This window comes from Sinohyriopsis cumingii, chromosome 8 (genome assembly GCF_028554795.1).
Source record: "Sinohyriopsis cumingii isolate HCF-2022 chromosome 8, ASM2855479v2, whole genome shotgun sequence".
NCBI classification, from domain to species: Eukaryota; Metazoa; Mollusca; class Bivalvia; order Unionida; family Unionidae; genus Sinohyriopsis; species Sinohyriopsis cumingii.
In genome coordinates, this window is record NC_142968.1 from 82,521,022 (window position 1) to 82,665,200 (window position 144,179).

The 144,179-nt window shown below is 36.2% G+C and overlaps 3 protein-coding genes and 1 long non-coding RNA gene across 4 annotated transcripts; 2 read left to right on the forward strand and 2 right to left on the reverse strand.

Annotated features, from left to right (window-relative positions):
* Positions 1 to 24,760: 24,760 nt before the first annotated feature.
* On the reverse strand, positions 24,761 to 25,839 carry LOC149794002 (uncharacterized). The gene is made up of 2 exons (XR_016422605.1): positions 25,712 to 25,839; positions 24,761 to 25,481 (listed from the first exon to the last, which is right to left on the reverse strand). It is a non-coding gene; the product is annotated as an uncharacterized LOC149794002 (long non-coding RNA).
* Positions 25,840 to 25,935: 96 nt separating this feature from the next.
* Positions 25,936 to 54,699, reverse strand: LOC149794003 (uncharacterized). Its single transcript, XM_089969078.1, has 4 exons — positions 54,481 to 54,699; positions 26,737 to 26,908; positions 26,424 to 26,509; positions 25,936 to 26,142 (listed from the first exon to the last, which is right to left on the reverse strand). Exons 1-4 carry the CDS (start codon positions 54,697 to 54,699, stop codon positions 25,990 to 25,992), a joined length of 630 nt encoding a protein of 209 aa, XP_089825204.1. The 3' UTR covers positions 25,936 to 25,989.
* LOC149794004 (uncharacterized) lies at positions 34,852 to 60,800 on the forward strand. Its single transcript, XM_089967940.1, has 4 exons — positions 34,852 to 35,095; positions 54,540 to 55,248; positions 56,840 to 57,160; positions 59,628 to 60,800. Exons 2-4 carry the CDS (start codon positions 54,816 to 54,818, stop codon positions 59,990 to 59,992), a joined length of 1,119 nt encoding a protein of 372 aa, XP_089824066.1. The 5' UTR covers positions 34,852 to 35,095; positions 54,540 to 54,815; the 3' UTR covers positions 59,993 to 60,800.
* A 41,212-nt stretch (positions 60,801 to 102,012) lies between these two features.
* LOC149794005 (chondroitin proteoglycan 2-like) lies at positions 102,013 to 132,361 on the forward strand. The gene is made up of 9 exons (XM_089969079.1): positions 102,013 to 102,085; positions 103,792 to 104,013; positions 106,846 to 107,067; positions 108,317 to 108,538; positions 110,896 to 111,117; positions 112,361 to 112,582; positions 114,938 to 115,159; positions 117,438 to 117,659; positions 132,126 to 132,361. Exons 1-9 carry the CDS (start codon positions 102,013 to 102,015, stop codon positions 132,359 to 132,361), a joined length of 1,863 nt encoding a protein of 620 aa, XP_089825205.1.
* Positions 132,362 to 144,179: the final 11,818 nt, after the last annotated feature.

The following is a 144,179-nucleotide window of genomic DNA, read 5'->3' on the forward strand; positions in this document are numbered from 1 at the left end:
TATGACGTATTCTGAGGAATAGTCAGTAAATTGAAAACAAAAACAGTTATAAAATCTGAAAAAAACTCTAAAAGACCTTCCGAAATTTTGTAGTTGGCGGACCGTCATGGGTTCAAGTCATGTGTTTTGGAGCTCCCAGTTTTTCATCAAATTGGATGGTAAAATGTGATTGTATTCATTGATACATGTTGTGGATATATTCTTGAAGTGATCAGTTGTATTGTGGTGTAATTACTATTTTTGGAAGTTTTCTTTCAAGTATTAATTTTATGTTTTTAATATTTCTTAGTCATATATTCATTGAACCCATTTGTACCAGGAGTACCAGGAGTACGGACAATTATAACTCACTTATAGCTCACTTATAGTTCAGTTCTATATTTGGTTTGTTTAAGCCTTAATGGATTTAGTGAGTGCAAGTAAGAGCTAATCTGGGCTAAACACATGACTTGGTATAGGCTCTCTTGATAACTGCTAACTCATGTTCATCTAAAGAGTGTGAGCTCTTTCAGAATCTATATTGCATGAGAAAGTTAGATAAAAGTTGACAATATGGCTGAAATGAAAATATACTACCAACAATAAATAAAAACAAAATAAATAAATAAATAAATACTTGAATGTTTTGGGAGATTTTCATTAGAAAAGAACAAAAATGCTCTCTCAGCAGGATATTATAGATGATGTGGACATTGAGAGAAAGTCTCAAAATAGTTTTGATGTTGCTCAAGACATGTTAGATAATGAAAATGAGGACAACACCAATTCAAGGCCGGATTTAAACTTATCAGAGATGGATGATATGGGGAAACCGAAGGGAAATCTGAGAAACATTGAAAATGTCACTGATGCTGATACCAAAGATGATACCAATGATGATGCTCTATTTGTCTCACAGACATCGCAAGCAGAACAAGATTCAGATGTAGACGAAATTAATGAAGGCATATACATGCAAATCAAAACCAAATTTGGAACTCTTAATAGAAGTGCCTTCAAAAAAAGATTGAAATCAACACTTGATGTCAAGGGTCTCAGGGATTCTAGGCAAGCTCTCTTTGATCTAGCAAAAAGGAAGAGATATGATTGTCCTGATGGTCGATTAGTAGAACGTTTACCTCGAACAAATAGTGCTCCTGTGGAGGATAAGTTATCGGAAGATATTTATATTATATTCCATTTCATTGAAGGAGAAAATAATTACAGTGACATGAAAGCATGTATATCTAAATGGGCATTGAAACATAATTCTGAAACAAGATCATCCCAGCGTATAAACTCAATTCGCAGTGATTGTATATCACAAAGTCCGAAAGCTCCGGTCAATGATAGCGCCTTACAAAGAACTGATGAAGATGCTGATAGAATGAGCACAATATTTGCGCAGATAGCGATAATGAATGATAAGTTTGAAGAAAAATTCTCCAGATTGGAAAACCAGTTGGGTGATATTATCACACGGACAGAAAATGAGATCCTAAACTTAAAGTCAGACTTAGTGGAAACTACGAAGAAACTCAAAGAGGCGAACTCTCATATAGAACAACTGAAATTAAAGGAAGAAAAACTAATCAATGATAATAGAGGAATGTATTTCCAGATGTCATCAATGGCAACCCGGGAAAATGAGATTAAAGAATTATCTTCTCATGTACATCAACATCTAGATGTGATCATGAAAAAGATTAACTGTATTGAGGGAAAGTTAGACACAATTTGTACAAGACACAAACTTTTATTCAATCAGTCTAACAAAGGAAGTGATAGAAACGTAGACTTGCAAATGAAAGAAAATCATGGAAATCATGAACTATCAGCATACAAGGAGAGTAGACATGTTATCTCTCCATCTATTGATCAAGAAAATGTAGTACATGGACAAAAAGAAATACATAAAGAGCCTGCTAGAGCTCTTCCAGTAAATTTGCCTAGCAATGGTCCCGCTATGTTTACATTGAAAGATTTCCCGCCACTTTCACGGAATGATCGGACTAACATAACGGAAAATGTGAATCATAATCAGCGCACAGAAATAACATCTCACAATGCAAGTACATCAACCTACAATCAGCAAAAGAAATTAAGATATGAAGATAGAGCTAACATAAATATAAATGAAAACATAAATAAAGATCAAATAGGGCACAACAAATCACCAAATGATCAAAGAATGATTCCGAATGACGAGGAGAGACAAAAAAAGGAAGATACATCGTATAGACATATTGAGACAATTATTACCAGACCCAATCAAAGGAATATAGAACCGGATGTGTTTGAACCAGTTGTAAGAAACAAAATAAGACGCATTCTGCTATCAAATGTCAAATCGAGAAAAAATATAGATGTAGTAAGGACAGCTATTGCAACTCAGTGCAAGGAGGAAGGTGTGACAGTAACATTCGTCCGCCTCATAAAGGAACGACCCCATTGGGATGGATCAAATATATATACATTTCGACTAAATGTACTGGATAAAGATTTTGAACTGATGATGAATAATGAATCATTTTGGAGTTCTGGAATAAAATGTAGGGAATGGATAACAAACAGAAAATGGAGAGAAGGCTACTTACTTGATGAAACGCATGAGAATTACAAAATATATTCCTAATGAGCATAACCATATGACTAGTAATTGCTTCTTAATTATAATTATGATCATTATTTCAACATGGAATGTACGTGGTATAATGTCTAGCACGCAGAAATTAATTGAATTGTTACCAGACACAGATATATTTGTTATCACTGAACATTGGCTTTGTACAAAGAATCTAACGTATTTAGATAAATTACATGATGATTTCAAAGTAATTGCGCTACCTACTGAAGAGATACAACAATGCTATAGAGGTAGTGGCGGGGTTGCCGTATTTTATAGATCATCACTATGCAAAGCAAGCACCTTACAAAATGAGTTCCCAAATATTATGGCGGTGAAAATCTTAGTGAGAGACTTGGAACCTATAATTTTGATTGCAACCTACTTTCCCTCGACAACTAGAACTGATGATGCATATGACAAATTTTGTGAAAATGTTTTTGATGTGTATGATAGGTATTCTGCTGAAAATATATGCATAATTACGGGCGACATGAATGCAGATCTTGTGTGTAAAAATCCATCAAGAAGAGATCTTGCTCTCAAAAAAAGAATAGAACAGAGAAACATAGTTGCTACGCTGGTGATAAAACCACATGAACATTACATCATGTATAGATCAAAAGACATGTCACGAACGTCCACACTTGATTATATATTAATACCTGAAATAATTAGAGGTGCTGTAAAAAGACACATAGTAAATGACAAAATCGATTTCTCAATATCGGATCACCTACCTATTACAGCGGCACTTGCAAAAGATATACTGAAGGAAAATAAAAAGACATGTGTATCTCCAAGAATGAAATGGAACTTGGCAAATCCATTAGAAATGAGCATGTATAAATCTGATGTTAGTGCATTCTTGAATTTCACCTATGAGTGTAAAAAGGTAGAAGATATAGAGAAGTATAATGAATTGATAACTAAGAGTGTAATAACTGCATCAGACCGATATATTCCAAAGTCCGAATTCAAATCGCACTTGAAACCATATTGGAAGAAAAGTGGGCTTGAAAATTTACATCAGAATATGAGAAAAGCGCGCGGAGAATGGATCAAAGCAGGAATAAATAGAAGCACAGAGTGTAGCATCAAAAGAAGATACAAGGACGCGAAAAGAAAGTTTAGAAAGAAACATAGGCAAGAGAAAAAGGTATATAAAGAGTGTATATTTGAAGAGATAGAAAAGAGTGCAGAAATGGGAATAGACGAATTCTATGCAGTCATACGGGAAAATAGAAAAGATAAATCGGACATTGGTAATATTGCATTTCGAGGAGTAGAATCTAATACTTTGGATGAATGTGTCAATCTATGGAAACTATATTTTTCTGAATTAAGTGGTACAACAGATGAGGAACATAATGATTGTGTCAAAATGAAGAATATGTACGAAGAAAGCAAACTAGAGAATGATAACATAAAATGTAATAATATTACAGAGGAAGAAGTGTTGCAGCATATCAAGTCTCTAAAAACAAAAAAATCACCAGGCATTGATTGCATATCGAATGAACACTTAAAGTATGGTGGAAAATATTTAATCAGACATTTAACTGCCCTTTTTAATTACATGATCCAGTATGAGTATTTGCCTAATGTATATAGATGTGGGATGATTATACCGATATACAAACAAAATGGTAAAGATAAAAAGGATCCAGTGAATTATCGTGGTATAACATTGACATCTTGTCTGGGAAAATTGTTTGAAAAAATATTGATGACTAGAATTCAAAAGTATTTAGACAAAATAAGCTTTCCACATCCTTATCAATTTGGATTTCGTAAGGAGGCTGGATCTATCTCCGCTGCTTTTACTCTTCAAGAATGTTTGATGTACTTTAATAATCATAACTCTAATGTATATGCTGTTTTTCTGGATAACGAAAAGGCATTCGATAGACTGTGGCATTGTGGACTATTAAAAAAACTAAAAATATTAGGAATTAATGCAAAAATATGGAGAATAATCGCCCATTCCTACACACAGTCAAGTGCCTGTGTAGCGTGTAGAGGATGTATATCTAACACATTTCCATTACGGAGAGGCGTTGGTCAAGGGCGTGTAATGTCGGCTTTTTTATTTCTCGTGTACATAAATGACCTATTGAATGAGCTAGTAATGACTAATTGCGGGATAACAGTGAATCAGATGAACATACCTGGCATGCTTTTGGCAGACGACACTACTCTACTAAGCTCTACGCTGAATGGATTGCAAATACTCGTGAATACAGCTTATCAGTATGCACAGAAGTGGAAATTGAAATATAACTCTAACAAGAGTAATTGGATGATATTTAGTAAAAGAAAGGAAGTGTACTCATCAAATGGAATTACTCTGGGATCACAGAATATTCCTAGAGCAAAAAAAGTGAAATATGCAGGAGTTACCTTTTCGCAATCAATGAAAACTAATGATCGTATAATCTATTCCTACGATAAAGCTAAACGTGTAACAAACTCACTATACTCAACTGGATTAAATGCAAATGGAATGAATCCTATAGTCTCTGTGAAAGTCTGGGAAAGAGTTATATTGCCATCTGCTTTGTATGGCTCAGAACTCTGGTTTAATATGTCATATCAGGGCATTGAATCAATGGAGAAAATACAACGATATTTCGCCCGGAGAGTACAAGGTTTCCCTCAAAGATCGCCTACTGGATCTACGACATCGTGCTTGGGGATGATATCAATGGAAGCTCGCATAGATAAGCAAAAACTCGTATTCCTTGGTCGCATGTGTAGAACATCAGCAAATTTAACGGCTAAAAAGGTTTTCCTCTGGGCTGTTGGAAATTTTATTTTTGACCCCCAACATAGCTACAACTCTTTTATATATGATGTAAATACTGTACTAAAAAAGTATGATTTAGAAGACTATCTCAACGACTTTATTTTCACTGGAAAATTTCCAGACAAAATAACATGGAAAAACTTAATTGGGACAAGAATACAGATATTAGAGGAGAGAAAACATGAAATGAGTATCAGAAATCCATCAGAGGGATTTGGTAGATTTTTAAAAATTAATCCAGGATTAAAAATGCATCATCTATGGAAAATAGCTTATACTGACTCAAGCAGAAAAATGGAATATGGGACATTAATTCGTATTGGAGGAATGCAAGCAAGACCTGGACTGTGTCCCCTATGTGGCAAAATGAGTCATGACCGTATTTTGCACATTTCGATGAATTGTGCCTTAACCTCAGACGACAGAAACCACTTGATGGAAAGTCTATTTTCGTATATGCCTCCAGTGATTTACCGTGATTTCTGTGATCAGATCGATGATGTTATACTGATTATACTACTTGGTGGTTTAAATGATATATCAGAACGTTTAGAATTTGAGGCATGGTTAAATATGATCAGACTATCTACCAAGTATTTCATTAAGATAAAGGATATTATATATTCGATTCAATAGAGAACTCACTCAAGATATAAGGAAAGAAATACTTGTACTGGATTGCAAAGAGAGTAGGAAACTATTTTTGTTGTGAGGATACATTTTCAAATGTTTTATCGTATATATATCTCTATCTAGATTAGTAATGATTTTAATTTATTTATTCGTTTGCTATTGGAAATAATTCAATAAGTAACGAATCTACTATTTTTGTGATTCTATGTATTTAAATGCATTTCTTTTTTGTCTTAAAATCTTCAGAAAATGGAGGAATAAAAGAATATCATCATCTCTCTCTCTCTCTCTCTCTCTATATATATATATATATATATATATATATATATATATATATATATAGTTTATTTGTCAACTAGAGGAATATCACCAGCTAATTGCATTATCTGCTAAATGTTCATAGTAAAGTGGAGGGTGTAGACTAATGAACGTTTGTGTGCAGTATATAATATATACAAGGATTAACAACGTAGTTTGGATGTGGGGATTTATTTGGCTGTCTTAGGCGCATGTTTGGTTGCACGAGTTGCGTGTTCAAGGGTAGCAAAATCTATGCATATAAAGGAAAATATTTTTACTAGATATTCTTGATACAAGATTACAAAACGTGAAAGCAGTAGAAAGTTCGCTTAAAAATTCTTATGCTATGTTGGGATGAAAAAATGCTCATCTGTTATTTGTAAATGGCTTGCTAGCATGGCAGTCAGTGTATTAAACTGTCGCCTGTGTTAATCCGGATATTCTCACTGCTATATCCAATAATCACCAATAATCGTATGAATAAGGCAAGCAAGTGAGATATTTATCTCAAATAAAGAAACAAGCCTTTTTTCTTTGTTGCTGCAAATTAAATGTTGTTACCATTAATTACTTATAATTACATGGAGTTGAACTAGTACGTACACAAATCCAAAGACAGACTTATTGTAAATTGTAATGTTCAATGTTTGACAATGATGTCAGTGTACAAATGCATTATTCGTAATTTTTTTTAAAGAAACATATAGTTTATATATTTATCTATTTACTTGAATCGGTATATTTATTTTTAACACTCATATTTATGTACCCAAAATAAAATTGCATCAGTCATATAGTCCCTTTGTTTTTACTGCACTGGTCCACCATTGCCAATGGATGCCATTAGTTTTATAGTAATAATCCACCAGCAAACTTGTTTCCTTTTTCAAGCAATACGAAAGATACAAATCGCTCTTCTAATATTTCATTTGTGAATCACCACGTACGTCACCAGGAGAAATTCGTAATCCCCAGCCCCCACTCCACACACCCGATCTTTTATAACAATTCTGTCTAGATGTACATTGGTTTTGTTTCGTTTTTATGGTAACAAATTTTTGTGCAGGTCTGGTTATTGGGGTTTTGGACCATCCAACGTGGTAGAAGCGGGTTCTGGACCATTCCCGACCTATATAAAAATGGGGGGTTCTGGACCACTTTTTATGGGCTCACTCAAGATCAGTAAAATGGGGGCTCTGGACACTGTTTTACTCAAGCGCAATCAAATGGGGTTTTGGACCACCTAGCTCTTTGCATGATCTAGGTGGTTAAATTCCCGATGGAGCTATACTACTAGGGAGTGGGGTTTCTGGAACATAGAGATGGGGGTTCTGGACCACTTTGTTGCGTCGTTAAGTTATAGAGATGTGATATTGATATAGCGTGTTATCCTTGGAGTGTTGATTGACTGAGTTCTAGTGAGGAGGTTCACGGCATTATTCCAATACTGGAATTAGGTGTTGAGTCGTCTAAGGATTGGTTGATGCGTGCGAAGGAGTTGATAACGTATGCGAATAAGGATTTGAGTTATATTCCGGAGGTGATGTACTTTGATGAGAGCTAGGACAAGCACGAGAACGAGGAGTAGATGAGACGTAGATGAAGTCATCAGAGTCCGGTGCAGCGGTGCAATAAGTAGTATGACATAAAAACGTAAGGTGTGATGGGTTTTTTAATTTGTCAGTTCCATAGCAAGATGAGTTATATTATTGGCTGATTAGGGTGACTCGAGCTTAATTGGTGGGTCGTGTGAAATTTATAAAATCTGAGTATGTGTTCAAGCGCATTTTTGAGGTGATGGGTCTTAGTGAGCATGAGGAGAAATGTAAGACGGTATTTGGAAAGAGCATACGTGAGGAGTACGATAAGATTATTTCGGAGGCGTTATCGTCGGAGTCTCTCGAGACAATGAAGTCAAAAATACCATAGGAAATCACGAGATGAATCGTTCAGGATAACCAAACCACTTGACAAGAGATTTTTTTTTTACCTCGGGTAGAGATCACTTTTTTATCCGGAAAACGTCCTGTCTGTTTTTTGTTGTTGTTGTAATTCTTGCTCGTAAAAGGATCCTTGGATGGGCTCTTCTGAAGAATCTTTCAGCGAGTACGTGACTGAATTTTTTTTTGTAATGGTATCAACAACGAAGACTTCTTCGGTCCAATTGGGGGTGTATCCCTTTTCGAAAGTGTTGTTTTGTCTGCTGATTCTGACGTGGTCATCTACTCTAAATTTAGTGACTTTTTGTTGCTGTTAATACCAAAGAGTCTTCATGGGTGTCCTTGTAATGATTCGATGCCAATTGTGATTGTATTGGTCAACGATTTCTGGCATTACATCTAAATATCGGCTGGTGATATTGCTGGTGAATTTTTTCCATATGCGATTTGTGAGAGTTCTGTTAATCCATTCGAAGACAGCTCCATTGATGGGACTGTGTGTGCTGAAGAGGTCAATGCTGTTTTGCTGTATCCAATCTGAAACGGTTTTATTATAAAATTCACTACTGTGATCTACCCATAATTGATGGGATCTTCTGTAACCCAGTTGTTTATCTAACACGTCCACGATAAACTTTCCTGTTTTGCTTTTGAGAGGATCTACCCATTTTGTACTTGCTAAACACGTCGATGACCGTCATGAGATATTTGAAATGTTCTTTGTACGTGCTGTAATCTCTCATATGAATGATATATTCCGACCATATATTGTCTGCTGAGACCGCGATGACTCTGTGCAGTGGAAAATGTTTACGTGCAGGCTTATGCAGTTCTTCTGTGAGAACTCTCAGTGCCTGTGATTCCATTGCCGGTTCCGAAAGATCTTGTGCTGACCTTTCCCCTCTTTTTACGCCTGGAATTCCAATTCCTAGCTTATGATTGGTGCCTATGATGCCACGCACAAGAATTCGGTCTAAACGTTCTCCGACTCTTTGGGCTTGAGTGTTTATTAGGTCCTCACCATGACTCGATCGATCCCGCTTTATCGTCGAGATGATCTCCGTAACAGATATCGTGTTGCATCGCGATAGCATTGACAACTTTGCAGGGCTCTTGACCGGGTAGCGGCTTATCGTGCTTGTCTAGGTGATTGTCAAAGGGAATCTACGGTCCTATGTATTTATGTCTAGGCAATGTCCATCCGCCATGGGCTCTTGGAAGTTTTGAGTTGTACAGAATATTGTTTCGCGAATTATGTTTACACACCTTTGTGATAATGACAATGGAGTGGTCTCCTGTTGCCAATAGGTCTGCTTCCCTGACTTTATACGACTTAATCTACTTTTGAGACAGTTTGCAATTATTTACAACGTTTGTGTCCATGCCCTTTTTATGCTTATCTGTGTCGTACACGTGACACTTTTATACGTTTTCTCATAGAACCTGAAACCTAGCACGTTGCCCATCAGAGGTAATATTTTCTATTTTTCAAACCGAGGTTTATTAGAGTCTTAGATATTATTTTGACATGGTATGATTAGATTGCCCTTATAGGTAAAGGGTTTTCCCGTTAAAGTTACCTGTTCTAGCACAGTCCTTCCCCTAATGTAGCAAATCTAGCGGAGTCATAGAAAATTAAAAAACTTTTCTTCAAATATTCATCATCATTAAAAAGGTAACATAACAAATCTCAGCCTGAGGTTACAAGTCGTGTGCAGGGAGTGTAAGGGGAGCTGTTTATGACGTATTCTGAGGAATAGTCAGTAAATTGAAAACAAAAACAGTTATAAAATCTGAAAAAAACTCTAAAAGACCTTCCGAAATTTTGTAGTAGAAATCTTGATCCGGAATTTGGTAGTATAACACTTCCAAGGAAGATCCAGAATGCGGTGGTTTAAAACTCCCAATGAGGATCCTGGATTTGTTAGTACAAAACTCACAAAAAGAATCCGGGATTTTGGTGGTATAAAACTCCCAAAGAGGATCCTGGGTTTGCTGGTAGAAGACTCAAATTTTGAAAAAAGAAAGAAGAAATATGAAAATGTGATGTGTCTTAACTGATAGAAAGATGAAGATTATAATTGTTATGGTTTGTTACCGCGCTGATATAGTATCAGTGAATTCTTCAAGAGGAAATAACGACAAGAATGAAAAATTTTTGTAGGTAATAGGGACTTGTATGCGTAACCTGAATTCCCATTTAACCGATTTAGGTAAGGTTATTGTGTTTGCTATGACCATGGAGAAGACGCACATAACGATATTAGTTTTTAGTCCTGGAAGCAGCCATTGTAAGATGATGGTGGATGACAGTGGGATATGGTAAGGGATGTAAGAGCGGGGAATGTGTTACTGCGGCAACAAACGAGTGCTTTATTCACATTGTTATTTCTTCTTGGTCACGAATGCCTGAATTTCTTGTGGATTTTGAAGTATTCCTTTTGATAATTGGCCTTTGTGTACTCAGTAGTATGTGAGTGTGTGCTTTTCTCTACTGTCTCGCTTTTTTTGCGGCCCTTCCACCCCTCGTGTATTCTACTCGCATGACATATTTCGCTAGTATGTGACTGTTGCATGTTTATCACTTTTAATTTTGTCCGCACACGTCACATCGCCCAGACATGTGTGTAGAGTCTCGTTCCGATGGAAGTGTCCCATGTGCTCCAGAGGGGACAAAACACCAGGCTTGCTTACTACTTTGCGGTATGGATTTCGTTGTTTTAAAGGTCACCTACCACCTATTTTGTACAAAAGTGCAATATTATTATAGTCATAATAGAAACGCATTTGTTATATATGTACACCATACAAATGTTTAATTAGACTAAAATATCAGTTTTTCTAATGAAAAAATGTACTCGGCAATCTCCGTGAACAATCGGTAACTTCCGCGTGCCAAAGACGGATATGACGTACATTTATCCCTTCGGTTCAACCTATCCATTCATGCGTTGAATTTCCCCGCGTAAATGTCTATGTGATACATCTTAACGATCGTGGTTTTCTACAACAAACATGGTGCATTGTGTTGCTTATGGATGTAACCAAAAGAGCGATGATCGGACAAAAGGGTTCTTTCTTTTTCCGAAAGACCATGTTTACCGGAAAAAGTGGATTGAAGCTGTTGGGTCCAATAGAGTGAGGGATGGGAAAGTTGTACCATTTATACCAACTGCAACATCCCGCCTGTGCATACGGCATTTTGAGGACAGTTGTTTTTTACACCCTCCTTCCGTGATGAAATCCATTAGTGTTCCATTGAAATTGAACTTGTTAAAGACGGCAGTGCCTACAATATTCCCGGAGACTGTCGAATATAAGAAGAAACCCCTTCCGTCACCAGAGAGGTTTGGACCACCTAAATCACGCAGAAAGCTCTATGGTGCATATGAGAAGAGGAATAGAAAGAGCGTAAGTAAAATATATCAAATAAAGATTAGAGTACAGCATTGTTACTGCAGACGTAAAATATTACTGTTTAAAGTAATCATAATAATTTTTGGATGTGCAACGTGTAGATCGCGAACAAACTATTTAGCATTATCATAACGAATATGAACTAGAAATATGAGGTATTAGTGTAGGACGTTTATCATTACAGCAGATGTACAAATATGTTGAATCAATAATATATATATATATATATATATATATATATATATATATATATATATATATATATATATATATATATATATATATATATTAAGCACAGTGGCGAGTTACATCACATCAGCTTATTTTAAAAATCTCATTGTCTGGTGCAGTTTCTCTACAGAAATCAAGGCTTTCATTGCTTGTACATCCAGTCCTGTCAGAAATTTTCAGACTCAAATTTAATAAATAATTTTTTTAACTGAAATTTAATAATTTTTACTACCAAAAAACAGCAGTAGTAAAGTTATCCCATTAGATTTAAATAATCAGTTGTCAGTTTTAATTTTGATTGGTAGACTGTTGATGAACTGCTGGAAAAGCATGATTCCCAACATGCTGAGGCTGCAGCTGAAGAAAGACAGCTCACAGAGGAGCAGCTACTACAACAGGGAGAGAAACACGAGAGTCAGACTCCTCTTGATTTCCAACATGCATCATCAGACCATATGTCATGAGGCACATTACAATTCAATTTTGATTACTATATTTTTCTTTGTATAACTGTTTGCAAACACAAAAGACAATTCTCATACACAAATTCTCTAGTGATCATATGTTTTAAGTTTGGACACGACAATAAATCCAGGCTGGAAATTTCATATCTCCTTGGTACTAGATGGATGAAATATAAATAACTATTATATTTTGTTCACATGAAGTTTTAAAATGACGGGACCTCACTTTAATTGTTGAGTTCAATGCATTTTTGATAATTTACTTCGTTTGTGGCATGTTAATAATAGAATGTATATTCACAAATATGTATCAAGATCTGTATAAAAAGTGAATAATCCATAGGAATTCTACTTAGTGGTCTTCAGGAAGAAAAGACATACACATTTGTATATAAACTGTTGTGCATATGACATTGTGCTCACTTGTCCCTCATGCATTAATGTTGCCACAAGAAAAATCCAAATGAATGTGGAACTAATGTTGATGTAGTTTGAATTTAATGATAGTAGATATTCGTCACTATTCATGGGTTTGTACTTTTTCTTTCAAGACTTTTCTGCATAGGCCCACAGTGAACAAGGCATCCCAGGTCAAGCCTCAACATAAGGAAGTTGGTATGACTGCATTGCCATCAATGAAATCAGTTGCATGTGGCCCAGGTAAACCAACGTGCTTTATTGACAAAAGTTCACAGTTTCCAGACCCTGAGACCATCCAGTGGTAGAAGATGAGGAACATTTCTTTGATGCGGAGGAGTGGGGAGAATTTGTTGACAGTAATGAAACTGATCCAGACTGGGAACCAGGTGATGTAGACTATGCCGATATGGATTATGAGGAAGAAGAACAAGTATGGTATGTGATAAAGTAACATGTACTTTACTTTTTGCACCAAAAGGTAACTACAAAAGTCTTCTAAATCTGATCAAGCCACATTCAAAATCAGAGAACAATTTGTATGTAAATAACTATTATGTTAATAAAGAACATTTACCATATTATGTTGTAAAGGATTATGAAGTTCGGTAATTTATGTTATTGCTTAACAGCAGAAGGTAGTTGACTACTTATTTTTCAGTGATGAAACACTTGAAGAGGAGGCAAATATCATGAAGGAACCCAAATATATTGTGTATGAGAGCTGCCTGAGGCAACTTTTACTTTTGTGCTTTGTGTGTGGCAGTACTTGTCATGTGATAAAGAAGAAATTGATGGGAACAATGGTTGTGTTGGAGGCAGTGTGTGCACATGGACACGGTAAATTTTGGAGCAGTCAGCCGCTAATTAGAAACACTCCCATTATGAACATTCTTATGTCTGGGGCAGTTATGTTCAGTGGAGCATCACCATCAAAAGTGTTGAACATTGTTAAATTTCTCAATGTGCAAATGGTAGCAAGTAGAACATACTTAAGGTTTAAAAAATCATTTGTTTTACCTGCCATTTCAAATGTATGGGAAAGAACTCAGACAGAAATATTGAGAGAATGTAGAGGCAGACATGTCACACAATGGCCGTTTCGATATTGTGCACAGACATGTTTGTAGTACTGATTGTAACTATACTGTAGCAAGCACACCATTGTGTTGGCTTTTTGTCCGCATCAGTGCTTGCTCTGTCTCTATCTAATGGTTTTGGGGTGGCTAAAAGAAAGAAAGAATATATATATATATATATATATATATATATATATATATATATATATATATATATATATATATATATATATATATATATATATATATATATATATATTAGTTGTCAATACTTTTGCATTCAAGACATGCTTGTGGTGGTTTATATATAAATGTTGAGCAGTATCCAATCCATTGATTCCCAAAGTATACTGAAGGAATTTTTGGAGTTCTATAAACCTGTCAAATGATTGGAATATCAAAAATATAACGGATAAACTGATATCGCTGCTTCGATTGAATGCATCATACTTGTTTATTAAAGAGGCACAAAAATGTTGTACGTATTCTCATAAACATAGCCAAAATACATCACATCATCAGATCTGATAAATTCTTTGAAAGGATCCATTTGAAACAATCGTGACGATTTGAGCTGTTCGCATTCATAAATACACTCGGTTGCATCTGCGACATTTGTGAAATCATTTGACGTAAACGGTTACTCTTCTTTGTATATGCTGGCCATATCAACAATGGTTAGTGCGTAAATGCGGAATAGACCTTGTCTATCACAGACACGATCGTTTGGAAGAAACAACAAATCAGCTTGATGAATCTCATTTGGTGTTTCATCATCAAATCAACCACATGACATTTTTCTTGATGCCGGTAATTCAATTTTCCGCAGCGATTGTTTGACCAACCATACTCTGGCAACCTCATAAATGATAGCGGCCTCAGTGGCTAACTCTTCCACGGCGGCTTCACCTCTCCAATTCCCATGCAGACCTTAGTATATTATGGACAATATCTGGCTTCCATATTCATTGCTTGTTTGTTTCTTTATTTAGGTGTAATTTGCTTTTAATGAAGAGACTTTTGTTTGCCTCCAAATGGACTTTTGTCCAAGAGAGGATATATGATCATTCAGATGCATTCTGGTTTTCATATTTCCATTCACGACCCATCTTGCGGTTTGTTCTTTCAATCTTGGATGAATCCCATTCAGGTCATGGACAAAGTCGGCGAGTTTACGTGAACGGATATCATTGTATACTTTATAAGTGCTTCTCTGGGCCTTGGTTGTTTGTTAGAATCGAGTCATATATCTAGCCATGTACCAGGCTCACATTAATTATATACAAGAAGATGTTTTTTCACCAGGATATTTACCTCGTGGTTCCTGGTAAATTTGTTAATGCTGCCGCGATATCACCACTGCCAACTTTATTTTCAATAGCCGTTTGCGAATTTCCTGTTGAACGCGAACTTCTTAGCTCCACATCGAGGACCTGTTGCAGTAATAACTGCTCGTATATTACGCGCTTGAAGTCGAGTTAGATTTGTGGTATGGATTTTGGCTCGTCATGGCACATGTGTTTCCAAACTCAGTTCGTGCACTAATCATTGGCCCTGCTGGAACATGAAAAACACAATGCTTGTTGAATATGGTTTTCAATGGTTAACCTGTAAACTGTTTCACGAGATTGCGCGAAAAAGCACTGGTGAACTTGATGAAGACGTTAGAGAGGCAATCGCTAAAATGCCAGACGTATCACCTCAAGAAAAGTCGCTGTTGAATCACAAATCAATTCGTTAACGACGAAACTCGCCAGCGGATCGTTATATAACCTGTAATTGTTTCTCTTTACAGACCTAACAACTTCAGAAACAACATGATAAAAATGTCATCAAAGACAAATCCTAGATACATAAATGATGAATGTCCAAAATTATTCGTTAGGGAGTTTACAGAAAAGACACAAGATGCAGGCAATCAGTGGAAACGTTCTATGGCAACGTTTAATGCATTGAAATACAGATGAACCGAATAATGTAATGAGTCGTTGAGAGATTGTATAAACTTCCTAGAGATCCCGACCATGACTATGATACAGGGGAGCAAGGTTTAAGGAACGATAAAAACAAATTAGGAACTGACAAGCACAGCTTAGTAAGCCTGAATAAATCTAAAAGGTAGATGAGTCGCAGTGACTAAACGAACAAATAAAAAAGTTCTACCAGGGACAATAACAATAATTACCTGTGCCTCCATCAGTAAAACCCCCAAAGAGAAACGCTCTAACTAAACCATCAAAATGGATCACAGCAGCCCTTTATCTATTATTTACCATATTAGGAAGCTGGTCGATTAAAACAAATATGAAACTACAGTTGATCGAGACAAGGCACGAACCACTATCACCAAGACATATATTAACCCCGTTTGAACGATCTTCTATAACACCGACTGATGAATGAAGGCATAATATATTAAGGCAACAACAAAGTTGACAACGAAATGTAGCACATGTACCTCCATCCACCCCTGCACCCATAGAGGAAGAAGAAGATAAATAGATAAGAAACACACGCACTCACACCAGACGAAGAAGTGCAGAGGAATTGCGTGTAAGTAACAAGAGGTACAAGAGTTGATAAAGACGTATAAAGAACACCAGCCACAACCAGTAGATGTTCTTGGTGGACTGTGTGACACGGATGATTATGCTGATCAATTGGAAATACTCGTGGTATCAATTCGTGCTGGTAACAACGTACCCGCAGTTATTATTTGACGGTACATCGATTTATCATCTATTGCTCACAGAGACATCATGAACAGAGGCATATATCATGCCTTGCTGCACGAACGTGTTGACCATACAACACCGATGATGAGTTATGTAGCGGTTGAGACGGTACGTAGGGAAACAATTTGTGTTTTGCTGCTTCACTGCAACAGGTGAGTGTAAATGATCGACGTCTCATCAAGAAACCAAAATTCAGTGTGACTTTTATGCACATACGATCGCTGGTGACAGGCGCATACTTGAGATTACACTTGTATCACTGCGAGTGTATTACAGTTAGCCTAATATTGGGTCACATCTATTTGGTGTTTTGGACGCGAACATTTCATGTATATTTTCAGCAGACACTGGCGCCAACTGGCATACTGTTGGATTTCCCTCTGACACTTATGACATAGAATTGACAACTGAAGAAGGTCGACGCAGAATCACATTAATATCCACCAGAGACCTTACAATTTATATACGTGCCCATTCAGTTCTTTCATGACAATCAAATATCAAACGTATGCGCTTGATATAGCAAGGTTGCCAGTAAGATCAGTTGCAGGTGGGCCTAACAACATTTCATATGATGAACGATTCTTACGTGTGGGATATCAAAATGCAAACCATGTTAATGTGTTGGCACGTACGCGATCTGATGATTGCCAGGTCCTGTTGATGAATCCAGATGCAGATTCACGTGTGCGTGGCACCATCGATTTTTGCAGGCGGAAATGGAAAAGCACAGACAGTTACGAGCACAAATAAGAAACAGAACGAATTTAGAAGAGGCCAACGCCGAAAAAAAAATATCTTCAGGCAGAGAACTGACTTACAGATCGAGTTAGAAGCTTCAACTGTGCGTTGCCAGGGAAGAATCGATCGGTACCATATACAACCAAATCGATACCACAAAGTGGTATGAAAGGCTAATGCTTTGTCAGCAACGGAGCTCTAGGGGAACTTCCATCTGTAAGAGAGACTCTACCCTCATGAATGTGTCACGTGACGTGTGCGGACAAAAAAAGTGATAAATATGTAACGTTGACATACGAGCTAAATACGTCCTGGGAGTAGACTCCAGGACGGTTGGAAGGGTCCCGAAGAGGGTCAGTGAGGCAAAACACCCACTCAAAACTACTCGATGCAATACCTTTAAATAAAACGTATTAAGTCTTTCCTATGTTGAATATATGTTTAATATATCCCTAATCAAAGATATCGCCTTTCCTTTAGCATTCAAGCTGCATGACACGTGTGATCCTGTCCCATTTATTTAATTTTGGAGTCCTTTCCTAATCTATGTCTAGAGCTGAACATGAATAGATTTTCTCTTATTGGTACTTGCAATCGTGTACCTTCTTTTCTCGCTTGTAACCTCTGCTGTCAAGATTTTGCACTTTCGGTCACAATAGCACCCACAAACCCTTTCACCTTTTGGATGTATGCATTAATTTCAAACGTTTTTGTTCAGTCTTGCACCAAAACAGACCTTCAAATTGTTTATTTACTATGGCATACTATTTCATGCTCCGATATGCAAATCGGGTCTTCTTCTTTGTCCAGGCTTTAAACATACCTCATATTCAGATAAAAATTTCGGTTTCGATTGGTAATTGTTTTAAAATAAACATTGATTTAGAAAATATTATGTCAGTCACAAGTCGTATGCTAGTGACTCAGTTTGACTAGTTATTCTAATACGTCAAATAGTGTACTCTGTGAGAGAGAGAGAGAGAGAGAGAGAGAGAGAGAGAGAGAGAACAAAACACCCTTACAAAAACACTGTTGACACCAATTCGTGCGCGATTTATTCATATCCAAAACCATATATGATAAGAATATTTTTTATTATATTTGTGAAAAGTTTCTATCAGTATCATGTAATATTTGTATTATACTGAGGTAATATGACGAATATGAGTATAGGTAGGGACGCTGATTATACATGATTAATAGGCATACGCCATATAATACATGCTGTAGAAACATATATTCCATCGCACCAACCTTACTTCTGTACGTTAACATATTAAAATACACTTCACAAAAGAACACTGCACTGTTTCGTGCTTTTTATAAATTAGATTCATCATTGCATCGACAAATTGAAACATATCTTAAGAATGAAATGATTGCATTGCAAACTCAGTTTGATAATAAAGAAGCGTCCCAGCAAAGTTTTATAACATATTTGAGAGATAAACAAATGTACATCTAAATTGTATATGATAATCGATTGTATGGCATTAGTGTTTAGAACATGTTCCCTGCTGAAAATTACAATGCTTAATTTTGTTTACACATTGGCTGATAACATGATGGTACCATCCACTCACAACAAGTTTATCATGCGCCTGAAGGCATCATCCACTCTGTGTATCGTAGGCCTGAAATTGATGATGTAGAAAGTGGCCCGCAGGTTTTGCAGCTTAATTGGCAATTTCATTATTTCACAATAGACCCTCAGCTTGAGGATACATGCTATGTATTTGGTCGCGACCTAATACCATGCAACAGACATAGCATTCTGCTGACTCATGGAAAGCCTTTCGATCGTCTTCAAATATTAACCGATATCTACGTACCTCCAGGATATCCTCATTTGAACGTTTGAGGCTCTGAATAAATGTGGCAACGACCTCCATGCTGGGTCCTTGGAGTCACCGTCAGAACAGACGACTATATCGTAGAATTAAGGAGAATCTGGTCAGTAATTGTCTCCGTTTTGTCCACATTCTGGGCAGGAGCAGACGACTATGTCGTAGAAGACAAGTAGAATCTAGTCAGTAATTGTCTCCGTGTTGTCCGAATTCTGGGCTAGAATTCCGGTGTCTAATAGTTAATGCCTGATAACCCCCATATATGATACATGGGACACGCATCTGGCCGCGGTGGTTATGAAAGGTTAAGATGCCAAATTATTTGTGGCAAAACAGTTTATGGCATGCTCTTGATCAATACTGAATGAAAACAATTGCAGACAAAAATAAAATTGTTGGTTTGGATGTTGATACTTCTTTATAAATAAAAGGTAAACGGGTAGAAACAGTGTGTGTATTTGATATGCTTCTTGTTTTAAGGTAATACTAAGCAAACAATAGCCCACCACGCACAGAAAGTATTTTTTACTCTTGTAAAAGCCATTAACTCTTACACATTTCCTATTAAACAAGAATTACACAGATGACATGCTTGTCCACATCATTTGCTATGGTTCGTAGATATTTGGGTACTAACATAGTTACAAACTTGATAAGGTACGATTATAGTTTTGTAAAAAGCTTTTAAGATTAAGTTTATCTGCTCCAATTATGACTAACAATTAAGAGCTTAAACTAATTAAGTCCATAGCATCTATATGGGTCTAACCGGGCTTACTTGCTTCTAACAGTCCACTGGATGAAACTAAGCTTCATTAATTCGATAACTTGTTTCTTTTCATTGCTCTGATATCGATAAAATAGTTTTCCTTACCTTAATTGCAACACTCATAGCCTAATTTCATCACATTTTCTAATATAAACTAACTAGTGGTAATGAATAAATCCAACCCTAGGTACTTGGAGTAATGGGCCACCCTCTAAGTGTACCAGATAAATTAATGCCTTGAACCTATGATTCAAGGAAAAAAACATATTGCATGTGGTCATAAATGCATGCATGCATATTAATCGTTGTTTATATACGTTTTATATACGAACGTTTTGGCTTCATCTTTGCATTTGCAGATATCTTCATGATATGTCCTGCAAAGTTTTAAAATTCTCACTTGAATAGGATTTAGTTTTTCTTTCGACTGTACAACAAGTTAAGATAACCTTTTGATATTTGGCATGATTTTCATGCTTGTATCTGTAAATCTCCTTGTGAAAAAATGAATGAATGTATGATTCTACAATTTGCGAAAAGTGCAATATCATTTCTTGTTTCAAAGCATATACCCTGCAGAACTGGCGTGTAAATAACAAAAGGTTTTAAAATACAACATATAGCTAACTTCGTCGTCATGGTTACAGCGCATGCATTAGTAATTATAATATACATGAACTTGTTGCATCTCTAAAAATAGTCTACCTATCTTTAACACATTAATTTGATACAATGTCATTCTGTGAACTAGTCTTTGTATGTGCTTTGCATACCAAATACTTTCAATAACTACATCATATTTTTTTAAAATTTAAATTCCAGCAAAATAATCTTTATATTTAGCTTTCGAGTTACAGCGTTCTCATACATTTTGCCCTTCACAAAAGGAGTACGATAAATCCTTCATAGTTTCATCAAGCATCATTCACATAACTCCTTTTCAGTCATTCCACTTTTTCAGTAATGAGTCTGCACCTAATATCATTTGTAAAATCTTACAGTGAAATTTCCTTTATCTTTTTTTTATCACGAATTTAATTTAAAAGCGAATAAAAAATATTAATTTCTTTTATTTCAATTAAAATATGAATTTTTTTAAATAACTTTAGAACAAGTTGTACGTTTCTTTAAAGTTTTAATTGTTCTCGCTTCCTATTTAACATACTTAAGTAAGATTCTGGGCTTTAGTGTTTCATAGTCAATAAACGTTGAAGATGTTTCACAATGTGCTCTAAGAACTTCTAGTGTTTATTTTCTTTGATCATTACTGTAAAACTGTGTCAACTATATTGCAGGTTCCAACATTGTTTAAACTATTATTCCAAACATTGCCGATTGTTCCATATTAGTATCGTACCTCCGGGGTGAAAATTGCGTGTGTTCTAAAATTTCAATCTGACGTTTGATAATATACTCTGATCAAGCTTCTAGTTCATTTCCAAAATCTGTTATCTGCATCATCAGTTAATATTTGTACAAAATAAGCTGAAATGTATAATGAAATTATTTGAATCAATATTCGATATTCAGTCATTTACTCGAATGAGACCGAGCGGTGTTTAATTGGTTGAATACCAGGGATGACGTCATCTAGAAAACATAAATACTTAATTTGAAAATCATCCGGTCCATATAACTATATATATTTTTTTTTTTTTTATAGAAAATTATTGGCAAGATATTCGTATAATTTCATGTGAGAAATATATCACTGCAATTTTGCATGTGTGTCAGCATAAGTCATTTTTGCAGCAAGAAAGGCGAGAACCTTTTGACCTAAAACAAATACATGGAAAATGCAGCAACTTTCAGTCTCTGAAATTTGTTTGTGCCTAAATCTCGAAGTTATTTCCTATGCAGTAGAACAATTTAAAAAATGACCAACAATTTTAAAAACCCGGTGAGATGTATTTTCTGAATAGAATTTGCTTTGTGGTCAGATAGGGTAAAATAGCTTGCAAAGTATCAAATATGTGACTTACTGCAACACAGTAGGTTATCCCAATCCCAACGATCTCATTTAAAGCTGATACCTATGTGATCATTCTATAAATACGGTTGAAAGTGAGGTGAAGTTACGAAAGGTGTGAGTAGTGATGGTGTGCTGAAAAGTGAATTTAATATTCTGAATTTCTTTTGTGAATAATAAAATTACAATTTTCTTTTCCTACTCTTTTAGTGTATGATTAAACAAAAAAACAACAAAACGTAAACATAAAAACAAATGAAAAATAAAGCGATTAGTTTTTCGTCTACCACAAGATGAAATATATAGGGTATTAAAATAAGAAATAAATATCCTCTATTCATTTTCTAATTTACCGTGAAGATATTCTTTGCCGTCATCTTGGTTCCGGGTGACCAAGTGGCATAAAGGCATGGGTGGCCAAGTGGTCTTAGGCGATTGTTTTTGCTCATCACCGAAATCTTACCTGTGTCCGCGTGAGTTCGAGCCTCGGCTTAACAAATGATGGTATGAGAAAGCTTGCTAGATGGTTTCTGTGGGTCGTTGGTTCTTCCTGAAGTTTTCCCCACATTCTTCCTCTACCTAATGTGCTGGTCCCTATGAATAGCCTATCAAATATTGATGAATGGAGTTAAATCCACAAAAATACAAACCACAGCCTTCGTCGTCATCAAAAATCTTACCTGCGACTCAACGTATAGAGTTGTCACTGACACCAATTCTTATCAAACAGCGGTGTGCATTCGTTATCATTGACATTAATACTTTTTATAGCGTTTATATTTCTAAACATCTGTCCGAACACGTCTACGCAAAGAATAAGAATGTATATCCAGATAGCGTCTCCTTACCGGCAGCGATTTTTAAGTGAATACATTAAACATGAAATACTTTATATATTACATGATGTAACTGCATTGTAAAGTAATTGTAACGATTGTATCTTCACGAAAACTAAAATCACAAAGTGATTTGAACGTAAAGACAAACATAAACATTTGTAATCGAAAACCATTTCAATATATATATAGATATGATATGAAAACCTTTTGATCTGCATTAATTAAACTGTCTAGTACTCTGTTTTATGATAATTAAAATGCCTAGTACTCTGTGTCATGTTTAACCCGACCCAGAGTAGCCCAGTTTGAAACATGTATAATCAAGGTAATTCTGACGGGTCATTGTTTGATGTCGAACATTGCCGAAGGCTAGCACTAATCCGTTACGTAAGATTGTTGTGGCTAGAATCGAAGGACCGGACATTGGAGTTGCACACAGCCAATTATCACCTAGGTGTCGAAATGTTGCCAAGATCAAAAGAAATTGCCTGAAGAAGTGGGAGTGTCCTAACTTCTTTCCCCTGCAAACAGACAGACAGGTTGAACTGGCCGCTAAGACGATTGGACAGGGGCACAGCGCCACCCAATCAGAATCGAGATAGGGGGGAGACCTTGATTTGGGTAGAATGATATCCCTGCGTTTTCCGGCAAAAGTTAGTTCGCTGAGAGAAATTACCCAGAGAAGAGGTTAGCGTAACTCCGAATAGCCATTCGTTATTGGCGGGAAAATCTTAGAGCAGAAGGTCTAAGTACAGAAAGCTTCAAAAGGTCAGTAGATATTTGTTCGGTCTTTGTGGAATGCGACTGCATTTTAATTGTAGGTCGTATGTATACTTTATTATGGATTATGGATGTTTCGCCCCATGGACGTTTCGGCCCAGGACATTTCGCCCCACTTCAATGGACATTTCGCCCCATTTCAATGGACATTTCGCCCCACATGGTATATGGACGTTTCGCCCCATGGACGTTTCGGCCCAGGACATTTCGCCCCGCATCAATGGAAATATCGTATATTATAGAAATTCACAAGCATTACACCATTGTCTTCATTTTACTTTAGGGGCCTACCGTTGAGATTTAATTTCATGCCCCATAATCCCATCACTCTCATCCATTTCAATTACATTCAGCGTGCCGTTATATCAGACAATATTTTCCTTTTTCTTTTTCATTTATGTAATAAGACTGATCAGAAAATTGATATATCGTTTACAGTGATCATTTTCTATACGGCAGTATTTTTATTTTCGCTGTTACACAAACTAATGAAAACCACTTTTACCGTTTGTAGGAAACTGGCATATCGCCACTTATCAATCATGCTGTTCGTTTACCCAATCAGCGAGCGTAAATTAGACACAACTTAAAAGGGGGCTTTGTAATTCTAACAGTCAGTATCAATCTCGTATATATGGAGTTAGGTTTATTCCTTTCGCGAAGCATAAAAACTACGATGATTAAAAGGCATGTGGTCGCCCGCAAAATAGCTTTTTTTTTAAAATATTGAACTTTACTCATTTTTTTCAAGCTCGGGTTAATTGGCTTTTTATCTCCTGCCATTTATTGGCATTGTTACTTTGAATTTTGTAAAACTAGCTATAAATCGGGTCCTAATTACTCGACTGAACTGCTGACAGAAACAATCCAAATTAATGTATTTCATTTCTATAGCCCGATCGTTATACATTACATCTTTTCAAAGCTGTGCACAGAATAGCCCGACATATCGCGAGCAAGGAAAACACGGGGGGCGAGGAATGTTAATTGTAATTAACAATAAAGAGATATAAAAATGGTTTCAGAGAATTATATTTTTGAAATATGAAGCATGTATTTGCATTTTTAAATCAACACACATCACTAATCAAAATTACATCTCATAACAAGGTATAGGTGTCAAATTGTGATGTGCAAAAGTATACTTCTAAACAGTAACTATCTATGATTTTATTTTTTTTTAAAAATGCATGCAAGTAAAACATCAGCTACTACTATACGAAATTGAAATACAAATATACATATTATCTCTACTGAAGTATAATGTTTGCAACATATGGACAACGCAAAAGGCACGTGTATATAAAATATGTCCAGTTTTGGAAAGCAATACTCCGTCCAGCTTTACTGTTGCTTGTCTAACACGGGCCATACAATTTGGCACAGCATTTAAGCAAGGTGTTCGTGCTGATTTGGTGGTTTCCATACTTCTCCCATAACTTGATAAGGCGACCCTGAACTTTTGTTGTCTGTTTCTTTTGATGCCGTCTTATCTTCCCCTCTTGCAATAGACGAACTACAGATCCAATTTCTCTGGCTTCCTTTTAAAGTAAAGTTATGAGGAGATAGAAAGGCAAATTTCCCTTTCTTGCTCTCCTGTTCATACGATTATGCCACCCTTCCACATCATTATTGGTTCGGATGCTTCTGTCATAAACTGACCAGGAGTCAACAGTCCATATGTCATTGTGAATCCAGGTGTCTTCCACATATCGTAGGAATGACTGCACATTCACTGCCTCTGGATCAATTCTTCGTTGTAATTCTGCAAATGACAAAACTATATCCAGCACTAGATATTAATTTCCTTTTTCCTCGAGTGGATCCTGTGGCTACTACTTCAAAGGTTATACGATCCTCAGAATCCACTGGCACTTCTCCATAAACAGTTTCATTCCTAACTGACCTAAAGAAAGGAGAAAAATCGTGATTATCAAAAAACGAATATTTTACATGAACAAAAAATATGCATCAGTAAAATAACACATGTTTACAAAATACCTAACAAGATTGAGTAAAAGAGGATCATTCTTTGATTAGAAGATAGGCTCTATAATGATTTACGTACATCAATATTACTGAAATAAATTGTTGCGATTTTCTGTGCTTTCTTGTCCGCTTCGATTTTGAACTTACGCTTCTTCTTCTTCTGGTGTCAAAGATCTGTGTGGGCGCTCAACGTCAAATGAAGAGATATCGGCTGCAAGTGTTGATACAGGTTCATTGTTGACCATAAACTCGTTCACTTGTTGACTTATATCCAGCCTGTAATTAGAAAAAGTCTGAACTTGTAAGAAAATGTTGAAAACATACAAGCAAATATATAGAAAACCAAGTGTAAATATACCGAATATGGTATTTACACATAAATACGTATGCAAGCACCCGTACGATTCTAATAAATAAAATAACATTCACCTTGTCGAAATATCATCTTTATTGATAGAAATCGACGTCGAATTTCTCGTGCTCTCCATCTGCCCCCGTGCTGTACTGGTATACATTTCAAATCTGTCTGATGTATTTGGTATGCCGCTTAAGTCCATTTCGACATCGTAGCCATCTGCCTGTAAACAGTATTAATATTAAAACATTATAAAAGTGCACATAAGAATGCTTACTAGAATGGAACGTCGTGTAACCCAAGAAAAACAACGAAATATTTGATACAAGAAAAATTATTTTTACTAATCTTCCAGCATTTGTGATATGGAGAACGTAGGCAGCGATCCGCGTTTTGTTCGCAATTTGTATTTAACCGTAGCTTAAGTACATCGAATGCGAATGGGAACCAGCTACTGTAGCATGTCTTTATTCTTAAAATATTTTGTTTGTAATTAAATCTTACCTCAGGTTTAGAACTGCACAGGTCGCACACAAACTGAAAAGATATCTTTTTACGTCTAAGGAGACCATACTTGTAGCTTGATAAACCTGTAAATAGAAACCATTTCTTAGTATCATTTAGTTAATTCTATCGACGTCTTATGATAACATTTATTTTGAAAGACATTGGATATACTGAAACAAGAACAATAACATGCAAGAAAAGGTCACTAGATACATAAAATTATTATAAAAAATGTATTTATGTTGTTAAGCCAGTTCAATTACGGAATGATCGTAATATGATGTAGAAATAAATAAATAAATAAACTTACCAGTATTTCCACATGCTCTGTGTTGCCATAGGCCGCAAATATCGCAATCTATGGCTTGCTGACGACGGGTAACTGGTTTTCTGCAGTAAATGCACGAAGATATTGTTCTTTTTTTTTTCTTTTTTTTTTGGCACCAGACAGATGCCCCCCCCCCCCCTCCTCCTAGCCAAAGCTTTAAATGGTTTTTATGTGTGTTGTAATCCCCCAGGATATGTTGCTTGTTGTTTTAAGTTAATTTGAAAGAAGTTTTATGTTATTTAGAAATTTGGAATGGGGTATTTTTAGAGGTCCCTAGTGTGTCTATAGGGTTGTTCATCCGAGAGCGATTTTAATTATTCTCTCCGAATTCCTTCCCTAGTAATTTAGTTGACCTTGCTAGGGTCGCCTATGTCCCGTGTGTGCTATATGTGTGTGCTATATGTTATGATGATATTTTGTTTTCATGTTGGGATAGCATACTGTGCCAAATTTATAGTAAACCCAGTTGTCTTATCTGCTCCCGTGTTTATATATACATCGGGAGTATTCATACAATTTTGAATTTCGGCGGCGAGCGTTATTTAATGTGTTAATTTTAAACCATATGGGTTTATATGAGTGCATTAAGGATGATCACTCCCGCATATAAAGATTTGATGAGACTGTGTCCGAGGTGGGGTTCACACTTTCTATAATTATTGTATGTCTCCCATCTCGGGCAGGTCTATCTTTAATTAATTTGAGTCCAAAGACATTGTTCGATCTATTGATTTACGTGATATTAAAACAACTAGTACCAAGAAAAGGAAAGACTGTAATTTATAGAGCCACTGATAAAATTCATGCAAACACGTGCACGAGCTTCTATACCAAACGATCTGTCGGACAATGCACTTGAAGAATCATAATTTTTATCCTAAAACTCAGATTTTGATATACTAAGATCAAACGTTATTTATTTATATGTCATTATTTTTGTTATTAGTGAACGCCATAACATCTGTGCTAAATTGTAATTTCATTTTTATAAAAGCTTACACGACTTACTCAAAACCCTGGCTACAGCTTAAATACCTTGATACCACATTTAGTAGATTATTTAAATATGAAGATCAAAGAAGTTACCTGGCTGTAAATAAGTCCTATTAACACTTGCTGGGAGCAATAGTGAACGCCAGAACATTTTTTTCTTTATGGCACCAGACAGATGCACCTCTACTTATAAAAAAATAAAGTTGTTTTATATGTGTATGTTTTCCCCAAAGGTATGTCGTTTGTTTACTTTATAAAAGATTTTTGAACAAAAAATTTCAAAATTTTGTCGGGGTATTTATGTATTTCCCTAGTGTAATCTATAGGGTTGTTCATCCTAGTCCGGTTTTTGTCACCTTACTCGAAATCCCTCCCCATAATTTCAAGTTGACCTTGGCTGGAGGAAGGGACAGCCACTAAATCAAATTATCCATGTTTTATTATTATATTTTCTTATTGGATACAATCCAGCCAATGATAATTTGTCATTGTTTTATTATTTTAAATTTAATTTGGGGGTTTTGTTTTAAATTTAATTTGGAATTTGGGCGAATAAACGGTGTATTATATTTAAACGACAAATAAACCATATTGTTTTGTATGATTGATGATGTGTGTCGTTTCTCGCATTACCATTATACTGAGACAGGCTGTACTCGAGTGAGGGTTCACACTTTATTTAATTGTACTTCTCCCGACTGGAGCAGGCCGTCTCTTTAACTATTTAGAATAATGCTAAAGAAATCAGATCACAAGGGACACTTAATTATATTTTTGATCATTTTAAAGTAAAATGAAGAACGTGGTGTAATGCTGATGAATTTCTATAAGTATCCGATATTTCCATTAATGTGGGACGAAATGTCCTGGGCCGAAACGTCCATGGGGCGAAACGTCCATGTACCATGTGGGGCGAAATGTCCATTGAAGTGGGGCGAAATGTCCACTGAAGTGGGGCGAAATGTCTTGGGTCGAAACGTCCATGGGGCGAAACGTCCAGGTACCCTTTATTATTACTAGAATCGTAGTACGAAGAATTACTTTGTTTTGTTAATATGTTTGCATATTTTGAAGAAATGAGTTGATATTTGTAAAGAATTATATAGCTTGCCAGCCGTCGTAAGAGTTAATATTGTAATTTACTATGTGGGTATTTTATAGTAGACTAACACATATGTTCATATGATTATAGATTTTGCCATTGTTGAATATTTGTAATGTACAGACATGCGTCTGATTTTGTCAGATTGTAGTACGATGAGATTAAATATATATGTGTATATACTGACGTGACGCAATGTATTGATGTCTGTATGACAATTCGCTGATACTGTGTTATTACGCCATTGTTTACCCTGCAAGAAGTGTGTGGGAATTTCGATGTGTATGTATGCGTGGCCGAAACAGTGACAGCTGTCTGATGGTTAATTGTCGTTATAGTGTGAGGTGAGGTTCGATTAAACATTTGTTAACGCCTTGTGGTTTTTCCCAGGAAGCTTTGAGGGACAGACCAGTTAAAGTTTGGTCCCGTTGTCTCGGATAGAGAGACGGAGGAAAGGAGGGAAGAAGAGGGTGGAGTTGAAGTCTGGGAGCGGAATTGGAGGAGGAGATAATAAAAGGAGGAGAAAGGAGAAGTTGAAGTCTGGAGCGAAGCTGGAGGAGATAGTAGAGAGGAAACAGAGACAAAGAAGGAGTTAGAGGGACGGAAAGAAGGAAGAATCAGCGGGAATAGATGAGTAGATGCAAGGACAGGGGGAAAATCGAACTCACACTGTAATCACGGGATGAATTAGGCTGTCACTTGGTCGAGGGAAAGACGAGTGATTGGAAGTTATCGTTCTAAATTATCACATTTATTAAATTGTTATTGATTGAATTTCATCTTCGTGTTCTCTATAATTTAACCGTCGGCATTGCTGACTGGGGGCTCAGAGCTGTAAATCTACATCATCACTAATTTAACTTTCTAACCTAACGAGCCAGGGTGGAACTTTCAATTTAATTTAATTAAATTATATTGGGAGAACCCCACCCCAATACGCGAGAACGTCACACTCTGTATTCATTAATTAAACTGCCTAGAACTCTGTCTATAATAATTAATCTACCAAGTACTCTTTCTTCATTAATTAAACTGCATAGTACTATGTCTTTATTAACTAAACTGCCTATTACTCTGTCTTCATTACTTAAACTGCCTAGTACTCTGTATGCATTACTTAAACTACCTAGCAATCTGTCTTTAATAATTAATCTGCCTAGTGCTCTTTCTTCATTTATTAAACTGCCTAGTACTGTCTTCCTTAATTAAACTGCCTAGTACTCTGTATTCGTTAATTAACTGCTTAGTACTCTGTATTCGTTAATTCAGCTGCCTAGTTCTCTTTTATTTAGTTTAACTATGTAGGAAGTTGTCATCTTATACATAACGTTCAGCAGAGATATAGACTTCCATTTTGTTTTGAGTGGGTTTGAGTAGAGAAGAATTAGTGCCGTGTATCTGAGTAAGTGAGAGCGATCCTCTCTGGCATCCTTAATTGATTGACCTTAATATAAGCTATCCTATATTCTTGCAAAATTTTTAAACAAATAATCAACCTTTAAACTATCTCGTTCAGAAGGTTTTTTCATATTCTAACTGTTTTGCATAACTCTTAATAATTATTATACATTTTGTATAATGTGCTTTAAATCATTCCATTTCAAGTTATTTCATTCCATTTCAACCTCGATATAAATATCTTCTTCATTTGTATTTTTACAATAAAATTTCGGATAAAACTCTTGTTGTTTTCAAACAATGATGTTTTTGTTTCCAAATAGTCACTTCCATTATCATGAATTAATTTCAAACTTGCATTATTTACAAAGTTTCTAATTCAAATTGAAGAAAAAGAATGGAAAAAAAAATTTGAGTGAATTTTGCCAAGAACACCATCTTTTTGACTGTTGCATCACCCTTCGATATTGTTCGTAATTATATATAATTACTCACTGCTTTGCGTATTTCAGCTATTTCTTTATTCCCTATTCTCATTGCATTTTCAGATAATTTTTGTCTAATTTGTTGGTGCCATTTTCTTGTTACTTCTTTCTTCTCCTTATAGAAGAATACTTGATTTCATTTCCACGTATCATTAAATAATTTTTTTATATATAAAATAGAGCCAAACATTTATATTAAATTGTATATCTCGTTTATATTTCTAAAATCTCTGCTGCTCATACCAGCTGCATGCATAACTTTCATTTCTTGAAAAGTACATGGAATTCATTTAACCCACGTTGTTAATGTCTTAACAATGTGTTTATGAGTTTTTGGCATCCCCCTCCCCTCTCACTATTGCTGAAAGTTAGTTGTAATAATGGCGGAATGATCAGTTCTATAATCTGGTATTCTGCTGTTTGAGTTGTCCCGTTTGAAATATCGTTCTACGTTAATACGAATTCCAGAATCGCATGTTGTTTCATGCATTTCATATGCAAAACTTCGTTTCTTGGTTAAGACTATTAACGTGAATGTATTTTTGTAAATCCTTCTCAAGGTCCAAGTCAAAAATTAAAAATCACCACATATTTATTTTTATGAAACTGTGAAGGATTATTATTTGGCGAATGCACATTTACTAGAGATTAGTTACTTCTTTTTCCCCCTGAATTATGCAACTAATGACACAAAATTACCCTTAATATTCTTCTTGATGCGACTTATCTTAAAATTCACAATTTCTATTAAAGAGAATAGCTATCCCTCTACTCTTACTTCTATTAGATATCAAAATGTCTTCTTGTCCCCATTCTACTAGTACATTTGATTATGTTGGAATTAAAATGGTCTTCTTGCCCCCATTCTGCTAGTACATTTGGTTATGTAGGAATTAAAAAGGTCTTCTTGTCCCCATTCTGTTAGTACATTTGATTATGTTTGGAATTAAAAAGGTCTTCTTGTCCCCATTCTGCTAGTACATACGATTATGTTGGAATTAAAAAGGAGTTCTTATTCTAATTCTGCTAGTACATTTGATTATGTTGGAATTACAAATGAGTTCTTGTACCAATTCGGCTTGTTCTTAGGGTTTTATAGGAACTGAAAATAACTTCATGGCTCCATTCTTCCCGTACATAATATTCTTTAAAATAACTTATTGGCCCCATTCGTTCCGTAAATAAGATTCTATATGAACTAAAATGACTTCTTGGCTCCATTCTTCGTGTACATACGATTCTATAAAATGATTGGGGGATAAGAAACTGCCTTTTTTAAAAAAATAAAAAGTTACAAGCCATCTAATTATTAGATTGTTTTTCCAGCTGTTTAAAGCGGTGTTGTTTGCTACTGCTTTTCTCACAAAACTATCCAGAAATATACTGACCCCGCAAAAGCCCCCAAAACAGTAACATCCTACATATTTTTAATGTACATATCAAGGTGAAATGAACCTGGTGTAAAAGGAACATTCATGTATTGCATAGTTTGATAGATGCAAAATGTCCATACTAGTAGAATTCACCGCTCAGGTGGCCTAAGTGGTAAAGAACCTGCCCGGGATACGGGAGGTGGCGGTTCGAACCTCGGCTGAGTCATAACAAAGACTTATATAAATGGTTCTAGCAGCTGCTACACGCGAATACCGAATATCCACAACTATGTCCATCCTTTCTGGGAATGTGCGATTAGTCGAGAGGGTATGGGATTTGGTGCTCGCATACAAAACTATCGGTGCTGTAACCCGCGGACTCGGGTTGGAACCTCACTAGAGGACGAATCAAGATGATTTGACCTGTATGATACTACTTTTGTTTATTATACATTTGCTTTATGTTTTCCTCTTGGAATATATCAGTGACATAGTTTTCTAGTGTGTCGAATGTGTGTTTGTAACTTTCAAGATTAACCATCTTAATGTCTTTATTTGTATCAGAGGATTCCAAGCGACTCTGTACATAAGTGTAAGAGAATTATAGGGTTGGCCACCTTGCTATTGTGTCTGCTACGCATGAGTGCCTATATCTACAACTATGTTCGAGTCTTTTTTGGTGATGTTTTCTTGCTGGTGCGTACATGCAATGTGATGGGTGCCTTAACCCGCTGACACTTGTTCGAATCTCAGTAGGGAATGAATTGAAAATTCTCTAACCTGTACGATAATATGCCTTCTCCATATATAATTATTATCATGCAACCAACTTTAGGATTCAGGCGAAGCTCTTTCCACAATATCTAATGTACAATGCAACGTCACGGAGTATTCATATTCTATATCAACTTGCGATGACGGTGAGTGCCCAACCAGTTTCATATAATGTACTTGGCAAAGCCAGGTTCCCAAGTATATTATTTTTTCGCAGTATTCACTAAATTGTTTCATTTTTTCCATCCTATTATTTTAAACAGGGTCATTTATAGAACATGCAACATTTTGTGACGCATAGGGACCCCGATGACAGAGTTGTCTAAGGCGCTCTTCTTTACATATCGCTCACCTCTGTTCCCGTGGGTTCAAGTCTCGTACTCAGCCAACGTGAGTATGTAGAAAAACGCTTGCTTCCTGTGGGTTGGTGATGTACCACAAAATATCGTGGCCGTAAAGGACTGCATAAACGTCACATTTTCATTCTAATGTCTAATGTTGGTGTTGTTGTGGTAGGGTTTAACGCCATTTATTCAGCACAAGATAGGCTACACGTGTGGTGGAGGAAGAACCTGGGAAAACCCCGGAAGGAACCACCGACCCACGAGAAGCTACTAGCAAGCTTTTTCACATATACACATTTTGCTGAATCCGAGACTCGAACCCACGTAGACAGAAGTGAGATGGCAGTCATCCATAACGGTGAGCGCTTTAGCCCACTCGGCCACTTTGGACCTCAACCTAAGGACTTCCAGAACGTCAAAGTGTTGTTTGAACGATGAGGTTGAGAAATATTGAGAAACACTGCCATCTCCTTCGCGTCTCAGTTAAAACGGCAGATTCATCACTAACCGGCCGCCATGTTTATGGGCGAGTCTTTATTTTTCAGACAACATAAGTGATGTACTTCATGCTCTTCTATATGCTCCGAATAATTTTGTAATTATGCGAGTTACACCTCTTTTAACGCGCATCCTTTATATGTTTTGAAATTCTTTGGAAAGATATTTAAACTAAACAAAGCAAATGTTGGATGTAGACGACAGATTTTGTTTACCTGCTATGAATGTGTAGTCCAACGAACCCCACATCTTCACTGAAAATAGAGTTTAACAGGATCCATAAAAGGAAATTTTGCAAGAATTTTTTAAACTTTTAACAGTAAAAACTCAGTTTGCATCGAAACGCAAACAAGCTGGAAAAGAAGATGTCAGTGTTAGACTAAGTTATGTTTTATTCTAATGTCATAGAAACCATCCGATTTAAAAAATCCGTTATATCGGTACAAGTTACCTGGAGGGTAGGCGAATTCTTTCAGATACATTTTCCAATTATTTAAAATCAAAAGGTCATTTAAAGGCTCTCGTGTTAATGATTTATTTTGATTTTTTGTTGGGGGGGGGGGGTAACTCTGACAGTGCCTAGAAGCGACAAAACCATAAATACACACACACGCACACACACACACACACTATTCTTTTACCAGAAATAATACCTATATTTCATTCAATATAGTCAATATGTCAAGGCATTTTTACACGATATTACTTGAATCATTGTCTTGTTATTGTTGTTATTATTATCATCTTCGTCGCCGTTATTGTAGGTATCTTGCAGACGTCCTAGTACATTTTTTTTTGAGTGAATATAAACGTATGACACATGATTATTAGTCATTTAAAAGATACTTTCTTGTATCTTTTGGCTTCTATATTAAACTGTTTATAATTATCATCTCTGCGATTTGTTTAACTGTATACTGCGTTTTTGAAGATGTTTATACATACCTGCCAATGTTGTTCACGCTGTGGACAAGTGCACGTAACTCTGATTAGTTTACATCATTGCAAATCCATTCATTGCATTCTGGGTGTTTACAAAGTAAAGTCTCACAAAGACGGATATAGGAAAATCTATTTTTATGTATGCATTACACGTTTGTGAATTATATTTTGAATTAACACATTTTAAAATCCCCTGTTTTGTATAGAATGAGAGTTATAACATAGGAGAAAACTGAAAGAGATTTGATCTCGTAACACCGGTTGGGCAATTAGTCATATGTATGAATTCGCCCCCTTCGAAAACAAGCACCCTGAAGTTAAGTCGTAACTGTTACATGCTGCTTTACTAGTACATACAAATGGACAGACTGCAGATCATCACATTGTTCATTTTCATGACAAGATGCAACCTTGGTTATTCTAAGTCAACAGGTAATTTACGATCTCTCTCTCCAACTTCACGTATATTAAGGCTCTGTAATGTATTCTCTCTGTCTGTATGTCTGTCTCTCTGTTATGTCCATTTACTACCCTGTGATGGACCTGGAAACGATAACAAATTACAAGCACAATAAATAAGAATATGCTTAAAGGTGCGTAAAAAATAATTCCGATAATATTTTCCTTGCGGCTATGAAAATATTCTTTGAAACCTTGAAGATATCAGCATTTGTTTATTTGCAAAACTGAGACTGGAAACGTTCATATTCTGTCATATAAAAGCAGTTAAGGAAGTAAATTCAATTCTAGCCTAGTCTAATCTTCAAAACCGTTAAAAATATATAATTGTCACAAAGTCAATGGCATTTCTTGTTTCATGGATAAGTGACTTTTATATTTGAAAATGTGAAGGTCATACGCATATGGTTATGCTGAAATTACAATATTGTTACGAATATAACCTTCTTTAAGTTTAATTTGCACGAATGCCGAGATCTTGAAATTCTGAAAGAATATTTAAATAGCAAGACATATCATACTCAAAATTCCATGTCATGGACATTTATATGTTATATCGAATTTAATATAGAAAGTAGGTAAAGCGAATAAAGATATCCCTGGATGCTACAGGAAACTAAATGACGGTGAAATTATCCGTACAGCGAAAGAATTGTATCATATAAGTTAGATTGTTTAAATACTGATAATCGTGTGTCACGCATAATAATGTAGGACACAAGGTATATTTATTTCGCCAAACTTTATCATTTAGGTCAATCTAAGAAAAAACATTGGCATCATGATACCTGAAAATGGTAACTAACATATAGGGGATGGGGTAACAAGCATACTGGGGCGTGAGGTGGGGGTGTCTTATCACTGATTTCGATAAATAGTCAAGTATGCAGCATCAGACCCCTGTGTGACTAATCCATGCAGTTTTGGATCCCACAAGAAGTTACTTGTATGTATGTCTGTATGTATGTATGTATGTATGTACGTACGTACGTACGCATACATGCATGCATGTATGTATGTATGTGCGGTTGTATGTGTGGTTGTATGGTTGTATATATTGTTGTACGTATGGTTGTATGGTTGTATGCATGTTTGTACGGTTGTATGTATGGTTGTATGTTTTGTTTGGTTTAAGTATTTTTGATAACACAATTAGTTACTGACATGCATAAACTGCAGGTTTGCTTACACCACACCTCAATTTTTCTGATCCCTTCTTTCCATGTATCAATAAATGTGTCTGTATGTATGTACGTTTTGTTCAGTTTATTCGGAGTTATGTTTCTATTATAAGCAAAATTAAAATTATAAATAAATTAAAATAGCTTAACGTCTAAAAAGGAAATAATAGAGCAGATTTGAGCATTTATGTGCTACGTGTACTTGAACTGACTAAAACGAATCAGGGTGATTTTTAAAATATAAATCTAAACAAGTTTCATGTACATTGTGTTTCACATATAAAATTATCAAAACTTTGAAATTATTTGTTTAGACCTTCTTTTGCAACACATTAGTTAGATAGAATTGGAACCAGTTTTTACAGTAAACACAGTCAATCGTTAAAGTGTAAACTGTACATCAATCATAGCGAAAATTTTAAAAAAAAACGAGATACAAGGATTAATTACATCAAACGTATCTATCAGCTACAATGAGATATTAACATTATACTATATTTCCCCGATAGCGGTGTTGATATTAACAGCTCAAGATACAACTTGGACTAATTCTATTGATAAAGTTACAGCTTTTCGAGTGTATGGATGGCAGCGCAGAGGCCTGTATACTACTAGTACTAATATACATACGACATATTCTCCTGTTATTCTATTCTTGACGTGCACCTTCATTTGTTGTTTTGGGATTTAACGCCATTTCTCAGCATAATATATGAGTAATTATATGGGCCAATTGGGGGTAAGGAGGACCACTTTGGGGTCAGACAGGAAATTATCATGGGAGGGACACTTGGGTGTCAAACTCAAATTTAACATGGGAAGGTCATTATAGGTTTAAAACGAGAAATCCACTGTCATAGGAGCCAGTAGGCTTAACATGGAGGTCAAATGGGAATTTAACATGCGGGGGACACATGGGGGGGGGGTGTGGTCAAAAGGGAATTTAACATGGTCATGACACTTGGAGGCATAACGGGAATTTAACATGAGAAAGACACTTGGGGGACAAGAGAATTGAGCATAGGAATGACACTTGGGGACAATGGGAAGTCCTATTTTAAATGTGTCCATAGTTTTCTCATGGGAGCGACTCTTGGTGGGTGGAGGGTTAGGAGGCGGTAACAATGTTGCTAGTCGCTGATCTCAATTTGAGCTACATGGTAACGTCGTTAAAAACGGTTGATCTCGTATGGCACACGTGATATCTATTATGCCGTATGTACTAGGCACCTGCTGAATAGTAAATTCATTCTTGTATCAGAGGTTTATATAAAAAACATTATCTAGACCTCAAAATTAAAGGTGTACGGAAATTTGCATCATGGTAATGATATATTAAATTGCCATAATACAGGGGGAAAAAACAACAACACTGAAATGGATGTGTTGTCGCAGAATGTAAAGGGATTAAATATATCCTGGAACATTAGATTACATTGGTTTAGACTTAAAGTATTTCTAAAATTACGAAAATGTTCCAGACTTAAGCGGACTGAGAAAATTTAGAACACTGCTATTCAAATCGCCGAGACTAGAAGAAACACTAAAATTCCAATATTGTAAGTAGCGAATGGGGCCACATTAGGGACAATGGGACTTAGCATTAAAAACACCCCTGGGCCACTTTAGGGACAATGGAAATTTAACATGGAGAAAAACGCTGGGCCACTTTAGGGACAATGGGAATTTAACATAGAGTTTGGGTCTGTCTAGGGACAAGGGAAATTAACATGGGAATAGAGTTTGGGTTTGTCTAGGGACAAGGGGAATTGAATATGGGATTTTTTTTTTTTAAAAAAAGTTTTTTTTAAATTTAAATTTAAATTTATAAAAGGGTAGGCAATGGAAAGGCTATCTCTTTTCGAGATATATGGCTGGCCCTGAAAAGGGCCTTTGGGTTTTTTCTTCTTCTTCTTCTAACTTCTTAACTTTTTCCACCATCCTCTTATTTTGTCCATCATTCCTTTCTTCTTCTTTTCTGTTTCCGGCAGCCAGTCCGGGTGGCCCATGGCCCGGAACTTCTCTTGGATTTTCATCCAGTTTGTGTTCAGTTTTTCTAGTTCATCCTTTTTTTTCTATTTTCTTCTTCTTTTCTTTCCTTTGACCACTTTTCTTTGATCTTCTTGACCTCTTCTGTCAGCACATTCCTCATTACTTCTTCCGTTTTTGTCAGCTGGTCCAACCCCCATTTTACATATCGCCACTCCGTCCAATTCGATATCTTTTCTAAGAAGCACCTGACTTCGATGACATTTTCAAGTGCTTCCTTTAAACTTCCAACTCTTACATAAGGCGGGTCAATCAATCCTCTCAGTCTCTTTTCCTCTTCTTCCATCATTCCTGTTATTATCTCCTTTGCTTCCTTCAAATTATTAAAATAGTCGAGACACTTTTCTAATTTGAATTCTTTCTCTATCTTCTCCATGACAAACGTAACATCTACTATCCAATAATAAATGCCTATCAAATGATTCAGTAACGCTGTTGCTACCACCATTTTCTTTGTCTTTATTCCGTGGAATGGGTTCTAATGGCTAAACTGTTAGCTTTATAGTTAAAGCGCGGACGTGATGGAAAACATCCCCTAAAAACGTAAAATTGATCTTACCTAGATCATGACCGAACAACGCGCGGACGTGAAGGAAAACATCCCTTACTTTTTTCATTTCTTATAATATAACCCAAACTATACTCTCCACATACGCTAAGAAACAATAAACAAAATCCATAATCTACTATCTGCACAATCGTACGTGAGAGCTTACATAACCCTAACTATACTCTCCACATACGCTAAGAAACAATAAACAAAATCCATAATCTGCTATCCACACAATCGTACGTGAGCGCTTACAAAACCCTAACTATACTCTTCACATACGCTAAGAAACAATAAAGAAACCCATAATCTACTATTCACACAAACATACCTTAGCTCTTACAAGCACCAACACACAAACACATACCCTCACACTATCTTAAAAAAGAGTTAGTGTTTATATTCACACTACTCTACCTATACATTGGCAAATTGATGGTTATTTCTTTTCTAGAGTATTGGGTAGCCCTGAAAAGGGCTGGGTTTTTTTTTGAACTTCATGGACACCTGGTTAATGGTGGCACCTTCCAGGCCTGGCGCCGCATACACATCTTATCCCCCAGTTACTTTTTACCTTTTGGGGGGAGAGAGCAGAGGCAGGATATGTGGCTTCAGAATCCCAATTTTCGGTTTCTGGGATTCTGAAATTTCTTCTTCTTCTCTCCTTTTCCTCCTCCTCCTCTTCTTTGTATCTTCTCTCCTCCTCTTTGTATCTTCTTTCCTCTTCTTCTTTATATCTTCTCTCCTCCTCTTCTCTGTTTCTTCTTTCCTCCTCCTCTCTCATCCTTCCCTCCTCCACAATGGCTTCTGCGGCCAGTTCATTCAACAGGCGCCTGGCATATTCCAGATGCACATGAAGTTCCAACAGTTTAGACAGTCTCGTGTTCATTTTTGGTGTTGATCAATCAACAAGGGTAGCTAGACTGCCCAGAGAGTTTCAATTTATAGTGAAAGCGCGGACGTGAAGGAAAACATCCCCCTAAGAAACATAAAATTGATCTTACCTAGATCATGACCTAAAGAAACAACGCGCGGACCTAAAAGAAACACTCACTCACTTTTTTATGCTACCCATCACTATTTTAAAATTTTTTATAAATCACTTCAATAGACTATCCACATACGCAAAGCAATCCAATCTAACCCCAAATTTACACCTCAAACACCATAAAAAGACATCATTTTAATCTACTATCCATACCAACTTACTTAACCACTTACAAACACAAACACATACCTCACATTTTTTTAAAAAAGAGTTAGTGTTTATTTTCACACTACTCTACCTACACACATTGACAAATGGATTGTTATTTCTTTTCTAGAGTATTGGGTAGCCCTGAAAAGGGCTGTTTTTTTGTCTGCTATGGCATTCTTTTTTAGTTTCTAAGAATGCGATGTCCTCTGAGGATAGACTTTCTGGCGATAGGTCTGCTTCTTCGGAAAGAGAAGAAGAACTCTTTGGTGTCGATACGACAATCGATAAAGCCTCTGTCAGCTTCAGGTTGCTGCTGCTGTTGTTGTTGTTGCTGCTGTTGCTGCTGTCTCTGAAGTCTGTACTTCTGTGTCCATTCTTCTTTTTCCCTGTTCATTTCTTCTCTGAAGAGCTCTTCTATCAGGTCTTCAGTGATTTTTAACATTCTCACATTCTCTATTTCTTCTGGCTTCGGTATCAGACTGTGTCTGACCCTATGCAAATTCACGTAGGCTTCGTTGAGCTTAGCTAGTTTGGAGCACATCTTCGTAGGAGGATGAGTCGACAATGGATGGTTAGACTGGAAACAACCCCGGTTCTTAAAGTCAAAGCGCGGACGTTAAGGAAAACATCCCCCACACGGTTTTTGAGTCGCAACGTTTAGTGAGTGTCATGAGAGGGATAGTAAGAAATGAAAGAGCATCAATCCAACATTCTTATAGCTAAACAAACCACAAAGGCATTTTTTTCAAAACACAACATTTTTTATTCAAAAATCACTTAACACTAAACAACAACTCTAACATTTTTAACAATAATCCAACAATATAACATCAAACAATTTTTTCAAAACACAACATTTTTTATTCAAAAATCACTTAACACTAAACAACAACAACTCTAACATTTTTTTAACAATAATCCAACACTAAAAGTTTCTCCACTAGGTAAAGAGGGATAACAGTCTTCCATGGTTTCTAGTAATCTAGGATGACTTCTCTCAAACTGTTGATTTCTATGGTATTATCGAATTCTGCATACAGGATGACGTTCACCGTTTCATCAGGGTCTCGGTCTTTAAACTGAATTTCCACACGAATCTGGCCGGATTTTATAGGGTGGAAATGTCCCTCGTCGCTGCCTTGGTCTGGAGTGAAATCGAAAGCCCACAAAGCGTAGCCTCCTGCATAATCCTCGTACGTAATACCGTGACTGGTATTGGTTCCTAACTGTCCGGTGGCTTCGTACAGGGACAAGTACGATCTCAAGTAATTCTTCTTGGTAAAGTCAGGTTCGAAAGGTCGGGTACACAAGGTCTTGCCATCGCGACTGACTTCGATTTTGGACACGCCAAAGTGTTGAAAGTAGAAAGGATTTTTTTCGGCAGCTCCGTTGAAGGCTGTATTCTCGACGATACCAACGATCAAACGTTTGGGTAACTGTCCTTGGAACAGATGATCTTCGATCATGGATCGCTGTCCCTTGGGAATGGTGAAGGTTTTCACTTCCACGCGTCGTATGGGATACTTGGCGGTCGTTCTGCTCAACGTCTGACTGATGTCGTTTCCCACTTTAGGTAACACTTCCACACGGCGTACGTAGAGTCTGGCTTCTAGGATTTTGGTTTTGTAACCGTCACTATCAGCCATCAAATGGAAAGCGGCACTGCTACGATTCAGTCTCAGGCGGACATCCACCCCGTTCAGCAAATACTTTTCTTGCAACCACATGTCCAAATGCAAACGATCCATCAGTTCTAAACTTGTGTCGGCTCCCGTGATTCTCTTTCTTCGTTCTACAAATCCATCATTGTTGCCTTTCTTTTCATCAGTTTCCAATATTTCAAACTTGGTAGGTTCGTCAGCTTCCCATACCACACAGGCATTGAGATGAGTGTTCTTGGCATCTATTCCGTACGTCAAGAGATTTTCCAGGTAGGCACGATAAGGGTAAGTATCCATGCTGCTACTGACCAGTTTGTTATTCAAGTACAAGTCCACTCCACTGAACAAGGAATGCATGAAATTGTTGACGGGAGCTACTGCTTCATCGTCTATAGCACCTCCAGTCTTATCTAGAATTTTGACTTTCAGGTACAAGTAACTGCTATTCAGATCGATGTAATCTTCGGGCTGTCCTTTGAATTCAAACTCGATGGGAGCGGAATCAGCCAATGAGGAGACGGGGTGAAATTCCACCCACTGGGATTCTTGCATGGTCATCATCGTGGGGGGCATGGCAAACAGATCCAGTTCCGTCTTGGAACAAGCGCAAGATTCTCGGTGCATCATTTTTTTGTCTCTTTTCTCAATAATCGAAAACGTCTAAGTCTCGAACGGTTCTTCTTTTCTTGGCCTTTCTCGCTTGAAGTCTGGTGAAAGGGTGTTTTCTTCGTCGTCTCTTTCTGCCTTGTCCTTGCTGAATGCCTGACTCGGTAGCGTGCAGGGCATTTATAGGTGTTTCTCGGTGACCCAAAATGTCTTTGCCCGTTTGCAGCAAGACATTTTTGCCTGCCCTCATGAAGGCTTCTTTAGGGTTTTGTTTGTCGATGATGACATTTTGGAGAAATTCTTTGCCTTGCGTCAGTGCCGCATCTTTCAATGCGTGCAATCCGCGTGTCACCATCGGTTTCAACACCGGGGCCACCGAACGAAAGGCCGATTTTAACATATCTCCTAAACCGTGTCCTCGCTGTCGAGCAACGCCTCGGTACACTGGATACATGACTTACGAATCGTGAGAAAACCGTTTTCGAAAATGGAGTTTCACCGTGACTTTTCCTTTGGTGAATGGAATATTTTGTCCCAAATCTCATTTTATAGCAATGTTGACCGTGTCCAAATACGACTTACTGACAGGCAAATAGTGAGGATGTACAAATTCGCGGTGGACGTGGTAAGTGTTTCCACCTTCCTCGTCAGCGACCGTGGCAGAATCCACTTTGAAAGGAATGACACGCAGTAACGGTACGGAGGTGTGTCCCACCACGTTGTACTCCACCACATCGGAATATACGAACATCAAATTCAGTCCTTGGTTCAGTTCTGCCGGGGCACGAAATAACTTGCTAAAAGACTCGTTGTCGTAAACGATGGGTAATTCGTTTTTCTTCATCATGGTCTTTCTCATGTCCATGTCTCCGCCCAACATGTCATACAATTCAGGACAAAATAAAATGGACAGGATTTTACTCCGTTCAAATTTCATCAAGAAGCGACGAGCTGTTTTGTGGTACTCCATGGTGACATTTTTGTTAACATGCTCCAAAGCTTTCAGAAACACGACATTAAACCTGGAGGTTATGGTGCTGACCAAATGTTGACCACTAAAATAATAGCCTGGGGGAATGAACAAGTGATAGGTGGTGTACTTTTGTGTACGGGTTTTCTTGTCATATTTGACATTGCTATCCATCCACTGTTGCAATTGTTCGTCATGAACTTCCACATCAAAACAATTTTGATTGGGAAGGACATTGAGGACTTGGGTCGGGTGAATCATTTCTACTAAAGCCACTTCCCAATGGGCTTCGTGATCGAACTGGATGGCCTGAGGTAATTTGGCCGTGTAACAGCACAACGTGTTCTTGGGAAACACCTCCATGGAACTGTCACTGGGTAAAGTTAAGTAAAATTGGTTTTGGTGACTCATAATTCCAGAGTTCTGTGGTTGTCAGAGGGGTTACTGGACGTCAGAGGCGTGTCTCCGTCTAAAATGGGGTTCTGGTTGTGATTGAAGTGGTGACTGGCACTGGCACTGGACACAAGGTTCCCGGGGTTCCCGTTCGAGGTGAATTTCAGGGAGGGATTAGGAAGCAGGTAACCGATGCAACTGCTCAATAAAATGGTCCACAATTGTTTGTCCCCTTGTTGCAAACTCAAATTGGCGATGGCTGCCCCGATGACACAATACACCACGAAGATTTGGCAGAAAAAGACGATTTGCGTTTTAGGCACACGTTCTCCACACCACACCCACAAGGGTTGTTTTTGTAAATCTTGCACAGAAGAACTACATGAAGGAGGAGTGGTCGACGTAGCTGCGTCTGCTGTGTGAAAGGGCATGATGGTCACTTCTTTTTATAGTCGATGACTTGCGAAGCGTCGATCCAAGAATCAAAACTGGGTGGATATCCTTTCCAACGTACTTTGACTTCTTTGACACGTCGTTTGCCCACTTTACGGGTTCTGCGTTCGAGAATGCTTTCGATGTCGTACACGTCGTCTTCTTTTTTGGTGACACGTTGTAACTCGGGCAAATAAAACGTTCCTTTGAGCACTTCTCCGTTCATGTCTTCCAATTTATAGACGGCAGGATGACGGCCATGCACTCGTCCAGTGACGCGAAACAATTCGGTCGTCCAGTTAGGTAAGTAACCTTTGTCGAAAGTGCGTTTGGTTTTGCCAATGCGCACCCAATCTCCTACGGCCAACTCTCCACTTTTCTTGGGGACAGCCCTCGTCGGGGACGTACCAAACAGGCGGTCAAACACCAACACTTCGTTGTCGGGAGTCACGTCTTGCGGGGCACGTCCAATGCTTCGATGGTAAGATTGGTTGTACGCTTGCACCAGGTGCGGTAAGATGTCCATGTACTTCAGAGTGTGCTGATGCGTAAAATATTTCCACATGCGTTCTTTCAAAGTGCGTTGAAAACGTTCCACGATGCTGGCTTTGGTTTCGGGATTCTCGGTGGTAAAAAAATGAATGTCACGTTTCTTTAATTCTTTTTGGAAAGCTTGGTTCAGAAATTCGGTACCTTTGTCCGTTTGCCATCGAAGAGGGTGACGACCGCTTTGTTTCAACACCCGTTGCAGGGCTCGCACTAACTCGCTGCTCGATTTGGAAGTCAAGGGTACGACCCAAGCAAATTTGGAAAAGACGTCGATGACACAAAACAAATATTTGTAGCCACGATTGTAGCTGGCCAAATGAGAGACATCGGCTAAATCGGCTTGCCATTGATGATCGATACCTTCCACTTGGGTGCGACTTCTGGCAAACTTGCGTCGAATGGGTTTGTGTAAAGTGTAGGTAGCTTGTTCTTGTAACCATCGTTGCACTTGAGGTAAACGGAGACTTTTCAGTCGCGTTTTGGCAGCACGATACAATTTTTGAACTCCTGCGTAACCTGCAGGATAGGAGGGATCGTAGTAAATGCTGGCTAAGACTTTTTCCATTTTTATTTTTTTTGTTAATAAGACACCCACTCTTGGAGGATGCTACTCTTTTTCTCTTGGGGTATTTTCTTGGATTGCAATGCTTTGCGTGTGCGGCCTGCAATAGGTGTTGAAGAGGAGGAGGATGTCTGAGTGGGTGATATCGGTTCTTGTTTCACTTCTGTCTTCACTTCTGTCTTCACTTTCTTTTTCTCTTGTGATGAAGAAGTGGTGGCCATCATCTTTTTAATCCATCCAATTCTGGAGGTAGGTGGTGTTGTTAACTTGCGTACTTTTTCTGGTGGAGTTTGAAACCCTTCCTCTTCTTCTTCTCCTTTTTCTGTCTTGGTCACTGGTACTGGTGGTACTGGTACTGGTACTGGTACTGGTGATGGTGCTGGACTTTTCATCAAGGCCTTAAAATCTTTCAGAGTGGGTAGAGCTGTTTCGTCTAAAGCTTTCTAGTGAAAGAGTTGCAGTCGTTGCAAGAGTTGACCGTACTTTTGCGATTTTTCTGTTTCGGACAAATCTTGGCGATCCATCAAGGACTGCAATTCGTGTTGTAACTGGGCATCTCGCTCAAATGGGGATTGGGAGGTAAATGCGGGGTGCGTTGTTCTTGCCACCGATGATATTCCATCCATCGTTTGTAAGGCACTAAAGCTAGTTTTCGTCCTTGCATGGGGTTGTCAGGGGTCGATTCTGAGATCTTGGGACTTCCGAGGGCCTTTTTATCTTGCTCCCACCAGTCCTCCCAACATGGTTCCCAAGACTCCTTTCAGTATGGGACCTAACAAGAGAGGCAAATTGCCTCCACGTTGGACCAACATCTTCTTTTTTTGACGAATGGGAATTTTCTTTCGAACCATTTGGCGAAGAACGTGACGATGCTTGCTTAAGCATTGTTTCTGGTGTTTGGACAAAGGGATCGTGCCATTCAAAACGTTCAAACAACATTCGCACACGGTATCGATGACCTCTTTGGAGGCCGATTGAATGAATTTTTTTCGTAGGGGTGGAGAAGCTTTGGACAAAACAGATAACATGTCCCCATGTTTGGCTAAACGTGGTGGCAGTCCTTTCCTTTTCTTTCCTTGGGGTTTTCTGGAGGGTGACATCTTTGAGTCTTCATTAGCACCAAAAAACCACTGATACCCTACTTGGTCACAGGCCTTTTTTATACTGGAACGCGTCGCCACTGATTGTCTTTACGTCGTATCAGTTTGAGGACAGGCATGACACGTCGTGCAGGGGTACGCAACGGACTAAATCGAGCCAGTTCTTGCTTGGACAAATCCAGTAAACTTTGTAACATGCCCGATCTTTCTTGGACTTTGATTTTGGGAGAAGGTACTTTGTGAGCACCAGCCACTGCCACTAAATTGGAGGGTCCTGCCACTGGGGAAGTTCTTTTGGGGGTCATTAACGGAGAAGTTCTTGGTGTGATCAACGTCTCCAAGTGCTCTTCAGTTCCTGGTGTCATCAACGGAGAAGTGGATAAACGTGAGGATGCCGGAGACGCAGTCACCGCTGTGGCAGGTCGTGGTTTGCGAGTGTAAGGTTGCGTCCTGGCCGAAGTGCCTCTCTTGCGACTAGTTTTCTTCTGTGGACTTTTCTTTTTCTGGGGACTTTTTCTCTGTTTCTTTTTCTGGGGGCTTCTTTTCTTTTTCCGGGGTGGTGGTGTCTGGTCAGAGGAGGGTCCTGCCACTGGAGAAGTTCTCCTTGGGGACCTGGTCTTTTTCTTTTTCTTCTTGGGGCTTCGTTGGACTTTTGTCTTGGGTATAACTTTGGGGGCATTAGGATCCCATCTTAAGAGTGAGCGAATGATGACCCCTCCTAGAGTACCGCTCCCTCCAGGTTTCAAAATGATTTGTTTTTTGGTTTGAGTGTCGATGCGGGGATCGGCCAGTTGGACCAAAGCAACTTTGTTTCGATCGAAAAAGCGTTTGGTTTGATGAGGAATCTGAATGATTCCTTGGAGTAATTGACGTGCCGTCACCATGAACCATCGTAAGACTTCTTTGAGACTAGCTTCTAAGACACGAGCTCGTGTTTGTGGATCTTTTTCTCGACTGATGCCATACAAGGCACGAATCAATTTGACGGGAAGATGCGACTGAAGGGACGTCATGTTCACACTGTGTGAGACAGACGAAAAAGGGTCTGAGGTTTTTATAGATTTTTTTATGGGGAGTGAAATGAAGTCGAGGACGGAGACGTGTACAGGACAGGCCCTCCGTCTTGGCACCAGTGGTGAAACAAGTGGGTACGAAATCGCAAATCCTCGGGAGTCGTAGGTTTCAAATCGACGAGTAAATAGGCGTGTGGCGTTTGAGTGGCATCGTCGTACGCCTGAGTTAGCCAAGGCGTTCCTAACTGTTTGGCTAAGACTTGCACTTGCGATTTATCTCGAGGGCTTTTAAACAAGACCACGTAATGCGCATTGAGACTGATGGTGCGATGGGCTTTACTTTGTTGAAACAAATTTTGGGTGATGTAAACGACACTGGCATTACGGTGATGCCCTTTGCGCGTGAACCACAGTTTAATTTCTTCTTCGTCTTCTCCTAACATGTCGTCGAAAATGACCAAATGGGTTTGACGGGAGTCAGAGACGATGCCGTCGTCTTCTTTAAGAATGTCTTTCACAAACATGATGGAATCGCCTTGACTTTCTCGCAAGAGGTTGTACGCCGATTGCCACTCTTTGTAACACCACACGATCCGTTGAGGTGGCCGATCGATCAAATGATGTTTATGTTCGATCAAATGTTTGACGAATTCGGTTTTGCCTGAACCGCTAGGTCCAGCAATGAGCATGTTAAAGGGATGGCGAAGATACAAAGCCTCCCAACTGGCTTCTTGTTTCAGTTTCAAAAAGGCATCCACATAGTCGGCGAAAATGCCTTTCTGAGTAGGGTCACCCTTGTGGTACTGTTGTGTCTTGAGAAAGTGGCAAATTTCGTACACTTCTAACAGTTGGTATCCCATGTCCAGAGCTTTGAACAATTCTACGCTGACCCAGGCCCGTTCTTCCTGGGTGTGATGGCAAGGCTGATCTTGGTTGCACGTTTCGGCACAAGTACGGCACAAGGGAAACATCAGTTTGCCTTGACAATGGTGAGGTAAGACGGGATGGTATAGGTTCGTGGGAGGCAAAACTTTACACTTGATCAAGCCTTCGTATTGTAGAATGTTTTTCAGGTCGATGTGTTCCGTTAACAATTGCGGGTGCCCTACAGCAAAGCGACAATATTTGCACACGTAGGGATACAGCGAACACACGTCCAAGTATTTGATTTCTTCTCCTTTCTCTTCGTCGGCTTGGTACATCAAACAGGTGGCATTGGTCCTTCCTCCGTACAAACTATCCCTCGGGTTCAGCGGGTCCATGAACTGGTAACCTTCCACGAGGCGTTTAAACTCGGGATCGGTTTTCATAAGGTGATCGTACTCGTGTTCCCACATTTCCACCACTTGGTATCCTTCCTGTTCTAACTTTAGGCGCCGCTGACAAGTGTCCTGGTACAAGTCTTCCATGGTTCGTTGCAAAAACTGATTTTTAGTGCCACGGTCAGGGTACCAGACGGGACATCCGTGAAATAAGCATCCGTTAAACTCGTACACGATCTTGGGGTTTTCTAAGTCCCAGCCATCGACCGAATACGTTCCGATGGTCTTTTCACCCCCTCCGTTGCGGGCATGCTGAATCCACTTGTCTTCCTTGTCGCACAAGTAATGTAACCAACGTAGGGCTTTGACCGAGTATTGACGTTTGACATAGTTGGTCGTTTGAGGACTGATGACAGCCACAGTGTTTTCAGGCATGAATCGTTGTCGATACACTAAGGAACACGCTTTGGCAATGGTGCAAGCTTCTTTCAAAGGATTGACCCCTCCGTGTTCCATGAACAGTTCTCGAAATTTTCCACAGCAACGCCGTAAAATGTCCACGTCGGAACGACAGTACTTTAGCATTTCTTCCTGAAAGTCGAAAGGGTCCGAGGCGTGAGCTTGGTACCAAGCGTAGAAAGCTTCTCGTTTTTCGGTACGCATGTTGTCGGGGTCGTAATAGTGAGCCTCAGGTAAATAGGGTAGAACGGCATGTTGATTGGCTTCCGTATTGAAAAAGTGTGGAAAGTACCCTTTAGCCATTTCTGTCATTCCAAACGTTTTAGGCATTCGACTCAAAGGCATGGCCAAGTAGCTCATCGAATCTTTAAACTGCACTTGTCCCACTTGCATGAAAATGATTTTGGCTCCGTTCAAAGTCACTTTAGGACGCTCGGTGTCTTGTTCCGTATAGTATCTGAGAAGAAACTGTCCATCGTATCCGGAGAAATTGTGAGCCATCACCGTGGCATGACGATGACAATCTCCGTAACGTTCGATGTCCTCTTGGCTCCACGTCTTGTCGATGGGGTCTAAGACCCATCGAGCGAAATCGGCTAACGTGTTCGGTCCCCGAAAGATTTTTTCACGTCCTCCAGGAATCTTGCTGCAGTGAGGGCAATGACTGAAGATAGGTTCTTGAATGCACTTCTCGCACGCTCGATGAGCCACGCAGAAATTAGGAATGTGAATGCCGGTCTCTTGCATGCATTCGAAATCGAAAAAGATTGCTTTTCTTCTTGTGACCGTCCTCTTTCTCTGGTGGGGGTTGGTATTTTTGCACGTAGCATTGGTGTTCCAAGTCGACGATGTGGTGACAAATGTGACATTTTTTCTTTCCTCGACATACGTGTGCCTTGGTACTGTTGGTACGTATGCCTTGTCTACACGTAGGGCACAATCTCAGGAGTTGACAAGCACATTTCTTCTGTGAACCTTGTGTTTTCAAATGTTGTTGGTGACAGGTAGGGCTGACAAACGTGCGCAGACAAGTCGAACAAGGCACTGGTTCTTCGCTCAGACAGGGTGGAGAGGCCAAACATCCTGGGCATTTCCATCCACAATGCTTGTGTTGCTCTCGATTGTTATAACCATAATCACATTTCTCACAGTAATATCTGTATCCCAGGAATCCGGTGATAGTGGTAATGGTATCGAAATGGTCATCGTGATAATAAACATGAATGTATTTTCCGTCCTTAAAGTCTTGGCCTCGAAACAACAGAGGTCCGCGCATTTCTTGAGGATGCACTTTCAAGGTGTAGCGTGGAGCTAGGGCATCTTGCAATTTTTGCATCTCAGGAATGCCACAGGGTGTGTCTTTGGACAGGCCAGCTTGTTGCAACAGGAGTTCTGCTTCGTTTCGTTGTTTCGTTCGGTTCGATTTTCGAATGTTCTCCCAGGTTCTTTTCCATTCTACCGTGTCGTTCTTGTTGGCATAGGTTCGTCCCACCATGATGGCACGGGCTAAGCACATCTGGTCTTGAGGGTTGTTAATTCGGACGAGACTCTTTTTGGTGTTGCGAAGGTCGTTCACCAGTAGGACCTTTTTGCGTCCTGTCCCTTGAGGAAGAGAGACGTGAGCCATTTTCAGTGTGGCTTTACCATCGGTGATGTCAAACTGGTCATTAGATTGTTGTACGTGTTGAATCTTGTCCATGACTTTGGAAGGGGTTAGTTCTGCGGGTCTGCTAAACTCGATCCAAACAGGGGATTTCAAACCGTCGTGATCTATGGATAGTGTCACACGATCGTCTTCTTTGGGTTGACATTGTCGCTTGAGTGAGGTGAGGAAAGAATCCCACATCTCGGTGATAAACCCTTCTGCTTTCTCCAAGGGTACGTCGGCCTTGAAATCTTTAAACTTCACCGTGTAGGTGTAAGCCGTGGTTCTAAAGTTTCTAGAGGAGCGCTTTTCCGTCTCTCGAATGGAATAGTACTTTTCAGGGTTGACTAAGGGTGGTTTACTTGGTTTAGAGGGTTCGGATTCTGGTTCACTCATGTCCTCTTCAAAATCACTGGCATGAATTTGTGCCAAGATTTCAGCCCTGGGACGAGGCGATAGATCACGTTTCTGCCTCTTACTTTCTTCTTCTTCTTCTTTCTTCTCGAATGAATAGGATCGTTTCATCTTGAGTGCAAAACGTCAAATGACTCAAGTTTAAACACCATAGACTAATTTATAGTCATGACAAACCAGCGTATATAAAAGGGTGTGTGTCTTGTCCTTTCACTATTCATTTCACTCTCAAACCGAGCACAACGATGGAAGAGACTACCCAGATGGAACGTTTCGTCAGAGCTTTGCGAGGGGTCATTAGAAAATTCTCTTCAGACCAGCCCACGGACTACTCTCCTTCCTTTCGAGATAAAAGTCAGGATACTTGCTATATCTGTCAGAAGAAAGGGCATTGGTCTTCAGAGTGTCCAGACCGTCAAAAAAGAAAAAAAACAGGGGCTAAAAAACACAAAAGTCAAGATACCTGTTATTATTGTCAAGAAAAAGGACATTGGTCTCCAGATTGCCCAAAAAAGAAACAAGAGGAGTCAGAAGAAAAGAAGGATTCTTCAGAAGAAGAGAGGGATTCTTCGGAAGAAGAGAGGGATTCTTCAGAGGAAGAAGAGGAAGAAAGAAGACAATTCTATTTAAAAGAAGCAAAGAAACAGGAGAAGAAAAGAAGAAGGGAAGAAAATGAGGAAAAGACGGTGAAGAAATTCAAAAAACAGAGAGACTAAACAAGGAGAAAGAAGAAGTCAATGAACTTTTAATTAAAGTGTTCTGTGGTGAATTGTGAATTGGATTGTAAAAAATGGATAAAAGAATACATGAATGATACAAGGTAAGTGTCTTTGAGTTTTGATTTTAAAATAAGAAGCTACACTCACGCACTCATACACAGACATGTACTATAAGGGTAAAATGGTTTGTTTTTTGTTGATTTTTGAGTTATTGGCAAATTGAAAGGCTATCTCTTTTCGAGAGAAGTGGGTGGCCCTGAAAAGGGCCTTTTTATTTTGGTGTAGGGGTGAGTTTAACCAATCAATTTTAACTGCCTTAAGCCTTTGCCACGGCCGAGGCCTACTTCTGATGATTGGGTTGAAATCACTAAGGGTGGTACGATAGGCTTAGTCACAGGGTTGGCGTGTTTAGCTCGGGAAGGTCGTATTCTCTTCGGTCGTGATAAAGAAGTCTGATACATTTGTTTCAGACTTCTTAACTCCGCTAAAATGTCCAACAGTACCGTAGCCGTTTGATTTTCACCCTCTTGTTTCTTTGCTGCTACTTCTTTTTGCTGTTGTTGCTGTTGTTTTTTTCTTACCTCTTCTTGTTGCTGTTGCTGTAGGAGAAAAGCTTGTTCCGCTTCCTTTTTGTCGTTGCATAAATTTCTCCAATTCTTCTTTCTGTCTCTGTCTAAAATTCTCCACTTGCGGTAATGAAGAATGAGACGAAGGTTCCGGAACAAATTCTTGCGAGGTAAGAAAATCCACAAAATCCCAATGTACCTCTTCTGAAAGTAAGTCCGGGTTCCCTTGGGCAGTCTCCCCTGCTGGTGCACCCCAATGGATCGTTTTCTGAGTTTCCGTCATGTTGAATCACTGTCGCATAGATTGACTGCACACAAGCGCTAACGAATCTATATAGACCACGTGACGTCACAGACTGCTCTCTTCGGATTGGATGCGAGCTGACTGAATTTTGTAACGCGTGTTCGGATTGGTGAATGAATTCAATCTGTTTCAATCCTTCCTGTACCTATAAATAAACGCAGTTCACTGCATTGATTCACCTATTATCGTCGCTTCAAGATGTGGACCACAGTTGAGTCATCCACCCTTGTGTCTTCCATGATGTTTAGGACGGACATGCTCATGTATGTCAGGTCCAAGTGGACTGTTGTTGATAGGACAGATACTAGTCAATGGATGAGGAGAGTTTACATAGAAAGACAAGGATGTCTCAAGAGGGTACTTGTGTATGGACCGGCAGTTAGAAGGAGTTTAAGAAGAAGAAGAAGAAGATGTGACAGATGCCATCTATGTTAATATTAATATTAACATAAACCCAAAGGCCCTTTTCAGGGCCAGCCATATTTCTCGAAAAGAGATAGCCTTTCCATTGCCTACCCTTTTTTAAATTTAAATTTAAAAAAAACCTATTTTTAAAAAAAAAATCCCATATTCAATTCCCCTTGTCCCTAGACAAACCCAAACTCTATTCCCATGTTAATTTCCCTTGTCCCTAGACAGACCCAAACTCTATGTTAAATTCCCATTGTCCCTAAAGTGGCCCAGCGTTTTTCTCCATGTTAAATTTCCATTGTCCCTAAAGTGGCCCAGGGGTGTTTTTAATGCTAAGTCCCATTGTCCCTAATGTGGCCCCATTCACTACTATTGTACCGGACTTTAATGGAGAGTGAAAATTTTCTGGATTTTTTTATATTACTTTTAAAATTGACTAAGACTTAAAGTATACCTAATATTCCGAATCTATATAAAACTTTTAAAAAATGTCAATAATGAAAAAAAAATTGGTGGACACAAAAAGAATTATTAAAATTGCCAAAATGTCCCAGACCCTAGTGGAGACTTGGGAAACTCCGGAACATTATATTCAAATCGCGGTCACTTAAAAATTGCAATAAAATTTCTAAACTACATTCTAATCCTGCACACCACATACACAATCCAGCACCAGTTTTAAATGACTAAGAACATTCCCACAAACATACTATTCAAACATAAATGTACAATTCAACGTATATGTATACCATGCACAATATCCAAAACGCCATGTTTTATCGTAGAGTTCAAAAGAAGGAGATGAAGTATTGCGAACATACTATCCATCACACCTCTTAGAACCTAAGGTGAACGTGACTTTCACACACATGTTGAAACAGGGGTAGAAAAACCCCACAGATGTTCAAATCAAGTTCAGGACAGTGCCGTCTTTCACATCAAGACGAATGAAAGGTCATTCTTGGAGGGAACAAATAAACGAAAGACCGTGAAGGTGTTGAGATTAAAAGAACCACGGGAAGCTACTTGCAGCTTTCACACATGGCGACAATGGCCGAACCTGAGACACGAAAACCAAAGCAGACAGTGATGAGATGACAGTGATTGGTAAATGACAGAGTTTAATACAACTCGGCAACTCGTGCCTCCGTCCATCGTATCAGAAGCAGCGTTATTTCCAGACGATCACATACGAGAATATTTGTAGTTTGCTTGAAAATTTCCTTATTGTATACTGTCAAGGTTATTATGTTATCGATGAATATCTGACCAGCCAATTTACGTCGTAAACCTTACTCAAAGATAACGGTTTACTGCTGAAAATAGTATTAATTTAAAAAGTGATTTCCACTCTGCATCCTTTCCTTTTTCAGAATTCCCATTAGGAACAACACCTATCACGACTACACCTGCGAGCACACCTTCGACAACTATACCCACGACAACCACATGTGGCGCAACCACATGTACAGCCACACTCATAACGACCACAGCTATGACAACCACATGTGTGACTTTATGTACAACAACCATGCTTATGACTACCACACAGACAGTAGCCAAAACAAACAACATTCGCACCTACGACAGTCACACATACGACCGCGCCTACAACCACGCCTACGACGACCACACCTACGGGCACAACTATGACGACTGCGTATACGAAAACCACATGTGGAACAACCATATGTACGACGACTAATCCAGTAAGAACCACATCTACGATGACTACACCAATAATGACAACACCTAATACGCCAACAGCTACGACAACCACAACAATTACAACAACATGTGAAAAAATATGCACGACAACCACACCAACCACGACGACAACCACTAAAACTACAACAACCAGCACCCCTACGACAACGTCTACAAAAACGACAACGCCTATGACGACAACGCCTAAGACGACCACACCTGCAACGACAACGCCTACAACGACGATCACAACTAGTACCACACCTGAAACGACCATACCTACGACCACTCCTACAACGACGATCACAACTAGTACCACGCCTGAAACGACAACAACACCTACGACGACCACACCTTCTACGACCACACCAGTAGGTAAGCACCTCATTCAATATATCTGAGATAGCTGTCAGTTCATACAAAGGTTCAGTTCGACATGTTGCAATGTGTGTTTATACTTAAAATTAGGTTAAATATCGACTTGTCAAATATTTCCCTGCCCCGTAAATATGCGTTCATCTACGACAGCCACACGTACGACGACCACATCATAACTTTATTCCGCATCTTTTATCTTGTACTTCACGTTATCATGTACATTGTTATTCACTACTTAAATCCCTATTCATATGTACTTTATGTCTTTTTGATGTATTGAAAACTCTAGTTAAAAATCAGTTTTTCGCCAGATCATCAAGTATAGATTGTACTGTAACACTTTTCGGTTAGCAATTTGCGTTTTGATTGAAGTATAGGCTCAATAATTGTTATTCTAATCATGACGTCGAAGTGAAGGACTGTTTTTATCTGTGTTACTGTGCATGTAGCAGATGCAGATCTTTATTATTGCTTGATTTTTTTTTTCACTTTTCGCTCTTCATGCCTTCCGATTCATTAATATTTGCAAATGATGCTTATTGTACGTACCTGACTATTGACGCTGCTCTTGGACAAGGGTTATATTGCGCTCAGATATAACAACTCAGTCTCAGTGTCTTTCGATTTTACGATTTATGCTGGAAATCGTTCATCAAGATCGTTTTATCTAAGTATACGGATTTTAGTTTTATATCGGCATTCTATAGTCCCTTAGCATTCATGCTAGGAGAAATAGTGTTACAGCATCCATCATATATGAAATTGAAACGATGTTGTTTGTGGGGTCAATATATATATATATATATATATATATATATATATATATATATATATATATATATTTCTGATAGTTCTATTCAATGCAGTGCTTATATATTCCATCCGTTTCGGAAAATAGCAGGAGTTGATGAATCTTATGGATGATTTGCCCAACGAATATGGGTAGTCCTAATTTTAGTCATTTTGCTTACATTGCGTTCATTTGTTGAATATATTTTCAATTGTTTCCTTTAGTCCATATCAGCGTAGATCTTGCTTTCTGATTCAACGTATGCTGTTGTATTGTTCAACAATTTACTATGGGGTTCTTGCCTACATGTGTCTCATTGCATCTCTTCCTCCGCCGATGTTATTATTATTATTATTATTATTAATCCTTATAAACGTATACTGTCAGTTTTCGTGAAGAGTACTGTTGTTGTTTAAATGTTTCACACGCTTCTGACAACTTCCCTTAAAAGGAAGTTCTTCCGAAATTCTCAAATGCATGTTCTGGCGCTTCCTATAAGCATACAGAAAAATCAACACAGATGTAAAAGTATGTCAATGTTTCATTCATTTAATTATTGCAATTAATGATTTTACACTCCATAGAAAATAGTCGATAACAAAAAGATCAAAATTATCGTTTTGCAACAAATTGTGTAACGACAAATTTGATGATGTATTGTAATGAATGTCTATTTCCCTTCCTATCCTCTCTGAAATCAAATTTTGTATGTTTCTCAAACTTAATTATCTTCTTCACACGAGAAGAGATAGGTAATATATTCCTTTAAGCTGTAGGAGCTATTGTATTTTTTATCAGAATGTCACATCCCTCCGTCAACGGACTGTTGTATTCGAAAGCAGATTAGGATTTCCCTTGAAGATCATGTTCCGGTAGTGTTTGGCAAGGTTCCATTTGTAAGCGTTATGGAGCAAACCAACGGGAAGGACAGGTGTGGCTGCGATGCAAAGATACTATTAAATGCCACTTTCCAAAAGAACAGCGCCTTTGACATTTGCCAGGGCTGTACGAACGTGCCTAAGTGTGGCAGGAAAATGCTTAGAATTGACCTCGAGATGGCCCCGATTAAGAAAGGATTTTCCTTCCATGTTGGTGACAGCAGAACCAACAACGGATACAGTGGGTATTCTTTCATTGATAAATATGGTGCAGGAGCTTTTAAAAGTTACTATAGCGGGTTCAAGCAAGTACAATAAATATTTGATCTGAGCCTTCACATGGATTACGAAAATAATAGTAATTGCTATCGACTGATTTACCAGTCAGGACACGTATCTGATAGAGGTACATTTTAAAAGTATAAATATGGAAATATATAATATTAAGTGCAGTATGATTTCGCTGAAATATTTAGAAAGTTAGTGCTTGACCAGTGAAAAAGTAAAACAATTTGTTCGTATATGTAAAACAAAGTATACCACGAAAATAAAAATGAAACAATTAAAACCTGCATATATTTTGTTTTATAAATCTTCTGTTTATATAAAATTGTTAAGTTTTTATAATATACTGTGATGCAGTCAAATGTTGATGACATTTAGGATTTATCACAGATGACTAGAATTTACAATCACATAAATGTATTTATGTTTGTTTCAAGTATCTTTTTTGCAATCGTCCGGTTCAGAGTTCGTACCATTTTTTGCATAACCCCTGCGTTACTTCGTTTGCGCGCCATTTCCTATCATTGCTTGGCATTTATCATACCTTTACTACAATGGAAATGCCATATTTCCTACTGTTTGTTTCTATCTGCATACCGTTGCGTCGTTGATCTCGAAATCGTTTATGTACCGCACAGTATCAGTTTCATTTCAGTAAAAATTGACTAAATTGTTACAATTATTGTATCTAATATTATGTAACATATGATGCTAAATTTCATATCACATTACAATACCTAAAAATGCAGGGCCGTATATACATAAACAAGCATTGGCAGACACCCGATTACTTTTATGTAAACTCCTTGTTTACTACATACGTCGGAAAATTTACCTACCACTTTTTAAACGGCTTTATGAATGATTACTATTTAGCTTGTAAAATATGATAATACATTGATATTGGGCACTCCGTCAACGGTTTCTGCTTCGATATTCGTACTCCGTTAATCATATCTGCTTTGCTCTTCGTACTCCATCAACCATTGCTATTGGGCAATGTGTTAACCATCTCTGCTTAAATTTTCAAATTTTCCGCCTGACAATTTCTAAAAATAACTATTTTATCTGGCACACTTCAATTTGTAACTAGGTAACACTCTGTAGCAACAGTAACTTACACGTCGTTTCCATGGTAAATATGTGCGTAACACAATGTTAGAAAGTTCCGAAGTTCTAAATTTGCCGCTCATGTGATATGTCATATACAATGTTTTAGCATTCGACATTTAATGCTCTAGTAATTTTAAAAGAAATATTGGAATTGGAGGATAAAATGGAAAGTTTTCAAGCGTTGTTATACATTGTGAGATATAGAAAGAGCATGCAATGAGTGTTGCCGGCTGTGTTCAGTTTTGTGACCACTTTCCTTCCCATAACATTAAAATTATATACAACGCTAATGTTAACACTATATCGCTTGCATAAGACATTTATCGAATTATTCGTTTGCTTTTTGTGTTTCGTCTGCTATCACTTCCTTTATCTTCCATCTCTTCCAAATCTTTCCCGTCCACGTCCATTATATAGAACTGCGAATGAAATCTTGACTCTCCTCTTAAATTATCCAATTTGTTGTTTACTTCATCTAATTTCTTTCTCTGTATGTTCAGTTCATTAGCTAATAGCTCGTATGCTTCTTCTGTTCCATCCTTTGCATTTTGCTTTGCCAAGCTCTCCTGGACTACACCTTTTAGCGCTAGTATCCGTAATTCTTTACACGCAATAGCAACAAAAAAAAAACTAGGTCTAATGTGCTGTAATTTTGTTAAAAAGAGATACAGGTCTCTTTAGATATTTGAGTTATATGCACTTGCGCAAGGTCAAATTATCTCTAGCCCTACTTCGACCACGTTTAAGCTTGAAAACATCGCTATTTAAGTAGGCTGATTTATACAATAGGCATCTAAGTTGTCTTTAATGGGCATTTCGATTCCCTTAATTGGGCATTATATACATCTAGGTTACATTAAATAGCGCACCGGTCGCCTTAATTAGGCAGAATATGCATCTGATTACCGTAGTTAAGGGTAATAGGCCCTAGATACGGAAAATCGGCGACTAGGTTGCCATTAAGAAGCATCGATTCTGCCTTGAATAGGCACAACGGACACTCTAGGTGTCTGTTTATGCTACCCTAGATGCTTGATAAAAGCAAGCAAGATGTCCATTCTGCCTAATTAAGGCAAACTAGATGTTTCAGTTTAAGTGGTTATTACTTGAGTAAAAAATTAACTGCTAATATAACGTTTCTTTTGATGATCTAAATGCGTGTAACAGATCATGACAGCATTGCATTGTTTAATTGATCAGTTATGTTAGACGAAATTTCCAATAGGAATAGCACGAAAGTTCTCCCTAAACAACACAACAATCGATTATTTTAATGATTTTTTGGGGTTCAATTTGTATTTCTTCTGCAGATGGCGATGCCAGCACACAAGAGAACGATGCGGAATTCCATTCTTTAGGATATCAACACCTGCTGTATGACAGTGACAAATGCCCAAATATGTCCGTTATCATGACCGGCCTTTTGAGTAACAGCGTTACGTCGCTCACAATCTTCATCGGCAACGAGTTTATTCGGGTCTCTAATAACCTGGGTTACGTTTACGAGCTCTGCTCAGAATGTTTGTTTTCAATGAATGGACAATCTGATTCACAAGGACCAATTAACGAAGACATCTTCATTAGTCTCAATCGAATCATCGATAGCTCCTCATATCGTGAAGGAACCGGTGTTTGCAGTGCCGTCATTGGCTGGGCATGTCCGTGGGCCTGTTAGGGTCGAAACAGTTTCGTAACTTGGGAAAAGTTGTTATTTTGCTGTTTTCAGTTAAGTTATTAAAACTTGTTAAATAAGGGCTTGTCCGTGGAGCTGTTGAATCTAAAGACTGTCATGACTTGGGCAAGTGTGTCATTTTGCTCTGTTTTCACTTAAGGCACTAAAACGTGTTAAAGCAATGCATTTTATCACTTATTTCAGGTGGCTTTCATTTTAGATCCACTGTTTAGTTTGAGATCATATTCAACAGAAAGCATACATCCTTTTCGAAAGGCAATAATTTCCTAATGAACAGAAGGTGACCATTTATTTTGAAAAAGAAAGTAGCTTTTCTCTTTGCGCTGATAACTTTATCATTTACTGTTGTAATATATTCCTCATTGTATCCTTTTAATGTTTTTATAGCCTTTTGTTGTAAGGAAGATTCATTCAAAATATTCTAGAACTTAAAAAACATAAATATGCATTCAGGAAAATGACACTTTTTAATCGGACGTGAAACTAGTTCAGGTAAATCCTGAGTTTGCATGACCAAATATTTTACTAACAATGTTTACGGACAGTGTTACGTTGTTGCGTTCTGTTACAGAGAACAACTGTCTTAACTCCTGTTTCTGATCCTAAACTGGTATACTGCTGCCCTCGAGGCAAAAGTATATTAATACATCTTTAGAATTAATTACTAAGGCACGAATCTCACAATAATATGTACAGCGCCATAAATGCACGGTATCTTTTTCGTTTCAATTTCATATTGCTTTTAAATGTACAGGTCATGAAAGAATAGCTTTAAAATCTAATAATTTTATCATGACGTTCCTGCAGTTTTTTTATACAAGGTGCGTCTCTTCTTCCCCCACACGCGTAAATTCCATCATCATCTGCCATAGCACTCGCGTACAGGCGTTGTTAGTAATACAAGCATTGGTTTGGCGGGTGGAAATGAAACAATAGTTAATTTCTCGAAAAGCATATGAAATTAAATTTGAATTTCAAAGATAAAAATTATTATTGCAGGCGGCATTATTTAGCTGTATCTCACTAGAATACTGAAACCAGGACATTGTGTGCATGAAGTGCAGTTTATGTTTCGGTATATATTGATCTATCAGAATCTGGGCGTATTCAATTGGTATACGTTAGCATAACGAACTTGTCTCGAGTTCATTTTCATTTTAAGTTTATTTAAAATCAATTTTAAAATTTAATAGTTATAGTGCATGCGAGATCATGATCTTCATTACATAAGGTAAGATCAGTTCAAGGAAATCAATCAGTCTATATTTGAATAAATGTTCTGAACTTAGAGTAAACACTCACCTGGGTGTTTGCAAGTGGATTAAGTTTCAACAACGTTTGCATAGCTGCATTATACTTATCTTTTTGAAACATAATTGCTATTTTGGGTTCAGCATTGAAATACTCATTTTAAATTTTCTCTTTTAAAAAAGTCATAACGTGGAGTACTTATCAAAAGTATAAATATTTTAAGAAATCTTGGCTGGCATTTAAGCGACAGATATTTCCGCGTTCTACATTTCCGCTAATTGTTATTTTTGCGATCATGGGCGTCAAATACTAAATCTAATGACAATCGAACAGTAAAATTCATTCTTCAGAAAACAATAAGAAGAGCAGTGAGAAAGATTTAGATTTAGGACTGAGACAAGAAGGGTGAACCTAAACTTAATTAAAGGAAACTCACTCAGGAGTCGTTGTAGAGTTAACATCATCTACGTAAGCATCACAATTGTCTAGACCAGAGGTAATCCTATTCATGAGATATTGAACTGTACTTAGCCACCATTTCATCCCAAACGGCATTACTTTATATTTGTAAAGTCTGTCTGGAGTCACGAATGCCGAAATTTCCTTAGCTCTTTCCGTTAGTGGAATCTGCAAAAATCATTTCAGAAGGTCAAATTTGGTGACATAATTGGCATTCCCAATCTTATCAATACAGTCATAGATTCCTGGTAATGGGAATGAATCTGTTTTTGTCACACTATTCACCATCCTATAATCAGTACACATACCGAAATTTTTATCTGGTTTTGGAACAAGTATGCATCGTGAACTCCAGGCATTTTTACTGGGCTCTATAAAATTATTCTCCAGCAAACACTGAATTTCTTTTTTCAAGTATTCCTGTTTGAGAGGGTTCATCCTGTATGGGTGTTGTTTCACAAGTTTTAAAATTTACAATTTTGACGTCATGGAAAAATTTGTTTGTCTTTGTAGGAACATCTGAAAATAAGTGCTTATATTAAAAAAATAACTGTTTGGTTCATTTCTTTCTTGCTCTTGCAATTGTAAATGTGTCTGGTCCAGATCTTTCATAATTTCTGATTTCTGAAGATTTGCCACTCTAATATCAGTAGAATCCAATGATTGATGCATTAACTGCATTAACCTGTCTATATATTTCAATATACTGATACTTCTTTAATTTATTTAGATCCCAGATTATTATAATCAATTCATTCATTTTCTTCTTAACTTTATAAGGGCCGTAATATTTAATCTGAGGAAGAATGAGCAAGAGAGACAGAACTCTGCTATTACCAATTCAAATATTCTCTCCCTTAAATTTCTGTCAAACCATAACTTCACTTTTGACTTTAATTGCTGAATGTTTAATTCAAGCATAATAGGCTGGAAAGTTCCATACCTAAAATTCTACCCATGACCGGATTGGATAAATTTGGGTAGGCCAAACTGAGGAAAAGCTTTATCAGATCTTTTACAATTGTTTTAGATTTTACATTCCTCAAGGGAATTGCCTCTGGAAACCTTGTTGACGCACACATAATGGTCAACAGGTATTTGTTACCTGACTTGGTCTTAGGTAAGGGACCAACACAATCTACCATAATTCTACTAAATGGTTCGTCAAAGGCAGGAATAAGTTATAGATGAGCCTTGGGAATTTTCTGATTTGGTTTTCCTGCCATTTGACTGGTATGACAAGATCTACAGTATTTACCAACATCACTTTTGATTTTTGGCGAATAGAAGTGAGTTAAGAACTTGTGATAAGTTTTATTGATCCCTAAATGACCAGCCAATAGAGTTTCATGTGCCAGACTAAGTATTTCCTATCCATAAGGTTTTGGGACTACAATTTGATAGTTCACTGACCATTCGTCATCAGCAGGTACCTTGGGAGGTCTCCATTTTCTCATAAGAATTCCATTTTTTTAATGAAATAACAGACAATGACTTCAGTAATTTCAGTTTCACTAATTGCCTTTTGAAACAAACAGGAGATCTCAGGATCTTTTTTATGTTCGACGACAAGTGATTGTCGTTTATCACCCTGATTAGAATAAAGAGAACGAGTAGTTGTAAAAGGATCACTGTGATCAATACCGTTTGATTGATCCAAACAAGGGGTGAAAGTGACCTCATCAAAAGCCTTACAAATAAATGTGTCAGCTAAAGTAATACTGTCCTTATTAACATCATTCTCAAGAGCTTTCTTTGCCATAGCTCTGGCAAGTGCACAAGTTGAAAATATATCAGGGAATTCTTGTTCAATTGAATCTACTTTCTGATAATTTATTTCCCTGGACAAAATCTGTAAAAATGACAAATTATAAACTTACAATTTTAAGAATCAAATCCAAAAATAATTCAGGAATAATCCACAATTTATTTTAGTAGTCCTAATAACAAAATGTTCTAATGATTTCAAGTTCGAGTCCCGACAAAGAATCCAAGATGGAAGACGATGATGTATCCTGTAATCTGCAGTGTTGAAGTCTACAATTCCTTGTAGAAACTAGACGTATCACTCCGGTTTTGGAAATCTGAATAAATGTTTATAAAACCTGTCCTGGTTCAACAATTTCACACGAGCACACGTATTTTCCAGGAAAAAGAATCAATCCTTTTCATTCCAAGTAATTTGAAATAACTCCAAAGAGCACAACATACAACTTCCAGTGTCAGAGCCCAGCTAATATTGAAAATATCTATCCAAAACAAGGTTATATCGAAATCAAGGAGTAAAACTGCTGATACCATTTTACAGTGTCACATTACTCCACATCCATAATGGACTAAATGTCTACAGTTTCCACTCTGCTAAGTTTGATGCGTTTTTAATTATTGATCTTTTTACAGAATTATGTAAAGATTATACCCCCACTCCCGAAAAAATGGTGTAACCTCCTACATAACAAAGTGAAATGAACTTTGTGAAAAAGAACGTACATCATACTTCTAAAGATGCTACTTGTCGAGGCTTACAAAACTCACATAATGTCAGATAGGAATGCACAGTAAATTGATTTCTGTGAGAAGAATTCCGAATAACGGCATATTTATATATTTAGCTAATTACATGATCGGCATGCAAGGGTGTATGCCACTTTGCTGTGAGTGCTCGTACACGCTCCCATGTCCGTCATTTTGGGGGAATGATCGCTTCATCAAGAGGCAGTCAAAGCGAACGGTTATGTAAGCCTCGTAATCGAGTTGGAACATCTACAGAGGACGAAGATAGATTATCAAACCTCTATCATAATATTATTTGACTGTATATTAGCGAGTATGTCTGCTAAGCACAAGTTGATTTGTCCGCATGTTTGTTCTACTCCTTTTGGGTGATGTGGTTTGGTCGAGAGGGTATTATGTCTCGTGCATCAAACAATGTATTGGGTGTATTATTATTATTATTATTTTCCTCTCCTATTCATACTCATCGTCTTCTACAAGAAACGCATAAGCCACCCCACCCACAATACTATGATAATTAAATGGATGTATATATGACAATAGCCAGAGGCTCGTAAATAAGTTTAACATGTATCTGTTGGAGTTCTTTCATGAAAAACAAATCTAGTTAGATTATAATTGTAAGAAATAAAGAAACGCGTTCTGCCTCCTTTCCAGTTAAAACATATTTGTAATGTAGCTCCAACAGAAAGAAGTAGGACGCTGATGTTTTGGGTGAGAGGTGTGGATTAAGAAGTGTACGAATTCACAGAATGGAGAAGGAGAACACTTAGATTGTCAGCCAGAAGGAGTGCGATACACTTATTTCAAACATATTTAATTCTATCGAGAAAAATGTAAATTGTTTATTGCTCATTTAGGAAATGAGTTCAAAAGCATGTCTAGTCAATGCACAATTAATTTTTAAAACTCCAATAAACGCAATAAAACACTTTTGCTGAATTTGTATGAAGGCATGCATTAACAGGAAAAGTATCTACACCTGCAACACTAATATTTCCCTCAAACTGCACGATTATTATCGTTGATGTACAAATCGGCATCTAAGACAATGTTCACCTCTATAGTATATAAGATAATATTCACCTCCATGCTATATAAGAAAATATTCATTTCCTTCATATATTAGACAACGTTCACCTCCATCATATATTAGACAACGTTCACCTCCATCATATTTTAGACAACGTTCACCTCCATCATATTTGAAACAATGTTCATATCCATCATATTTGAGACAACGTTCACCTCCATCATATTTGAGACAATGTTCATATCCATCATATTTGAGACAATGTTCATATCCATCATATCTGAGACAATGTTTACATCCATCATATTTGAGACAACGTTCACCTCCATCATATTTGAGACAATGTTCATATCCATCATATCTGAGACAATGTTTACATCCATCATATTTGAGACAACGTTCACCTCCATCATATTTGAGACAACGTTCACCTTCATCATATTTGAGACAACGTTCACCTTCATCATATTTGAGACAACGTTCACCTCCATCATATTTGAAACAATGTTCACATCCATCATATTTGAGACAACGTTCACCTTCATCATATTTGAGACAACGTTCACTTCCATCATATTTGAGACAACGTTCGCCTCCATCATATTTGAGACAACGTTCACTTCCATCATATTTGAGACAATGTTTACCTCCATCTTATATTAGAAATTGCTCGCCTCCAGCTTTTAGTATACTTACCAGTCAAAATGTATCTTGCCAAACACATGTGAACCTTGAAAAAAATGAACAATCGGTTTGAGACAGCAGTATCCACCAGTTCTCTACATATGTACATAACCTCACGATTTTCTGAAAATATTGTCTAAATGAGATTATATGTTAAAAGTCATGATTACTTACACTGTACATTTGTGTTACGAACATTTCAGTATTGCGAATCTAACTGGAATTCATATTACATTTGATTTATTTGTGCAAGCAACATATTACTGCGGGGAAAACTCTTATTGACATTTTTTGAAACAATATAACGGATGTAAATACATGCATTTTTTAAATAGTTATTCTGTGTTGACGTACCCACTAAAGGTGAAAGTGCTATTATGTTTGACACATTATTTAAAGCAGATCTACCTCCAAAACTTTACGGCGCTGTTATTTTTGAGGAATGAATCCAGGTTGTTCTACCCCATAAACCTAAGGAAGGCGTTATTTTCGACGAATTAAGTCAGGTTAAAGTACTCCAAAATCCCCTGTTAGTTTTGACAAAATAATTCAGCTAGACCAACCCCAAAACCTGAAAACACTGTTATGTTTGACGTATTATTTCAGGTAAACCTATCCCCAAAACCTGAAAGCGCTGTTATTTTTCATAAATGAATTCAGGTAGACCTACTTCATTAACCCGAATGAGCGGTTGTTTTTGACGATGTAATTCGGGTAGAACAACCCTATAAATACAGAAAGTACTTTTATTTTTTAACAAGTTATTTAAGGTAGACCTACCGCCAAACCCAGAAGGCGCTGTTATGTATGACGAAAGATTTCAGGTAGACTTACTTCATTAAGCTGAAAGAGCCGTTATATATGAAGAATCAATTCAAGCAGACCCACCCCCAAAAACCTGAATGTGCTGTTAGTTTTGGAGAAATAATTCAGATAGACCTACCCCAAAATAAATGAAAGTGTTGATGTTTTCATTAATTAATACAGGTAGACCTACCAGAAACATGTTATATTTGACCAGCAAAATCCGGTAGACCTCTTCACAAAAGTAAACGAGCTGGTTTTGTTTGATGAGTTAATTCAGGAAGGTCTACTGCTAAAACCTTGAGGAATATTTTTTATGAAGAATGAAGTCAGCTTGACCTACTTGAAAAACTTGAAATAACTATTACCTTAGACAAATGAATTCAGGCAGACTGACCCTAAAACCTGAAAGAGCTATTATTTTTGACCAATTGATTAAGTTAAACAGAAAGATTTGAAAGCGTTTTTATTTTTGACGAATTCATTCAGGTAGACCTACTCCCAAAACCTGAAAGCGCTGTTATTCGTGACGCATTAGTTCAATTGTATATGCCAGGAAGATTTGAAAGCAGTGCTATTTATGGCGAATTAATTCAGGTAGACTCACCCCGCCAATCTTAGAGCGCTTTTATATTTGACGAAATCATTCGGGTAGACCTACATTAAACACATAAGAGCTCTTTTATTGACGAACAACTTCCAGTATACTTACTCGAAAACCTGAAAGCGTTGACATTTTTGACAAATAAATGTAGACCTACCCCAAAAACCTGAAAATTTTGTTCACTTTGACTAATTAATTCATGTAGACCCAACAGAAGTTCGAAGCGGTAGCACACAAGTTTGGTCATTCCTAACAAGCAATGAGTGATCTTTGCCCGGGTATGCATGAATAATTAGTTTTGATCTGTACTGGAAGTTAATCTGGCTGAAACAAGATCCACGCATAGCAAGGCTTGAAATTTATATTGAAAAAGTGGCTCAAGTATAGGAAAATGAGTAGCTTTTTCCAAACTTATTTTAACTATTAGTAACCATCTTCTTTTTGGTTTTCAATTCTGTTTTGAGTTTTAAATGTAATCGCATATTACTAACAACCATATTTAATAGGTTTCACTCTGTGGACAAAATGCAGTATCTGTTTTAAAGCAATGTTGATAAGTGTTTTGTTTAATACAATTTAAGCACCTTCACACAAGCTTACTTCGTGAGTCTGTCTATTTCTATTCAAGCGAGTGCACATATATGTAAAGTTATTCAAATTGTATGTTTTTATTCACGATACAATTATGAACATAAAAAATGCATTAAAATGGCAATATCAAAAGATTTACATTCATAAAATATTGTTTGACTTGTCTTGCATACATAACTATTCGTAGCATTACTGTTGACATACATTATTTAAAGTGCTGTATTTCACTGTTTTCGATGCTATCTCACATATTTACCAGACACGTTTATTTTCTTTCATCTGCTTCACACACGCATGAATTTTTACTATAATGACAAAATTACAGAGTGTACAGGATCTGCATGTTACTCTTAACTTAAGGAGAAAAGCGAGAATGATAATACAAAGTTCTTTTGCAGCATATATTAAAAAAGAAATATATTTGTTTGACTTGTTTGTCAAAGGTCATGAAGAAAATCAGCCAGTCGTTTGTTAGGTTTTTATGTTTTATGGAATTTTCCTTGTCCTCGTCGTTTCTTTGCAATGACGAATACAGAAAAAGGTACTCCCTTGATATACACTCATGTCAATTTTTAAATTCAAAGTTTGAATATTAACTCATGTTCAAAGTAAACGTTCTCAGTCTAATGAAAAGCTTATCGTTCACAGATCATTCGTGTTTACATATTTCGATTTTAATTGGTCCTTTCTTAATAAATAAGTATTGAGAATCTAACTGGAATTTATAAAAGAACGAAATACAGATCGCAAACATTACTGTGTAAACTAAGAGCCAACATAAATGAAATCGTGTGAAATCAACATTAAATTGCATATATAATTCTGCTTTTCATTTACGATAGTTTATTCCTTTACCGTTTCACCCTCTCTGACTGAACATAATATGAATCCGATGTTGTGCGTCTCATTACGCTTATTTATTTAATTATTGGGCTATACTGCTGTCTAATGATATGAGATCTGAAATTAATTTAATCTCCATGCATATTACAGTGGTGCATAATTTACACAGAAAAATTGATAATTTCTAGACTCGGGGCACCAACCGAATAAATAAAGAATTAATTATAAACGTGTTGAAACCAAATAAATATCATTGATTCTCAAGCAAATTAGTACAAGACTCAAATTATGTTGGATTATATCCAGATAAACCAACATAAACTTCCTGCGTCGTGAAATATACCAATGCAATGCATGTTTCACCTGATCTTCACTACTGAGAAAATTATTCGAGAAAAACTGAAATGGAATGTCTACACGGGCGAATATTGTAAAACTTTGTATGATATTGTCTCAGCAAAAGCATCTCTCACTCACGTTATCTATTCAAAACAAGGTTATCATAGTTGGCTTGGACAATTATTGAGACGAAAGATAACAGTCTTCAACAACAGGAAGCTGGTGTTGAGGAATTGGTTAGGTAGCAAATTCAGTGCTGAAAAGGACTTGGATAAACCTTAAAACTACCTTCCGTGTGAAGGATACCAGTAGATATATCTCCTGGTGGTCATGTGGTCTGAAGCGCCTGCCTTTACAGATCAATGATATTGCAATTATGTCCGCGTGAGTTAGCGAATCGGCTCGGCCAATGTGGGTATGCGAGAAAGGCAGTAGCTTCCCGTGGGTCTATGGATTTTATCGTGGTCTTCTCCGGTTCTTCCTTCACCAAATGTACCGACCGCCATGTCTAGTCTATCATGTGCTAAAATGCAGCGTTAAATCTACACAACCAATGAATGATAATATACATATTACAGGTACCTCCCATAGAAAAATCGTTCCCCTACAAAAACAGAAAGCAAACTACAAGCTTTGTTCGAAGTATTTTTAGTTGAACTATTGAAGACTAAAATAAGTAAAGGCGGTAGGAGTTTAACCTGATGCAAGGAAATCTCCTCGGATGGATTGTATTAGCCATTATTAGAAGGACATAGTGGTTCAATTGCGATTATTTATAAAGTTTCACATTCGCTACTGGCATATATGCATGTCATTATTTTGCTTTTATTATCACTAACCATTAGCGTTAAGAAAATGAAAGTGGGAGGAAATATATTTACAGCATTCATAGCAATCCCTGTAAACTAGTGAAATTAGTATGCATCATTGGGTGCAAATGCACTTCGATGAGAACATATACGTGACATATATAAAAGAAAGCAAATTATTTTCATTTTCAGTTTGCAAGCAATATTTAAGACTTAGGCAGCGAATGAAGAAAAGTTTTCTCTCCATCTAGAAGAGGTGTCTAGAAGTAATGTATTCGCCATTCTTATTCAGGAGACTGAAAGCTACTATTTATCTAAAGTTGAATATATCACTTTATAGTTCGTGTGAAGACTTAGCATTAAGAAAGACTGGATAGGATCTTATTTTGATAATCTCCTTTGACTAGCTAGGTTACTGATGTATACAAATAATTTTGCCTATATCGAAGTGAACATAGTTTGTAAAATGATATCTGTCTACAAACAACTCTTTGAGAACAAGGTTAATTTATATTTCGCGTCATATTCGTGCTGTTAGAAGAAACCATCAGTGCGCTTTTCAATCATACGTTGAACACGTAATCATATCCCATACCAAGCAAACAAAATTCCTTCAATATAAAATCAAAGCCTGAAACGTTGATGAATGCTGTCTTGATTAAGTGCAAACCATTCAGTGTATTAGTACTCTGGACCATGATTTCTATACATAAAGGCCTTCATCTTTAGCACACAGACTATTGTGAAGGTGAAATGGAGCTGAAAGACCGAATGTTACTTGAACTGCCTAGAAAATATATTGCGGTAGGGCTATGCATTCTCTATTGACGTAGAAATACAAAAATCGGATATTTTAAAACAGCCGTTCTTCACCTTTATTAATGATTTCCTGTTTTTGCAATGGTATATTATATTATAGTTGTGTTTTGAAGTCTTATTCATTTATGTTGATCATGTAATAATGAGGTTTGCAAAATGGAGATTCGTGGGTCGGTGGTTCTTCCTGGGGTTTTCCCGGGTTCTTCCTCCACCATTAATACTGGCCGCCATGCATAGCCTATCGTGTGCTGAAAAATGGCGTTAAACCCAACAACAACAACATATACATATATAAATATATATGTTTGATAATACTCTTTTATGTCCATTGGTGTATCTTGTTTAAGTCCTTGAGAATTATGCATATTTTGTGTGTCTCTTGTATATATGGTATCATACATATATACATCCTATGCACACTGCAACACGTACTTGATAAGACATACATACATACATACATACATACATACATGCATGCATACATAGTTATAATGCATAACAGATGATGGGGCCTCGAGTGGCCGAGTGGTCTAAAGCGCTCTCCGTTACGGATCACTGCCATCTCACCTCTGTCTGCGTGGGTTCGAGTCTCGGATTCAGCTAATGTGGGTATGTGAGACAGCTTGCCAGTAGCTTCTCGTGGGTCGGTGGTTCTTTCGGGGGTTTTCCCGGGTTCGTCCTCCACGATTAATACTGGCCGCCATGTATAGCCTATCGTGTGCTGAGAAATGGCGTTAAACCCTACAACAACAACAACAACATAACAGATGATAAGGTTTTGTACGATGACAGTGAAGAGAAGAACGGATAATGAAGTGTTTTCCTTGTCATCGAGATGCGTTACACACGAATTCAGGAATTCAATATTTCTCTGTTTGTTCTCATAATTTCATACGTTGGATGATATAAATTCAGTGGACCGTAAAGATGGTATTGGCAAGAGCTATGTAAAACTTTTCTTCTGTTTCTCAATATATGCAACTTAAAGGTAAAACTTGATTTATGCTGGATGATAATTCAGATGTGTTTTTTCCTTCAAAATAATGTTCTGAATGGTAATGTCCATTTTATGTTCTTTATTGTAAAAATTAGTAGCAACGCATGCAATACAACCATATTTCTTAACGCGGCACAGGAAAATAAAAGTTTTCCAGAATCACTCAGTTCCGTACCACGTGTCATACTATGAAAATAAAATATTGTAAAGCATCCTTAAAATGTCAACCATTAACGCTGACTTTTCCATTCACATGTACTAGTAGAATATGCAATATTGTCAAGTTTATTGCGACGATTTAGAAAGTCCACTTTCATCAAGCGTAGGAAGTTTTAAGTAGGGAATTTGTGGCACTGGCCTTAAGATAGTAGTTAGTCTTAGTTAAACATTCGAAATTTACTTTTGTCTATGAGTTTTTTTTAAACCTTTAAACACATTGTTGTGTACTATTACTTGGATTCTCCACACAGATAAAACAGACTAATCAGCTGCGCTTACTATAATGACTCTAAATGGATGCACCAGACTAGCATACAAGAATGAAAGTGAGAAAAGTAATAATTGGTACTAAAATTAACACTGTTTGGTAGCCATTTAATCAATATTTGTAGAAGGCATAGACTTTGCTACAAGATACACGATACTGATTGTATGAAAAAATAGTAACCAGCCTGGAATTAGGTTAAGACGAAATAGAGCAAATACGGGTTTCGATAGCATGGATTGGTTAATTATGAAAGTTATATTTTAGAGAAAAACATCTTTTGATAGCTTATCCTAGTTGTAACTGAAAAGAAGTAGAGACGTTGTTTTATTGATAGAAGTTCAGTCCTTTAACAGTCTTAAGTTTGGAACACTCATTACTGAAATTGGCACCTGACCATTTGGTGCGGAATTGAATGCACATATTTCAAACACATGTAGGTCCAGAAAATGCCGCGTATCGTATGTTTGTTTTTCCATAAAGAAGCTGTCATCGAAGATGCATCTTAACTGATAAATATAGGTTTGGTCATGAGCACTTAGAAAATTGAAGTTATGGAATTTTTAATGTAGTGGTGTTTGCAAATGTTTACTAGGGGAACTGAATTAGTACTATGAGTTATACAGAGATTTATAGCAATACTGTGACTTCACATATGCATATACAATTAACTTTACAATAAATGAACTCAAATGGTTCCAAACAAGCACACTTAATACCTTTGATAACCGCTGAGTGGATATTTCACTATTTAACACATATTCATATGTATCAACTGTTGCAGGGGGTGGGGGATGGAATGTAGTGCAGTGTGTGCCGATTTGACTATGCTAGGTGGAGTGTTTTGCAGATTATTATTTATACAATCGCATATGTTTCCTATTTGTGATTTGAAATTTTATGCTTCAGATGATGAATTAGGTCTCTACCATCATGCTTAATGGCGATAACCTTTCGTGATTTTGCATCCCACTAATTTCATTCAGTGAATGTTTGGAAAATTCATATTCTGTATTTAAATGGACTTCTGACTATCTTTAGTTTAAATCGTATGTTCTGGTGGAATGTTTGGTAATTTCTGTAATTTAAATCTCCTTTTCTGTAATAATACATGCACACCAAGATGGTCATGTTACATGAACTTTGATAACGTGTTACGTTACATGACTTTTGATAATGATACATGAATATACGACGTTTCATCTCAGTAACACTGTCGTTGAATGTCTGACCGAGAGCTCTGATACAATATAAGTGTTTGACCTACTACCTTTATGTAGATGAGAATAACATTCAGAAGTTATGCTGTCAACAAAAGTGATATTTAGTGGCTTTAGATTTATTTACAATCCGAATAAAGACCGTGAGTAAGCATCACATGTGACTTTGATTTTACTGATAGCATAATGCTATTGATGCACGTGATATGTACGTGACACAGAGTAAAACGTTTAATTCCATTCACTGTACAAATCTGACAGTTTCTGGGTGACGGCCTGCAGGTAGATTGATGAAAGCGCTACGTTATAATTTAGATGCACATCGGCACCAAGTTTTATGTTTATTTACTTTGCTTAAACGTTTGTGACTTGGAGTTTTAAAGAAAAAGTAATGTTCACCTTCGTCCTTGAAGTGAGATGCATACAAGTGTTAACTTTGATACCCTTGAAATACATGTATGTAAACGTTTACCAGTTTTTGACACTGATTATGTTACGATCAGGGTTACAACTAACGCAGCGAAAGTAAATCAAACAGTATGCGACCTTGCCTTTAAGAAAGGAAGGCAACACCCACTGCAGTTCTGATGTATCAATTTACTAAGTATCATCTAACCAATTGTCGGGTATCGGTAAAGCGTTTAAGCATGATAATAATAATAATAATAATAATAATATTTGAGGAGTTTGTGTAAAATTAAAAAATTATGGATACTAATTGTACGTCTTTGGTCTAATGCTTGGATAAAGTTTTAAATACTCTAAATATGTGTTTCTTATTTCATATCCGGTTAGGGTACACGTGCGTTAATGTCGGCAAGCGTGCCATTTATCAAATTATGAGTAAAGGGCAAGTCCCATCTTCCAATTGCAGAACCCATTACACCTATTGAACGTACACGTTTATTTATCCACTTATGCTCATTACATTTATAAATGATTTTGAAGTTTCCAAACACAGGGACACAACGTATGGCCTGTGGCGAATGCAAGTCTAAGAACGTTACACGCCCTTCAGACCTATACATACAGCCTTTGAATCTCAACAGTTGTGACCCAGTGTCGAGTCCCCTTCCCCAGGGTTTGTACTTTAAATATATATGATTTAATCTCATGTCCTACAAATTTATACATAGTTATAGAGCAGACATTTCAGCCGATTCCATGGTGTGATACCAGGGGTAGTATTCCTATAAAACCAAATAGCGCAAACTAAAATCTTTTAATGAAAGTAGTGATCCTGGGACCTAGTTCTTGGGATTAGATAAAGCCCATGGGTTATGAAAAAAAAAAATTTAATTCTTGGAGAACTATCCTACAATATTATGCAATTTCTAAAGTGTTGCACGATCAAATCTGATAGAACTGTAATAGACCAGAGTTTGATGTGTTCACTATTAATTGCGTTGGAAAAGTTCATGAACTTTACACACATACGTATGAATGGACGGATTGTATATCTCTGCGCTTTTTGCTGTCTTTCTCTCACAGTATAATGTGCGCTACATTTTATATTGTAACAGACAACATTCAGGAATATACGAGATAGTTAATTTGTATGCATTGTATGCACATTGTGACATGCCGTTTACAGATAGTTCAGTGACAGTGCTGTGTAAATTGAAATGACTGCTTTGTAAAATAATGGTGCAACAAAACTGGATTTTTCAAATAAAAGTATAGAGTATACGAGCATTGTCAATCATTAATAAACCACATGTATGATAATTAATACCAGTACGAGGAATTTTTAGTTTCGCCTGCTTTCCTGTCAACCAGATAATACATCTTTTCACTTTGAAATAATAATTTTCTTAAGACGAAACAAGTGTATGAAATATCAATATTTGTCATATATGACCATACTAAAATTTTAACGAGATTTGGTAAGTTCTTGCAAACAACCTTGACCTTACCTAGAGCCAGACGGACAGCCTTACTTCGTGGAATGGAATAAAAACATACTTCTACATACTATAACTGAAAATAACGTTTCCAAGGTGCGGAGATTATATCCGTAAAATGCACCATTAAAGGCACTAAAGCCCATCTCAATGCATTATTTAAAGGTTCAAGAATAAAATATTAATGATGTTATATATTGTTTTTTAATGGTATAACTTAAAATATCGTGTTTGTTCTATGCCGTTTTGATTTCCTGGATTTTTCAGCAAAATGCGACAATGATCGTTTACTTACATTATTTGTAATTTATTTAGCCAAGGTAAACACACGGTATAGAGTTTGTGACTTACCCACCTTATGCACAATTTTAAACTACTGAAAAAAAAAAAACTTGGAAGTTACGTATGTTACATGAAGCGGGTACGTTTACTTATGAGTGGTGCACGTGCCGCTTTACGAGTACTTATGAGTGGTGCACGTGCCGCTTTACGAGTACTTATGAAGTGCACACAGCTGGTGATATGATAGCCGGGCGTGGTCTTATTCCAGAAATATTTAGTTAATCTGAGGGAGGATTAGATTATATACATCCACAACGCAAACTCAGATTTCCTCTTTGTCATTACTGCAGCATGAATAGCACTATTGCATGAAAAGGTCGGATGTCGATTGACTGTAGCTTCTTCTGATTACAAGGCATTTTAATGAAACATAAAATAAACCTATTAATCTGCTTCAGCGACAGTAACTATGTATCGGTATATAATAATATAGCACAACCATTATTATTTGATTCAAAATATAAAGCTAATTCGTGCCTCATTATTTAACCTAAATTTATTTTTACTATATGCCGTTCAATGTAATGTCAATGATCTATTTCTTTACCTTTATGTCTCCTTACGCGACAACCTAGTGCCCTTAACAATGACATCATCTCAACCTACGTAAAATAAATATTAAAAAGACACCCCATGCACTTTATATTTTATTTTTATTTTAGCTTGCAGAATTCGGTATGCAAAAACATTGACTTCCCCTGGGCAAGAGCGATATTTTTGTCCTAGTAAGGTTTTTTTTCTCTTGAACGGAATTTGGTGACTAGTGCATTAATCCATTACCTTTTGCAATCACACACAGAGAACGCCAGAAAAATCGATATGGCTAAAGGGTGTTGCCACCATACGTGTACTATATTGTCGTAAACGTGTTGTCCCTTTCCGTTGCTACCTTAAGTAAAGAGCCGAAGTTTCTCACCCCATCAGTGGTTAGATATGAAAGGTTGCATCCCAACTTTGTCCCTACATAATAATTACATAAAAATGTTTCACGAATGTGCTTCTTTGTAGCAGTCACCCATGTTTACTCTTATGCAAATCAGGATGAACACTCCTTGCTATCTGATATAATGGCAAGTAGCAGGAATGGTGAGTCGCTACTTACCGTGACATGCGATTGAATGTATTTTGAACAAGACAGGGTTATTTTGTCTTGCCTGATATTGGACAAATGATTCGCCCCAATTAAACGAACTATAGAGGACATTCTTTGGGATACAGGACTCATTTTTGTGTGGCGCATTAAACATTTGAAATTTTCTTCGTGCTCAAAACTAACTGGTATAAATACATGGCCACTTCTTGTAAACAATAATCTAGATGGTGTCAGTTAACTCTTGGTAAGGATTTTGTTCTTTGTAGCCGCCGTTTAGTCTATGTATGTATGTATGTATGTATATATATATATATTGTTTAGCGATACATCAGCACAATTCTGGCTTCATAGATTTGGCAACACATTAAGTTGGAAAATGTAAAGGAATCAGCAGGACAATATTTCGCCAGATATTTCTGTTTAAAAACAAACTATGTTTCAATTAGAAAAACTGCGTTCATCGAGTTTGTTGCACGTTTATGACGACATATATACAGCCCACATACTAAAGTGTAATGTCATTATGATAGCAAATTATTTATATGCCATGTTATCATGAAATGTGTATTACTCAGGTAAAAACGTTATGTATTTACAGCAATATTTCAGCAATATTCAATATCGAATGAAACAGCTGTTTTCGTAAATATATAGTAGAGGGTGACGTTGGTAGGAATAGAACTCTGGTCGCGTGTTCGCTCTTGAGTTTCTGAACGAAATTGATCCCTCCTTCTGTGGCACATGTTATGTGTGCGCGCAGTCAGACAGAACGTGTGTGTAATTTTTTGTATTTTGATCGGGACTCGTTGTCAGTACTGAATATGACCAGTCTATAATACTTACTTGATGCAGGTCACTTTTTGTATTGAACAATTTAGCTCTAGGCCATATAAAGTCATTTTCAAGGCATGAAATTGAGACAAGACCACATTTGGTTACCATGGTTATATTTCTGAACCTTAATCATATACACAATATATTCATTGTTGGGTTCTCAACGTGCGAGGGACATAAGTTAATTCTTAGGATGAAACACAACGTGTTAGGGACACAAGTTAATTCTTGGGATGACACTCGATGTGTTAGAGACACAAGTTAATTCTTAGGATGAAACTCAACGTATCAGGGACACAAATTTATTCTTTGGATGAAACTCAACGTGTTTGGGTCACATAGGATGAAACTCAACGTGTTAAGGTCTGATAGGATGAAACTCAACGTGTTAGGGTCACATAGGATGAAATTCAACGTGTTAGGGTAAGATAGGATGAAACTCAACGTGTTAGGGTCAGATAGGATGAAACTCAACGTGTTTGGGTCACATAGGATGAAACTCAACGTGTTAGGGTCAGATAGGATGAAACTCAGCGTGTTAGGGTCACATAGGATGAAACTCAACGTGTTAGGGACACAAGTTAATTCTTAGGATGAAACTCAACGTATTAGGGACACAAGTTTATTCTTTGGATGAAACTCAACGTGTTTGGGTCACATAGGATGAAACTCAACGTGTTAGGGTCACATAGGATGAAACTCAGCGTGTTAGGGTCACATAGGATGAAACTCAACGTGTTAGGGTCAGATAGGATGAAACTCAACGTGTTAGGGTCACATAGGATGAAACTCAATGTGTTAGGGTCAGATAGGATGAAACCCAACGTGTTAGGAACACATAGGATGAAACTCAACGTGTTAGGGACACATAGGATGAAACTCAACGTGTTAGGGGCACATAGGATGAAACTCAACGTGTTAGGGACACATAGGATGAAACTCAACGTGTTAGGGTCACATAGGATGAAACTCAACGTGTTAGGGTCAGATAGGATGAAACTCAACGTGTTAGGGTCACATAGGATGAAACTCAACGTGTTAGGGTCAGATAGGATGAAACTCAACGTGTTAGGGTCAGATAGGATGAAACTCAGCGTGTTAGGGTCACATAGGATGAAACTCAACGTGTTACAGTCACATAGGATGAAACTCAACGTGTTAGGGTCAGATAGGATGAAACTCAACGTGTTAGGGACACAGGTTAATTCTTAGGATGAACTTTAAAATTACACAATAAAGAAACTCTGGGTTCAAATCACGCAGCAAAGATTTAATTTTTTTTGTGTTATGATTTTTAGATATGTTGTATTTCTAGGCACATGAACATAATCTCTCTCTCTCTCTCTCTCTCTCTCTCTCTCTCTATATATATATATATATATATATATACATACATACATACATACATACGTTGCATCTTCGTGTGTATTACAATATTATGACAACAGTGAATTCCGCTATTGTGTATTGCTATACGAAAATATGAAAAATATGAAGGATGAAACTCAACGTGTTAGGGACACATAGGATGAAACTCAACGTGTTAGGGGCACATAGGATGAAACTCAACGTGTTAGGGACACATAGGATGAAACTCAACGTGTTAGGGTCACATAGGATGAAACTCAACGTGTTAGGGTCAGATAGGATGAAACTCAACGTGTTAGGGTCAGATAGGATGAAACTCAACGTGTTAGGGTCAGATAGGATGAAACTCAGCGTGATAGGGTCACATAGGATGAAACTCAACGTGTTAGGGACACAGGTTAATTCTTAGGATGAACTTTAAAATTACACAATAAAGAAACTCTGGGTTCAAATCACGCAGCAAAGATTTAAATTTTTTTGTGTTATGATTTTTAGATATGTTGTATTTCTAGGCACATGAACATAATCTCTCTCTCTCTCTCTCTCTCTCTCTCTCTCTCTCTCTCTCTCTATATATATATATATATATATATATATATACATACATACATACATACGTTGCATCTTCATGTGTATTACAATATTATGACAACAGTGAATTCCGCTATTGTGTATTGCTATATGAAAATATGAAAACTATTGACAGAAGTCAAAGGCTTCTTTATCCTTCTCCGCAGGCCTGGATTTACGCACATGAGAAAAGCGCAGTTGGCGTAAACATTACATGTGTCACATATCATTTAAATGCTAAATACCGTGACGCGAAACCTGTTGATATATGGTACCCAGACTATGATAAAGACACAAAAACATATTACATTCTGTTGATAAGCGACCATAATTGAAAAGATGCGAGACCAACCCCGAGACCTCCTATCATGGTTCAATAATTTACGTTGACAATCACGCAATGTCATCGGTGACTCATTGTACTCATGACGACAGATAAGCACGTAAATATTCTTCCTCTGAATAGCATACTTCAGTAGTCAATATCGTCTGCGTGATATACTATGCAATACAGCGCTAATTTATATTTGTATAGACGGTACCGATTCATATAACCAATATCTTCAATGATTATGTCTGCAAGACATATACATTAAAATGCGGTCTCGTGCATATAAATTCTTTTCATTTTACGCACAAATATGACAATTCAAATAATTTAAATTTTAAAATTGTGATACTTTGAACATGTACAGGAGACAGTTGAGGATAACACAGGTAAATGTAGTATGATCAATAATATGAACTGAAATGTGAAGTTTAGACGTTTGTTAGGACACTAAAACAAAGCAAAAGCAATACACATTATCTGTATTAGACAAATAAATAATGATTGTAAAGGCATTTTAAACTTTAGTAGAAATTAAACTCCGCTCATGGAATGGTGCAAGTACTAACAGCGGCTGATATGAACACCCAAGCAGCAGTGAACATTGTGTCTTCAAAGTTAAGGTGGAAGCTTTATTATCTAGTTTTTCTGTCACACTTTAGCTTCTAATTTATAATGTTACAGTTGTTGAAGGTTACGAATGTAGACTATGCATACATTAATCACTAGAAGGTATTTTGTGGGCTACAATGGGGATAATATGGTCATTGTTAAATCCAAGGCTCAATATTTTAATTATCCATCACATCTTCGATTTGGCTCAAACTTTGAACACGTTTGAAATTAAAGTGTTACATGTATATTATCATCCGACCGTATATCAATTACCACACTAGAATTCTAACCAAGATTTTCATCTCATATTCCCTTCAACTATTATTGTACAGAGTTTAGACATCACGTTTTGAATATACTATTTTGTATACGTGGGTTTAGTTGTAGGTTAGTGTGTAGACGTTGAAGTTGTGAAAGAGTATTTTCATGGCAACAAGTAAGTTATTTCGAGATATTTAGGAAAACAGTCGTATTGGATAAAGCTAGTAAAATGGCAAACGTTGGCATCCATAAATCATGTATATGGCAACTTACCTACGAAGATTTTGTACACATTTTGTACACATTTTGAATATATATATATATATATATATATATATATATATATATATATATATATATATATATATATATATATATATATATATATATATATGGTGTGCGAATTCGTTCTCTGGAAAAATGACATTTATTTTCTCGATGGAGTGATATGACGCGTCTAAGCAAACTTTACCTACCCCTTCCTTCTTCTGTTTGTTTGTATGTGTGATATTGCAAATGTATTGTTGGTTTTATTATCCTTGTTTGCTGTTTTGACTGGAGGTGTTTATTGGATTGTAAGATTGTGCAATCATTTGTCAGCACGTTTCGTTGAGAAAGCCTCTCCTGTCACGTTTTCCTAGTCATGTTTGTTTTTGTGTGCGACGGTTGCTATTATCGGTGTCACAGGTTCTCATTTGCCACTCCTTTTTATAAAGAATATGTGTATGTTTATTTGTTTTGCTAATAAGAATACGTATTTCTTTTTTTGAAAAGTAGGTGCGAATGATCCGCACCCATCCCCTTTCTCTCCTCTGCTCTATTGTGTGTGCAAGTGTGGAGTTAGATGGTAAAGGCTTGTGTTTCTTTTCTTCATAAGTACGTGTTTGTGACCATTAGTTATACCCTCCATTGTCTGGTTTGATTTTAAGCTTGTAATTCATTGTAAATGTATGTGATTATTTATCCAAATTGTACACCAACCTATTCTATTTTTCTTCACTGTTTAGTTTGCATACGTAATGTTCTAAGGTAAAGGAGTTTGTGTTATTTTTTATCCATTAGTAGGTGTGCATGACCATCACAGATCAGCGTTTTCGCCTCTGTTTGTTACTAATAATATATGTTTGCTAATACGAATGTGTGACATCTTGTCCATAACTATGAATGGCGATCATCTACCCCTTTTGACCCTCTGTTTTTTTTTTCTATTTAAAATGTTGGATAGTAAAGGTGAGTATTGTTTGCCCATAGGTAGGTATGAGTAACATTACCTATCCCCCTTTACATCTCTCTCTTTTGTTTGCATGTGCCCTGTTGGATAGAAGGAATTGGTGTGTTTGTCTAATCACGTGAAAGTGTAAATGAACCTCCCAATCCCTGTTCCTTAAACATATTTGTTAGAACATGTTTTTATTTGTTAGTTGATAACGAAGTATATATGTTTGTCAATGAGTTCCTGTGAGTGAACTTTACTTATCCACTGTCCATCCTATGCTATATTTGCACTTGTGGTTTGGAATAGAAAGGGATTGTACTTGTATCTACATTGGTTAGTGTCAGTTTCCTTAGCTATTCCCTGTCCTTTTGGTGTTTTGTTTACAAGTGATTGCTCGATTGCTAGAGTGTGTGGATATTTATCCATACGGAGTGTTACAACTGTATGGTCATAAACATGGTAACAAAACGAAGCAAATCCAGCAAGTTTAGTAATATGTAACAATTAATTTAGTTATTAAAGTTATAAATGTAAATGCAAGAAGTGTTCTCAGTATTATGAAGTGAATTCAAAATAATCCTGAAGAGTTATATCAAAGTCCAAAAGAATGAAAAGTTCCGTATAAATTTCAAAACCGAAAATATACTTGTTCGACACGAATCGTGATGTTGTCAAAATGACATTTGCAAAAAATACTTGAATAATTCAAAATAGTTCCAGAATAATAATATAGTCAAATCATGAACACTTTCTATTTCTACCGAACAGTCCAAAGAAATAGTTTCCTCTTAAATAATGTCTAAGTACAACATGAAACACATCTGCATACATGATGTTACAAGATATAAGAATGACTCCAATATAGGAATGATTGTTCAGGTCTCTCGTTAGATTCACCTTCTATTACTAGTATATTTCACAACATACTGACATGTGACCCACCATGCTACTCATTGTAATGTATTAAATACATATTCATATAACCTAACTCATCCAATAAGAATTGACTTAATTCGTTTAAAATACCTCCTGCACGTTCCGTCCAATGAGAAAAAGGCTGAATCTCGTAAATAGGTTTAATAATATTATATTATTAGTAAATCAAAACATAAGTAAGCATCTCATATTTAAATCCTACGCAACTTGGCAATAATTAGTATCGTAGAACAGACCCTGTGCAAGTACGCCACCAACTACAAATAACCTGTATAATTTATAGCAATGAATAAAAATTACAAAAGTGAGATAAAAGCATGTTCCAGGGGTTACATCAATATAGATATTCATAACAGTGGTCGCGAGTGAACCTCGGCTATTCACTTTCCCTCTCATGTTTTATTCGTTTTCGTGCGTAGTTTTTAATATTATTGATGGTTGTTGGTTTGTTCATATGTAAGTATGCGTGGTCTTCAAGTATATCCTTTCCATCATCTACTTTGTTTGTAATTGCGTGTTTGGTTATACGATTATTTGATTGTTTATCCCTAAGTAGGCGTGAATGGCCTTCATATTTCACTTTCTGTCCACAGGTTTTCTGCATCTCTGGTTTTGGATACAAATGCTGTGTGCGTTTGTATGTCATAATTGGGCGTGAATGACCCTTGCTCGTCCTCATTTCATTCATTGTTTTCTTAGCCCGAATGTGTATTTGTTTGTTAATAAGGAGAAGTGTTCATTTGTCGGTAGGGGTCTGTGGGTGACCTTGACATGCCCTCTTTTCCTCCTCTATGCTGCTCTTTAGGATTAATTTTGAACTGTAAATATTTTTTTTATTAGTAACGATCATATGGATCCGGTGACTATTGTAACAAAAATATGAGATATGCACAATGAATACCGCCTCATACGGCAAAAACTAATGGCTATCATTGTTTAATTAGTTTTGCCTGCAAATGATTACAGCCCTAGGGCATACCCACAGATGTGGGGATTTTGTCCAAACTTCAGTGAAATAGGAAGATAATCAATATCCCTATTGGGGAGATGATGAAGAGGGATATATCGCATATTATCCTCTTATATAAATTAAAATACATCTTTTGGATCATCTTGTATTATTATTTAACTGCTGTTGACAGTTCTCGCTTCACTCTAGTTGCCATGTCAGACATTACAAATAAAAAATAAATAATTGGACAAAATATCGCAAAGCATTCCATCAACCATTGTCACTAAATAAATCTCATTGTTTCACCTAAGGAGACTAACAAGGTTGGCTCGAAGTCGACGTTTCCATATTTACAAAGACCTAAAAAAATAGTCATTGTAAACTGAAAGGATATTTAAATCACTCATATCACAACAAGTTGTCTTTAATGAAATTACCACATCACATTTACCACACTCTAAACCCTCATTTGATTTTCTTTTCTTGCTTCATATCTGCATGATGTATCACTAGACATGTTTAAGTCACTTATTATGCCACATTATATGAAACACAACCTAAACACCTGATAAAGATATTTAGTCCTAAATTAAAGGAAGAAGCACATATATGTAAGAATACTCTTAGACTTCATCATTTTAAGAATTTAGGTAGAGTACCTGCAATGAAAATAACCAGATTATACCGTGACCAATTAGTTAATCACTAGATGTGTACAATAACTTAAAACCTACTACCATAAAAAGTTTATAATTACTAAAATCTATTGAAGCTATACACAGAGCCATAAGTACAAAAGAACACATACCATAGGATTGCTACAATATCAGTTTTCCGATTTCTTAAGCAAAACTATTTCATATATATAATTCTTTTCAAATCAATCACGTGAAGCATACAGGTGAGTTACAGGCTAATTGCAATCACGGCTAAGACAGTCATATACATTCCAACCAATGTGTAAACGCGTTTCAAATGTATTAGGGTGACATTAAATGTTCCACAGAATATTATGAACTAAGGGTGAGAATCCAGACATAGACAAAAATACTATTTTGTAAGAAACTGGAGGAAAGGTTTTGAGGTTTTTCATTTACTTTTAGGAATTGTACTTTTTATAAATTTAAAACAATTCTTAATTTGCGTGGTTTTGCAGACGAGGAAAATGAGAATACAGCGTTGAGGAGTCGCTGTTAAATTGGAGGCACACGTTTTTTAATTTCATCGTTTTCATTTTTTGTGTGTTTTACTTCGTTTTGCGTGTGTATGTGTGTGTGTGTGTTTTTTTAGCGTAACTTTAACTGTAGCATTAGGGCATCACACTTTAGACATGTAGCATCATGTCCCACCCAGTCACATTATCCTTCCGTAGTTCAAACTCGCGACCTCCAGCATCCGAGGCGGACGCTCTAACCCAGAGGTGGGCAAACTTTCGAGTGCAAGTACCGCATACACAAATTTACACCTTGTCGCGGGCTGCATAGTTCATTAAGTAAAATAATTAATATTTGAAATAGCAAAAACAAATGGTTTTTCTAAATAACATTTCAGTTGTTAATATGTTGTTATTATTTAAAAACTTAAACTTAAACTTCAAAAGAAGCACATTTATTTGATAAACAGAGTAACATAAACAGAGTCAGTGCGAATAATGACTTGTTCCTAGGCCGCATGAAAACCCTTTGCGGGTAGATTGCCCACTCTGCAGTATAACCACTTGTTTTATTAATTAGCGAGTTATCTGTGAGAACAAAAATTGCGGGTGACCGTTTTGTCCCCATAACCATTCGGTACTTGGCCTAAGGACAGCGCGAAGCTGTCAAATAGGTTATATCGAGCAAAGATAAAGTAGATGGCTTTGTGCACTACGGTTGCTGTATATTTTTTAATTATTATATTTGATCCTGGCATTCTATGTGAAGTCAGATACGTATTTTGTGCGGGGCGGGGTTCGTTCTGATTACTCATATGCAACATTCAAATACAGAGATATTCGTTAGAAATTGTTTGCTTGCTGCTTTGAGCAAGAGTTGTGTAAACTATAATTGATTTGTGTTCTTTTAGAAAATGCAGTAATGTAAAGCGCCAATAAATTTCATAGACCGATTAGTATCATGTACACTGTGTGCTATTACGAAAGATTTTCCTTTCTAATAAGCTGTCAGAATGAAATGCTATTTTTAATTGCTATTGTTTTGAAGATAGGGAACTCTTTTCGGTGCTGTGACACGTGTACATTAGCAGCGATGTAGATTTGCAAGGATGCATTGTCAGTTGTCATGGTCTGCTGGCGACGATGGATTTGGCACTTGTGATGTTGAAGCATCGCGGGTCATGAAACACTTTAGGTTTTATTAGAGACACTTCAGGTTTTATTAGAAATGCGTAGTCCTGAAGGAATCGTTATCGATGTACCTGGATTTTAGTTATGGTTACTAGGGCGAGCATACACGTTCCGATCTATTAGATGCCTTCTAGACGACAGGCTGTTGCTACATATTACAATAAAATAATGTTAGTTACCAGTACAGCATCGTTGACCTAACTGCGTAGATTAAATTAGGCGATGGTCAGTGTATTTTTGATAATTGCTCTAAAAAGGTCTTAGTTCACAAAAAGGTATGACCAGCGTCAACAGAGAAACTTTTTAGCACTGCTTTCTTTGCGATCTGGAAGAGCTATTTCAGCATATCATCAGTTATTTACATCCATACTTAATTTACCTTTATACAGTTTCTGGTCCTTTCATATCTAGTTTTATGTTCGGTTTTGTCAGTCTGATAGGAGTGACGGATCGGTATCCTGACCGCATCATTTGTGGAGTCATTTTCCTAGTTTACGATTCTGTAATCATATTTTGGAATCAACAATCGAGTTGGTTGCTGATAATGGAGAAGCAATCAATTATGTGTCAAGACCATACCCATGATGCTTTTGTTCACACGGGAAAGAGTGATTTTCGGAGGGGTAGGTAATGTAACAAATTAATGATATATGCTAATTGTGTTAACGTCTCTGTTAATCTATTGTCGAATTTTAGTGATTATTTATTTTATTTGTGTGTAAATATGGGTTTGGTCCTTGTATAAAAGTAATAAATCTGTTTATCAGGTGTTTGGGTCGTGTTGCGCACTGGCACGAAATCCGGCTGAGAAAGGTGCACTGATAAACCAAACAATGGCGAAAATTAGAGTTTGCTTAATGTACGGTATTTAGTTTATTAATATAATTTTTGGCAGTATTAGAGGCTTTAAACACGATGGTGTTGACAACAACTGTCGTCATCAATCGGTAGCGATATACCCTGAGGCTCAGTTCATTTTACAATATATAAAAAATACATTTTATGTTAAAATACAGCCTATGATGATGAAGTAATGATGCTTATATTTGTTCGAAAGACGTTTTTATTTAAATTAAAACAGGCCATATATCCTACCCAAGTATTATTCAAAATGTTACACATCTGATCGTACTAGTTCACCCTGCACACGTAAGAACAAAGTACGTCTGAAGAGTAGTATGGATCGTGCATTTTGTTTGCGGGTCATATCTAAACGTCCTTAACACAGGTAACACACATGCTTCATTAGAGTCATAAATACAAATACTAAAAAACGTGGTTCAATGAGAAGACAAAATTCCATTAAAATTACAAATTGTATGATCTCTATTATTCAATGTTTCTTACTTTCAATGTGGATTCCAACAATAATATCGAAATTATAATGGGACAACATAAATTTGCATCACGCTTGTATTTGTGTGTGTGTGTGTGCGCGTGTGCGCGCGAGCTTTGGGGATGCATTTTAAGTTGGAGCCTTTAGTTCAGTCGATACAGAATTTGAAATAAATGCAAAATAATGATTAAAATATCTATAATGTATTGTAAGTGTGTGTGTGTGTGTGATTTGGATTTGTAAAGTAGATTTTACAAATGTTTCAGTCTGCAGTGTGACAGGTTATAGTGATGTCTAGCACTGGGGCATCATGACGCAGACATGTAGCATCATGACCCTCCCCGCTACAGTATCCTGACACAAGACCGACCATTATTAAGTCTTTGGTATGACCCTGCCATGGTTCCATACCACAACCTCCCGCATCCAATGCTGACGCTCTAACCACTTGTTTTATAATCGGCGAGTTATCTGTGGGAACAATAATTGCGGGTGACTGTTTTGTACCAGGGTTTTGACATGGATAACTAGGGCGAACCTACACGTTCCGATCTGTTATATGTCATCTTGATGAGAGGCTGTTGCTACAGATTACATTAAAATACTGTTAGTTAGCCTGTATGTAGAGCATGGTTGACTGCAATACGCAGATTAAATTAGGCGATGGTCAGTGTATTTTCGGGAATTGCTCTAAGGTCTTAGTTCACAAAAAGGTATGACCAGTTCCAGTAGAGAAATTTGTTTAGCACTGCTTTGTAGGAGCTATTTCATCACATCATCAGTTATTATAATGATTCTGGTCCTTTTATTTTTATGTTTGGTTTTTCAAGTTTGATAGGAGTGACGAATCGGTTTTCTGATCGCTTTATTGGTGGAGTCATTTTCCTAGTTTACGCTTCTGTAATCATATTTTGGAATCAACAATCGATTTGGTTGTTGATAATGGAGAAGCAATCAATTGCGTTTCATGACCATAATTATGACTTCGTGATCACTCGGAGACGATTGATTTTCAGATGTCAGGGAATGTAACAAACACAGGATATGTGATATTTGTATTAATGTCTCTGTTGCAGCTATTGTATAATTTTAGTGATTATTTATTTGATTTGTGAGTAAATATGTGTTTGGTCATTGCATACAAATAATAACTCGTTTATCAGGTGTTTAGGTCGTGTTTCATACTGGCAGAAAATCCGGCTGAGAAAAGTGCACTGATAAATCATACAAATATGAAGCAAATCATAAAACACACAATTGGAAACATTAGAGCTTGTTTAATGTGTGGTCTTTAGTTGATTAATGTAAATTTATTTGTAATATTAGAGGCTTTAAACTCGATACAGTTGACAAAGACTGTTGTCATCAATCGGTAGCGAGATACTATGAGACTCATTTCATATTGAAATATATAATAGATTCATTTTATGTTAAAAAAACAAATCCTATTATGAGGAAGTAAAGTTACTTTAAACGTGGACCCCAACAATAATATCGAATATGTTAAATTAAAAACAGACCATGTATTCTGTTCAAGTATTATTCAAAATGTTACAGATATGATCGCACTCTTTCACCCTGCCCACGTAAAGAGCAAAGTACGTTTGAAGGGTAGTAGTGTTCGGTGCATTCTGTTTGACAGTCAAGTCAAAACATGCTTAATACAGGTAACACGCGTGCTTTATTGGGGCCGAAAATAAAAATACTAAATAAAACGTGATTCAATGAGAAGGCAAAAATCCATTGTAAAGACAAACCGTAAGATCACTATTATTCAATGTTTTTCCTTTAAATGTGGCTCCCATCACTAATATCGAAATTATGATGGGACACCATAAATTTACATCATGGCGTGTGTGTGTGTGTGTGTGTGTGTGTGTGTGTGTATGTGTGTGTGTGTGTGTTTTGGAGATGCATTTCGAATAAAGAATGTGAAATAATATATAAAAGAGTTAAACTGCCTCTGATGTACTCTGTGTGTGTGTGTGTGTGTGTGTGACATTTATTTTTAACGTAGCTTTAATAATTTTTCAGTCATATCACTACGTTGTCTGTAGTGTTACAGTTTATTGTGATGTCTAGCACTGGGACATCATGCTGCACATATGTAGCATCATGTCCCACCCATTCACATTATTCTGACACAGGGCAGACCAAGACAAGCACTAACCTCTTAATACTGAACTCCAAGCGAGGCAGCTGCTACTACCAATTTTATAGGTCTTTGGTTTGACTCAGCCTGGTTTCAAACCCGTGACCTCCCACATCCGAGGCGAACGCTGTAACCACAAGGCCACCGGAGTGGTCTCGTTGATTTGTTGAAACCAGTAGTGGAAATGCAGTCAAACATTTAAGGCCTTTTCAGGTGTTCTATATTTACAATCTTCAGGGAAGACAACGTCTATCATGCTATAGAATATTTATAAGACTGGCAATTTCACAATATGTGTAAGTCTAATTGCGTCTTGAAACAAATATAATATTAACTTTGTTGTACTGTTAAGCACAAAGTAATAGGAGAACAGATACATACGGAAGGAACAAATGTAGAATGGTAAACACATTTTAATGTATGTTATGTGTCAGTTATAAGTTTAACATGAAAGGCATCACAAGTTATCGTAACTTAGATTATTCACGGTCTGTGGCGCCGATGGCTTAATGTGGTGTAGTGATACCTGCTGAAATTTACAGGAGAGCCTTGGAAAACCACAGACCTTGTATTTGCATTCTGCTATATATTCTTGCAATCGGGAATTGAAACCAAGATCAAAGAGGCTTGACGCCGTGCAAACGCGACCATTTAATGAAAACATAATTGACTCATTATCGAAATGTTGCGTGTTAAGTTCATACTGACACCCACGAAGGAGTGCAGGTGAGGTATGTCCTTGGACGAGGTAATTTACGAGAATTGTCTCGGACGATATGCCCATTCAGGCATTGATGTGCCGTGAAGCATAAACACTTGCAACTAGTTAATGCAAATTTTCAACAAACAGTAAGAGTAACCGTAAAAAAGGACAAATCCCGCCATAATTATTAATATATTTTATCAGACTGCAGTGTTTACGTTAATAAATAATCAAAAAAAAGCCCCACAAAAAACAAACAATGTTAAAAGAAAACGGTAGCTCATCTGAACATCAATTTTAAGATCTTGCAATGATAAAGATGTACGAAATGATATTCCTTACATTTTTGACTGTTATTTGTTCTTGAAATCTCATTCTTTAGAAAAAAGATATTGTAATTCGATATAAATTTTAATTGGCAGATTGAGATAAAAACCCGAACTAAGTCAATTATGATTTGTGAGTGTCGTCGCAACTTTTTTTACCACATTCAGAACAAAATCAAGTACTCTAATGTAAAATAAAACAATATTAAATTTATGATTTATTTTAATGGGTACTTCTCCGGATAAATCTCCCGTCGAAAGGAATAATATGTTTAAAAATATAATTTAAGGTTAACAAAAAATATTCTTTATTATGTACCTTGTTCATCAAAGCGCCAGGACGTACTATATAATCGTTTTGACTGTCGTGTTGATGTTGAACCGTTTGATAGTATAAGACGATTATCCACAACACTACATACACTTATTTCTGTTGTACGAATACGGCGCAACTGTGCTTACATGAGAATTAGTTACTGGATTGATATGTACATGTGTCTTCTATGAACTGATGCATATGACAACGACTTCATCTCATCACTTTTGATATATGCATGGCCAAGATGGTATAAGGCTTGTTCCATACAGGCTGGGCGATAGACGCCGTAACCCTCCATTCCGGACGAAGAAACATAATCTAATGGGACGAATTCTTCATATTTTAAACTTTATATAATTAAGTGTCAAATAGATGCAACTATCAGTGAACTAATTTTAATATTTGTTAACTTTTATACATTTCCATCTAACCAGGCAACGCTTGCTATGTAAATTATATTTGCATAAATAAAATATGCATTTTGTGACCTTGAGCAATAAATGAAATATTACATTTTTGGCAAGGATTTTTTGTGTGTGTTCATCATTGGCATTTTTACAAAGTTATGCTTAACGACCATGACAGGAATGGACACAAAACAGTTGTGCTGAATCGTTCAGTTAGACTTCCGGTTGCGGTCAGGTAGTGTTAAATACTTACCATGGTCAGGAAAAAGTAATTTATTGCTACTTATTGGGTTGTCTACAATGTTAAGTTTCACTCTAATCGTTGACGTGCGTTTATGATCAGTCAATAAATGATATTGAAGCTCAGGTGAATTACAAATGGGTGGTGGCTCAAATCGCTGATATGCGTTTATGATCAGTCAATAAATGCTATTGAAGCTGAGGTGAATTACAAATGGGTGGTGGCTCAAATCGCTGATATGCGTTTATGATCAGTCAATAAATGCTATTGAAGCTGAGGTGAATTACAAATGGGTGGTGGCTCAAATCGCTGATGTGCGTTTATGGTCAGTCAATAAATGCTATTGAAGCTGACGTGAATTACAAATGGGTGGTGGCTCAAATCGCTGATATGCGTTTATGATCAGTCAATAAATGCTGTTGAAGCTGAGGTGAAATTAGATAAAGGGTGTCAGAAGAATGTGCCGAAAATAGACTTTAATCTTCAAAACTTCGGTTCAGTTTGGTATATATTAAATACGAATTTAATACATCTTATGTTGTGCACAATGTTTAGACGGTTAGTTTGTACTACACGATCAAATATATTTGGTCTCTGTAAATGAAACAACTATATATTTGTTGAAATATATGATTACTGGCTGACACATATTAGAGAAACAAACATTCTGTAACGTGTGTGACAACTAAGTCCTTGTGTCTGATATCACATTTATAATATTTGTCATTACAAGACTCTCCACTTAGACAACTGTTTTGTATGATGAATTGAATTGAACTCCGGCGCATATGAAACTGGAAAATGCAAGATTACACATTAGTCAGTGTTGATTCAGATAAAGTAATAACAAAGGTATAAAATATGAAGAAGAAAAAACATTTTTCTGCTAATCAACAAACAATGCCACTTCCAATCACGATGAAGCTGCACGAAAGTGTAAACAGAAAAATATATTGTTTTACTAACGTTATTGCGGTTCTAGGATAGGAATATAAAAGTAAAAATAAAAAACCTGGGATGAACAAGTTCAACAGAAAGTGGGTTTTGAACTCACAACCTCTTTTTTGGCAGCCTGGACACACGGTAAAACAAATATGTGTACTTATATATAAGTCTGAGTTCGGTCACATGACTGTTGCGTAGGACGACGAGATGACGTATGATTCGGCCACTTTCTGGTCAGTTCATTCAGTTACAAGTATTGTTAATAAAAGCAGATTATCATCTGATGACATTTTTCTTCTTTCCGACTTCATTCTTACTGTGTTCAAGTTATTGTCGAACAAAGCACAGAGCGAATTGGCTCATCTCGCCTAACTACTCACGCAGTGGCACTTCTCAGCTATGTATAACAATAACGGAAACATAATGATATAACGTAGTATAGCAATATCTTTATTCCGTTCGGGGTGTGGTGGATATTTTATTTTAAAGCAATATGTGGAGTGGAGATATTTTGTAATGCTGGGGATTAGCTTCACTATTTGCAATTTAAATATTTAAGAAGAAACAGAAGTTATTGGGCGCACAAAATACTGCTTTATTTGTAGGCATTTATTTTAACTGGCTCAAACATATCAAACAAACTTGTTCTTCTTTACGAGAATGAACATCTCTGTGTTTGGTTATTATTTTTTACCTATTGCATTTGGCATCATACAACACTTCACATAGACTGCATTCTTTTAAGACAAATTATGCACTATTGCAGACCAAACTGGAACAAATGTACACAATCGTCGCAGTTATGCTCCAATATTGCTTCACTTGTAGAAAAATACCTCACACAATATCCAAAATCACTTTACTCAATCACGATTGAATGTGTACCTGCGTGAGTGCTTGTGTGTTTAAGTCACAAGAGAAAGAGACACTTAGGTTTTTCTTAGTATATTCCATTTTAAAATGAGAATGAAAAATTTACAATACATCAGAAAAGTCCATTTTCTTCTTTGCTATCTGTATCTCTTTGAACTTCTTCAGGGGTCTAGACTCTTGCTCGTCTTTAGCATATCCCCTTTATGAATCAAAATATAAATTTTACAACATATACCCAAAATCCATTTTTTTTTTACTGTCGGTCTATCTTTATGAATTTCTTAAAGTGGTATTGGCTCTTTATCTTCTCCAGTTTCCTCATTTGTACTGGAGTATTGTGGACTTTTTAGCGGGTATGGGTTCTTCGTCTGCAGAAGACCTCTACTCTTTCCCTTCTTAGTTCGTTTGTTTGTTCTCCTTTTTCTAAGAGCTTTCAGAACACAAGTTTCCTTTTACCTAGAATTGAAAAGAGATATCTTGACCTTTGTCTCTATTTTCTACTATCGTTCCTTTTTTCTTTGACATTCTTGGCAATCTTGGACCGATTGTCCTTTCTCCTAACATATATAATAAATATCTTGATTTTTATCTCGGACTAGGAGTAGTCCATCGTCTTCCTGAAGTATAATTTAGATAACTCTTTCTAAATGTCTGATCGTAACAGCAGTCTCTTGTGCCAACTCTCTGACCAAAAGGGTAAGCTATACTAACTCTTCTATCTTCATCGTTTGAGAACTGAATGAATACTCTTTGGGTAAGACACTCGCACTATAGTGAGTGACCCACTGCTTGTAAAACTGATGAAACTATTTCAATCATAGACTAGAAGAATGTTAGAAGCAACGATGTGCCGCATTGACTCTCATACCAACTGAAATTTGCTAAAATCCATGAGAGCAATTTCGACACTACGACATGTAATATAAAGAGTCCAAGTAGTGTGTGTAAAATTTAGTCAAATTAAAGTTTCGAATCAAGCTGAAACCATCACACATTTCCAAGGAGAAAACAGAAGCAAAGCGACGAAGGTGATTCGTGTCACCCAACACTCTCCAAAACGTCTTGGGAGAAGTTAATGCTAGCATCTTGAAGAAAACGTGATTATCTTATATCTAACACCATTTACATCCACTGCAGAGACAGAGAAAGAGGAGGTGTAAGACAAACTGTGGTAAAACTAGTATGCTGATAAGGCAAACAAGATGAGCCAAGAAAGAAACTCGTTGGGTAGTTACTGATGAGTTTTTCATTTTCCAATTACCCAAAAGGAAACTTCCCGAACATTTACAACTATGGCTTGGATTTTTAGTCGGTTTAATTAAACAGTTTAAGTCCCGACTTTTGTCATGTTGTTGTACGTACTGTTAATAAATGTTCCACACAACTATGTTGGTAAACAAAATGCTAACACACACATATGATATTGCGTTCAAAAAAGAAAGGAGTCTTTTCGTCTTGTGGAATCGGTTATTTTAACAGAACTTGAATATGCATCAGTCTTGAAAAATGTAATTTACTTTCTTCCGTGGATTTTCTTGTAATATTGACGAAAAATAAATTCGTGGCAAGGCAAGTCTTTGAATCTGATTAATGTCGTGAACATCTGCAAATTTAGCGGTATTCTAATCTCATTTAGATACAAATGATTGCAAATTGTTGGTATTCTAATGTCATTTAGATACAAATGATTGCAAATTGTTGGTATTCTAATGTCATTTGATACCAATGATTGCAAATTGTTGGTATTCTAATGTCATTTAGATACAAATGATTGCAAATTGTTGGTATTCTAATGTCATTTAGATACAAATGATTGCAAATTGTTGGTATTCTAATGTCATTTAGATACCAATGATTGCAAATTGTTGGTATTCTAATGTCATTTAGATACCAATGATTGCAAATTGTTGGTATTCTAATGTCATTTAGATACAAATGATTGCAAATTGTTCTTAGCGTTTCTCTTTTATCTGTACAAGGTAGATGTATGTACGTTCTCGCAGCTCAAGAGGTAGATTTTCAATGTGTTTTTATAAACGGTCCATTTACAGGAATGTTTTCCGACTATTTGAACATTTTGAAACTAATCAGTATTAATAACATTCAAATACCAATGTTTAAAGCATCTATATCGTAAACAAAGCTATTGATCTTTCTCTAAGCAGTACAGAAGTAAAGATGCGTTCTCACATCTTAGGAGGTATATTCTGAATATAGTCATATAAACTGTCTACGTCTAGCAATGTCTTCCAACCAATATAATATTTCCATACTAATCAGCTTTTTTAACATTCACATACCTATTCTAGATATCTTTGTCGTGAAAGATGCGATTATTTCTTTGGTAAACAGTAGATTTGCAAATCTCACAAGCGTGAATTTTTTTTTTATATTTTTATTATTTTTGTTTGTTTATTATTAGTACGACCATGCTACCCAAATGTTCTAGTGTAGATATATCATACTATCAAATTTGTTTCTTAATAATAAAATGACTTTGCAATAAACATATATTAATGATAAAATAAATATATCAATTCTAACCTATACATTTGACAGCACTGATAGTGGCTAAAGTTTATATGGATTGTACGTGAAGACAAATATAAACAAACTGGACATCTGAAAAGTCTTGTCCACGAAAAACTGATCTGAGACAATCCGAGTGCCAGTAAGTAACTAAAGCATAAGTATTTTGGACCACTATTATGTTTACAAAATGAGAATTTTGAAGATATAATTTTTGGCTTTGGATGTCTATGACTTCAAACATGAAATTTAAAGTAAAAAGATCCACATTCTTAGCAAAATTTGGCTTTCTATTCCCTCCTAGCTAAAACTTTAATTTTAAGCTAAACTTACTAGCAAATACATCATTTCGTGTGACCATCACTAAGGTGTCTACTAGCCTTCACACAGTTATCAACTACACCCAGAAATACATACTATACCATAATAAATCCGTTTTAGTTACCATTACTTCATTATTTACCATCAAATATCCAGTTACCTAATACTCAATACCCACACTATATCATCAACAAACAAACACCCCACAATTACTATGCGTTACAATTTTTGAGCAACCTTCACTCAATTCTCTACTATTCAAGACACACATCAAAGAGAACTGAAGACACACACAAAATACACACAGAATACCACTTACAAGTAACGGTGAAAGTGCTTGCACACAGTATTCCATAAATATACTTGTACACACTCTGATAAGAAACGTAAGGGTCTTTGCAAATTTGTGCTTTTGAAAGTTTGTAAAAATAGCGTGTCGATTGGTGTGTTTTGTAGAAACGTTTAAATACTGACATAAACTCTGAACGTGTTTGTGAAGTCAAAGTTTGGGTTTGGACAATTTCCAATTTTACTTGTTTTCCAAATTTAGTTTTCAAACTTCATTTTTATTTTTTCAAATTTAGTGTTTTAAATTTCATTTGTTCTAAGATTCCTTTTCAAATTTACTTAGCAAAAATAAATTTTTCCCAATTTGTTTTCACCGTCTAGTTTTGAAAATTCATTTTCAAATACTTCATGTTACTGATTCGTTTCAAATTTCATTTTTCTAAATTTTTAGTATTTAAAGTACATTTTATAATTTTGTTTTGTATTGAAATATTTTGATTTTGAAAATAAGAATTTTTCGTGAAAGAGGAATGTGAACCCGAAAACGAAAACATTAAAATAAAAAATTAAACTACAGTTTAAACATATGAACGGTTGATATGAAGCTACAGTTGAAATAATAAGTTGCAAATGAAAGCTGAACGTGCAAAATTGAAAACAAGCAAATTTAAAAATAAAATTTGAACAATATAAGAAATAGAATTTAAATAACACACATATATATCTAGATATAGAAAGCTATTTGGACAATTATCTCCACAAAACTGTCGTTTACCATCTATCCCATTATTTGAGTCTGCTATCGATTCTTTAGAATAAATCTCAGAGGCCATAATTTATAAACTAAATGTATATATGTTTGGAAACGTTTAGGAAATATATTTTAATTATTTTTATATTTGTTACTTTTAATTTTATTTCATAAACATTGGACAGAATATAAAATCTTGATCATTCGTTTTATCTTTGCTAATCGGACCTAATTTTTTACAAATATTTGCAAGGCTTTTCCTTCCCCGACGTATTGTGCAGTACATAATTATTGCATTTGCGAGGAGTTTTATTTTATTGGCAATAAACCGTTATTGTCTTTGACGTCAAATGCTAATACAGCGTTAAAACTTTAAATTGTTAGAAAAAAGATGTGGTGTAGTGCTAAAAAAACAAGTGAGAGATTGCGATCAAGAGTAAAGAACACATATTGCTCATATATAAAGGGCGAGCGCACAGTAAGGTAACGGAACGCTCCAAAACGGTAAGGGGCATCGTTCATACGCATTCCCACAGCACTACACCCCTCGAAAAAGAAAGCGAATAACCCATCGAAACAAACATAAGTACCCCCGAATAAAAGACTAGAACATAAAATAAATACTAAGCCTCAGCAAAATGTCTTTTACCAGTTCACATATAACCAGTACCTTGTTCATTGCCGTAGAAATATCGCAAATACAACAGAAAGAAGAAACGTATAAGTGCCTAATATTTAACAGTATTTACAGGCAATCGAGGAAAAACTTTGAGTACATGCGTTGTTGTTTCACATGTAGACAATTTAAAACAGGAAAACAACAAATAGAAAACCACAACAAAAACGAACTTGAAACCAAAGATATAACATTTACAGAGTGGTTTGAATAATCTAATTCAAGAATGTGTCCAACAATGTAAAATTATAATAGCTACTTGCAAGGAAATGAAACACTAATAATATAACAACACTGCGGTAAATCGATGATTTAACCAAAACGAGGGAAGCGATATTATACGTCAAATATAATATACAATTATAATCTTCATACATATGCATAACCTTTTGAATAGCTCTTGTTGGTCCTCCTTTGAGTTCGAAGATGATCATGGCATCAACGATTGGTTTTGCACACGTGAGTACGTGCGCGGCCGGTCAGTTAATTTGGTTTCTAAACTGTCTATGACATACTTGACAGGAGACGCAGATTGGGTTTGCTTGATCAATAGAGGACGTACTACTTTTATACTTCTGTCGCCTCTGAGATGCCTCTACAGCTCTCTATTTGAAACAATTCGTCTGACCAGCCAGAGATGGTTTCCCGCATTCAGTTTGACGTATATCTGTAGTAGTAGTAGTAGTAGTAGTAGTAGCTCTTTCAACATCCAGGTAACGTGACCTGTCATATCAACAGTGATTTCATCAAGAGAGTGTGGATGCATTGAATTCCTGCTCGTTTGAGAATCTCACTTTTCGGGACCATGTTCTGCTATTGTATTCTTGTATGTCATTTTTTCAAGCTGCCCATGTGGCGGTGGTTCAGCTTCTCGGCTTGGTGTCTGGTCACTGTCCAGGTTTCGCAATCATACAATATTGTAGGCTAAACAATGAATTTTGTAGGATTTAAGTTTTATTTGTAGACTATTACCCTTGCATCGAAATACATTTGCACGAGGTCTGCCAAAGTCCACACATGCTATAGCATGTCTGGCCTTGGATTCGTCAGTCATGTGCACTATGTGTTTTCGAGACAGGATAACCTTTCGCGAGAGTTACACTGTGCACATAGTGTTTCTGGTCCCTGGTCCTTTCCTAAAGCTACACTGTCGTTTGGCAGGAATACTTGATAGATGTGATTCGTAAGACGATTAAGCAGAATTATACTAAGTGTTTCAGTTATTGAAAGCACTGATATATCCCAATGGATGTCGCAGGATTCGAGATTGAGTTTCCACTTGTACATATGGACGAGGATGCTTAGCCCCTGTGGTACAATTTTTAAATCCACATTGATTGGTTAGTGTTAACCCAAATGACAAAAACTAAATCATAAATTAATATATGATATAGACATCCGTAATATTCTTAGACTTATCAGTTTATTAATATTTCAAAATTCAATTATTTATTATCAGCCATCAATTAAAAAAATGGTTGTATGTAATTGCTTTTGGATAAATATATAAATTCCGATCGCTGTACACAACTGTATTAACCCACCAACCCAACCTTCCACAATATTTACTCGAGTCGGTCAACAATCCGACATGAAGGGTTGTTTTCTCTGAGTGTTAGTCCTAATAAAGCCTTAGCAGAGCAAAATTGTTACATATATCTACTAATAATTTTAGTCAAATATGTTTCAGATTCACTTAAAAATTCGAATCCTTAAGACCTGTATCGCCCTAATACCTTGGTATACCCAGCCTCCAGCAGGAAAATGATTTGTATCCAATTTTAGTACCTCTTAGGTCGGAACGTAAGGCTGAATGCACCGCCAGTGTGATGAGAACGAAAACAGTGTCCATAAGTTTATGGTTCAACACAGTTTAGCATGTCCTGTAATATGAAGTAATCTCACCTCGCGCCCTTGGTAGCAATTAATTGTTACATTTTCTCTGCTCAGAAAAAAATAATAAATGCAATGTATTACTTAAAACAATGAACTTACTTGAGAAAACCGATATTCGTAATTTTTACAGATTCTAATTTCGTTAGAATGTGATCTACGCCAATAATTCTTCAAGGCGCCATTTATATACTTATTTTATGAAATATCTTTAACAATAAAAGATAATTGATTTTTTAAAATATTTTAAAGTGGATAAAATAGTTTGGGTAAATTTAACGTAAACATCAACTGTTCTGATATTTCTCTCTCATGTTTCATCTTTTGAAAATTTAAAACAAATATCCACATGTCAGGTGGCAAATGCTGTCATATTCTTACTATTAATTCTCATTGACGCACTCTTTAAAAAATAATACAGTTGTTTTATTTACTATTGTATGATTTACGGTATTCTTAATTTACCAGAGTACGGAACATTACATAGTTAAGTAATGCCTAGCTGCAGCCTGAAACGATTAATATGTCATTCATGATAAGAATATAAATCTCCTCCACCTAGAAAGGAGACATGACGAATTCCTCTTAAACGGCAATGTATTTATTTCTACTCATGTCTGGGTAGTCAAAAATTTTAATGACTTTCAGAGTGGTTAAGAACTTCGCCATAAGCTTCATATTTCTTTCACGTTTGATTTTACACCAGGGGGCAAATTGCACACACACACACATTGACTAAACAGTAAAACGAAATAAAAGTAACTAAATAATGATACTAAAGAAACTGAAGGCAATATATTTTGAATTATTTTGAAGGAATGCTGCTTTGTTTTAAAGCAATGCAAAACAATCATAAAGTATTAGGAAATTTAATAAAGAAAACTAAAGTGTCGTGTCCTTGCTATTCAAAAACAGAGAATATGATCTTGTGCTTTTATGCTAGGTACATCTGACGACTGCAGGTGTAGATATTTACAAATATAACATCCCAGAGTATTCGTTCTTGTAAAAGTAAATTATGATAATATGCGACAGCCGTATGTGTGTTAATTATGATTTGTTTAAACGTCAATAACGTTGCTTAGAAATATTACAATAAAGAGAAATTCTTTTCACATCCGTATGACACTTTTTTGTGTTCCTAATATGAATATTATGTAATCGTGCTACTTATACATGCATGATATCATGTAAACGAAATTGTTTTAGTTACAAAGTAAGATGGTTTAAAAAAGACGTCATGTACTTACCCCAAAACATCTATTATCAATATATATCTTGCAGATATGTTTATACAAATATGAAAATGAACAATGTAAACAATACCCTCATCCACAAAAGAAAGAGTAAAACCGAATTTTAATGTCTCGATTGATTGGTCATTATGAAACATGTTGTTCCTAACAATACAAATTATTTAAATATATAAAGAAGGAGACTAAAATGATCAAGTGCAAAGTATAACGTTTATTCTTAGAATTTATTGGGTTGTATTAGAATAATGTAGAACGGAACAGAGCGAATGCAATAATGGACTTCATCAGCTTTTCTTAGAAGGGTTAAGATCGGGTTAAGATTACAAATATTTAGTCATGTAAAAACGCTCTTCAGTAATATTTTTGTTTATTTTTCAATAATCGCAGTCAGAATTCAATCTGTGAAAAGAATCATATTTAATGGAAACTGAAATGAAAGGTTTGTTATTTTCATCTTTCATCTTAATCAACGGGGGAAGATTAGTATTAACCATGTGTTAAAACTGAACACGATGAGGACATATCTCTGGGGGGGGGAACAAGGTACACCTTTAAATGTTTACATTTTCAGCTTTCACTTGATTGATTTATATTTTATGTTTGAACACGCCCTAAGAAAATAAAAACCTACTGTGCAAATATATGTTGCTATTGCATGACGGAGCTATTGACTCACTCTGGCATTGGATGAAATATCTGAAGAAAATAATATATAAGGAGCGAAATTGTGAAAGCCTTCATTCAAGATTTCAAGACATAGTTGAGCAGACAGATGGAGACTTTCACAGCTGTAGTGTTAATCACGATAGCAGCATTCTATACAACGTCACGCCCAACGTCAGCAGGTAAGACAAAACCTGATCGTAATGTATTTAATGTAGTATTATAGTATTGTCAAAACGATCAATATACGATCACTTAAGTTTATAAGCCAAAACGTATTTTGAAAGCAACTCGAAAATTGTAATGGTAACGTATGTGTCTTTAGGTGTCTGCTGGACTCAGCATTTGAAGAGTGGAAATGATGAAGAAAACTAATTGTATTATTAAGGTGATACGTTTTGCACTTTAATGCGACTGGCTTACAAGAAGCTGCAAATACAAAAGTTTAAAATAGGTGAAGCACAAAACATCGACTTTAGTACTTTTTACTTATCCGTGTCTGATGTTGTTGTTAAGAGTGAAATGCGCAAAGCAATTACTCACAGCAGCATGTCATTCCTTTCTAACATCTGATAATATTTCTAGTTTCTGAAAATGTTACACGTAAGTACAAATATACATTGATAGTGATAACGATGCAAAAGATTTTTAAAAAACTTGTAGGGCTGTTAAAACATTTGAATTGAATGAAAGCACTCAATAATATACAGCACAAATGTTTTAAAATTGTAGCTTAAAATGCGATGTATTATTTTCTTTCATATTCATTGCTTAGAGTCACATGATAGTGCTGAATAAGAAAGCAACCATCGAATTTACAAAATGTGTTGACTCCTGTGTTAGTCAATTCAATGGAAATTATCCAAGCTGTTCAGACTGCTATCAGTATGTGACCTGCAGTAATGGGTTGAAGTACATTATGCCTTGCCCCTCCAACCTTGTCTGGGATGAAGCAAAGAAGACGTGGGACTGTAAGTTATCCCCACACAATGTACCAGCGCCTATAAAGAATACAAAAACAACAAAAATAACATCAGCAAAACCTACAAGAACAACAAGAATTCCAACTAATGGTTAGGGGTTTGTTTTATATGGAATTCAAAATTGTTTTTTTTTTTTTGTGTGTGGAGAACTTGCCTATTGATCAGATGTCTTCGAAGGGTACTGGGTTTGTTGTTTGCGTAATGTTAATATAACATTAATTTATTAGTTGAAATACATAATTTACATACACTTGATAGGACTATGTTTTCATACATTTATTAGTGATATCGCAATTACGGATGTTGTTAGCAGGTGTATAAATGTCATTTAAGTAAAAAAAACAACATAGTAAACAAAATCTAAGCTACATTACCAACGTTGACTGGCTTGTAAGTTAGAAAACTATTAAGATACAAAGTAATTGTGGCAATCATTCCAATTTTGCGTAGGAAACCTGACAGTAAACATCAGAATATAAGCAGAAAGCAACTGGATCGAAACGGTTAATATTATGCATATTGCTAGCGACACGTTTTGAACATACAATTAAAAAGGAAATTTACTTCTTTCGAGCAAACAAAGAATATATTTCATTTCGTCGATGAAAACTAAAGTATGCACCCACTCGATGCAAAATATAAGTTATTCACTCAATACCGGCAAATATGATCAATGTATTCCGAAATAACACAATAATGGAAGCATCCAAATAATTGCCCATCCAATTAATTACATTTCATAAAATTGCTGATTATATTCAATTCCGTTACCTTCTGATATTTATGGTAAAATTAAAATGTTAAAGTGTTGACAAGAATATGTTCCGTATCATCATTTGTATCTCGTAACTAGAATCACCTCATACTGTTCACTTTATCATAAAATTTTCGTCTTCCTATTACAGGTTGTGTGGGCGCCTGTGCTGGTCAACGTAATGGAAACTATCAACATTGCTCCGACTGCCACCAGTATGTAGCCTGCAGTAATGGAATCAAGTACGACATGCCTTGCCCCTCCAACCTTGTCTGGGATGATAAAAAGAAAAGGTGCGAAAGGACTTCAAACACCTGTGGTGCAACCAATCCACCAGTAACTACCGCAAAACCAACATCAACACAAAACCCTGGTAAGGTTTTCAATTTATCATAATCTGAGACTGCACTGCTAATGCCTTTTTCTTGGCAATTTAGACGTATGCGATACGGCATTGCTTCTCAATGATCACAGCTGTATTTACTGAATGATAAAATTGGATGTACCCCATAATTGTGTCTGTGGTGTGTAAAGATGTACAAGAGTAGTATTCCATTTTGTCTTCATAATCTTTTCCCCAAGCATAATAATTGATTGTGTACAAATCTAGCATTATTTGCGACGCGACGCGATTTATTTTATGCTAGCACAGGAGTAAGTTGATTTTGAAACTGAAATTAGTTTGAAATAATAGAGAGTACAAACGTTTTCTACTTCTACCAGTACACATGGACATGATAAACAAGTTAATGTGCCATGATGGTCATTATCTGGGTCTAGCGTTACATATGGTTACCTATCACATACGAGTAAAATGTTGAAATTAAACCAAATGTTTCTTCTTGACAATTTATGTTTTTCCAGTCGTGATTTAAGAAAGATAACTATCTTAGAACGTATGTTTTCAAGGTCAATATACAATAAACTCAGAATATAGTTGCAATGGCAGTAGCTGGTACAGGAAAGTACCATCTCCAATGGCCAGAATGTTACCACGTGATCAAAATTAATTGCGTTCATTTCTGTATGAACTGTAAGGAGAATTACTTTTCCACTTTTATAAATAGAGTCACGTGTACAGCAAAAGATAAACTCTGCCAGTGAAGGCAGCATTAAAGGAAAACAACATTCTTACATTTTGTTTAAAAAAAGTAATTGAATAAATTTGGCTTCCATTGGTTGAAGGACTGGTATTACGATCAAGCAGGACAATCCCACGAGCTATATATAGCTAAGTAACAGAAAAACCCAAACATATATTACTACGCTCAATTAGGATTTCTATTTTTTAATGATGCAAACAAAATCACATAACGAATAATTGAAATTTCAATTATAAGAGTTTAACGTTGTTTTTTCTGGGTTGATCGTGGTATAAACTGTCAGTAGTCGACTCACACAGCGTACATAACGCCCTTCGGGCGTTATTTGCTGTGTGAATCAGCAACTGACAGCTTATATCACAATAAGCCCAGAGAAAAACAACGTTACACACTTACATCATCGGTACATAGCTAACATCCTCGTGTGGAATATTTAAGAAATATGTTACTGAATCTGTTATCGATATTCCTAGACAACACATTTCAACATACAATGAAAAAACAATGTACATTGTTTCGAGTGATTGGCGGAGACTGAGTGATAAAGGATCAAATTTGTATCCATTACATGCAATGTGTTCGTTAGAAACTCAACACGAGTAAATATTTGCTATATAGTCTCCACATATCAGCTGATCCAAAGTATGTGTGCACACATTTAAATAAATTGTTTCTTTCTCCGAGTGAGCAATTGATATTTTTCACATCATGTGCGAAAAAGTCAATTATTTTAGAGGTCAGTACAGGACATTCGTTATTCACTCCATACAAGAAAACATGCTCTCTTTATACTCTAATAACTCGCAATAGTAAATATGATCTTTCAAAGCAGTTACCCTAGTGGTATGCAGCTGCATGCATATCTTGAAATTAGCTTTAATATATAAGCAAGAATTTGATATAACAGACGGGGAGTTTCTCCTTGTTCCGATATGCATATTTTGATAAGCAGCTGACAAAGAAATGGTAAACTAATTACTGAAAGCGTCTTTATACTTTCATTGTGTGTTCTAACATCTTGTCTGCTTCGAAGCATAAATGTATTCGGTTAATACTCGAATAAGAGTTTGAAGATGAAATATAACCCAACCACTGATTGCTGAATTTACTTCTCAGAAAATGGATAAGTGCAAGCCTCTGTATTTAATATAGAACGGGAATGAGCTGCATTTCCAATAGCAAAACTTTGGATAATTCACTGGAGCGAGATTTTAGAAATGGTTTTGTCGACGGGCAATAGAGATGAGGACCAAAAATGTTAGTGGCATTTTATGAAGTATTTGGTCTAGTGGCTAGTAAGGCCATCTGTCACACAGGGGGTTACATGTTCATATCCCACAAAATGCCGATATATTTATACTGTTGTTTGTGTCTGTGCATTCTTGCCTTGATTAGGAGAAAGACATATATTACCATTTATTTTTCCCAGTGACTCTACACAAAATCACTGCTTAATATAGACGAAAAGAGCTTCCATTATCGCGTCGGACAACGTAAGAAACCTGCTACTTCAATCGATTATCCGTTTCGGTTGCTGAATACTTTGAACATACAAGTAAAACATGCTTTCCCCCCCGCCTCGAATATCGTAGATATTTCATGCAAAGTACGAAACGAATAGGTAAACAGCCACTGAATTGTATATATGCGTTATTTACTCAATAACAGAAAACATATTCTCTGTATTCCCAAATGACCCGATGATATAAGCATGGTTGTTGTAAATGACTCACCCCCGCAGTATTCTGTTATTTGCTTTGTTTGACATAGTACGTGATATTTTTTCATTAACTTATCTACTACATATGAACGGGAACATGTAAGTTTAGTGAAGTTTGTACCCAGGACGCACTAGTAGATTTCATCCTCATTTAATAGCCGTGTCGATGACGTGTCTCATGAACAACTGACGAAACAAACAATTATATGTTCTGGAGAAAGATCTTATTTTATGTACGTGATGCTCTCAAATTTATGATAAAATGAAAGTTTAAAATTGTTGGTTATGATACATTCCATTCAAATCTCGCATTTATTACTCAGAATCAACTGAAATAGTTCACTTGATTACAAGGCGAAACATTATTGTCTTCCTTTTACAGGTTGTTTGAACTCATGTGCTGGTCAACGAAATGGAAACTATCAACATTGCTCCGACTGCCACCAGTATGTAGCCTGCAGTAATGGAATCAAGTACGACATGCCTTGCCCCTCCAACCTTGTCTGGGATGATAAAAAGAAAAGGTGCGAATATACTTCAAAGACCTGTGGTACAGCCAATCCACCAGCAACTACCGCAAGACCAGCATCAACGCAAAACCCTGGTAAGGTTTTCAATTTATCACAATCTGAGAGAGCGCTGTTAATGCACTTTTCTTGGCAATTTAGAGATATGTGATATGGCATTGCTTGTCAATGATCACAAATGTATTTACTGAATGATAAGATTGGATGTACCCCATAATTGTGTCTGTGGTGTGTAAAGATGTACAAGAGTAGTATTACATTTTGTCTTGATAATCTTTTTCAAAGCATAATTACTAACTGTGTAAAAATCTAGCATTATTTGCAAAGCGACGCGATTTATTTTAGGCTAGCACAGGAGTAAGAAGACTTTTGAAACTGAAATTAGTTTGATATATGACTGGACCAAAAATGTTAGTGGCATTTTATGAAGTATTTGGTCTAGTGGCTAGTAAGGCCATCTGTCACACAGGGGGTTACATGTTCATGTCCCACAAAATGTCGATATGTTTATACTGTTGTTTGTGTCTGTGCATTGTTGCCTTGATTAGGAGAAAGACATATATTACCAATTTATTTCCCAGTGACTGTACACAAATCACAAATCACTGCTAAATATAGACGAAAAGAGCTTCCATTATCGCGTCGGACCCGTAAGAAACCAGCTACTTCAATCAATTATTCATTTCGGTTGCTGAATCGTTTGAACATACAAGTAAAATTAAAACGAGGATTTTTTTCCCTAGAATATCGCACATATTTCAAGGAAAGGACGAAAATAATAGATAAGCAGTCACTGAATTATATATATATATATATATATATATATATATATATATATATATATATATATATATATATATATATATATATATCTGTTACATACTCCATGCCACTAAATGTCTTCTCTGTATTCTCAAATGACCCGATGATAAAAGAATGGTTGTTGTAATGGAATCCCCCTCGCAGTATTCTGTATTTCCTTTCTTTGACATAGGACGTGCTACTTTTTCATTAACTTATCTACTACATATGAACGGGAATATATAAGTTTAGTGAAGTTTGTACCGAGGACGCACTAGTAGATTTCATCCCCACTTAATAGCTGTGTTGATGACGTGTCTCATGAACCACCGACGAAAAAAACAATTATACGTTCTGGAGAAAAATCTTATTTTATCTACGTGATGCTCTCAAATTTATGATAAAATCAAAATTTAAAATTATTGCTTATTATATATTTCTTTCAAATCTCGCATTTATTATTCAGAATCAACTGAAATAGTTCACTTGATTACAAGGCGAAACATTATTGCCTTCCTTTTACAGGTTGTTTGAACTCATGTGCTGGTCAACGCAATGGAAACTATCAACATTGCTCCGACTGCCACCAGTATGTAGCCTGCAGTAATGGAATCAAGTACGACATGCCTTGCCCCTCCAACCTTGTCTGGGATGATAAAAAGAAAAGGTGCGAATATACTTCAAATACCTGTGGTACAGCCAGTCCACCAGTTACTACCGCACAACCAGTATCAACACAAAACCCTGGTAAGGTTTTCAATTTATCACAATCTGAGAGAGCACTGTTAATGCACTTTTCTTGGCAATTTAGAGATATGTGATATGGCATTGCTTGTCAATGATCACAAATGTATTTACTGAATAAGATTGGATGTACCCCATAATTGTGTCTGTGGTGTGTAAAGATGTACAAGAGTAGTATTACATTTTGTCTTGATAATCTTTTTCCAAGCATAATTACTAATTGTGTAAAAATCTAGGATTATTTGCAAAGCGACGCTATTTATTTTAGGCTAGTAAATGAGTAAGATGACTTTTGAAACTGAAATTAGTTTGATATATGACTGGAATAGACAGTATGCACGTTTTCTACTTCGACCAGTACACATGGACATGATAAACATGTTGATGTGCCATGATGTCAATTATATGGGTCTAGCGGTACATATGGTTACCTATCACACACGAGTAAAATGTTGAAATTAAACCAGATGTTTCTCATTGACATTTTGTGTTCTTCCAGCCGTGATTTAAGAAAGATATATATCTTAGAACGTATGTTTTCCAGGTCAATATACAATAAACTCATCAGAATATGATCGGTAGATAGCTAACATTCTCGTGTGGAATATTCAAGAAATATGTTACTGAATCTGTTATAGATATTCCTAGACAACACATTTCAACATACAATGAAAAAACAATGTACATTGTTTGGAGTGATTGGCGGAGACTGAGTAAAGAATTATGAAATTTTCATCCATTACATGCAATTTATTCGTTTGAAACTCAACACGTGTAAATATTTGCTATATAGTCTCTAGATATCCGCTGATACAAAATATGTGTGCAAATATTTAAATAAATTATTTCTTTATCCGAGTGAGCAATTGATATTTTTCACATCATATGCAAAACAGTTAAGCATTTTAAAACTCAATACAGTATATTCTTTATTCACTCCATACAAGGAAACTTACTCTCTTTATTCTCTAATAACTCGAAGAAATAAACATGATGTTTCAAAGCAGTTACATTAATGGTATGCAACTGCATGCATATCTTGAAATTAGCAGTAATATATAATAATGAATTTGATATAACAGACGGGGAGTTTCTCCTTATTCTTATATGCATGTTTTGATCATCCACTGACAATGAAATGGTGAACTAATTACTGAAAGCGTCTTTATACTTTGATTGTGTGTTCTAACATCATGTATGGTTCGAAGCCTAAATGTATTCGGTTAATACTCGAATAAGAGTTTGAAGATGAAATATAACCCAACCACAGATTGCTGAATATAATTCTGAGATAATGGATAAGTGCAAGCCTATGTATTTAATATAGAACGGGAATGAGCTGCTTTTCCAATAGGAAATCTTTGGATAATTCACTGGAGCGAGTTTTCAGAAATGGTTTTGACGACGGGCAATGGAGACGAGGACCAAAACTGTTAGTGGCATTTTATGAAGTATTTTGGTCTAGTGGCTAGTAAGGCCATCTGTCACACAGGGGTTACATGTTCATATCCTACAAAATGCCGATATGTTTATACTGTTGTTTGTGTCTGTGCATTGTTGCCTTGATTAGGAGAAAGACATATATTGCCAATTTGTTTCTCAGTGACTGTACACAAATCACAAATCACTGCTAAATATAGACGAAAAAGGCTTCCATTATCGCGTTGGACCCGTAAGAAACCGGCTATTTCAATCAATTATTCATTTCGTTGCTGAATCGTTTGAACATACAAGTAAAATTAAAACGAGGATTTTTTCCCTGGAATATCGTAGATATTTCATGTAAAGGACGAAAATAATAGATAAACAGTCACTGAATTATATATATATATATATATATATATATATATATATATATATATATATATATATATATATAGATAGATAGATAGATAGATAGATAGATAGATTACATGCTCCATACCAGTAAATATCTTCTCTGTATTCCCAAATGACCCGATGATAAAAGAATGGTTGTTGTAATGGAATCCCCCTCGCAGTATTCTGTATTTCCTTTCTTTGACATAGTACGTGCTACTTTTTCATTAACTTGTCTGCTACCTATGAACGGGAATATATAAGTTTAGTCAAGTTTGTACCGAGGACCCACTAGTAGATTTCACCCTCATTTAATAGCCGTGTTGATGACGTGTCTCATGAACCACCGACGAAAAAAACAATTATATGTTCTGGAGAAAAATCTTATTTTATCTACGTGATGCTCTCAAATTTATGATAAAATCAAAATTTAAAATTATTGCTTATTATATATTTCTTTCAAATCTCGCATTTATTATTCAGAATCAACTGAAATAGTTTACTTGATTACAAGGCGAAACATTATTGTCTTCCTTTTACAGGTTGTTTGAACTCATGTGCTGGTCAACGAAATGGAAACTATCAACATTGCTCCGACTGCCACCAGTATGTAGCCTGCAGTAATGGAATCAAGTACGACATGCCTTGCCCCTCCAACCTTGTCTGGGATGATAAAAAGAAAAGGTGCGAATATACTTCAAAGACCTGTGGTACAGCCAGTCCACCAGTAACTACCGCAAAACCAGCATCAACACAAAACCCTGGTAAGGTTGTCAATTTATCACAGTCTGAGAGAGCACTGTTAATGCACTTTTCTTGGCAATTTAGAGATATGTGATATGGCATTGCTTGTCAATGATCACAAATGTATTTACTGAATGATAAGATTGGATGTACCCCATAATTGTGTCTGTGGTGTGTAAAGATGTACAAGAGTAGTATTACATTTTGTCTTGATAATCTTTTTCCAAGCATAATTACTAACTGTGTAAAAATCTAGGATTATTTGCAAAGCGACGCGATTTATTTTAGGCTAGGACAGGAGTAAGAAGACTTTTGAAACTGAAATTAGTTTGATATATGACTGGACCAAAAATGTTAGTGGCATTTTATGAAGTATTTGGTCTAGTGGCTAGTAAGGCCATCTGTCACACAGGGGGTTACATGTTCATATCCCACAAAATGCCGATATGTTTATACTGTTGTTTGTGTCTGTGCATTGTTGCCTTGATTAGGAGAAAGACATATATTACCAATTTGTTTCCCAGTGACTGTACACAAATCACAAATCACTGCTAAATATAGACGAAAAGAGCTTCCATTATCGCGTCGGACCCGTAAGAAACCAGCTACTTCAATCAATTATTCATTTCGGTTGCTGAATCGTTTGAACATACAAGTAAAATTAAAACGAGGATTTTTTTCCCTAGAATATCGCACATATTTCAAGTAAAGGACGAAAATAATAGATAAGCAGTCACTGAATTATATATATATATATATATATATATATATATATATATATATATATATATATATATATATATATATATCTGTTACATACTCCATGCCACTAAATATCTTCTCTGTATTCCCAAATGACCCGATGATAAAAGAATGGTTTTTGTAATGGAATCCCCCTCGCAGTATTCTGTATTTCCTTTCTTTGACATAGTACGTGCTACTTTTTCATTAACTTATCTACTACATATGAACGGGAATATATAAGTTTAGTGAAGTTTGTACCGAGGACGCACTAGTAGATTTCATCCCCACTTAATAGCTGTGTTGATGACGTGTCTCATGAACCACCGACGAAAAAAACAATTATATGTTCTGGAGAAAATTCTTATTTTATCTACGTGATGCTCTCAAATTTATGATAAAATCAAAATTTAAAATTATTGCTTATTATATATTTCTTTCAAATCTCGCATTTATTATTCAGAATCAACTGAAATAGTTCACTTGATTACAAGGCGAAACATTATTGCCTTCCTTTTACAGGTTGTTTGAACTCATGTGCTGGTCAACGCAATGGAAACTATCAACATTGCTCCGACTGCCACCAGTATGTAGCCTGCAGTAATGGAATCAAGTACGACATGCCTTGCCCCTCCAACCTTGTCTGGGATGATAAAAAGAAAAGGTGCGAATATACTTCAAATACCTGTGGTACAGCCAGTCCACCAGTTACTACCGCACAACCAGTATCAACACAAAACCCTGGTAAGGTTTCCAATTTATCACAATCTGAGAGAGCACTGTTAATGCACTTTTCTTGGCAATTTAGAGATATGTGATATGGCATTGCTTGTCAATGATCACAAATGTATTTACTGAATAAGATTGGATGTACCCCATAATTGTGTCTGTGGTGTGTAAAGATGTACAAGAGTAGTATTACATTTTGTCTTGATAATCTTTTTCCAAGCATAATTACTAATTGTGTAAAAATCTAGGATTATTTGCAAAGCGACGCTATTTATTTTAGGCTAGTAAATGAGTAAGATGACTTTTGAAACTGAAATTAGTTTGATATATGACTGGAATAGACAGTATACACGTTTTCTACTTCGACCAGTACACATGGACATGATAAACAAGTTCATGTGCCATGATGTCAATTATATGGGTCTAGCGGTACATATGGTTACCTATCACACACGAGTAAAATGTTGAAATTAAACCAAATGTTTCTCATTGACATTTTGTGTTCTTCCAGCCGTGATTTAAGGAAGATATATATCTTAGAACGTATGTTTTCCAGGTCAATATACAATAAACTCATCAGAATATGATCGGTAGATAGCTAACATTCTCGTGTGGAATATTCAAGAAATATGTTACTGAATCTGTTAAAGATATTCCTAGACAACACATTTCAACATACAATGAAAAAACAATGTACATTGTTTGGAGTGATTGGCGGAGACTGAGTAAAGAATTATGAAATTTTCATCCATTACATGCAATTTATTCGTTTGAAACTCAACACGTGTAAATATTTGCTATATAGTCTCTAGAGATCCGCTGATACAAAATATGTGTGCAAACATTTAAATAAATTATTTCTTTATCCGAGTGAGCAAATGATATTTTTCACATCATATGCAAGACAGTTAAGCATGTTAAAGCTCATTACAGTGTATTCGTTATTCATTCGAATCAAGGAAACTGATTCTCTTTATTCTGTAACAAGTCGAAGAAATAAACATAATGTTTCAAAGCAGTTACCCTAGTGGTTATGCAACTGCTTGCATATCTTGAAATTAACAGTAATATATAAGAATGGATTTGATATAACAGACGTGGAGTTTCTCCTTGTTCCGATATGCATGTTTTGATCATCCACTGACAATGAAATGGTGAACTAATTACTGAAAGCGTCTTTATACTTTGATTGTGTGTTCTAACATATGTATGGTTCGAAGCCTAAATGTATTCGGTTAATACTCGAATAAGAATTTGAAGATAAAATATAACCCAACCACAGATTGCTGAATTTACTTCTCAGAAAACGGATAAGTGCAAGCTTATGTATTTAATATAGAACGGGAATGAGTGCATTTCCAATAGAAAAACTTTCGATAATTCACTGGAGCGAGTTTTTAGAAATGGTTTTGACGACGGGCAATGGAGACGAGGACCAAAACTGTTAGTGGCATTTTATGAAGTGTTTTGGTCTAGTGGCTAGTAAGGCAATCTGTCACACAGGGGTTACATGTTCATATCCCACAAAATGCCGATATGTTTATACTGTTGTTTGTGTCTGTGCATTGTTGCCTTGATTAGGAGAAAGACATATATTACCAATTTGTTTCCCAGTGACTGTACACAAATCCCAAATCACTGCTAAATATAAGCGAGAAAGGCTTCCATTATCGCGTTGGACCCGTAAGAAACCGGCTATTTCAATCAATTATTCATTTCGGTTGCTGAATCGTTTGAACATACAAGTAAAATTAAAACGAGGATTTTTTCCTTGGAATATCGTAGATATTTCATGTAAAGGACGAAAATAATAGATAAGCAGTCACTGAATTATATATATATATATATATATATATATATATATATATATATATATATATATATATATATATATATATATATATATATATATATATATATTACATGATCCATACCAGTAAATATCTTCTCTGTATTCCCAAATGACCCGATGATAAAAGAATGGTTGTTGTAATGGAATCCCCCTCGCAGTATTCTGTATTTCCTTTCTTTGACATAGTACGTGCTACTTTTTCATTAACTTATCTGCTACATATGAACGGGAATATATAAGTTTAGTGAAGTTTGTACCGAGGACGCACTAGTAGATTTCATCCCCACTTAATAGCTGTGTTGATGACGTGTCTCATGAACCACCGACGAAAAAAACAATTATATGTTCTGGAGAAAAATCTTATTTTATCTACTTGATGCTCTCAAATTTATGATAAAATCAAAATTTAAAATTATTGCTTATTATATATTTCTTTCAAATCTCGCATTTATTATTCAGAATCAACTGAAATAGTTCACTTGATTACAAGGCGAAACATTATTGCCTTCCTTTTACAGGTTGTTTGAACTCATGTGCTGGTCAACGAAATGGAAACTATCAACATTGCTCCGACTGCCACCAGTATGTAGCCTGCAGTAATGGAATCAAGTACGACATGCCTTGCCCCTCCAACCTTGTCTGGGATGATAAAAGGAAAAGGTGCGAATATACTTCAAATACCTGTGGTACAGCCAGTCCACCAGTTACTACCGCACAACCAGTATCAACACAAAACCCTGGTAAGGTTTTCAATTTATCACAATCTGAGAGAGCGCTGTTAATGCACTTTTCTTGGCAATTTAGAGATATGTGATATGGCATTGCTTGTCAATGATCACAAATGTATTTACTGAATGATAAGATTGGATGTACCCCATAATTGTGTCTGTGGTGTGTAAAGATGTACAAGAGTAGTATTACATTTTGTCTTGATAATCTTTTTCCAAGCATAATTACTAATTGTGTAAAAATCTAGGATTATTTGCAAAGCGACGCTATTTATTTTAGGCTAGTAAATGAGTAAGATGACTTTTGAAACTGAAATTAGTTTGATATATGACTGGAATAGACAGTATGCACGTTTTCTACTTCGACCAGTACACATGGACATGATAAACATGTTGATGTGCCATGATGTCAATTATATGGGTCTAGCGGTACATATGGTTACCTATCACACACGAGTAAAATGTTGAAATTAAACCAAATGTTTCTCATTGACATTTTGTGTTCTTCCAGCCGTGATTTGAGAAAGATATATATCTTAGAACGTATGTTTTCCAGGTCAATATACAATAAACTCATCAGAATATGATCGGTAGATAGCTAACATTCTCGTGTGGAATATTCAAGAAATATGTTACTGAATCTGTTAAAGATATTCCTAGACAACACATTTCAACATACAATGAAAAAACAATGTACATTGTTTGGAGTGATTGGCGGAGACTGAGTAAAGAATTATGAAATTTTCATCCATTACATGCAATTTATTCGTTTGAAACTCAACACGTGTAAATATTTGCTATATAGTCTCTAGAGATCCGCTGATACAAAATATGTGTGCAAACATTTAAATAAATTATTTCTTTATCCGAGTGAGCAAATGATATTTTTCACATCATATGCAAGACAGTTAAGCATGTTAAAACTCAATACAGTGCATTCGTTATTCATTCGAATCAAGGAAACTGATTCTCTTTATTCTGTAACAAGTCGAAGAAATAAACATAATGTTTCAAAGCAGTTACCCTAGTGGTTGTGCAACTGCTTGCATATCTTGAAATTAACAGTAATATATAAGAATGAATTTGATATAACAGACGTGGAGTTTCTCCTTGTTCCGATATGCATGTTTTGATCATCCACTGACAATGAAATGGTGAACTAATTGCTGAAAGCGTCTTTATACTTTGATTGTGTGTTCTAACATGGTTCGAAGCCTAAATGTATTCGGTTAATACTCGAATAAGAGTTTGAAGATAAACTATAACCCAACCACAGATTGCTGAATTTACTTCTCAGAAAACGGATAAGTTCAAGCCTATGTATTTAATATAGAACGGGAATGAGTTGCCTTTCCAATAGCAAACTTTGGATAATTCACTGGAACGAGTTTTTAGAAATGGTTTTGTCGACAGGCAATGGAGATGAGGACCAAAAATGTTAGTGGCATTTTATGAAGTATTTGGTCTAGTGGCTAGTAAGTCCATCTGTCACACAGGGGGAACATGTTCATATCCGACAAAATGACGATATGTTTATACCGTTGTTTGTGTATGTGCATTGTTGCCTTGATTAGGAGAAAGACATATCTTATCATTTAATTTTCCCAGTGACTGTACACAAATCACAAATCACTGTTTAATATACACGAAAAGAGCTTACATTATAGCGTCGGACAACGTAAGAAACCTCCTATTTCAATCGATTATCCGTTTTGGTTGCTGAATCGTTTGTACATACAAGTAAAATTAAAAGTGTTTATTATCTCGGATATAGAAGATATTTCATGCATTGGACGAAAATAATAGGTAAACAGCCACTGAATTTTATATATCCGTTACTTACTCCATACCAGTAAATATCTTCTCTCTATTCCCAAATGACCCGATGATAAAAGCATGGTTGTTGTAACGGAGTCCCCCCTCGCAGTATTCTGGTATTTGCTTTCTTTGACATAGTACGTGATATTTTTTCATTAACGTATCTACTACATATGAAAGGGAATATATAAGTTTAGTGAGGTTTGTACCGAGGATGTCCTAGTACATTTTATCCCCATTTCATAGCCGTGTCGATGACGTGTCTCATGAGCCACTGACGAGACAAACAATTATATGTTCTGGGGCAAAATCTTATTTTATGTACGTGATGCTCTCAAATTTATGATAAAATCAAAATTTTAAAGTTGTTGGTTATTATACATTCCTTTCCAACTCTCGCATTTATTACTCAGAATCAACTGAAACAGTTCACTTGATTACAAGGCGAAACATTATCGTCTTCCTTTTACAGTTTGTTTGAACTCCTGTGCTGGTCAACGCGATGGAAACTATCAGAATTGCTCAGACTGCCACAAGTATGTAGCCTGCAGTAATGGAATCAAGTACGTCATGCCTTGCCCCTCCAACCTTGTCTGGGATGATGTAAAGAAAAGGTGCGAATGGACTTCCCCGACCTGTGGTGCAGCCAATCCACCAGTAACTACTGCAAAACCAGCATCAACACAAAACCCTGGTAAGGTTTTCAATTTATCACAATCTGAGACACCACTGTTAATGCATTTTTCTTGGCAATTTAGAGGTAGGTGATACGGCATTGATCTCAATGATCACAGCTGTATTTACTGAATGATAAGATTGGATGTACCACATAATTTTGTCTGTGGTGTGTAAAGACGTACAAGAGTAGTATTCCATTTTGTTTTGATAATCTTTTAACAAGCATAATTACTAACTGTGTACAAATTTAGTATTATTTGCGACGCGACGCAAATTATTTGATGCTAGCACAGGAGTAAGTTGATTTTTGAAACCGAAATTAGTTTGATATATCATTGGAGGAGAGAGTATCAACGTTTTCTACTCCGACCAGTACACATGGACGTGATACACAAGTTGATGTGCCATGATGTCAATAATTTGGGTCTAGCGGTACATATGGTTACCTACCACACACGAGTGAAAGGTTGAAATTAAACCAAATGTTTTTTTCTTGGCATTTTGTGTTTTTCCAGCCGTGATTTAAGAAAGATATATATCTTAGAACGTGACTTTTCCAGGTCAATATACAATAAACTCATCAGAATATGATCGGTAGATAGCTAACATTCTCGTGTGGAATATTTAAGAAATATATTACTGAATCTGTTATAGATATTCCTAGGCAACACATTTCAACATACAATGAAAAACAATGTACATTGTTTCGAGTGATTGGTGGAGACTGAGTGGAAAAGGATCAATGTTTCATCCATTACATGCAATTTATTCGTTATAAATTCAACACGAGTAAATATTCGCTATATAGTCTCCAGACATTCGCTGAATCAAAATATGTGTGCACACATTTAAATAAATTGTTTCTTCCTCCGAGTGAGCAATTGATATTTACCACATCATGTACGAAACAGTCAAGTATGTTAAAACTCAATACAGTGCATTCGTTATTCATTCGAATCAAGGAAACTAATTCTCTTTATTCTCAAAGTTTCATCCATTACATGCAATGTATTCGTTATAAACTCAACACGTTCAAATATTCGTTATATATTCTCCAGAGATTCGATGATCCAAAACATGTGTACACACATTTAAATAAAACATTTCTTGTTACGATTGTGCAATGGATATATTTTATATCGTATACTTCATCTCTCTTATATGTTTCTGTCATTGTTTGAATTTGTGCATTGTTGCCTTGTTTATTAGAGAGACATATATTACCATGTATTTTTCCCAGTGACTGTACACAAATCACTGATGAATATACACGAAAACAAGATGCATGTGGTATATTATATTATACGCCTTTTGAAGTTCTTCCGAGCTGTTAAAATTGATGGATGTAATAATTTTGCTTTGCATCCTTCATTTTCCTTGAAATGAAGCACCCTTTGCAGTTTACTTTGTGACAAGGAAAGACGCTATCTTCCTTCTATTTACAGGCTGTGTGCACTCCTGCGCTGGTCAACGTGATGGAAACTACCAACACTGCTCAAACTGCAACCAGTATGTGGCCTGTAGTAATGAATACAAATATAATATGCCTTGCCCGTCAAATCTGGTCTGGGATGACCTGAAAAAAAGGTGTGAATGGACGTCACATACATGTGGAGGTCGCCGTTGAAAAAGACAGATACATAGGTCTGAATCATCAGCGGACCTCCTGTACAAGATAACTTTGATGTCAGTTGCAAGATAGACGTGTTCCCTGAATATAACTGGAAATTATTACTTCGTCAAATTAAAATATAGTCCAGACAGTGACATAAAGCTGACATTTGATAAGAGTCATGTAATTTAAAATTTTAATCCGGTAATTTCAAAGTGTTACTAAAATTAAATTATATATATATATTAATTTTTGCAGATATTAATGGCCTATAAACTTTAAATTATACATTTTCAGTCATATACTAATATATATATATATATATATATATATATATATATATATATATATATATATATATATATATATATATATATATATATATATATATATATTGTGACTTTCATTGCTGAAATGTGCTTGAAGTTTTACTTTTCCTTCTGGCATGTTGTATACACTGTGCGTAAACATATTGTTCGTGCATAATGTTAATTTTGAGAATTTCAGACGGATTTAACTGCATACAGACTCTCGGTGGAAATTACATATTTTAGCCTATGGCCTATTTAATTTCATACACACCCTCGGTAGTGAAACTCATGTATTGCATATGGCCGATTAACAACATACAAATTCCAAATGGCAAAACTCTTAGTTTGGCCTATGACCGATTTAATTGCATTCACGCTGTCTGTAATAAACCTCGTGTATCACATATATCCGATTTAATTCAATACACATTTACAGAGATAACACTCATAATTGTGCTTGTGGCCGAGTTAATTGCATACAAACTCTCCACGGTAAAACCGATATTGATGCATATGATTGTATTTTTTATCCAGAAAACTTTCTGAACTTAACACCCACTATTCCTGTACTTTTAGTTTCAAAATTAATATTAGTACAAAAATATTATATTTCGGTTTATTGAATCATAGAGACATTTTAAGACGTTTGTTTAATATACAATAATACATAGAATTTATGATTGATATAGCGAACGAATATATCTTTAATATAGCATTTCTATGGTTTCGTTTTTTATCGTCTTTTCAACGAAAAGAGTTATTCCTTCCTATCTAAGCATTTGTTCATTTGTAGCGTAACGTAAATAAAGGTAACAGTCATGGGAAAGAAAGCGATATGGCCGGTTGGTGAAACAAAAATATTTGAAAGCGAAAAGTATCACTTCCCCACGCACAAACAAAGGAATTTATTTAGCAAATAAATGAAAATTTCCTTTCATATTTTTAATTGTATACGGGGAAACTAAATATCAAATGTAATTGATTGAGACTTATAGAAGGACCATACTTGTTATATGAGTTGATCAGTGTAGTATGAGAGGAGTACATGTACTTCTAGCCGATTTGTTATGAACCTTAATTGCTTTACTAATAACTTGTGATAAAAGAAATGCATGCGTGAATAGACCAGAGCCTGGATTAGATAAAACCTACCTTAGTCATCAGTTTGGCAGCGGGCAGGCAAAAGATAATTTGAGCATGCTGGAATAAATTGAAATTTGTGCTTACAGAGAATGTATGCTGAGGTTTAAAGAACTAATGAAATCCTAGGAAAATTTAACAAGTAAAATCCCAGCCAATACCAATATCTAAATATATTAAGAATGTTATTAAATGTTTCACCATTTTGAAATTACTACGCTGATCAACTAATGATTAATATTATGATTCCTATACCAAAAACGCGAGTTTATAATAATGAATCATACTAAAGTACATTACACTAGCGATATATGTGATAAAAATGGTCTCGCATTACTATACAAACGTTTGCTATTGGTGACTCTTTTTTAAGTTGTAAGTTTTAAAATCTACTTCTCAAGCATTTCTCCAATTGCTAGAAGAGCGTAAGCCAGTGGAATTCGCTCCTGTTGGAAAATGCCCACATCAATTCTAGTTAAACTTAACGATAGATAATAACATCAAATTTGCACGTTGTGCATATAGCTATCGATAACATTTGCTTCATCGTGTAAAAACATCTGGGTAAAATCAACTCATTATACATACACAGTTGAAAATGCGATTATTGGAGGAGAAATGCAAAACAAAATTATTATTTTCATCTTTGCATTGGATTTCGTTTCACACTGTGTGTAAGACAAAACATTTTAGAAAGAAGATCTTAAATTTATGTTTATCTTACATTTAGGGGATTGAGTTTATGTAGAGTCGTTCTACCAATAATGTATCTTAGAATATCTAGCACACGACATTCATCATGTATTTGTGATTTAGGTACATAATGACTATAGTTTCATAAAATATAAATAGCGACTTATTTGATGATATTGTATAGAAATAGACCATTACAGACACTTTGAATGAGAATACATTGTATATCATCGATGGCGGATTCTTTCCTTATACGAAACGCTCTACAAATTCGATATTCGTTTCATTAATGTTAATCCTTTTAAAAATATTTTGTGCACTAGGTGACCCAGTACACAACACTCCTCCTTATTGATTACAGTTAGCGCAAACATTGTGAGCAAACTGAATTATGTTATTCGCGGCATTTTCTCGAGATATATGTACCTAAATTTTGACAGTTTTTACAAGTCAAATGGTGTAAAGCCATCGCTTGATAAGTTGAAACATAATTATAAAATTGTGAGCAGAATTGAAACAGGTTGAAATGGGAAGAAAGAAAAACCAACGACATAAAGAAACAGAAAATCAATGCATGATCTATAGAACATTTTAATTTACCTCATTTGAATTACACTTGTAAATTAAGTCCTAGACTTTTTTCCAACTCAGCGTATTTTTTAAAATAGTATTGCTTAAAGTTATTTTACATACACTTTTCAATTTCATTTTTTGTACACGTTTCGTTCACATTTATTACGTTTTTGAATGTACGCTCGACACATCAGGTGTTACAACTCTGGTTACTTCTTACTGATATTAGATTATCTCTTCAAATGACGTTTACAGCTATGGAAAAAAGAAAATAATTACGACAGAAAATATACAGGGGAGGCAATGTCAACTAGATACACAACACGCTATCGTCTCCCCTTTAAACGCATTGCTTTTTGGAAGCTTTCCTTCGCTTTTATGTACTGCTTATAGATTTGCTTCCACAATGATGACGACCAAATTTTACATTTTACCTGGTAAATCAAATGGATGTCTAAGATTATCTCAGTCTCCATTCAACAAATCTTCTGTCACAGAAAATGATTGTGAATAGTGGGTTTTATACATGCAAATGACTACAACACTCGCTGGTCGTGTGATTTTTTAACAGACAGGAACCACACGGGATAAACCTAAAGCAAAACAGAACGAATGCCTATAATACAACAGTGCACACAAGACAAATATGATACACCGGTATTACAATAGTCAGTTCACTAACATATAAATGATATCGTAGCAGACACGAGCACTTGAAGTGTACAAACGTGTCAATTCTCTCGAATTATTACTATCACTATATGCAGGAGTAGAATTAGTAAATTGTGTTGTTCGTCCAAAGGCGGGAGTAGAAATGCCAGGAGATTTTATTCGTTGGCAGGGAACAGACTTTGGCGCCCCATCATGAACTGTGATCGCTCGCTCACTCCCAAACTCACTGGCTCATTCACGACAAACACGCACATAAGTCACTTACTCCCTTCCTATGTGTGAATGTCTCCTGTCGTTTATCAAATTTGTGCATGCTCCATAAAAATTACAAGAACAAATAAAAATCCGGAACTGAAATTCAAGTAATCTGTAATTTATCCCCCCCCCCCCATTAATCCATGCATGACAGGTATTAATAAATAAGATCTAGACTGAAAAATAACCTTATTAATATTTCGATAATATTTATAAACATTCATATACGTCATCTGAAAATTCATATTTTTCTTAACTGAACATCATACAAGAACAGTTTTGCTATTATTACGTATGCATTTTATCTACTGTAGTGGTGCTAGCGTGACTTATCTAGTAGGTGAGTCCCAGTGGGATTCGAACCCACCAATTCTCTCCGGAAGATTACAATTATTTATCATTGCACAGTAATATTAATTCATAAGATGGAGGACAAGTAACAAATCACCACAACTAAAGAGCAAAGTAAGTTAAATTTTCCTCCAAAAACTTCATAAAACCACTGAAATCTAAACTAAAATTAACTATTTAAGATAATGTTATTAAATTGTCCTCTTGAAATACAATCATTGTGTTAAATTGGCGAAAAATATTCGGCATCACTTATCCTGTCTACTGCAAAGAAAAACCCAACCGCATGAAAGATACAGATAGATCTCAGCAACTCACACGTAGTAAATGGTTTGCGAATACAGGCTCTGGCCTAGCCGGTCTGGTGGTTTTCGGTCTCTTGTTGAACGCCTTACCGGTCGCTGGCCTGAGTCTTCCCGTGGCACCTGTGGTGCCGGTGGGCTTTGGACTAACTGCACGGACTAATGCTCTTGGTCTCCCTCTAATACGGTTGGGTTCGAACTGACCCTCCAGTAGACATCTCTTGGAGACTGGACAGGGTTTGCTCATGTGAGGCATGATAAGGAGTAGAAAGATGACATGCAGATTCATTTAAATTACTTCCATATTGCCTTAGACCCACTATTTTCAAAGTTTACGATTTCAAGAAGCTGGTTAATAATAATAAATTAGGATCTACTATTAGGGGCAGTCCGTGTGAAGTGTTCATGGGTTCGAACAATCTCCTTTTAGGCCCAAACGCGTCGTCTGTGTAGTATAATGTAACAATCGGTGTCCAAGTCAGAACTCGAAAATTCGTAGCTCGAGTCTGAAGGGGTAGCTGTTTAGTAGACCCGGTTTCGTCTTTCACAGGGGCTGGATCGCAAAGAAGTTAGTCGAGGGACAAAAGCATATTACGATGCAATATGCGTACAGATTTCAAACCCTCGAACTTTCTTAAACTGTACACACGCATATCGAAATTAGGATTGATATCACCTGATATACAACTTTGGTCCACTTGTCAAATGACTTTTGTTTCCTTTTTATTCCAACATTGCGCACTAGGACCCTCTCCCTATTTCAAGTTTAGACTCTCTGACCTTCTTATCATAATGAGCCTTGTTCTTAGCATCACTATTGCTCGATTCCCTAGCCGAGGGTGTTTATGCAAATCGGAGGCGGTTTTTCTAAATTTCAACATATATGCTAGGCTCTGCAGCAGCCTCGCCACAGTCAGCTGTAGAGCTCAGATAGACATTAACCGAAAGCTGGGTGTACCACCCCACCCAACTATAAGAAAATGGGGCAAGAATCCAATGGATTCATTCTTAGTATTAGCCTGTGCTCTGCGACATAATTCATGTACCATATATTTCAGTTCATTTTCATGGTGTGATAAAGGAACAAAAATACACATTACATACTTATCTTTCGCACTATACTGAATAATAATTACAGAATAGCGATCACAGTTTACATGCCGTGAAAATCGTCGTAATAAATGTCATGGACCTCAAAAAGTGTGCGTCCCAAACAAAGCAAAGATGCAAGCAAACAAACAGCACCTAAACAACTGAAATATAATGCAATATACAATTTATACAATTTTTATATAAGGAGTCAGACGTCAAACACTTGTGCAAGTATGTGTGAATATGAATTAATATCTAAAGCATGTTTGGACAGTTATGTTTTGTACGTGGTCATGTCCTTTGTAAATATAGATGTTTTTGATTTTATATCTATAACCGATGTATGTGATGGCGTGATATTCCATATGATATGATTCAATGGATAAAAGAATTCGTATCCCATTTTTTAAGTCAATGCAGTCTAACGTCCATTTAATGTAATGCCAAAAACTCTCCCCTCACAAACAGGTATTGGCGACTTCATCTCAAGTTCCATAAAATTAAACAAAATTGGTTTCTACTTAAGACATGCAGCATTTTCCTCTTCATTCCGTCTTGCTGAAATCTATATATTAAACATAGTGACAACACCCATAGGAAACAAACATTTTTGATGTTCCACGCGGTCCTGACTATGGTCACAAGTATTGTTGCTAATGCAAGTCGGTGCACGCTTATGAAACAGTCACACCTCATTCTTACAAGCTACAAGATAAAATGAAGCGTAAAATTCAGATATCAAACGATTGATCTGTCGGTTCTGTTGCGATATTATGAAAATGTAAATTTGTATTAGGCAAATAAGAACGCGATCCTTCACTAATGCCCTTTATAAATTCAAAACGATCTGCTGGAGCAGAAGCAGGATAGCGTGTGACGTCATCGGAAATTAGACATTGGTGTTATTCTCGTTTTTCAATTATTATTGGTCTTTAACCTTGATATTTGGAGACATTGTATTTCTTTATAATGTATTTGTATCTCTATGTTTTTCAGATTCACCGCTCCTACTCTGAAATTTTTTAACTTAATCCGCATTAGTTGGCAGTACGTATTTTTTTGGATATATATTATTTGTGAGTGTTGAAAATGACTATCATATATTACTCGCTGGATAGCAAAGTCCGTGTGAAAGAGAGTTTTGCATACAAATTTTTCGTCTTCTAATACGTTTAAAATGACCATCTAAATAATTAGGTTAACTTTTTTGTAATCTACGTCTACCAGTTCCAAGATTGGTTCACATGCAACAAATGCAGTAGGAGTAAATGTAACTTTTATAGCGTGGTAATTACAGGCTAAATAATATGACGAAAGGTGAATGGTTCTTCCGTTAAAGGCCGTATAGAAAGGGAACACAAAAGCAACTAACAGTCGGTTTATAAAGTACCCGTAAGTAGTATAGTGATTATACATTATGGACAACGTCTAACTCTTTGGCCATTTTCTTCGCCCGCGATTTTTGTGCGTCCACCCAACGTATGTACTTATGGTCTTCGATCTTCCGTCGACCTCAAGTCGATGACAAAGATTCACGTGTTTTGGTAAAATGTGACACATAACGAACCAGTAACTCCATGTCCTTGACAGACGCCCTCGCCATTATCTTTAGGGCCTCTTCCCACTGCTGGTATCTTAACTGCCACAATGCACACATCTGTTTTGGGAGACACCTTCTATTGTTGCCGACATATTAGTGATAAAGAGGTTGTGTCAAATGTCAAAATCACGTTGAAAAAACATTTAGTTTCCTACTCGACGAGGAAGACATAGTTAACTTTCCTAAGTATTGATCACGCTTTCGAGTTTTGAGCGGAGCACAACGTTAATCATTTGGGAGACCTCACTGATAGTGAAGCTTGCACCTTATTCTTGCTCTTTATTACCCCCCGTAGTCGTTGATTATTAGTTCAAAGGAAATGCAGTCTGAAACTCCGGCCATGTGAGATGTCATATGATAGGTTAGCAGCTCTAAATCGAGTTTCCATTTGCGGAAGGGTCAGATAAATGAAGTTGTATATCTGTGAATGCATTGTCAGCGTTGGCGTGTATGGTGGCAGTGTTGGTAACCCCTATACCCTGATAGGCTGAGTCGGGCCGCTCTTTATTTTTCAGCCAGAGATCGTTGGAGAGATCCTAATATCGACATCGTCAATATATGCTAATACGTTCCTCTCAAGATTTACGCTGACTTTTTGTCAATGGCGCTGCTTAAGTCTTTCAGGCTTGTAGGTTGGCATCAGTAGACGCTGCCTTATCGCCGCTTAAAGCTATTTTAAATATCAGCCTGGCAGTGTCGAGCACAATGATGGAGTTGCTGCCGATGTTTGGAAATAAGAGAATAATTTTTCGACTTTGGTCTATGGATCTATGGTGCTTGAATTCGTAGCTGCAACATAAGCGATCCTGGTGCAAAATGGGACGAGTTTGTTTCCAAATTGAGACTTGCTTTAGCATATTTCAGTTATTTTGTCCTTCCTTTTATATGTTAAGACGTTTTTGTGGTTGTTTTGCAAAGTTAAAGCTTGCTTAAAATGAAGCAGCACTAACACAGGTAACACATAGGTGAAATCGACTTTAACCTTAAAGAGTATAGTAAAAAGGAAAATATTCCGGCAGACGAGCATGTAAAAGAGCCATTGTACACCGAGCAATAGCAGGAAAAGGCAGCATCCCCATTTTGAGTAAGCGGCCATAAGGTATTAACTGAATGGACCGAAACGGACATGAACACACAAAGTGAACCGAAGTGCCGGCTGCAACAATACTTTCGTTGTTATAGCAACCCACCCAGCCAATATGAATATATATGAAACAAAGGTAGGTGTCTTGTAAATGCTAGTGTCAACAACAAAATATAGCTTGCTAGTTGATGCTCTCTTCACTTACACGTGTAATGCTTCGTTAGTCGTTCAGTATGGAAGCTGCTAGTGCATTTTTAGCTCCATATTCTGTGCTCGAGATGACTAACACTCACCTCTTATTGCTTTATTTTGGGGTGTACAGCCTTCGGCTCCTGAGAATATTCGAAACAAATACAAAATTCCAAACTCATACTTGGGACTTTTTAAGGTGTCAATACGTGTTAATATCCTTCTTAAGATCATTGATAATGTTAGTATGCCTGAAAAAAGGAAATTGTGTATGTGCGCAGGCAGAGTGTATGTAGAAGTTGAAAACACTGATAAAACGCCATTAACATTAGGAAAGGAATTCCAGACTAGCCTTGTCTCGAAGTATTAATCACGGTATCCAATAATCTCCACATCGATGTTGTTACACGGCTCAGTTAATAATTAGTAGAATGATTCCTATATATATACTAAGCTTAAAAACACCTGTTTTATAATATTTAAGGGTATCCGTCCTAACCAGTCATGTCGGGTTTTGCTAAATGAATGAATGTTTGCAGTAAAACTACTTGTATCGGACTATATATTCTCTGGGTTTGGGAAACCGAAGAAGAGGAACGAGTAGGTCAGGCCCGGCCCTAGGATGTGCAGGGCCCAAGGCAGTATGAAGGGCCCAAGGCAGCAAGCGATGAGCGCGCGGCACCAGCAAAAAAATTGCAATGCCTGAAAGCGCGGGGCCCATGGCGGTTGCTTCGTTCGCCTTGCCCTAGGGCCGGGCCTGGAATAGGTTGCTCGAATTTTTAATTTACAGTGCTCCACTGAGATCAGCGATACGCATTAATGTATAGCTAATTGTTGATAGGTTTTGTTTGAACAACTGAATATCATTCGGAAATCATGATGCTAAACGTGAGAACAAGCAAATATATAGACTTTTCGTTTTTCAGGAAAAAATAGATCTATGTTCCCATCAGTAGGACTATGATATTATTTGCATCTTTAATTATAGTATTGTAAGCATAAACGGAAATAGAGATAATACTAATGATTTACTAGAACCCAGGACTTAACATTCAGTAAACAACCAACAATAACCTTGATACGGCATGCACTGGAGTTACATTCAAATCCGATCTTTTTCGTATCCATGTGCAACTAAAAATAGAAGCAACTATTTACAATCCACAGCAAACAAGAGTTAAAACAGGTGTGCCTGACACCCATTAGAAGTTTGTGTTCCGCAAAGAACGCATGGGGTGTGTCATATTTACCTATCATACACACACACATGGGGTGTGTCATATGTACCTAGCATACACACACACACACACACACACACACACATACATATATATATATATATATATATATATATATATATATATATATATATATATATATATATATATATATAAGAAGTCAACTAATCTTTTTGGTTCTTTTGAACTTTATTATTGCAATCAGTTAATCTTTCGTCCCTCTTTAAATGTAATTTCTGTATTACGAACAAATGATTGTATGCAAGCACATACATACCTACATACGTATACACACACATACATACATACATATACACACACATACATACATACGTATACACACACATACATACATACATACATACATACATACATACATACACACACACATACATACATACATACATACACACACAATGCATACATACATACATACATGCATACATACATACATACATACATACATACACACACACACACAATACATACATACATACATATACACACACATACATACATACATACATACATACATACATACATACATACACACACACAATACATACATACATACATACATACATACATACATACAGTTAATGATCGGAAGGTTGTGCATTATTGTATAGAAGAGAAGTTTATGAGAGAGTCTACCATCAGCAAATGCATAATTTAAGATTCATCCATTTTTTCTCATGATTTTTTATAAATGCACTAGGGTGATAAGGATGGTAATGGGAACGTTGGGTAAACACTTTTAATCGTTTTCTTCCTGTATGCTAATCATGTAGCCTAGGTACCATGTGACACGTGCTGTACTGTGTAGCATGTACGTCAACACCTAATGTCCGAAATTGATGGAAATGTAAATAAACCCGATACACTAATTTGTGTCCAGTTTTTTAATATTTGGATTATCCATACATATAACATAGAGTATTCAATTGATCTCGCATATTACGATACTCAATGAAGATACGCAACCAACGTCCTAACGACGGAACCTATAGTACAATACATTTTGTAATAAATCAAATCTCATTTCTTGTACCAATGTGAAAACAATCTTAGGCAGTCATTTAGTCTATATTTGAATGAAGAAGCAATATTTGAGTCTGAAGAAAAAACTAATTTGATAAATCACTCAAACCTAATTTGATTGAATAATGACGCCACATTTTGCACACTCTGGTTGGAGATCATTTAATAATACAATGTGATTTTGGTCACATATTAATTAGATTTCATGACTTTATGACGTGGTATAAATAATGTACACGTATGTGTGTTTTGTTTTGTCTGAAGAAACAGGCATAATTTTTTCCATCAATATTGTTTTCTGTTTTATAGAAATCACAGGGTTCTAATAATTAGACTAAAAAAATTGTTGAGACCTAGAGTCTACTTGAACATTCTTTGCCTGCGTCTTTCTGAATTTGAACTAACACCTCAACATGATCAAGTCAAATATTACATACATAAATAAATGCCGTTTGCCTTAGGAGCACGCATTATATAATAGGACAGTCTTAGCCTGTTAGAATGACTTTGAGGGATAAGGGACGGCACAGGTTTTCAACATCTAACTACACATAAAGTAATAAACGTTGCTTGAAATTTCTATAAATGCAAGGTGCACCAACGGGAACCTGAATTCCTATCAGATCGTATTTTTAAAATTGTCCTTGATTTATTGTGAAGCAAAATTGGCATTCTTTGATTTCATTGATTATGAATCTTTTTTATGTACATTATTTTGGCTCGCCAACATAATGTTATGGTGCCTGGCACTGCAAAGGTATACTTGAAGGATAAAACGCCTCATCACCGAAAAGAAAGGAAATGGGCACCATTGAACGATGATTAGATGGTAGGAAAAGAACATTAATGAGTTACAGCCGCAAAAGTTATGTCAAATGTACATATCAATATTATTATTATTATTATTCCAAATATGAATTTAAGCTGTTATCAACCAGTTAATTGGTAGCACTTATGTATGACGTATTATGAAATAACTAAGTTGAGTAAACCATTTGAGTCAATTAGCTGACTGTAGAGTAAATATCTATCTTTTCTTAAATTCTCTCCGTATATGTCTTTGCACATGCTTTTCGGCGATACATGACAATATGGCGGACAACGTTGACGTCATTTGTACAAGCTCCGGTGAATTATGGAGACCTGTAAGGGTAAAGAAAAGTGTTTTTCATTCCAGTGTTAAAATTCTGCTGTGTGAATACTTTGAGAGCAGAATGGCATGTGTACTACAGATTTATATAAATTACTTTTCAAGGAAATTCAGCTTTCTTTTCATACTTTGTTTGCGCCATGTTTGATGTATCAGGTTATGAGGGGGTCTGTGGTTATCGTGTATTTTATAAGTTTCTGTTGAATTTAATGTGCTGTTGAAGAGACGTTGAGAGGCTACATAAATTACGTTTGGTGCTACTGTGTTTGTGGATGATGATACTTGATCGGTTTTGTTTTCCAGTTTGTTTTCCAGTCTGTATGTTTAATATATTGAATAAACAATATACTATATAAATACATGAGTATATATTTTTCATCTATCTTAAGTTGAGTTCGCTCATTATTTAGTGGATTTGTAACCTGTTCTATGGATAGTATGCGCTCAAGCAGTTCATTAACTGTGTCGTTAACTGTGTCGAGTGTGTCAGCATGTGCTAATGCTAATTTATAATGAACACATAACACTTTATGTACTGAGTACCTAGCACGACCAGCATTGTATATATTATTCTGACTTATTTCCTACAAAGTAGGGGCCATTGATTGTTATATGATTATCGTCACAAGAATGGATACCTAGGACACTCAGAATACCCAGGATTCAGATAGTATATACCGTGCGCATCTAAATTAGAACGCTGTATTCTTGCAGAAATAAGAGATAATAATGGCAAAATAGTAATTCAAGCGAGAGATATCGAGTAGTCTTGACGTAACGTCCCTTCGCCATATTCGTAGCTCTTTGCATGATATTGGTAGGCTCAGCTATCCAAGTTATTCGGCTGGTCGACTGGTGAAGAGGACATTGCGTTCTAATAGTGCTCTATTGAAAGAAAAAATAGAAGACTACATAAATGCAATATTTCATTTTCTAGAGGGTGATGATAACACTAGCGAAGTAAAGGCATGTATATCTAGGTATTGAAAAAGAAACCGGAGTAGAACAGACAGTTTGAGTTGCTTAAATAATCTGCAAGAAACTGGTCAAGAAACTGTTCAATCGAGTGACATGGTAATTCATTAATAAACGATTGTTGAATTAATAGTCAATATGAGAGAGGCAGCATTCCCATATTGCACTATGAAAAATTTATTGATCTGAAACAATTTGTTAAAGATGAACTTCACATCAATTATGCAACTATTATGGAAGAAATGAAGAGAATGATAAAGGACATCGTTCGTTTGGGTGAAAAGTTACAAAATAAGGAAGAGAAAATTAAAATAGTCGAATCGAGCATTGACAAGGCAAGGGAGTCGGAATTCCGTTTGGAGGAATCTGATCTACAGGCAATGGCAGATGTAATAAAGAGCATGGCAATGATAATTGAAAAGCTACAAGCTGTAAACTAGAAACAAATTGAAATAGTAAGTGCACAGATTCGTGGAATTCAGTTCCAACTAAAAACTTTATACAGCTGTCTTGCTCATATGCAGATATGACCAGACCCTCTTGCCCATCTTCGAATGCATCCAGTGCACAAAATACGGTTCAAAATACAAGTGTAATTGATAGCCGTCGTCTAGACTCCCGTAACAGGATTTTGTCAGATCACCAAGAATATAGATATAAGCGCTCCAGCGATTCCAGGCTACCAACAGATGAGATTCGTACTGTAGGTTTGATGTATTCTTAGGTAGCTCCAAAACTCCAAGCTCTACAGAACCAACTGTAATATGTGAGGCAGATAAAGGAAGGACACGTGAAAAGAAAATTGATGAGAATGAAAATCAAACTGGTCAAAATCAACTATCGGATACTAGAAATTCCCCAGTAAAATAAGGAATGACATGAATGATGTGAAAAATAATTCGAAACCAATCCAGGTACGAATCAGCATTATGGCAGTCAGTGAAGTGAAGAAGAGCACGAGAACAAAATCTTTGTTGTTATCTCGAATTAAAGCAGACTATGGCCCAGAAGAAATAAACCATGTAATACTCAGACATGCGTTCAATCGAGGAATAACAATCACTAATATTATGATTCTCCTGTTGAATATAATTTTCCATGCAAGTGAACCGTTAGCTCTTGCATATTTTATAATAGAAAACATTAAGAGCATGTTTCTCCAGACAAAACAAAACACACATACGTGTAAATTTTTTATACCATGTCATAAAATCATGAAATCAAATTAATATGTGACCCAAATCGCATTGTATTTTAAATGATCTCCAACCAGAGTGTGAAACATGTGATGTGATTATTCAATCAAATTAGGTTTGAGTGATTCATAAAATTAGTTTTTTCTTCAGGCTCAAATGTTACTTCTTTATTCAAATATTGATTAAATGACTACCTAATATTGTTTTCACATTGGTACAAGAAATGAGATTTGATTTATTACAAAATGGATTGTATTATAGCTTCCGTCGTTAGGACGTTGGTTGCGTATCTTCATTGAGTATCGTTATACGCGAGATCAATTGAATACTCTATATTATATGTATGGATAATCCAAATATTAAAAAACTGGACACAAATTGGTGTATGTTTTTTTTTTTTTTTTTTGCATTTCCATCAATTTCGGACATTAGGTGTTGACGTACATGCTACACAGTACAGCACGTGTCACATGGCACCTAGGCTACATGATTAGCATACAGGAAGAAAACGATTAAAAGTGTTTACCCAACGTTCCCATTACCATCCTTATCACCCTAGTGCATTTATACAAAATCACGAGAGAAAATGAATGAATGTTAAATTATGCATTTGCTGATGATAGTAAGAAATCCCAGACTCTCTCATAAACTTTTCTTCTCTTCTGTACATTCATGCACATCCTTCCGATCATGTATGTATGTATGTATGTGCTTGCATACAATCATTTGTTAGTAATACAGTAGATACATAAAGAGGGACGAAAGATGAACTGATTGCAACAAAAAAGTTCAAAATAATAAGAAAGATTATTCGAATTCTTATTAATCTCCTAATACAAGCAATGCATACACACAAATTTATATATATATATATATATGACACACCATCGTTCTTTGCATAACACAAATTTCTGGTGGGTGTCAGGCACACGTGTTTTAACTCTTGTTTGCTGTGGATTGTAAATAGTTGCTTCTATTTTTAGTTGCACATGAATACGAATAAAATAGGATTTGAATTAACCCCAGTGCATGCCGTATCAAGGGTATTGTTGGTGTTGTATTGAAGGTTAAATCCTGGGTACTAGTAAATCCTTAGTATTATCTCTATTTCGGTTTATACTTACAATAATAAAATTAAGCATGCAAATAATATCATAGTCCCACTGATGGGAACCTAGATTTATTTTTTCCTGAAGAAACGAAAAGTCTATATATTTGCTCAGTTCTCACGTTTAGCGCCATGATTTGCGAATGACATTCAGTTGTTCAAACAAAACTATCAACAATTAGTTATACATTAATGCGTATGGCTGATCTCAGTGGAGCATTGAAAATTCGCTAATGCGTATCGCTGATCTCAGTGGAGCACTGAACATTAAAATTTCAAGCAACCTATTCCAGGCCCGGCCCTAGGGCAAGGCAAACGAGACAACCGCCTCGGGCCCCGCGCTTTCAGGCAATGCAGTTTATTTGCTTGGGACCGTACGCCCATCGTTTGCTGCCTTGGGTCCCTCGTGCTGCCTTAGGCCCCGCATGTCATAGGGCCGGGCCTGACCTATGCGTTCATCTTCTTCGGTTTCGTAAACCCTGCGAATATATATTCCGATATATATTCTGATACAAGCAGCTTTACTGCAAACCTTAATTCAGGGATCAAAACCCGACATGACTGGTTAGGACGGATATCCTTAAATATTATGAGACAGGTGTTTTTAAGCTCAGTATATATAGGAATTATTCTACTAATTATTAACTGAGCAGTGTAACAACATCGATGTGGAGATTATTGGATACCGTGATTAATACTTCGAGACAAGGCTAGTCTGGAATTCCTTTCCAAATGTTAATGGCGTTTTATCAGTGTTTTCAATTTCTACATATACTCTGCCTGCGCACCTTCATTATTTCCTTTCTGCAGGGAAGCTAAAATTATCAATGATCTTAAGAAGGATATTAACACGTATTGTCACCATAGAAAAGTCCCATATATGAGTTTGGAATGTTGTATTTATTTCGAATATTCTCAGGAGCCGAAGGCTGTACAGTCCGAATAAAAACAATAAGAACTGAGTGTTAGTCATCTCGAGCACAGAATATGGGGCTGAAAATGCATTAGCAGCTTCCATATTGAACGACTAACAAAGCTTTACGCGTGTAAGTGAAGAGAGCGTCAACTAGTAAGATATATTTTGCTGTTGGCACTAGCATGTTCAAGACAGCTACCTAGGTTCATACACATTCATATTGGCTGGGTGGGTAGCTATACCAACGAAAGAATTGTTGCAACAGGCACTTCGTTTCACTTTTTGTGTTTTATGTCCGTTTCGGTCCATTCAGTTGACACATTGTCGGCGCCTACCCAAAAATGGGGATGCTGCATTTTCCTGCTGTTGCTTGGTGTACAATGGCTCTTTTACATGCTCATCTGCCGGAATATTTTCTTTTTTACTATACTCTTTAAGGTTAAAGTTGATTTCACCTATGTGTTACCTGTGTTAGCGCTGCTTCATTTTAAGCAAGTTTTAACTTTGCAAAACAACCACAAAAACGTCTTAACATATAAAAGGAAGGACAAGGTAACTTAAATATACTTAAGTATGTCTCAGTTTGGAAACGAACTTGTCCCATTTTGCACCTGGAGCGCTTATGTTGCAGTTACGAATTCCAGCACCATAGATCCATAGACCGAAGTCGAAAAATTATTCTCATATTTCCAATCCTCGGCAGCAACTCCATCATTGTGCTCGACACTGCCAGGCTGACATTTAGAATTGCTTTAAGCGGCGGTAATGCAGCGTCTACTGATGTCAACCTACAAGACTGAAAGACTTAAGAAGCGCCATTGACAAAATGTCAGCGTAAAGCTTGAGAGGAACGTATTAGCCTATATTGACGATGCCGATTTTAGAATCTCTCCAACGATCTCTGGCTGAAAAATAAAGAGCGGCCCGACTCAGCCTATCAGGGTATAGGGGTGACCAACACTATTACCATACACGCCAACGCTGACAATGCATTCTCAGATATACAGCTTCATTTTTCTGACCCTTCCGCAAATGGAAACTCGATTTAGAGTTGCTAACCTATCACAAGACAACTCACTAGGCCGGAGTTTCAGACTGCATTTCCTTTGAGCTAATAATTAAGGACTATGGCGGGTAATAAAGAGCAAGTATAAGGTGCGAGCTTCACTATCAGTGAGGTCTCCCAAAAGATACAGTTGTGCTCCACTCAAAACTTGCAAGCATGATCAATACTTGGGAAAGTTAACTATGTTTTCCTCGTCGAGGAGGAAACTAAATGATTTTTGAATGTGAGTTTGACAGTTAACACAAGCTCTTTATCACTAATATGTCGGAAACAATAGAAGGTGTCGCCCAAAACAGATGTGTGCATTGTGGCAGCTATGATACCAGCAGTGGGAAGAGGCCCTAGAGTCACCATTTACCAAAACACGTGCATCTTTGTCATCGACTTGAGGTCGACGGAAGATCGAAGACCACAAGTACACAGGTTGGGTGGACGCACAGAAATCGCGGGCGAAGAAAATGGCCAAAGAGTTAGACGTTGTCCATAATGTATAATCACTATACTACTTACGGGTACTTTATAAACCGACTGTTAGTTGCTTTTGTGTGCCCTTTCTATACGGCAGTAAACGGAAGAACCATTCACCTTTTGCCATATTAGTTAGGTTGTAAATACCACGCTATAAAAGTCACTTTTACTCCTACTGCATCTGACGGCAAACACTCGTCCTTGATTGAGTACTATTTTATACCTCATCAAACACAGATTTAGTCCGTTGTGCCAACATTGAAGATGATCATCATCTAAATCTATCTGATCATTTACCTGCAAGAGCAGAGTTGTTAGTGCCAGACGAACTCCAGGAATCAACATTTTCCAGATAGCTAGTTACAATCAACTAGCGCAAAACTTCTTCAGAACAGCAGGAGCGGTACAGAAGTGAAACCAACGAGCACTTAAATTCAGTGGAGCTACCTTTATCCAACATTGCATATATACAAACTCCCTTGTTACTGTTGAGACTGTTTTACACAATACAGCTGACAAAAATCTCTCAAAGAAAACCTTCCTGCCTCACCTAAAACCTTACTGGAAATTCACTAATGTGGCTAAGCTACATAACGAGATGAAAAGAAAACGAGCGTTATGGACAAAATACGAACTGCCACATGGTATACAATTTCAACGTATGCAGAATATGAAAATGCGAAAGGAAATTCAGAAACCAATTAAACAAAGCAAAAACCAGTACTAACAGGAACAATTCGATGAGCTAGATAAAGCTGCAGAACTGAATGTAGGGAAATTTTACAGAATAGTAATATTGCATAAGAAGGGACAGATACAAGATATCTCTGAACTAAAGGTAGAAGGAGAAATAATACGGGACCCTCATTTAATTCGTGACAAGTGGCGCCACCATTTGAAAACTTTAGGAAATGAAACACCATATATTTATTTGAACGAATCGTTTGCAGCTTAAATTAGAAACACCTTAAAGAATATTGTGGATTCAAATATTGAAGACGGAGCAGATAAGGATATGTGTGAAACCATATTACAGAATGATATTGAAGAGGCTGTAAGAGAGCTGAAGAAAAATAAATCATGTGGACATGATAAAATATATGCAGAGCATTTAATTTTTGCCTGTCAATCGATTAGTTCTATTTTGTGCAAAGTGTACAATTGCATCTTCTCCTTGGAAACGCATCCTGACTACTTCAAAACTGTAAATGTTATACCTATCTTCAAAGATGGAAAAAAAGGACAGGCTAGATATGAATAGCTATGCAGATATTTCAATCGTTCCCGTTTTTAAAAAAGTATATGAAAAATTATTGCTGAAGAGGCTAACTCTTTTTAGTGAAAGGATCAATTTACCTCACCAATTACAACAGGGATTTTGAAGCGAATGCAATGGCATCACTGCCGTTTTTATTATAAAATAGGGAATTGCCCATTATTTAGAAGGTCACTCAAACGTCTGTGCTGCATTCCTGGACAATGCGATGGCCTTTAATACGGTATGGCATAATGGTCTCTTTTATAAGCTATTCTATCTCGGAGTTCAAGAAAAACTGTGGAGATTGATTCGAAGTTCTTTTCGAAAAGTTATGGCCCGTGTTCTGCTCAAGGCCATCATTAGAAACCATACTCAGTCAATCAAGGGGTAGGACAAGGAAGAACGCTATCAGCATGGCTATTCTTAGTCATGATAAATGACCTAATATCCTTACTGGAGTCAACAAAATCTGGAATACAAGTTGGTACCTTAAGTATCCCTTGTGTTTTACTAGCAAATGACACGACCATGCTATCTTCATTTAATGGTAGTGTGTGTTTTACTTCGCAACCTCCATGACTATGCATCGAAGTGGAGACTCTGGTACGATGCTGATGAAAGCAATAACGTCATATTTTCGAAGAAAATAAATCAGATAAAAATCTATGTTCATGCTCGGAGATAAAAGGATTCCTATAGTTTCTTCTAGAATATATGATGGGGTTGCTCTCCCCACAGATCTTTCTAATACTGCTGCAGTGATAAATGCTTGCGTTAAATAAAGATCAGTATTTTATTCCCTTGTTTGAACTGGCGTTAGAAAGGATGATATGAATCCAATTAATAGTGCTAAAATATGGTCAAAAATAGTACTACCTGCTATGATATATGGATGCGAATTATGGTCCAACTTGAGCCAGTCACAGGTATATAATCTAGAAGTATGGCAACGAAAAGCTGTAAGAAGAATTATAGGTCTTGATCAGCGCTCATCTACATAGACAACAATTAGCAGTCTTGGACTGTGGTCATTTGAGGGATATGTAGATAAAATCAAATTAGTTTTCTTCAAAAAAATATACAGAGCTAATTGTTCGCTTGCATGGAAAATTATATTCAGCTGAAGAATTCTTGACTTCCTGATACACGAGAGCGAGAAAGATATATATCGTGTTCTTTTGAAATACCAGCTCGGCTGTTTCTTACACCTATACATGAGCACCCTATATTCTGTCCCGAAACCAGTCTGGAGGAGGAATAATGAACCGGCATTTCACTGCTGCGAAGAATCATTGTGGAGATTTCAACTTGAAATGAGACCTGAACTTGTACATTATGCAAGTGTCCATACTAATATTCAACCACTTGCTGTCTGGAAGCTTGGTAAATGTTTTCCTAATAAAACTTGAACTCTCGCTAACATTGCCTATTTAACAATGTGTTCAATTTCAACAGAAAATGGGTATAACTAAACTCTGCAAAAGATTGACTACATACTGAGTTAAGCATATGCTACTATACTGCCAAGCCCTAAACGATGAACCTAATACTATGTTTGAAACAATAATAGATCCAATAGACATAATAGACTCACACAGGCTTCTTTGTCAGGACAATGACTCATTACTTCACACCCTTTTGGGCAAGAGAATGGACATGTTTGATTCTATGGATGATCAATCATTGCAGGCATTCATGTGTGTGGTGGCTGAAGGAATAGACACCCTGTACAGAAGAACAAATGAACTTGAAAACAATATCTGATAGTATGCTAGTTCAGTAAATTAGAGAAATGGGCCCGTTTCATTTCTATCATATAAATTATTCACAAGTGTTCCAAGTGAGAGCCATTGTTCTAATCCATCTAAATCGTTCCAGTCGAATGTAAATAATTCCAATTCTTATTTTCTTTCCCTCTCTTAATCTCCGTTGCTTATGTATTTCGTTTGCAATGAGTTCTCTCACTCATGTATTTAGATATTGTGTTTTCTTTGCTTTCGTATATATATATATATATATATATATATATATATATATATATATATATATGAGGGCAATATAACAAGCATAATGAAAAGAAATATTTCTGTTTAAGGTATTTGCGCGGTTATAAGTTACAGCTGGTTCTGGATAAACATCTCGAATATTACTTTAATGTACAGCGAATATCTGGTGAAGACGAAAAGATTTACAGTTGAAACATTACATGCACAAACTGAAAATGCCTTTATAATCTATACAGATTTTGAGTCTATTTTACTCCCAGTGGAGGGAACAGAAAAATAACCCCGATAAATCTTCGACAAGAAAAATACAAGAACACTAATCGCTTGCGAAGTTACATAAAAGGTCGTTTGCGCTGCTGATAAAAGGTTATCAAAATCAATAAAGAGTTATAGTTAAAAGGATCCTGCTGTCTGGTTGCGAAGAAACCTTATCGACGAAATCGATCTCATCATGATGTTACTCGCTAAGACAAAACAAATGAAGCAACTAATAGTAAACAAGAAGCTGAATTTAATACAGCAGAAATATGCCATATTTGTAAGGGGAAGCTTTTGCCCCAAGATCGGGTAAAAGATCACTGTCATATATCTGGAAAGTATCGAGGTCCAGCACACAATAAATGAAATATAAAATATACCGCACCGGATTTTCTTCCTGTTTTTTTCTCACAATTTCAGAGAATATAATTCTCACATTATAGTTGAAGTATTCGGTAATAAATATATAATAAACCGCCTGAAAATTAATAGCAACGATAAAATAAAGTGCATCCGAAAAAACAAAGAAAAGTAATACTAGGCAAGGTACGATTTATTGATAATCTGCAGTTGATGGCAGCATCGCTGGACGAGCTAGTAAAAGGCTGCGGTAAATTCGATAATTTGACTGAACATTTCGGTGATAAATCAAGTTTATTGACACGAAAAGGAATTTCTCCTTATGAATATCTTGGCGATTGGAGCAGATTTGATTAAAGTTGTCTACCTGATAAAGATACGTTTGATTCTCGGTAAAATCTCGAGAGTGTTGGTGATGATAATTATGCTTATACTCGATCGATATGGGACTCGTTCAGCTGAAAAAGCGAGGGAGATTATCATGATTTGTATCTTATCACAGACATGCTGATGCTCGCAGATATATTCGAAAAATTCAGAAATGTCAGCTAAGATAACTACGGACTCGACCCAGCTTGGTATTATTCGGCACACGGACTAGCTTGGATTGCATTACTCAAGCATGGTTAAATAAAACTAGAACTATTAACAGACCCAGATATGTTTAACTTATAGAACGTGGAATCAGAGGCGGAATAAATGTCATAACGAAAAAAAATATGCCAAGGCTAATAATAAATATCTACCCCACTATGATAAGACAGCACCATCAAGTTTTATATCCTATCTAGATGTCAAAAATGTATATGCATATCCAATGTCCTGGTATATACCGTATGGTGGTTTCAGATGGATCAGTGAAAAACTGCTAAAACGGCCACAGCGGTATGTGAAAATCGTGATATTAATTATTTTGTTGAAGTTGAGATGACAAACTTGTTGAGCTTCATGATTTGCATAATGACTATCCATTTTGTCCAGAATCAATGCTGGTCGATTACAGTTTATTATCAGAAAAACAGAAATTATTCGCAGGGTAAATCTATTGATAAAAAAGTTAGTTCATTATCTGCTTGAAAAATGGTGATACATTTTACACAATAAAAATCTTAAGCAAGCAGTTGATCAAAAACTTGTTCTAAGAAAAGTTCATCGTGTGCTAAAATGTAATCAATCACCGTGGATGAAAAGTTATATAGACTCAAAACACAGCACGACGAGCAGCTGTTAAAACAGATTTCGAAAAAAAAAACTTTTTCAAGCTTATGAATAAAAGCGTTTTTGGCAAGACCATGGAAAACACCAGAAAGCGAGTCAATATTGAAATCGTCAATAACGTTGAATGTGGTAATAAACTTGTAGCATCTGACGATTTTGTCAGTATGAAAATATTTAATGAAAAATTAGTAGCCATTCAACGAAGAAAGACAAACTTGAAGATGAATAAACCAATTATGTCGGTATGGCAGTACTTGAGATATCAAAGTGGCTAATGTACCAATTTCATTACGATTTTGTTAAGGTTAAGTGACCTGATCCAGAGCTGTTATTTACAGATACTGACTGGCTTATGTACAAGATAAAATATGATGATATTTATCAAGAGTTTTACGACAATCGAGAAATGTTTGATCTTTCAGATTATTAAAAGATCAGCGGATTTCACTGTGATGATACTAAACAATTATAGGAAAAGTTAAGGATGAGGTTGCAATGCAAATTATAACCGAATTCTTGAATTATGTAGTAGAATCTACTGTCTAAAACTAGCTGAAAATGAAGTTAAGAGAAGAGCTAAGGGATTAAAAAGAAATGTGGTAGGTAAGGTGATAGGAATCAATAATTATAAAGCTACCTTAGATGGATTTTCTAGTCATGTTGAAATGATGGCAATAAGATCAAATTGTCATAAAATGAGACTGATGTTATTATAAAATCTGGTCTTTGTAATTTTGATGATAAAAGATGCTCTGATGGGATCAACACATTTGCGTTAGGATATAAAATGTCTAATAGTATTGATTTTAGCAAGGTGGATTGTTTAGATTGGTTATTACAATAAATTTTATGACAATGTAAGATAAAGTGGAGTGCAAGGCACAAACTGCTAGTAGTTCATTTTGTGATGAAATATAAATATAAGCCGCTAGCGATTTCAAGTACAAAACCGCAATCGTAGAGTGTAAATGTGGGTTTCTAAGCCAACCCTATTTTGTATGACGACGATTACTATTCAATGATAGGTCCTTGATAGGAAATCAATAATGAAAATAGATGCTATTGCCTCAACAAAGTTGTTTTCGTATTTTATTTAGACTAACAGGGGCATCTGGGGGGTAATCATATTGTCGAACTAATACAAAATAGGGTTTTGACTGATAAACCCCCATATATATTACTACTGAAAATTCTACACGGTATTTAACAAGATGTTAGCACCGGAGTTTTGCTTCCCCATAGCCTCCATGGTAGAAAATGTGTACGTACCTCAGTAGAATCTTAACGATATATTGCCCATAAAACGCTAAGCTCCAAAAATAAAAAGGAACACAATTAGAGAGACTCTGGGATAAAATCTCCCAAATAAATGATCTGCCACATAGAATAGTAGCTCTATTTATGTATGCCTGCATATGAAATAAGCATATCTCACAAATGCAACCTAAAATATAAAAGCCAGCGTACATTGTAAGATAAAATGATTGATATGCTGGTTCCATATCGATATAATACAATTTTGATAACACACCCTTTCACAACTATCCTCTATCAATTCAAATATAGGTGTGTAAGCAGAAGTATCATAGGGCGTGACGTCATCGGGAGTGACAAGAGTTTTGTTTTTGCTACTGAATGGAATTAATCCATCCTTCTTTAACACATTGTAACATATCCGCGGAAGTAGACAGGACGCACGCGTGTTTATTCGGAATGGCAATCATTTTAAGTATAAAATGTGACGGCCATGTAATGCTCGCTGGATCGCAAAGTGAAATCCGGGTAAAGAGATGTGGACATATAAAGTGTACTTCCAATATCTTCAAGTAAGTTACAAACACTGGGCAGAAGTAAACTAGTTTGTAGTTTATCGAAGATATTTGTCTTCCTGAACTATATTTTCAACATTAAAGTGTCTTTCAAGACATAGTAGACAGGTAGTTTGCAGAATTATTTAATTTGAAGCTTTTCATGACTTTCTGAGCATCAGCGCATTCTTCTTCATATATAGTTTGTGCAACTTTTAATGAATGTCTTTCCAATAAATTGGTGAACATAAGGCTTATCTCCTTAAAACAAGGACAAAAATATGTTGTCTTTATTTACGTTATCATTGCATAGAAAACAAAATATTCTGAAAATTATTTGCAATGGTAGTTAGTGATTGACCCATACATGTAAATTAATTAAAGAATATTGCCATCTAGTAATATTGATATTTCAAGTAGATGTGAAATACTATTAGAACATACACATGGGGTACTAGAGGTCTCACGGACGGTCAGAAAGACTGTCAGACGCTTTGGGATTGGGCAGCGCACGACCGGTTGGGAATTCTGGGGTTTATTAGGCCTGTCTAGCGCTCCCTCTGCTACCACCACCAAGACCGGGCCAAAGGATGCTT

What these genes read in the sequence shown, in the direction of transcription:
- LOC149794005 (XM_089969079.1), top strand. Translation starts at nt 102,013, where the DNA reads ATGGAGACTTTCACAGCTGTAGTGTTAATCACGATAGCAGCATTCTAT. An exon ending in GTCACGCCCAACGTCAGCAG is followed by an intron (nt 102,086 to 103,791) that starts GTAAGACAAAAC and finishes TTCCTATTACAG; the next exon opens with GTTGTGTGGGCGCCTGTGCT. An exon ending in AGCATCAACACAAAACCCTG is followed by an intron (nt 117,660 to 132,125) that starts GTAAGGTTTTCA and finishes AATTTGTTAAAG; the next exon opens with ATGAACTTCACATCAATTAT.
- LOC149794004 (XM_089967940.1), top strand. Translation starts at nt 54,816, where the DNA reads ATGACGACTGCGTATACGAAAACCACATGTGGAACAACCATATGTACG. An exon ending in TTCTACGACCACACCAGTAG is followed by an intron (nt 55,249 to 56,839) that starts GTAAGCACCTCA and finishes ATTTTTTATCAG; the next exon opens with AATGTCACATCCCTCCGTCA. An exon ending in CAGAACCAACAACGGATACA is followed by an intron (nt 57,161 to 59,627) that starts GTGGGTATTCTT and finishes TTTCTTCTGCAG; the next exon opens with ATGGCGATGCCAGCACACAA.
- LOC149794003 (XM_089969078.1), bottom strand. Translation starts at nt 54,699, where the DNA reads ATGGTTGTTGTACATAAAGTCACACATGTGGTTGTCATAGCTGTGGTC. An exon ending in CAGAGCATGTGGAAATACTG is followed by an intron (nt 26,510 to 26,736) that starts GTAAGTTTATTT and finishes TTCTATTTACAG; the next exon opens with GTTTATCAAGCTACAAGTAT. An exon ending in TGTGCAGTTCTAAACCTGAG is followed by an intron (nt 26,143 to 26,423) that starts GTAAGATTTAAT and finishes TACTGTTTACAG; the next exon opens with GCAGATGGCTACGATGTCGA.